At 39.1% G+C, this 144,179-nt stretch overlaps 2 protein-coding genes across 15 annotated transcripts in view; both read right to left on the reverse strand.

The window, feature by feature from the left end:
- Positions 1-36,776: 36,776 nt before the first annotated feature.
- On the reverse strand, positions 36,777-114,811 carry flncb (filamin C, gamma b (actin binding protein 280)). 11 transcript variants are annotated; one of them, XM_017494459.3, is made up of 50 exons: positions 113,819-114,809; positions 85,892-86,140; positions 79,066-79,163; positions 72,460-72,610; positions 72,244-72,362; positions 72,013-72,090; positions 71,138-71,300; positions 70,808-71,008; positions 70,209-70,331; positions 66,915-67,052; positions 66,664-66,790; positions 65,992-66,128; positions 65,632-65,825; positions 65,343-65,456; positions 64,938-65,081; positions 64,434-64,557; positions 63,305-63,465; positions 63,109-63,199; positions 62,844-63,013; positions 59,929-60,046; positions 59,544-59,806; positions 57,137-57,734; positions 56,478-56,651; positions 55,317-55,479; positions 54,934-55,094; positions 54,493-54,660; positions 52,828-52,951; positions 52,530-52,686; positions 52,313-52,429; positions 49,870-50,059; positions 49,698-49,721; positions 49,349-49,596; positions 48,571-48,663; positions 48,176-48,275; positions 47,938-48,078; positions 47,679-47,807; positions 47,318-47,491; positions 46,908-47,069; positions 46,125-46,328; positions 44,898-45,050; positions 43,631-43,753; positions 43,058-43,288; positions 42,598-42,867; positions 42,349-42,486; positions 42,017-42,132; positions 41,506-41,638; positions 41,213-41,389; positions 39,635-39,853; positions 38,405-38,611; positions 36,777-37,873 (listed from the first exon to the last, which is right to left on the reverse strand). In XM_017494459.3, exons 1-50 carry the CDS (start codon positions 114,210-114,212, stop codon positions 37,686-37,688), a joined length of 8,439 nt encoding a protein of 2,812 aa, XP_017349948.2. In that variant the 5' UTR covers positions 114,213-114,809; the 3' UTR covers positions 36,777-37,685. The 11 variants fall into 11 exon arrangements, with proteins under 11 accessions (XP_017349948.2, XP_053544188.1, XP_053544193.1 ...); XM_053688213.1 differs by having other exon boundaries at positions 70,191-70,331; XM_053688218.1 differs by lacking the exon at positions 43,058-43,288 and having other exon boundaries at positions 42,598-42,862; positions 43,626-43,753; positions 70,191-70,331; positions 113,819-114,811.
- An 8,626-nt stretch (positions 114,812-123,437) lies between these two features.
- LOC108279781 (coiled-coil domain-containing protein 136) overlaps positions 123,438-144,179 on the reverse strand; it is a 53,211-nt gene continuing 32,469 nt past the window's right edge. For 2 of the 4 annotated variants that reach the window (XM_017494254.3, XM_017494258.3), the window contains 5 exons: positions 140,635-140,752; positions 136,598-136,832; positions 136,359-136,493; positions 134,491-134,605; positions 123,438-127,592 (listed from right to left, as the gene is read on the reverse strand). In XM_017494254.3, coding sequence (XP_017349743.1) covers positions 134,501-134,605; positions 136,359-136,493; positions 136,598-136,832; positions 140,635-140,752 — 593 coding nt within the window. In that variant the 3' untranslated portion in view covers positions 123,438-127,592; positions 134,491-134,500. The remainder of the gene's footprint in view (positions 127,593-134,490; positions 134,606-136,358; positions 136,494-136,597; positions 136,833-140,634; positions 140,753-144,179) is intronic. The other 2 variants (XR_001815590.3, XM_017494257.3) reach the window with 2 other exon arrangements.

Consider the following 144,179-nt stretch of genomic DNA (forward strand, 5'->3'; position numbering starts at 1 on the left):
GTTTTGTTGTTTGTTTGTTTAAATAAAACATTGAATATCTGCGATTTCTTCCGCTTCAACCTTGAAACATGACGCACAGGGAACCATGCACACCCAATTTTTAATGATGGGTAACTTAAGTTCTAAATTCTTAATTCATGTTAATAATTAAAATGCTAATACAACATTTCTGTATGCAGATGACTTTTTAGTTAGTTAGACTACTAGTAGTTTGTAAATGTCAGACCAATTTAGGATAACATTAAGGTTAAAATGAACCCCCTAAATCTTTGGCTTATTATTTATATTTTTCAGCAACCACTATGAATTGTTCAAGTCAGCTTATAGGAAAGTAACTCCTGAAAACTGATGCGGTTTTAGTTTAGCTGGTGCAACTGGCTGGTGGTTGTATGAGCAAGGTGATTTTAATTTTTCTCCTGCTGTTCAAGGTTAAGAATCCCTGGGGTTGCCAGCGAGTCTGTAATTGCTGTTTGGCACTGGGATTAAACCCATGGGAGATTGTGATATAAGAAGCCATAACTTTGATGAAGGAAAAAACAAACAAGAGACATGGGAAAAAAATTGTGGGTGGCATGGGGATGGGGATTCAACCGTTCCCCACTGGCCTTGCTTCCAGTGAAGGATGGCAAGAAGTAGAATGCATGACCTAGCAGAGGGATTATTAACATGACATTAATAAAAATGGAACAACTTCCTGTCCTACTATCATTCAACATTAAAGGATGAGAGGAGGTGCACTATCTGTGGAGCACAACCAGCGAGGACATTCTGTACCACCATGTCAGCAGTTTTACACTTTTCTAAGTCCAGTATCAAAGAGAGGAGCACTGAGAGACATAAATAACAATAAAGGAGAACAGATAGCCAGCCAGATGGATGAGGGAGAAGAGAAAAAAACAATGTGAGAAGCTGAGAGATAAAAGAAGTGAGAAAAGAGGAAAGGTCAGAGTTGGTCTGAGACAGGGAATATGTAGAGGAAAACGTGAAGGGAGGTAGTGGGACTCTGGGGAGTATCCTTTGATCATCAATCACTCGCAGCCAATTTTCTTGCAGGTATTATGAAATCGTTTAGAGGATTGTTATTTCTGACGTTTTTATTTAAGTCGTGAAAAGAGCTTTCTGGTTTGTAATGAATATGAAACCTTCCTGTCATCATTCCTAACACATGATGTCAGGGGGTCTGATCTGCTCATGTGGTATCTGGGCTGTGACATGCAATTCAGAAGTATTTATTCCTCCACACCAGGAGCAAGACAACTTGTGACACCGTCATGAAGTTACTGGTGAAAGAAATGATGTAGTCTTGCAGGTTATATAACAGCATGAGGCTTTGAGTATTTCTCTTCCAGAAGGCCACTCAGATTCTTCCTTGGCATCTTGGTATGCTTACTGCTACTTGCTACTGGAAGGTCTTCCATCATGGTTTGTAAGTATGATCTAGAAAACAGCAACCTGATTGCTAACCTAACCTACACTGTTAGGCCTCATACTGGATTTCTACACTGTAAGGCCACTGATGTATTACTTCCTGTAATCATCCTGCAGCTCTATTCTATACTGTATATTCCATGTTATCTCTATATAATTGTAGATTCATAGTTTATATCCTAGGTTACCTTTTTATATGTGTATATTATCTGTCTAGGGGCATGGTGGCTTAGAATTTAGCAGGTTTACTTCGCACCTCCGGGGTTAGGGGTTCAATTCTCGTGGCTTGGCATTACATACGTTTTATATACATATACAGTACATATATTATATTATATATTATATGTATGTATTATCCCTGGATAATCTAGATAATGCTGTGTATATACAATGTACATATCTCTAACATATATTTATGACTAATACTTGCATATATTATATATTTTTATACCTATTAGAGTTTTTCTATTATAACATAATAGAAAAGTGTGCGGTAAGGCTCGCGGTGGTGACTTGTGTGTTTACAAACACCATCAACACGGAATGGTACAAGAACTCAGTGCTAGTTTCTAGTTACTGCTCATCTCTGGTGTAGTTTGTGACTGTTAGATGCAGAGCATTTTATTTACCATGGGAATTCACCTCTGTCCTTATAATCGGAGTACATTCCCCCCAGCGCTAACCAGTATGTATTTATTTATTTACATATTAAACCTGCACTTTGTTAATTTACACAATGCTACTATTTGCACTTCTGGTTCTAATAGCCTATCTATCTATTTGACTATTTGACATGTATCATATATTGATGGATGAGATGCCTTTGTTTTTTAGACGTTTGCCAATCAACAGAAAAAAATCCAGTTTGATGACTACTTAATAATAAGTAGCTCCTCCGTTTTTACATACAAAAAAGCCAAAAGTCCAACAGTTTCTATTGACTCATAAGACAGAGATGAATTCACAGCTCCTAGATATAACTGCTAGAAGTAACTGCCACCAGAAGCAACTACTTGTCCCATGTGTCTCAGAACTGTTCTCTGTAATGGCATGCACTTGGTGGAATGAAGACTTCATAAGAGCATCTATTAAATGGCATAAATGTAAATGCACACAGTTGGAAATAAGGCACCAATCTGCTGGTATTGTCGAACTCTACTGGTATCATGATTCCATGGTATGTTGTGGATACTAGAGATTTCAGCAGAGAAACACACTTATAGTTTGTATACGGTGAAAAGTTTGGTCAGTTTTAGATTCAGATCAACTTTTTTTTTCTGCCATCAACGTTTCATAATGCAAAAGGCCTGAGGAACACTAAGAGATGATTCAACCTGCATTACACTCATATGTTAGAGTTAGAAGTATCATTCCACTTGTATTTCTGACACCAAAACAACACTTGGGGCAGAGGCCAGATCTGTTTGAAGCTCAACTCTTATGAAGTGGGGGATCTTTGTGGCTACTACTGAGCTGATAAATGATTCATGTCTGACTGGGTCTCTCAGCAAGCCTTCATGGCTATGAGAGCAGGAAGAGTTTCAGATGATAATGAATGGATAGAACGCAGTGAATGCATGAATTTGTAAAATATAGCTAATCCTCATGAAAACGTTTCAAATGTATGTATATTGTTCATTTCATAATTGCTAAACATTAAAATTGATACTAATACTAATATACTACCGAATACTAATTCATGCATGTAGAATTCATATCAGTCCTAATCTGATGCAAATACAGAATTGATATAGAAAAGAAGTGCTGCATGAACTCCATTTAAAAATGTACATTGTGGAGGTCAGGGCATTTATTTTCTAATTATAAAGAATCATCTTCAGCAAAAAGAAACAAGGAGTTCTGCAACAGATGGTATGGCCTCCACAGAGCCTGATCTCTATATTATTAAGAGTGTGTGGGCTTTTACCTGTGGTGAGTTCTCCAAGAGACTTGGAACAACCTACCAGCTAATTTCCTTCTAAATGTGCTACAGAATTGATACAATCTTAAAGGCAAAGGGAGATTATATCAACTATGGAACTGATTTACTGTATACTGTGCTTTATACAAGAGTTTCTCAAACATTTTGTAGCAAGAAACTCCTTTAATTGTAAAATAAATGCCACAGGTGCCTACAGTACAGAATTTATTAAAAATAAATTCTATAAAAATAAAATAAATAGGTATTCAATAAAAATAACTTAAATGTGTAAATTTAAAGGATAAAAATCCCCCAAAAAAAAAAACCTCAAAGCATTGAGAATCAATTTCTGAACACTTCCAGTCTTGCACTCGAATGCCAACAAACCATTAATAAACCTGTATGTGACAAAGAGGAGGAAGGGGCTAGGTTGTAAGGACACCTGCCTGGCACTGAGTTGTCTAATCAGTGAGACAGACACACGTGCACTTTGTGTTTGAGTTCTGTTTGTGTATTTTATGTTATGTTTGAGTTTCACTTATTATTAAACATTACATTTATGTTCAGCCGGTTCCTGCCTCCTCCTTGCCAATCTTTAAAGTTTGTTACATTGGTGCCGAAACCGGGAAGGAGGAGGTATGCGCTGTCAGAGAGCCCTTGCCGCTGTGGGAGGATTGCAGCACCGAAGGAGAGTGAGGCAGTGGTGCTGGAGTGGTTGCTGGGAAGGACGGAGGAACAGTTGCCGTCTGCCAGGGGACAGAGGCCCGGCTGCTGTCCGCCTGAAAGGGTAGGAGCGGTTGCCTCCACTAGGGGACGGAGGTGTCGGGTCCTCCATCCTTTGGTGGACAGCAACCACTCTCTGGCACATCCATTCGTTCCTTTATAGCTCTCTCCCAGTGATTAGACAGCTCAGTGCCAGGCATGCATCTTCACAGCCTAGCTCCTCCCTCCTTCTCAACACACTGTAAAATCAAAATAAAATAAACAGTTAATTTTCTTTAACATGCATATGGATGTGTAAGCTATTTTGGTGGCTCATGATGGACCAATATCTTATTAACACACTATATGTTGGGTTTTTCTTTTGACTCATCACCTGTCTGTATATCTATGTAGATCCAATACATTTAAGTGTTAGTTTCCTACTTCTATTAGATCGGTCAGTTGGGTTCTTTTTTTGACAGTGATATGTTGATGCACACATATCAGGCCATGGAATTTAGCTTTATGTGAAGCAGTAATTTGCTCAGACTCAATTTTAGATGCAGATGTCATCACTGGTACTTGACATGTGTCAACAATATTAGGCATGAAACAAGGTTCAGCTACTAACAGTAACAGTTTTCAGTATGTAACACCAGAATAGAACATTACAAGAGGAAGTTCAACGTGGAAGATATACCTTATTGCTTCATGGTGTTATGCATTGTGAACTCTAGATTGCACCAAGCTAATGGAGATTAACAGGGCCCCAGATAAAACGGGGATAATTATTAATATTGGCTTTCCAGGAGTAATGAAATGTAAAAGAGTTAGCTTATTTGCGGGATAGGTAAGAGTAGTTGTTTACTAATCATTCGTCCATCCATTTTCCATACAATTTATCCTACAGAGGGTTGCAGGGGAGCCTGTCCCAGGGAACTCAGGCACAAGGCAAGGGAAACCCTGGATGTGGTGCCAGCCCATTCCAGGCCACAATCACATACCTATTCACACACTATGGACAATTTGGAAATGCCAATAAGCCTACAAAACAACTCTTTGGACTGGGGGAGGAAATCAGAGTACCCAGAGGAAATCCCCAAGTCACAGGGAGAACCTGCAAACTCCATTCACGCATGGCGATGGTGGGATTCAAACCCCCAACCCTGGAGGTGTAAGCAAACATGCTAACCACAAAGCTACCATGATTGATGAATTAACCACCAATATTAAGGCTTGTTAAATTACATTTCCTGTCATGTAACCCAGCTAGCTCACATTATCTCGTGATTCGTTCTGCTCTATTCCTTTAGAGCACATTAGATATTTTTGCGCATAGTCCTCCCAGCCCCACAGTTTACTTGTGCTTGATTAATGCTGTTCTGTGAGGTTTCAAAATATGCTGCACACTGCATGCCGATATAAGTACCTTTACTTTCCTGTCTAGGGTCAGGCCATAATGGCAAAATGGTTAAATGAAGGGGGGAAAAGGTTTTAGGGATGGGTAAGTGATATGGGAAAATACTGTTTATATTGTACTACATAGATATATGCCATAAAGTGACTGGTAAATCCAACGCTTTTATTGTGACACGCCCATCAATCAGAGGATGAATGAAGAATTTGTACTTCCCCACGTCCCTACACCACTAGTGTCCATGAGAGATTTATGGCTGATGTGAAGGGAAAGGCTAGAAAAGTCATTCAGGGACTTCAGAAAGATAGAGCTAGTAAAGCTGTAAAGAGCAGGAGAGGGAGAGATAGATAGGGTGAAATGGAGACAGATTAAAGTGAGCATGATGCTAATGGATTATAACAATTTGGAAACTGTATTAATTTATTGATGTGCAGTGTAATATTCCCTCAGTGATTCTGATTTAAGTGAGTCAGACTGGACTTGTGAATCATCAGCCAAGATCAGACAGCTGAAATGGAATACTACTGCAGCACCTGACTTCAAAAAAACAGAGAACAAAAAGAAGAAGGGAGAGAAAGAGATTGATGTGGTTGGCACATGTGGTGTTCCGTTTAGCCCGTTTCTGAACTCACAATAATCTATTCTGGCAATACGTTATATCTTGAGAAGTAGTCATACCCAAGGTTTTTAGCCCTATCAATATTTATTCGAGTATTTTCTTGCCTGCTGATAAAGACTGAAGTCGACTTTGAATTGATCATGTCTAGGCCCTACTCCCTCCGAGCTCCCTCCCTCCCTCAGTTAGAACTCTGAATTAACAGCCATATGGAACACACTAATTTCAGCTGTTTCTTTCAGTTGATATTTCCATGTTATTAGGGGGCCAAGCACGTAATTCCACTTCTTCTCCTCCTAACAGACATTAGGTTAAACAGACATGAAATTTGGAATGAATTACTATCAATAGATATTACTCCATTACACTATTTAAGCAAATGGAATGGTCCTAATTGGCTGATGTTGCAACTGCAGCACTATGTTAAACATTCTGGCCTGTATCCATTTATCCACATATTTTCCATACTGTTTATCCTACACAGGGTCATGGGGGAGCAAGAGGCCTATCCCAGGGAACTCGGGGCACAAGACGCGGGACACCCTGGACAGGGTGCCAACCCATGACAGGGCACAATCGCACACACATTCACACACTATGGACAATTTGGAATGCCAATCAGCCTGCAACTCATGTCTTTTGGCTTGGGGAGGAACAACCTGGAGGAAGCCCATGAGGCACAGGGAGAATATGCAGGCTTCATGAACAGAGGGCAGAGGTGGGATTCAAACCCCGACCTTGGAGGTCCGAGGCAAGCATGTTAGCCCCTAAGCCACTGTATCCCGTCCATCAATTTTGAGTCCCAGCAATGGAAGACTTGCATCGCTGGGATTTGATCTGCTGATGATAGGACGAGTGCTTTCCTGTTGTGTGACCTGGGAGCTTGGTTCATTTTCACAATGTTGGCATCAATTTACTCCAAGTCTAAAGCTCAATAAATATCCAAAACATGTCAAGATTTGTAATCAATATGGGTGCCACATGCCAATCAATTCTAGTGATGGCAGAGCTTTATTTATTCAAGTTGTTGTGTGGATTCAGAAGAAACTTAAAAACCATGTTCAGGGCAAGTTCCTGAGAGCATTGCGAAGGTTGGGACTTGGTCAATCAAAAAGGGATTGAGTTCAGTTCAAATAACTGTTTCTCAGGAACCCACGCTGAAATTCAGAATACTGCATCTCTGTACTAATCAGCAATACACTGGAAGGAATTTGTTTCTTCAGGACTATGGTGCAACACAATACAGTACATTAGCAACACACAACTACATAAAATACAAATACACAATAGTGTGAGACAAGTGAAAAATAAATACACAGGACACTGTATGCTAACTAGATATGACACCAGAATAGTTATGTTTAATTGTTACTTATGTTGAATTGGCCTATATTTAAACCCATCTGTTGCTGTGGCTGTTTTGTTTTTTAAAATTATTCAGCATAAAACATAGCAAAGAATCTTAAAGAAATCTATCCGTTGTTTCCTTCAAAGACATCTGTTTTGAAGGACCCTTTGAAGTAAATGCTTTTCATCACTACAGATTTAATTTATCAGTTTGCACAAGCAAATTAATTCTCTTGATTTGTAATCATAGATTTAAGCCCTTGTTTTGTTTTGCTTTTTCTTTAAATTGTCTCTTCGTTTCATAGCCAGGATTTTATAACGATGCCCTTCTCACTAGTCAGGTCACTAAAGCAAGCAGCAAAAAAAAATATTGTAATGTCCATTTTCACTATTAACAACAGTGTGTGAAAGCACTCATGGCTCAGAGCATCAGCTCTGCTTCGTCAACCATGACCTTTCTGTGATGGTGATAAACACCCTTGCATACTGCGTCAGTGCACCAGCTGGTCATCATAATGTTCTTCTCAGTATTCTCACTATACTCAAATTTGATTGGGTCATGGTACCAGCTGGTCATAGTAATGCCCTTCTCACTATTCAAAGCTCTACAGCAGGGCTCAGGAAAACGTTTTGGCTCACAGAGCCAAAGAAAACAAAGCAAGAATTCATTTTCAAGAGCAAAAGCAATATTTACATGAAAATGTGTTGTATTTTATTTTGACATAAGAAATTGTATATGATAAATCTATGGATTATTCTTTGTTTAAAGTTGTTTAAAGTAACAAATACCAATAGCTGTAGATTTTTGTGTTTAACCTAGGAAATGAAGTGTGAATAAATATATTCAAACCATCAAGTCTTTTGGTATGCATATGTTTTCCTTATTGCTTTGTAATTGTTGAAATTTTCTTTATGCACTTGCAATTGCAAGCAATAGCTGCTAACACGTGCATTTTTCACTGAAGCTAAGTATTGGCTTTTCTTCTGAAACCAGCCTTTGGTTATTTTGTTGAAAATACAGAATTAAGTTGGGGGGGGGGGGTTGTTGTTTTTTTTGCTGTTGTTCTTGTTTGTTGCGTTTTATATATATATAATGCTATGTATTTTTTGCAAAGTAGACATATTGCAAAATCTGATTTTTTCACAAATGCATATGTTTCGGTCTATAAGTGTTTTTATTTATCACTTGGTAGTTGAACACTAGCATTAATTCTCACTCTTTCCAAGATTATATGTATTGAATTGACTTTTCTTTTTATATATATATATATATATATATATATATATATATATATATTGATAGTGGAAGCATTCTCTATTGCTTATGAGGCACGTTGTCTCGCCACACCTCTAGGCATAGGGCTCATTCCACTAGGGAGGGTTGCCTCCTCAAAGGCTTTATCTAAGGGGTACCCTTACAGGATGTGTGTGCTGAGGCAGGGTGGTCTACGCTACACACACTCATTCGGTATTACAGTTTGGTCAAGGATCTTGCAGTGACTCTCAGGCTTAGACCATTTTGGACAAGTCATACACTCACTATGATGAAGTGAGAAACTTCCCACAATGTGAAGCTCACACAACGTTAAGTTCCCTTGAAAGGGAACGTCTATGTTACGCATGTAAACCTGTACCCTGAGAAGGGAACGAGACATTGTGTCGCTTTGTCATACTGGGATCTGCCTGTGTCACGATTCCCCCTTGAAGCAGCGTGCTCTAGTGCGAATGCGCGAGCACCTGCTTTTCCGTTGTTGACTGTAATGACATCTGAACACGTGTGTTTTGTTTATGTTTCTGTCATGTCTCCTCCCTGTTCTGTCATTGGCTGGGATTTCACGTGGGTCTGAATTGCTCTCAGCTGCTAGCGGTTTAGATGCTGATCATGTCCCCATATATACCGCGCGCCTCCCAGCACACAACGTGGAAGATTAATACTTTAGAGTTAGTTTAGCGCGTGTCATAGTCATAGTCATAGTCAAGAATTAGTTCGCGGTGGATTATCCGCTTCTAGTCCCTGGTCATAGTTCGTTTCTTGTTTTGTTTATCGACCCTGTTTTCCGTGACCACGACCTTGATTCCTGCCTTGCCCCGTGTATGCCTGTTTGCCAATCGCCTGACCTCTTGCATATTTATGGATTACGTTTTGGATCACGTTTAGGATTTGTCGGCCTGTCTGTCTTTCAAATAAACAACTGTTCATCCTGCACTTGCATCCGTCCTATCTCTGCTCCGTCACGATACGTGACAGTCTTTAAATTGCATCTTCGCTTCAGACAAAGAGAAACTGATGACGTGGTTTACAGTCACCGGTTTATAGTCACGTGACGAGCGAAATGGGTTGTGATCCTACATCATCCAAACAGATGGTGTGACTTGCAAAACACAGTCCAAAACGACCTGAGTTTCCAAAAACTGAGTTATGCATTCTGGTCCTGTGCAGCTCCACAGTTATGTGTCCCACTCTGTGATGAACCATATGGACCGTCAGAACGAGCAAGGCTCAGCTTCCCTCGTTCATTTGGAAAGGCTTGACTTATTGCTGGATATTGGTGCTGCAGATTGCCTTTTGATGATGTACCTTGTCTGGGGTGCTTCCTAGTTCACATTTAGTCTGAAATGAAATAATAAAGAAAACAAGATGGATACTGCTCTTAAACTTTCTAACTGCTGAAACTTTTGAGTCTGATGTTTTCTATGTGTTTGTTTGTTTGCTTGCTTGCTTGCTCTTTTTTCATTCCCTCACTCTTGCTGTTCTATGTTATGACTTGCTCCTTCCTTTGATAATGAAAACCATTATTCAGCTTACCACAGGCACCACAGTGTGATAGTATACCTGATATGTACTTTAGCAAGAATAGTGTACTTAACCACCTGCCACCCACCTAAAAACACCTGACCCACGGTCTCTAAAACACAGTGGGTGGCAGGGCCTAACAAATGTGAGTCCAGTAAGCCTTGACTGATCCTGGCCCAACACAGAAAGAACAGATATGCTATGGGGTTTTCCATCCAACTCTTATATGCACATTTTGAATATTGAGGAAGAAAAGTTGGTCTATCAATAAAAAACAGATTTGAAAATGAGTAATGGAAATAGGTTTTTCAAATAGATTGTGACATAGGGAACATAAATGATATGTTCTGATATGATATGATACATCTAAAGCTAAACATGTCCAAAGAGGACCCTCATGCGCTGTTTGAATAATGAAGAAACAAATGTTTTTCTCTATTTTCAACTATTCTCCATTTTTATGTAATTATCAGGATTTTTTTGCAAGACTGGTTCTTTTGTTAATTTTCCGATTTTTTTTTTAACTGAATGAAAATAAAGCCAGAGACATGATGTCCATGTTTAGAAAAGAGCGAAATGATAGGTGTACAAATGTTGAAAAAAGGGAAACCCAGAAAGAGCTAAACCTATCAAAAAAATGAACTAATTCTCAGTGGACATTCAACCTGATATTTTAGCTTGATGCATGTGTTAACATACAGTATATGCCTGTGCAATGTAGTAACATGTGTAGCAACATACAATGCTACCTGACTTTAGGAGGGAAAAAAACCTTTAAGGGATTCACAAATAGAAAGTGTCCCAGTACCGAGCCCAGGGGAATGCCCACGGCTTAATACAGCACTCTTCTTATATATTTGGTATCTCAGTTCTAATACGGAGTAAAAGTCTGAAAATAACCTTTTCCTTGGATGCACCAAAAAATGTAACCAAATATTTTCTGGCCACCATGAGAGCGGCAGAGACACCTCCGGCTAATTAGTACAAGGTGGAAAGGGAGGTTATAAATAACAGCAGTGTTAAATGTTACCATTTTTCTTTATATCACCAGAATCAGAATCAGTATTATTTGCAAAGTATGGCTGAACCCACAAGGAATTGACTCTGGCTTTCCAGTAGCTCTCTCAATCACACAAAACACACACACACACACACACACACACACACACACACACACACACACACACACACACACACACACAGACAGACACACAGTATTCAATAGTAGTTAAACAATATTGTAGCAGCAAGTAGATGAATAATAGTAGATAAAGAAGAAGAAGATACAAAAGAATACATACAGTAAATTATATTGCTTTTTTCATATATTATGAACATTACAGTGATATTGCATTATCTATTACTGTTTGAGTGTGATGGCCTCTGGAAAATACTCTTCTTGTGTCTGGCTCTTTTGACACTCAGATTTGTAGCACTGCTCAGAAGGGAGACATTTGAAAATAACGTGACCAGGATGTGAGGGGTCGCTGATCATTTTAGCTGCTCATTTACTGACTCGAGCAGAAAACAAGTCTTGAAGATGGGCAAGTCTGTGCCAATGACCTTTTCTGAGTTTTTCTTGCTTGGTGGCTGAACCAAACTAGACAGTGATAGAATTGCAGAGAACAGAGTCAATAACAGCTCTGTGGAACTATAATTTTTAACCGGCATAGGAAGTATATCCTCTGTTGTGCTTTTTTATGATGGAGCCTATATTAGTCTCTCAATTCAGGTCCTGGTAGATGATGGTTCCCAGAAACCTGAAGGATCCCACAGTGTTGTTGAGGATGGTGAGGAGTGTCGCATCAAGGGATTTTTCCAATTTAATTTTTCCTGATTTGAGGGTATTAAGATCCAGGTTGTTGTGACTGCACCAGAGGGTAAGTCAGTCTGCCTCCCTCCTGTATGCAGTCTCGTCATTGTCCCGGATGAGACAGATGAACATCATGTTATGTTAATGTTTTCAGCCAAAAATTTCAGCTTGAAATACCAACAATACCAGTAGCAATTGACTAATGAAAATGTTCGACACTAACATTATCAAGACCACTGCTCATCTGTATCATGAACACATCCAAATCTCTAAGAATGATGGATAAGAACATGTACATAGCATAAAATGATTATGCCAACAACTATAACAATTATCACTCTCTCTCTCTCAAACACACACACACACACACACACACACTCCTTGAGGCGACAGGGTATTATTGTACACGAGCTATATTCCCTTCTGAGCAGGAAAGATTAATTGCATAGTTAGGAGTCAGATCTGTTGAGGGGGGATAATTAACCTTTAATACATTCAAACTAAAAAAAAAAAAAAAACAGTCCAAGCATGTTTTTTTAGAAAAGTATTTAAAGACATGAGATCAAAATATATTTCCATGGATGATGAAGTAATTTGAAATATCTTTCCATGGATGATGAAGTCATTAAGTGTTGTGCAATATTTTATTTTTGGATGGTAGCAGCACAGATCTCACATCATGCTTGTCCCTGATGAAATTATCTGTAGTCTACTATGAAAGGCTCTAACAAAGCCAAAGGGAATAATTTAAACTATGGAACTGTTTACAGTAATAACAATTAATCAAACAAGTGACAGTGCTGATCGGAAATGTCTTAATACACATAAGGAACCTTCTATGATATGCTTGAGTGCAGTGACTTAAACTGTCTGTAGCTAATGCACTCCAGCAGCTTTGTAAATAGCTTAGTCTTGACCATAACACATTTCTCCATCACTGTTATACTCGTCTTATAAATGCATTTTTGTCAGGAATCGGGTGGGCGAGCATCGATGGAGCACACTCATATCATGATGAATGGAGCGATAGCTGCACTCTCTTCACCCAAACATACAGCTTATAAAACGCATCTGAACCACCATGAATTCATCAGCTGTCAAGCATTCTCATTGCTCTGCCCTTACGGTGAACCCGGAATCCTGTAAAGACTCACCACAGACACTGAGTGACAGAAGGCGAGATGCAGAAGGATGACAGTGGTGGACATACGACTGCACATTCATTTACCTAGTCAGATTTTTTTTTTTTCTTGTATTCTTATATTCCTGGTTACTTAGATTCTCTATCAATCTGACTAATCCTGTGAGGTCTAGGAATGATATACTAGAGGATAGTAAGATTGTAGAGGATTACACATGCAGACTTTAATTTCATCACTTGTCCTACTTCGTAAATATCAAAGGCACACACAGCTTTGTATAACTTTGTATATATTTGCAGGCTATTTCCACTGATTTATTTATGACCGCAGCTAAATAATGCAAAGCCCAAACCAAATCTAAGCATAAACTCAACTCAGTAAAGCTTTTCAATTTTTCCAATTAAAGTTTTCAGTCTCTTTAATGAAGTACAACACACCGCGTTTCCACAAGATTTGGGAATTTTAAAACAAAATGTGATTGAAACTATGTCTCTGTAGTTGAACTAGGTGTAATATGTAAGCGTGTTTTTTAAATCCCCCTAATCTCAGAAGAAACCTTTAAATCATGAAGCATGAGGGTTATGATATTTAAATGGATTTAGGTTGACAAATTTGGCTCGAAGAAATGTATGTAACTATGCTCGCGTAACGTTAGTGTCTCTGATCACTAGAAGTTGTAATTTAATGCAAATAATCCATATTTAAGATATATTTCCGGCGCTAAAGATGGATTACACAACAGGGTAAATGACATTGTGGGAACATTTTGCTGGAAAACAGTGACAATAACTTATGTAACAGCCGATTCCTCATCTGAGCCAGGACCCACTGCTCCTGATCCCGATCCAGTCCAGACATTACTACTTTCACACACATGTGAACACTAACACACCTTTTCTAGTTCAGTTTCAATCATTCTGTCTATTTAAACCATGCTATTAGGTATGGCAAGGTTTTGCATGCATGTTTTGTGGCAGTGCTGAGTGCTTGTGTTGTGTTTGATGCCATGGTATTTGATTTGCTTTCCATCTCTGATCTAGTTTTGCCTTTATTTATTCTCTTTGTCTGACAGATTCCACCTTCGCATGTTGTTGAGGACAATTCAGTGAAATTACTTCCATTTTAATAAACATCCACTTTTCTCTGCTTCATGACAGCATTTAGGTGGAATTCAAATGACCAGCTAATGGTTATATTTCAGATGTAGAAACTCATTTCAAAGTGGCCAGTATCAAGATGTGGAAAAAGTCAGAGCTGTTTACATACATGCAACAATATCCAGTCTGTGCCAAATGGCAATGCAAATGTAGTCTCTGATTTTCAGCCCTCTGTGGAGTTTGGATTTTCTGCTGCATTTCAGTGGTGCCATTTTCAAAGCAGTCCAATCTATTTTTCCTCAGCCAAGTACTCGCACGCTCTCTGGTTGCCTGGGCCAAACCCAACACTGATTTATCATTGACCCTGGAGGCCAAGGCTCTGGACCAAGTACAGATTTGGCTTGGAGCAGTAGCACACTCTTAATCTCTCTAATGAGGTGAAAAGGCTATGAGATTGCAGGCAGTCTGCTGCCTCCCCAGGCCAAGGAGGAGTTAACTGAAGATCTGTGGAAGATTATCACAATCAGTATCACAGGCACTGCATGGCAAACTCCACAATATCTCTTGCCTGCATTTGTAACTCTGCAAGAACTGAGTTGGTGCACATAAGCATAACCTTAAACATGTGAATGATTAAAAATATGCCAAACACTCTTTGATATAAAGGTACCAAGCTGTACTTTTCTTTGGTGCTGGTGTGGAAGCGTCAAGGGTACACTTTTTGTATTTTTAGTATGTATTGTTTAACTGGTGCATGTAGTGTACCTTTAATTAGTTTGTAGAGCAGGGATGTCCAATCTTATCCACAAAGGGCCAGTGTGGGTGCAGGTTTTCATTCCAACCAAGCAGCCGATTCCACCTGTTTAATCAGTTGATCTTGGCTTTCAATAGACTCAGGTGTGGCTTCTGCTTGGTTGGAATGAAAACCTGCACCCACACCGGCCCTTTACGGATAAGATTGGACACCTGTGTTGTAGAGTAAAGCTTTAAAAGGAATGTCAGTGGTCCTTAAGTTTCAATTATGTACCTTATTTTTAAAAGTAGAAAGTTAGAGTTTTTAGTTACTATGGCGTAAGTGATAATAGGAACTAACTCCCATGTAGGGAAACTTACTGACTTTAAAGTGCTGACGCTCTTTCCATACATGTTAAATAAATGCACAATATCAGTGAGTGTATGCTTTTCTTTGTTATATAACCAGATGTTTTTAATCTGTTTATTATTAGGCTTGGATTACATGGAGATTCTGTCATACAAGTCTCATACAAGTGTGAAAGAGCTGTTATAGGAGCGATGCCATATTTCAATGAGCCCATTAATATAAACCTAACATTTGTGATACAGTGGTAAATATTCAGAAAAATATCACTGTAAATATTCATTTGTGATGTTTCATGAATTCAGCAGTGCAGTGGTATAAATATTGTAATGAACACAACCTCAAAAAGCAATATGATTTGACAATCATTCGGGTGAGGTCGTGTATGCTGCTTAAAATTACAGCACCCCAATACAAAATGAATTTCCACAAAACCATGTATATGTGTGTGTGTGTGTGTGTGTGTGTGTGTGTGTGTGTGTGTGTGTGTGTGTGTGTGTGTACGACTGCCTCAAAGAAGTCTTAAAAGATGTTTCTTTATGCTTTCTAAACACATGGACAGTAGCAAGACAGGAGTGGAGTGTGGTTGGGTGATTCAGTGAAAGCTGAGAGAGAGAGAGAGGAACCTGCAGATGTAATGGAGCGTGATGTCGTTTCCTCCAGCACACAGATCAGCCACAGACGGACTGGACTGGCATATTAGTGCTGAAATGAGTTCCCCTCTTCATTCAAAATGGCCCAGTGTCTCAATGTCTCGATACATCAGCAAAGACCTAAACGCCTACCTCTACAGGGAATATGTAGGATAAGACATTGAAACTTGAAAGCTGTAGAGACTAAAGCGAATGTAGAGTACCCTAGCCTGATAGGAAAAAGGGCAACTTCAAGAACTAGCAATAAATGCCAGTGCAGAGAAAAACAAAGAAGAGTTAATAATGTTGTACTTAAGCACTGTGTTTGTAAAGCTACATGACATCTACATTAGTGAAAGGAAATTCTCTTATATCATGTACTCTTATATTTTGAGCTGTATTAAGACACCTTGGACACGGGGAATACTGGGTTGTGGTTTCTGTTTGTGTGTCTGTGCTATTAAATACCTATGATGAATGTATACATTTAATTACCTCTTTAAATAAGCTGATCAACTGCCATCATTTATTATAGCTGGCACATGTATTTTCTGTCTCTTGAAAAGACTAATTTTCATAGTGTGCTGTGTGTTTTGTTTTGTCTATCTGGCTCTCACCTGCACCAGTAGAAACCGTCCACGCACTGCTGTTATCAATGTGTACAATGTGTATAAATACTTCTGTTTTGAATGAATAAACCAGAAGTCTCTGTGAACATTCATATGTGTCAGTGTGTGTGTTCATTCGCACTCTCCAGGCCTGAACTCTGCGGTAAACCACACTTTCTAGCTCATAGCAGCACAGAACTAAAAGTTAATAGAAGTAATGGTAGAACAGGCTGAAAGGGCTGGCGGAGGTTTGAAAGACACAATCTGAGATTTGGAGATTCCTGAGATACATGGAAATCCAACAATTAGCATGTCATATTTTTATCTGTCTATAGTGACATTTAATGTTATTGAAAGTCAGCAGAACAAGTTAGTTCAAGTTATCACTTATTATTTTTCGCCTCTTCTGTTGAAGTTAATAAGACAGAAAATGCAGCTTGCCATGTTACACCAGAAAGCACAAAGTCCTCTGTCCTGAAAACTTTCCTACGGTGGAAAACGTCTTGCCTGCTAGAAAGTTATGACACTGGAGACTCCTTCAATAAATGTTAAATAAACATCTTACAGAAAACTTCATCATCTACATTAAATAATATGTTTTTTTTATGTCTATCCCGAATTTGATCTTTTGCCAATTCTCACCCACCAGCCAGAGTGTATGCCATCACTCCCACCTAGAAAGGATAGTCAGTTTTGCCCCCTTGGCTCCTGGCCATGGGTGACAGTGGTGTCATTGGGATTTGAACTCACAGATGAACTCTCCAGATGACTGGTGTAGACCGACTGGCCTTTTTTTATTCGTTTGTTTTAGTCCACCTCAAATACTACAAACATACAGTGAGAAAAACTTGCTATATTCCTGAAAGTCACCATTCCAATCCGCAAAATGATAGTCAGCTTAACATTTGTTTTAAATGCTGCCATGGCTACATATCTCCTGTTCACTTTTCCCGCTGTCACCAAATCTCTCAATGGGTGCCAGACTTTCAGGTCTGGAGCCAAAATCAGGAGCCACTATGCTTCATCCATCAGACTCAAAGCTCAAAGTCCAAACGCCCCCAGCTCCATGGAAGACTTCCACTTTCCCTGTGAAGCATTCAACATGAGTGCAGCAAGATCCCATCTGTTTTCTGCACCCTCTCCTTAGCAGCATGTGGTGGTGCTTTGATATCAGTCTAATTCTCTCAAAAGACTTCTCTCAAATGGTGATCTAAATGCTGTGTAATTTGGAGAGAAAAGGCAAGCTGTGTATTTTTTCCCTCTGTGTCAGGTCTCTGTTAGCAGAACAGGCTAATTACGGGCAGAAAGTGGGCTGCCAGGACCGGCTGTCTCATACTTCGACTTGTTGCTTATTTTGGCAAAGTGATGCCATCCAGATAATAGTGGCTATGTCATACACTGCAGTTTTGCAGCTGTGGCCTTTATTACCAGGACTGTCCATAAGGGGAGGAAACCACACACGTGTACATACAGCTAGACGCACATACTGTACATACCGACTGATGTGCATAGTCACACCCATAGATGAGCCTGCACACACACACACACACACACACACACACACACACACACACACACACGCATCTAGTTAAATTCACATCCGTACCTACTCACCTTCACACACAAATAGAGACACCGACTTCCCTGACACTTCAAATATTCATCAGACCGTTTTATCACTGTGACCTGTGTGTTAATTGTAAACAAACAGTACCTGCTATACCTGGCCCTCTTGCAAAGCACTGATTAATACAGCATCACACGCATACACACCTTAAATACAAGCCATTGCACATCAAATTGAATATTTCTCTTGTGCCACACAGTGACGAGCAGGTTCTGAAAATTGACAGTGTGTGACAGGAAGGAAATAAATTCAAATAGTTTCTTTTCTTGGTGATGGAGTGTAAGATCAGCTCTAACACTAAATCACCAGTGGATAAATGATGTCAAAAGAGCAAGTAAGCTAAAAGAAAAACACACACAATAATAATAATAATATTAAGTTTATTTTTATAGCGCCTTTCTACATACTCAAGGTTGCTTTACAATTAGAAAGCACAAATAACACAGCAAGAAGAAAGAAAAAAAGACTCTGTCAAGCCAATAACTCCTCGGGAGGGGTCACAGCACACCATCCGTTGTCATGGTTACAACTTTTCTACACTTCAGAAACAGTGGGATGCTGACCCGGATCAGGACACCTTGATCTGTCCTCTGCATTACAAGGCTGTGTTAAATGAACAAGCGTCTCATACACTGGGCGATGGTCCCTGCTAGCAAATTAGGCAACTCTGTAAAATGAGCCAAGCCAAAATTGATTATGCCATCAAGGGTTTAATCAACGATTTCTCGTTGAATTAAAGCATCCTAAATGGTTTATGTAATTAAGTAATTAGAGTTATGCAATTAAGCCTGGATGAGACTACCAACTAAGATAGCATTGTTCAAAAATACTCAGTGCACAAAATGAACATAGTCGAGCACTTGGGATCTCCTGTGATTAGAATCTTCACTGATTAGAGGTGTATTAAAACATTTGTGGACATGCATGGCAATATAATCATTATGGACTCAACAGCTGCAAATTCATCCAACCAGCACAGGTGACCCGGAGCAGTGAAAAAAGCAGGAAAACGCAGAAAAATATGTAAATGGTAAGTGTGGGAAGCCATGAGCACCACCAGTGCAGTTGCATCTGCTCTGTCAAAGTAACTCACTCATGAAATGCTTACAGAGGCCTTTTAACCCCACAATTATGCCACACATGAAAAGCATATGGTCTCGACTACGAACAACTGGAGCAAATCTGGGTAATTGGGTTTTTTTTTTTTTTTTTTGCATCAGCAATTAAAAAAATTCCTGTAAGGCCTGTACAATCAATTGACTTGCAGCTAATTTGGAGGACTGATTCAAATCTTAATGTGATTGACCTCAGCTTTATCATTCCTGAAGGTTTTAACTAGTGCTCCAAAAGGGGAGGCTGATCAGAAAAACGAGCTCGTCTCATTACCACTCTCATTATCATTCTGCACAATCAATGAAGCACGAAAAAGCTTGGGGAAAACTTCATGAGAATTGGAGTTCGGTCTTAGAAAATAATAGACATTTAGGGAGCAAGTCAGCAAAATGAATATGCAGAAATTCAAGATGGCATTTTAGCTAATTCCTCAACCAGATGGCATGTGAGACATTCAGGAAAATATATTGCCAAAAGTGACAATTGTTCAGCATAAGATCAGCCAAAACGCTACAATACTCACTCCCTGTGTGTGCTAGCTCTTGACATTAGATGCAGTTTAATATATTGACATTTTTTGCCTATTTCTATTACTCTGAGGCTGGAGAGGCGTTTTCAATATTTCTCAGTGATGGAATGAAGGTTTTATATGCCTAACGTGGACGATAATCGCTTTCATCAAAACTTCCCGTGTGTCTAAGAGGACGAAGACAGCATGGTCATTCTGATACTGGTGTCAGACATAAAATGTCTACAATCAAATTTGTGCTTTTCACTACAGTCACTCTAAGTCAAGTCACCAAGTTCGTAAAAAAAAAAACCAAAAAACTACCACATCTGCTAACAACACACCGTTCCAATTTTAAAATACGCCCCAGCTTCCAGGTTAATTAAAGTTATTTTCTCGTCTTCGAGGGAAAGATAAAAAGATGTCACCGCCTTCTCACGCCTGTTTGTTGCTAGGAGCAACACACCCTCCACGGAAGATACACTCATGATTTTTGCAGCTCCAGAAATAGCGCATTGTGTCTCTCCAGTGCAATCTGGAGGGCAATAGCTTTCCTTTGGAGGGCTCTATAAGTAAGAGATGGGATGAGGAACCCAGTATCAAGATGGGTCGATAATGTAATGGACGACAGTAGGAGAAGGACAGGGGAAGGTTGAGAGGGGTTGAGGGAAAGCAGGAACGGATGCGCATGACTGGAAAACCATTTCCACATGAAAAACAGCTGCTCAGAGGCCACATGATGGGTCATTAATGCACCCAATGGCATGAAACAAAGTACAACGCACCCAGAAGGTTGTTTACAAGTCAAGGAGACGGGGTGAGGCAATGCTTTCGTACTCTGCTACTCAGACATATACACAGGAAACTCCACTTTTATCAATTGTTTTATAGATATATACGGTATGTATACATTCTATACATTTGACATTGACAGCAGCTGACTTCACTTCTCCAGTAAACCCAGCAAGCCTCATACGGGCCTGGCACAATGTTGCCATGACAACCAGCCACATTTGATGATGCACATGAAGCTCAAAGCCTCATCTTCTGTTCACCGGTCAGGAAGTCAATCAGGTCAGAGAAGCGCATACACAGATGATCAACACTAAAGCTGCAAATCCAGCTACAGCTTTTCAGATTGGCTTCAGAGACAGGGTTCGAACAGGTGTATAGTAGAAGAGTGTGCATGGAGAAGGCACTTGTTCATTTACCATGGTGGGAAGCATATTCAAACGTCTTTCTAATTGAACCATTTGATTTCTAGTCATTGTTTCTACTCACCTTTGTAGCCCTTTTCCACTAGTAAGACAACAGCACTAGTAGCTCTAGGGTGGCTGTGGATCAGGTGGAAGAGCGGGTTGTCCACTAATCATAGGATTGGTGGTTCAATTCCCGGCCTACGTGACTCCACATACCGAAGTGTCCTTGGGGAAGACACTGAACCCCAAGTTGCTCCCGATTGCAAGCTAGCACCTTGCATGGCAGCTCTGCTACCATTGGTGTGTGAGTGTGTGTGAATGGGTGAATGAGACACAGTGTAAAGCTTTGGAACCATTAAGGTTAAAAAAAAAAAAAAAAAAGCACTATATAAGTGCAGACCATTCTCAATTTGCTTTGTCCACCAGAAAGAGATGCTGTTAGTTATTTTCCAGCATCAAAATGCTTCTTTTTTGGAGTAACATCTCCATAAATATCCATGCAATACTCCAAAAATCCATGCAACACCTTATTTAACAGATCCGTGACAGAACAAGAATAACAGCCATTTTAAAACCCAAAAATGTCTGGTTGAAACTTTTTTCCATCTAAATTGCTTCTCAGTTTGTTTCACAATACCTACAGTTTTTGAATTACATGACATTCGAGACCTGTGACATCAGGAACTTGGAGGTGTTGACATGTCACCATTTCAAGCAGCTAGAGATTTTTTATAACTGTCATTAAAATAAGGTGTTTGAGCAGTGGAGTGGTAATGTGTAATCTGGAGATCAGGGTTCAAATCCTGTTGGCACATTTAATGAGGAAGTGGTGGCTCAGTGGATATGGCGTTGGGCTACTCATTAGAAGGTCATGAGTTCAAACTGAAGCATTGTCAAAGTGCAATTTTTGGGTCCTTCAGTAAGATCATTAATCGCTGCTTGGTTGTATCCTGCAAATGCAACAAACTTAATTAGAACTACATTGCTGATGTTACTTCTAGGGTTAATATTATACTTCCTTTGACTAGCTACACACTCAGAACAATTAGCTACAAGCAATAAAGATCATAATCATTGTCTGTGAAATCGTTGTTTGTGTGTAGACGCAGAAGGATTTGTTTTGGATAGTAAACTATCTTCACAAAGCAGGAAGTATATTTGTAAAATCCTCCGACTGGTATAAATTTATTATCAGGGCTGAGCCCCAGCCACCTGTATTTCAAAGATATATTTTTTTTTTTTTACATGAAACGTGACCTCACACACACACAAACACACACACACACACACACACACACACACACACACACACACACACACACACACACACACACACACACACACACAGGTGAAAAGGACAGATTAAGACATGGACAGATTGAGGGTTCCATATTAGCTAGTACATGCTGGGAGCATCAGTCACTGCCCAAATAGTGCTCCATCATGCCCTACTTTTAGCTTTCCTCATACTGGGGTTGGTCTCACAAGCACCTGTTCAATATGGATATCAACTGTCCTATATACACACAGAGAGAGAGAGAGAGAGAGAGAGAGAGAGAGAGAGAGAGAGAGAGAGAGACAGAGACAGACAGACAGACAGACACACATATACACGCTCACACAAAATGTGGCTCCACAGGCGGAAATAATGTATCCACACATGATTTATATTGCATAGACATTGTTAAGGACCAGTACTCACCTGTTTAAAAAGGCAAGTGGCATGGAAACATGTATATGCTTTTTATTCAGCTCTGTAAAACGGATACTTAAACAAATTAAGAGTCAGTCTCGGTAATTAAAGGTGAAAAATACTGCCACCAACCCAGACACATAACCCAAGAGAAGAGCATCAAATCACTGTGTTCATTTATGAACATATATAATGAGCAAATTAATTTTGTTTGTGTGTGTGTGAATCAGACACAGGTGAAAAAGCAATGTGGCAAAGATACATTAGAAAAGTTTGTTTCATCGCCCCCTTCCCTTCTGTCTCATCTTCCTTCACTTGCCTCAGTCTGTCTCTAATTTATGGTAGGTGTGTGTGTGTGTGTGTGTGTGTGTGTGTGTGTGTGTGTGTGTGTGTGTGTGTGTGTGTGTGTGTGTGTGTGATGTATGAGAGGCAGCCCCATACCTAATTCTGCCATACTTGTCTTGACATTAGGGAACTGTCAGATAAAAACACTTTCAAAAAACATTCAGAGTAATGAAGCAAATGTCCATCACCCAGGTAATTATGTCCCATGCTGGTGCAGTTTCGCTGTGTCTCACATACACAATCATGTACACATCAACACACACCAACAGCATATCGGTTGGCTCCAATAAACACTGACCGATTCACACAATCATAATGAAAAATGTAATAGCTTTTTATTCCTTAGAGAAAAAAAGAAAACATTATAAAAGGATTAACCAGCCTTTCACCAACCTGTCAATCACATCAGCTTCAACAAAGCCCCTTTAATCTACAACAGTGATGTCATCAGTCCCCATGGAGAGAAAATTTCCTCAACTCTACTTTCAGGGGAAAAAACAAACGTACCAGTCAACAAGATACAAAGGTTTGTCTAAGATATGGGGCATCTTTTGCATTTAGTTACCTGGAAAAACAAATGTAGTGTATGTAATGTATATGTATGTATGTATGTATGTATACATACATATGCATATGTATGTATGTGTATATAAGTGTGTGTATATATATACCTTTTTATTTATTACCTAATGCACTCTTGAGACAAATGCACATGAGAGAAAGACATAAGTTTCTTAGAAATTGAATGAGACAGAAAAACAAATGAGTTACTATTAGGACTTAAGTTTTAGCAGTAATGAACTGGTGTTCCCTGACTTTCTGATGAAGCAAAAAAAGATGAAGTGAGTGGAAAAAAATACACTGTCCAGTGAGGGCACATAGTGGCTTAGTGGTTAGTGGCCTCACACCTCCGGGGTTGGGGGTTTGAGTCCCGCCTCTCAGAGTTTGCATGTTCTTCCCAGTGGCTTTGGGGGTTTCCTACGGGTACTCCGGTTTCCTCCCCAGTCCAAAGACATGCGCTGTAGGCTGATCGGTATTTCCAAATTGCCTGTAGTGTGAATCTGTGTGTGTGTTTGTGCCCTGCAATGGTTTGGCACCCCATCCAGCATGTCCCCTGCCTTGTGCCCTGAGTTCCCTGAGGAAGGCTCCAGGCTCCCTGCGACCGTGTGTAGGAAAAATGGTACAGAATAATCCTTAACTCTACAGTTAAGGAATGCTTAAAGTTACTGCTTTACCTCTAATTGTTACAAAGTGCTGAGATAAATGTTAAACAAACATCTCCTTACAGAAAACTCCAAGATATTTATGATTCTACATTTTTCTTTTTTAAATAACACCTTTTTTTTAATAGGTTTTGAATCACCCCCACCCCCATTGTGTAACTACATGTGCTTCATTAACTGCATTCTAAGAAAGTGTCCAGAACTGAGCATTTCTACTTTGGGGTGGGGGTGGAGTTAAATTGTGGCCCAAAAAAAAAAAAAAATGTTAAACAGAAGTTTGCCATGAAGAAACATTTCAAAAATGGTAAAATTGTAAAAAAAAAAAAATAAATAAATAAAAATAAAATAAAAATAAAAAAAAGAAAGAAAGGAAGAAAAAAAGAATGGTATATTTAAAATAACGTGATAACAGGTCTCGACACCTTTTACGTAATTGCTCCTTAATGAGCACATTTGTATCTTTTACATTATACCTTAGGGAAAATACAGTTACCCAGCCACAGTGTTTACCTTGTGCGATCCTCTGGTGTCGGAGGATTTTTTCATTCCGTGTGGAGAAATATAGCCTGTTCGTTTTTAACACAAATATACTCATGCAAGCTTTCTCTTTCTCTCTCTCTCTCTCTCTCTCTCTCTCTCTCTCTCTCTCTCTCTCTCTCTCTCTCTCTCTCTCTCTCTCTCTCTCTCTCTCTCTCTCTCTTTCGTGTGATGTGCATGAGTACACATGGTCATTTAGGTTTAGACTGAGCTCAGTGATTCAGGTGGAAATCTGCAGGTGACAAAGCAGGTCGACTCCATTTTGCTCAACTAAAATCCTACAAATGCTGCAGAGTGAGAGATAGACATACAGATAGACAGACAGAGAGAGGCAGTGAGAGAGAGAGAGACACACAGAGAGAGAGAGAGAGAGAGAGAGAGAGAGAGAGAGAGAGAGAGAGAGAGAGACAGACACAGATAGAGAGAGTGAGAGACAGAGAGAGAGAGAGAGAGAGAGAGAGACAGACACAGATAGAGAGAGAGAGTGAGAGACAGAGAGAAAGAGAGAGACAGACAGACAGAGAGAGAGAGAGCGAGAGAGAGAGAGACAGAGTTTGAGAGAGAGAGAGAGAAAGAGAGTGAGAGAGAGAGTAATGAGAGAGAAAGAGAGAGAGGGAGGCAGTGAGAGAGAGAGAGAGAGAGAGAGAGAGAGAGAGAGAGAGAGAGAAAGAGAGACAGTTTGGCTCATTATTTACTGTAAATGTTTTTGCAGTTACTGTAAAAATTTGACTGTCTGTCTGAGGGGCAAAAAAACTACAGATGCACCCTAGAGAGTACTTTCATGCACACGGTAATAGCACCTACAGCACATCACCTTAGTTTCTTGCATGTAAGATAGCCTATAGGGCAGTGCATCTCATTTTCTCCAGTGGAAGGGCACACTAGAGAACACATCACATAGTACATAGCAGCACCCTAGAGGGAATTTAATCACACATTTTCATCAAACAAGGGCAGCCATTAGAACACTTCATCACGTTTTCTCCACTGTAAGCGTGCCCTAGAGGGCATTTAATCACATTTTTCTACCAACCCGGAACCTAGTTCCAGTTTTTCCTACCATGTGCCCTGCCCCGGAAAACCGCTTCCTTAGTCTTTTCCTAAGAAAGATGATAGAAAATGAGTCATTTATGCTTAGCTGTGCCTCTGTGTTGTTGCTGTTGTTGTTGTTGTTGTTGTTGTTTTGTTTATTTTTATTTTTAACTGCCAAAAGTCAGCAAATTCTCTGTTAAATGTAAATATTCACTGCACAAAAATAAAGCAGTAGGAGACATCCTCACAGAGCTATGACCATCATGTCTGAGTGACACATGACTACATCACATGTGTGTACACATGACGTCACATCACATCGGGGGTGCAGTCATGACCTCTGACCCCATTAAATGCCCTTCACATCTACACTTGCAGGGCTTCCTCATAGTAGCTGGCAAATAGAAAAGCACAAACATTTCAAGCAAACCCCTGCTCACCGCTGTGTTGTCAGTGTATGTGTGAAAAGGGCTGTTGTATCACACTGAGCTGATAAACAGGAAGAGAAACAAGGTGAGGTGAGAGAATGAGGGGCAGAAAGAAAGTAGCTGGAATCTGACATCACTTCAGATTAAACAGGCTCTCCATTACACCAATTAGAACCAGAGAACACTAGGGGTTTTGGAGGAGCTGCTTCACTGATTAAGCCAATGAATGACTGACGAATTAAGGCAATTTACCCATCAGATGCTTCGTCTACCTAAGTCAGCGTGGTAATTAAGAGTAACTGCGTTTTCATCTGTGTGGTGACGGATATTCGTTTGAGCAAGCAGCCCCACACAACAAGCAAAGTGGCTAATTGGACAAGACGAGGACTGGCAAAGTAGATTTTAAGTGTTCTGCTGTTCCAGTCAGTGTTCACATGTCTATATGAGCTGTTCATTAGGAGGTAAAATAAGACTAAATGTATTAGAGAATTAGAAAGCTAATTATAAAGTATTAATTGTTCCCTGAAATTGGTTTGCACCCCCTCCAGGGTGTCCCCCACCTTGTGCCCCATGTTCCTTGGGATAGGCTTCAGGCTCTCCCAAGGAACCGACCCTGTGTAGGATCAGCGGTATGGAAAATGGATGGATGGATAAAAATTTGATTAATCGGTTGATCGATTAACGACCGGCGCTTAGCAGTGCCTACTCAGCGTGGCTCAATGTCCTTTTCCAGAACCTTCACACTAACTGTCCCTCAGCGGTGGAATGACCTTGCAACCTCAATCCGGACCACAGAATCTGTTACTATCTTCAAAAAACAGTCTTCCATGAACACCTAACTAACCCCTAAAACACCAACCCCACATTATCCTAAAAAAACAAACAAAAAAACCTACTCTGGATCTTTAACCTCTACTCTGCGCACTTTGCTTTCTAGAACTCAATTATAAATCTTGTATGGTTGTGCTACTTGTATTGTTCTCCACTTGATATATCGCTTTGCTTGTATTTCCTCATTTATAAGTCGCTTTGGATAAAAGTGTCTGCTAAAAGAATAAATGTAAATGTAAAAATTTGTGAAGTGGTTAGAGCTAAATTGTTGGCTGGTGTTGTAGGTTTCTACCCAATATATACTGTACATATATACTGTGTGTGTGTGTGTGTGTGTGTGTGTGTGTGTGTGTGTGTGTGTGTGTGTGTGTGTGTGTGTGTGTGTATGTGCTCTGCAAAAAAAGAAATGTCCCCTTTTCAGGAGACTGTATTTTAAAGATAATTTTGTAAAATCCAAATTAGCTTTATGGATGTTTATTGGAAAGGGTTTAAACGATGTTTTTCATGCTTGTTCAATGAACCATAAACACTTATTGCGCAGGCACCTGTGGAACAGTCCTTAAAATACGAACATTTTACAGGCGGTAGGTGATTATGGTCACAGTTACAATAACATAAGACACTAAAGAGACCTTTCTACTGACTCTGAAAAACACCAGAAGAAAGATGTCTAGGGTTTCTGCTCACCTGCATGAACATGCCATAGACCTGCTGCAGGGAGGCATGAGGACTGCAGATGTGTCCAGAGCAATAAACTGTAATGTCTGTAATGTAAGACGCCAAAGACAGTGCTACAGGGAGATATGAAGGACAGCGGATCGTTCTTGCAGTGAAAAATTACATGTAACCATGTGTCCTCCCAGACAAATGCCTTGGTGGAAGAGTGGAGTAACATCTCACAGCAAGAACTGACAAATCTGGTGCAGTCCATGAGGATGAGATGCACTGTAGTACTTAAAGCAGCTGGAGGCCACCAGATACTCACTGTTACTTAATATTGACACTCCTCCCCCCATCCCCCCGCTTTGTTCAGGGACTCGTTATTCCATTACTGTTCATCAAATGTCTGTGAAACCTGTTCAGTTTATGTCTCAGTTGTTTAATCTATTTTTGTTAATACAAGTATTGACACATGTTACGAAATTTCCTGGAAATAAAAGCAGTTGATTTTGCTATATACATGGGTTATTTTTATTGAACGGATGAAGGAGATGTTTGGATGACGTGATAAGGAGTCACACAGAGAAACAGTGAGATGGAAGTCAGCACAAACTCAGTTGTGAACCAAAATCAAACGGCAAGCCAAAAAAAAAAAAAAACTTGAAAAGCACTAGCAGTTCTGGCAGGTTCTATAACAGATGCAGAGGAAGTCATGAACAGGTGAGAAGAAGTAAGAAGAAACTGAGGGATGAGAGGGGGAGTGAAGCGATGCTTTGGATCCTGTGCTCTGTAATGGAGCCGTCCTGTGCGTCATCCCTCCTGGATTAGAATTCCGGCTCGTATAAATAGGAGCGGTATTTTTAGTCCTTTGGAGCCAGTCCTCTCCTTCCCGCTCTGCCTTTCTTGAACAGTATTAATTACCAACCATCCATTCAGACTAATAATATGCTTATTAATGCTCTAACCAGAGTGAATAGGAAGCACTGTATGTGAATCCACATCATCTTAATGACTCAGGCCATTAAAAGGATAGCAAAGGACGCAAATAATTATAGCGGCATCAACGAGGAGATTCCCAGAGGCTTTTTATTGTATTTTTTAGCAGCATGTAAAACTATTAAGCTATTTAAAAATAGCATGTTTTTAAAATAATGATCAGTTGAACAGAAAGAAAGAGAGAACATGGAAGGATATAAGAGAGAAAGAGAGAGTCAATATCAAGTCACTGTTCTCCAGATGGTCTGAGGGAAAACAAAATCTGACCATTAATCATCATTTCAACGTCATATTATCCAGAAGAGAAACCAGGAACCTTAGCCACTAAATTAAATTCTCGTAATCCCTTATTCACACTCTTACATTTCCTTTATCTCTCTATCTTTCTCTCTCACACATATAACAAACCATCAACAGTATTTGATATTAGATATCCTGATGGCAGCTCAATGTTATCACTATTAAAAATAGCTGTTTACTCAGTTATTTGTCTCTAAATTATAAGTAGAAGATGATGAAGAAAAGTGGCGACAATATGACTGAGTGACTGACTGACTGAATCTAGAAAATTCTTTCATATTGCATCTTTTGGACAAATGGAAATGGACATTTGTATAGTCCCTGCTGCCATCAAGTGGAGGAGAATTAAAACTGCACTTTTTTAAAGTCAGAGGTCACTGGAGGTCACCCCAAAGCTCCACCATACTGATATTCTCCTTAATACATTCACTTGTCTGTCTGTCTGTCTTTCTGTCTCTCTCTCTCTCTCTCTCTCTCTCTCTCTTTGATTCCATTTGCTGACTCAGAGCAAAATTGATACTTTTCGTTCATTTGCTATTGGGTTTGGTTTCACGCTGCACATCATTACAACCCAAGAAGCTGAAAAAGAAAGAAAGATTTGCCAAGTGTGTGTGTAGAAATCACAAAACTCACATGCATGAAAACGGAGTCAGCACTAAATAAATGTTTAGAGATAATTATGAAAAATAACTACTTTTAAATGTTTGTGTATCGCATCCAGTGATTATTTTCTTTTTTTGTTCATCAGCCCAAATAACTACAACACATGGCATTTCTGCAGCACTTCAGCTCTATTCTTTGGCTCAGTTTAGCAACTCACATCTACAAAAACAAAAAACAATTGCTGCCTGGAAGCAGATCGAGACCACCTCGCTCAGATGCTCTTGTTGTTTTGAGGTGCACCTGTCTAAAGAACCGTTCCAAAGAGGAAAAACATCAGATTTTCCATTCGAATGGACCAAAGACTGCACATGTGTGCCCTTTAATTGTGCCTCTTTCCTTAAAGCCAATGTGTAATGGCACAGTTATAACCCACACATATCACTTCACCTGCTCCATACTCTATAGCCAGGAGTATAGCAGCCTGGAGACCTCCAAGTGGGAGGTACTTACCTCTAAGTGAGAGGTACTCACACTGCAAGTAGGCGGGATTTCACAAATGGGCAGGATTTAGGCAAAAATCCAGAACTGATGGAAAGTATGTGGAAATTGCGCAATTGCGCCGAGGTACGCAATGATAAATGATGACAGGAAGTAGCGACACTAGTGAAAAACACAGATTTAAACATATTGTATGCATGTCCAATGCTATTCTATTTGAAGACTGACGTTAACATTATTATATAATTGGCTGATATTTGATGTTAATTAATTTTAAAATTCAACAATATCAAGATGGAAACAAACTTACGTAAAACTGCACTCAGTGAGGTGAATGTGTAACAACTTTATAACCAACAATTTTTTATTGCTCAATGGTTTTGTTTTTAGATGAACTATTCCTTCACAATAAAATCTGCCACAAAATATGTATAAGTTACTTAGAAATAAAAACAAAATTTTACATATATTTACAGTCCATAGTGATAAAAAAGTGCTATGCATTGTCTCTGTATATACAATGACATTACTCATTAGCACAGTTGGATTGCATGCATGAGAAGCTGCAGAATCCTGGGTGGAATGTTCTGGAGCTCGTCTCGTCTGCCCTTACCAGCGTAACCTGGTGGATACACAGAAAGCACATTATAAAACGGATTTTTAAAAAAAAGTCATTTAACAAATAAAATACACTTCCTTTTGTTGATTCTACATGATCTGGGAATTCAGTGTGTCGATATTTAAAATGTAAAAATTGCAAGTTTACCCGTTTAACATCGTCAAGCCGTTGTATTGCATCTGGGGGGCAGATAGCTTAGCTTACGTCACAGACGCTACAGTAACCCCAATCAAAGTGCTCTGGTGGCTATTTGGAGCTGACCCTCCCATTTGGAGCACTGGGGGGGATAGCACAACCCCATACTTTCCTGTATAATTTTGGTATTTAAATGTCCTCTTCCACAATAATCTATTAAGAAGCACGCTATAATGAATGCCCTCAGACTGTGCCAAGTGTATGTGTACTCTTAAGACGTTCGTGGATTATTCAGAAATGGTACAGACAAAATTGGGATACCAAAAGAGGAAAGAAAAACATGAAAAAGAGGAGAGAGCAAGACAGGGAAAACAGTTAGTCACCCAGTTTTTAAAAAAAATAAGGAGATTTATGTTCCCTGTTTTGTGCTATGATTCTGAGGCTAGCCCGTATGAAGCTCTTATAATTAACATCAAATAGAAATTCTATCAGTTACTCACCACAATGTTTATCCTTGGAAGTTGGAACACAATATTTCCAAAAATATGTTTTTTTCCATGCAATCAAGCAATAGTAATGGAGCGTTGATTTTCAAAAAGGACGGAAAAGCACCAAGCGACAATAAAACTAGTCCAGTGTTGTATATATTCAAGCTTTCCGAAGCCTTGCAACAGCTTTCTGTGAGGAATCGATCAAACTTTAATGCAATCATATAAATCTGCTTTAACTGTACCGAGTGAGTTTATGAGAGAAGTGTTGTAATGGTGGGGTAGTGGTAGCTCAGTGGTCAAGCCATTGGTCTACTTATCTGAAGGTAATGAGTTCAAATCCCAGCACAGCCAAGCTGCCACTTTTGGGCCCTTGAGCAAGGCCCTTAACCCTGAACTGCTCTGTTGTATAAAACAGATAAATGTAAGTTGCTCTGGATAAGGGCATTTGCCAAATGCTGTAATGATGAGTGAATCATTTGAGTTGGTTCATTTCAATAAATTAGGTAATCCTGTTGATAAAACCAGTCTGAATGATTCATTCATGAATAGAACTGATTTGATGTTCACTTTAATTCAGTTTTACAAATTAGCCAGGGGGCCCAGAAACCCTAATGACACCCCTGCCTATACCCATGTGAGGGTATAGTTCAAATCTGAATTCCACTTTGATAAGTCTGAAAGCTTACAGCTGGGCTTCTTTACCACACACAAACACAAACACAAACACACACACACACACACACACACACACACACACACACACACACACACACACACACACACACACAAACCCTAAACATAGCTGTGTGGTGTGAGGCCACCATTAGCCCACAAATCACCCCAGTGTCATACCTGATGTGGCTAAACAGAGCCAGACTAACCCACAATTGTCTGCTACTTGGGTTGCTTCCCTCGCTTATAACAGAATTTATGCCAAACTAGTAGTCCTTACTAAATAAAGTGGATATTTAAAGCTACATCACTTTTGATGATTTGTTGCCTGGCTACACAGCTGCACATACACAATAAGAAGTAATTACACATCAGTCAAAACATTACTGTGTGTACAGCACTTGCTTAATTGTTGATGCCTGCATATAGGCTTGTTTTATAGACATTTAAGCATTATAAACCCATTTGAGCCAAGGTTTTTATTACTGAATATTAGGTAGTATAAGGGGCCAAGCACAAAGTCCTTGGAAAGCTCTTGTTTTCTTAAGGATTCCTCTTCTTCTCTTCTTCTTCTTCATCTTCTTCTTCTTCTTCTTCTTTCTTCTAAAACTGATCAAACAGACATGAAATTTGGCATGAAATAGTTACTTATCATGTGCTGTTCAGGCAAGTGAGATGACATGGTAGTGCTGTAGTGGAGTGTTTTCATTTTGGCCCATTAACTAACAATTATCAAATTGAACCATTAACCCTAAAGACTTTTATCTTCTTCTTTGATCTCTGATTTATATTTAAGTCAAACATTTACATGTAACTTTTTTTTTTTATAATAATTTGCATAATACAAGAAACATATTTTAACAAACTAGTCCTAGGATTTTTTGGCATATCTTCACAAATTTGGTGTTCCACATCATTTTGCTAATCTTTATGTGTATGTCTAATGATAACTAAGTTCCTTACACAACCTGACTGCTATTAGCCAATCAGTTTTAAGGAGGCATTGTGAGCTACCCTCACAAAACCTGAACAGTACATTAATTTATGATCTCTTTAGAGTTTTCTGTAACCTGGCAACAGGAGACGAGGTGTGCTATTTGCAAAGGGTGCTTGGACCCGCTTGTCCGCATTTCATCATTTTGTATTTGGTGTTCCTTCTATCTTATTGTTAGTTGACAATTTGCTATATAGCGTAGCTTTACATCATTCACTACAGTAAAAAAAAAAAAAAAAAAAAAATACACTTGTGTACCCTCATCCTGGAAGCCTTAATTCTTGTGAGTGAATATGAACGATTAATACATTCAAAAATTGTGGACTTCAATCAATTTCCAGGTCAATGGCTGAAGGATATAGGATCAAGGAGGCTATGAGGCTTTAATTAGAGTAGTGGGAAGCCCGCTGTGATAAATCCATAGTGGGAGGTGTGTTAGAAACCATATGCCGAATGGTCTTTATTTCGGAAGACACAAAGCAAACAATCCAGAGCTGCAGGCAGAGTCGTGGTTGAAAGATGGAAGCACTGTAATAACACAGAGAGGCAGATAAACAGCAAACAAACCCAATACGAGAGTCAAACGGCAGAATCCACAAAACAGGCAAAAGGTCAGGGCACAAAGAAACAGCATCAGTAGCACGGCTTGGTATTGCAAAATAACTGTAACAATACTTTGCAGTTGGAAGTGTTTGCAGAATGGCTTATAAAGCAGAAAACCGGATGTGAAGTAGAACTCAGATGACTGCTCCCTCTGGTGGAGGAAAGAGCTGCTTGTGGGCTGAGGTGTTACACCGCCATAGTTTGTACACTAACCTGTTGCAAGGCATTGTGGGATTACAGGTGTGTTGCATATTCTATACCATGACATGATTATAATATGAGATAATTATATATATGGTGGCACTTCAGAGAGAAGTTGCTGCCTCACAGGGGGCTGCTCTAAGAGCTTGGGTTACAATCTGTGTGGAGTTTGCTCTCGGTTGTCTAGTTTCCTCCCACCGAATAAAAACATGCTGGTAGGTGTACAGGCTAAGCTAAGATGTAAATGATTGTTAGTACATGGTACACAGCAAAATCTGCAGTGTTGATTTAACACCCACAGTGTTGAATTCACACTCTACAGTGTTTTTATGAGTCCATTGGACTCATATAAACACTCTGGGTGTTAATTCAACACTAGGGATTTTACTGTGTATCCTGAGATGGACTGGTATGTGTATTGGTGTGTATTCCTGACTCACTTCCAGTGGTCAGGATAGGTTCTACATCCACCTTGAGGTTGCCTCTTTATACTATAGTAAATAGTAGGTAATTTACTATAATGACTGGTAGTAACTAGCATTCTATAATGAATAGAGTGTTTTTTTGGATATACAGCCAGATGATTTCCAGTTATGTGTATGTGTGTGTGTGTGTGTGTGTGTGTGTGTGTGTTTATTATTATGTACCATCAGTGCACCTAGCTGTTTAACCGAGCTTGTATTCTTCACACTGCATCAGTTAAACACATGCTGAATGCAGTATCACTCATTAGCATTTGTTATGCTGCGCATGCACATTGCTGCTGTTTCTACATAAACAGTGTGCGTGCTGTGTATTTGTGCAGTGTGCCATAACAGACTAGCTTCCAATGATAGAGTTATTTGTCATCGCCATCGCGCCCGCAATCTGTCCTCAGATTGTCTTGTTTCCAAACGCAGCCAATAGCATTTTCTGATAAGACAACCAGTCACCTCCATTAACCTCAAACCTTCCAGATGGAGGGCGTGAAGCTTAAAATACAGACACATCCCATGGACTAAACAGCAAACAATCCCCCATCATAGTTAAAAAAAACTTACACAGCAAGATATAACGGAGAAAATGAAGGCATTCCTTCTTTCTTTTTTTCTCCAAGGTCAGTGTCTAATTTAACATGTGCAGAATTCAGACATGCCTCAAGTGTGAGGACATTTGTATTACAGGATGTGCTTCTCAATTCTCATATCAAGTCATCTCTTAACTCGCTGTTCCTCTGGCTTTAACATGACGAGGAATGGATTTGTGACACAAATATGCAAGTTTAATTCACAAAGACGCCATACCTCCACCATTTACATCCTCATCAGAAATGACCACATTATCCATAAGGCATTCATCGTCACTTGCTCTTTTTCATTAAACCTGACAAACTATCACAGAATAAATGGATATTACCTCGTTAATATTCAAATCCCAGTGACTAGAGAATGCCATTAGGATGTTCAATAAATATTCAACAGGTTAAAAGATGGGAAGGCTATAAGATGTAAGAAACTGAACACTTGGGGTTTGTGCTGTTATAGGAAATTGATCAAAGACAGAGTGGTGTGATGTGGACAGACTTACAATTACCCCTGAAAGTGGATTATTTATTATTTATTATAATAAATAGTGGATCAGTTATTCATTATTGTTGTTGTGTAATGTTGCCTTGCATGATTGGCCAAAATACCTACAGGCTGCAGCCAATGGGAACGCTTCTCTGTCGGTGTGCGTCCTCACAGGACCGATCAGACCACCTCAGGTAAGTTAACAGAGACTTAACAGAGCTGAAAATCATAACAGAAACAGTTACTTTAACAGATGCGATAGTAGTAACTTTGATATGGATAAAGCTGTGTGAACGTACATGAAATGATCCAGGTTTAATCTAATCTGAACACCCTTATTCGTCTTACTTTATTTTCACTCATAGCTTGCTAAGTATTATAACCACAGTTATGTTAGCCTACATGTTTATTAATTCTCTCCAAGCAGAGATTCTTTTGAATGAATGGTGTTCGTTCTGTGCCACAAGTAATTCGTGAATGTTGTTCATTGACCATTCATGTGCCTGTCTTGATACTCAAGAAAGCATATTGGTTGGAGGAGACATGAAATAAGTGGAATGTTATTATATATTATAGCAGTATTTATATTTATATGTTTATATTTCAATTATATTTACAATCCATTTATCTAATGTTGTGGAACATTTGCCAAGCAAGTTTATATTATCAATTACATTATAGCAGCTATAAACAGCCTCTGTCCTGAAGACTTTCCCAGAGTTGTAAGCTATATTTACAACTTTACCTCTGAATGTTACAAAGCACTGACACTGGAAACTCCTTCCAAAAATGCTAAATAAATGTCGCCTCACAGAAAACTTCATTACATCAACCATTTTTCAATCTGTGTAATCTTGTACTGTTACAATCTGGAACTCAAATGGGGATTCATTTCAACCCCACAGTGAAACATGGGGGTGGTAGCATAATGTTGAGCATTATCTTTTGGTTGTTTCTCTGACGAATGCCCTTTATAGCCTGTCACTGACTTTTGTTGGATGGCCTCCTCTAGACAGAATAGTTATTATGCCATATTCGTTTAATGTTTTTTTTAACAAAACCCTTTGTTTAGATATGCTCTATCATTCTAGATTCAGTTCTAGATTAATAAAATATCATCCAAATCTCGCCCATTTCGGTTCCAGGTTGTAACATTACATCATGTGGAAAAATTCAAAGCGGTGAATACTTATGCACGGTACTACATAATGTAATTGTTAATAATTACATTATAGCAATTATAGCAATGCAGATCGAGTTGCATTTTGGCCTTGAGGTGATATTGGAATGAGAATTCACCCATTGACCAGCAGGGTTTTTTTTTTATTTCAAAACAAACGCTTCAAACAGTTAAAAATTGGTGCAGTGTAATAATACAAAACCAGTGCACATTTTTTGAATGGCAAAATAGCAAATAAAACTTTAATATGCCTACACAGAATCAACAAACAACAGGGTAAGTTGTTTCCCTACACATCAATTATGTCATCCATATAAAATCACTATAAAATGGCACTCTTTAATACTGCTCTGCTTAAACTTCTATGGGTTTTCAAACATTCCCATGATAAGTGGTACAAAAGTCTCTCTCGCCAGATCATGCAATGCTGTCAGTAGGCACAGCAGGAAAAATCAGGATGAGTTTAAGTCTGAGACATGCTTCTTGTCAGCCTTTCTGAACTTATGACTTGTCAGCAAGGACTAAACCCTTAACATTGGGACCTTTCGTTATTTCTCCCAAAAATAACATGAGTGTTGTCAAGGAAAGAGAGAAAGTGGACTAAATAAATAAATGTTGAAGTGGCTTCAGTCGTTTTAGAGTAGTTGATGTCTAAGCACATATATTGTTTTAAAGATCACATCAATCTATTTGGCTGTTTTGACATTCACTCACTTTTCATACATTCTCTAGCATCACAAAAAATAGAAAGTACAAAAAATACTAATAGCAAAAAAAAAGAGCCACGGAAATAACACTAGTGAATCAATGATCTTATAAAAACAGCGGGTGGATAGTATGCAAACATGGCGCATAATTGGCACAGAAACTAAGCAATACTGTGATGTGATGCCATGTCATCTTGATTGCTCGTCAAACGGTGAGATAGAAATTTGTGAAATGATTTGGCACTGTCAGCGAGCGCTGTCTTTCCTCCAGGACAGACAGCCAAGTCTCTGAGATTAGAGAGAGGGGTATGGGGTGGGTCCATATTAAGGCACTGTGACGTGAAATGGGCTACCGGGCACCATCTCATCACCCCATTTGACGATAAGGATGTAGTCTCCTTTCTCTTTGACCGTGTATGTGACATTGTACATCCTGTTGCCCATATGCTTGACATAGACCTCTTCACACGGAGTCTTTGGCCCATGTACACCCACCATCAGCATGTTTGTCCCTGCAGAATTAAATCATATATATTAATAAAATTATTTACATTTACCACCACAGTTTTTTAGCCTAGGCAGTAGGGAGGTGACGGTGAGGATATTTTCCCACGGTAAATCGGCGTGTGAAAACATCAGTAATACCGCTATCGTGCATTTCCCTCTTTTCCCCCTCACTTTGAAATCACTTATGAATGCCCATGCTGCCGTGGGCATTTTACTTTCGCTTTCAAATTAGCTGCAATTCGGGGGCAGCAATTGCTTGAATGGTGGGTTCATTATTATTCTTAATGAAAAACACAACAACAACAAAACAGTACAATGACAAACTTGCTTATATTAAATATAGAACTTTTGAAACCAAATCTTCTGCCATCGTCTTGTCAGTTACCCCATTCCTTGGGGTGTGCAAACTTTTGCACTCAACTGTAAGAGAATACTTCTGCAAAGCTATGTGAAGTGTATGCAACAATTATATAAAAATAGATTTTCACTACTGGTTTGTGTGGGCTGGGATTACAGGGGAGTGTTGTTCATCTCACCAGCTTTACTGCAGTCTACTGTGAAGGTGTTCTTCTGGCTGATGAAGGCTTTAGAGAGACCGGACCCTCGTGACACCACTTTGCTGGCATCGGATGAAAATTTGGGCAAGGAGGCAAAAGATCCGGCCATGGTGGATGACTTAGTCACTGTTTCCACTAGCACAGATGAGGTCTCATGGAGACTGTGCCCTCCAGACAGACGTGGACCTGCACACAGAGACATAGAGAGATAACTTTTTATATAACTCTGCTACTTGTAAATAATACTACATGGGACTGGACGATATGACAATATCATATAGCTACAATGATAAATTAACTCACAGTAATGCATATACGCCTGTATAAGCAAAGCTAGCCAGCTACCACACAGCACTGCACAAATGTTAGCCAGCTATTTAGCTGTCTAAGGGTTAGTTTAATAATCAGCTAGACAATCAGTGCTTGGTTTTAATTACATGGCATAGCTACATAGCTAGCTTTAAGTTTAACTAGCTACTACTGAACAGGAAATTAGCCAGGTTTACTAGCAAATTATCTGAAATTAACCTGCAGCGTAATCCAGTAGCTAATGTCAACAGCAAGCTAGCTAACCTTAGGTAAACTAGTATATTGTGTAAACCAGTATTCTGTATAAAGCTAACTATTAAGTAACACCATTAGCCAGCCTCACTACTTACATCAGGCTGTTATACTGTGTAAACCAGTTAGCCAAGGATGCTAGCAAGCCAGACACAATTTGGCTAACTATGATATAGTTAAAACCATTGCAAGGTTTACTAGCTAACCTTTGGCTAACTATTGTATTGTGTAAATCAGTGAGCCCCCACACTCACAAATGGTGGCTATCATGTTATAGATTAATTCATTGTGACAAAATTAGCTGTAAATATTATACATTTCTGATGTTGTCTACTTTCATTTTCCCTCATTTTCTGTGAAAACATTTTAAAAAGACAAATAGTAGTATTGTTTAATCATTCACAGTTCATGCTTTTTTTTTTTTTTTTTTTTTACAGAAACCACTAATTCAGCATTGTGTAACACTGCAGTGTGACTACAGTCACATAGGAAGTGACAAGACCACAAACGCCAATTCAGGGGGCATCTCTGTGTGGCACATTCTATACAGATATCTAAAAAATAAACCCTCATTTTCTTTCTTAGACTAAATATACATTAGATCAGTTTTAAAATAACTCAGTGTTGTGCATCAACACAGTGTCTCACCAGAGACTTTAGCTTTGAACGGGCTGCCGACGATATGCTGTGGTCCTCCATATTTGATGGAGATGAGGTAGCTGCCGGGGGCCATAGGTGTGTATGTGACCTTGTAACCCTCGGGACATTCTTGGCAGTCCATCTTCACCTTGGAGGGTCCATCGATAGTGACAGAGAGAGCTCCGGTTCCAGCGTTGACCGTGTTTACGATGAATTCAGAGGGCACACCTTTGAGAAACGGAAAGAGAAGTGATGAAACCTGTTCGGTACTGTACTTAACAAAAGTGGACATATTTCCCAGCATCCCACTGACCTACACCTTCTCTTTTTTATTTCACTGTACAGCAAAGCAGGTTCACATTTATAAATTGGCAATATGCCATATATTCTATAACACATTATAACCCCCAATATGAATACTATATAGAGCCTGTAGTGTAGTTCATTGCAGCATTAGCAGAGTAATTGTTACTACCCTAAATTAGATTTTTTTTTCCAAATAACAGCACATTCTGAAGTGTTTTATTCCTCTTATAAAATGATTACAATTTTTGATTTCTTGATGTTCTCCCTGTGATGCAGGGTTTCCTCCAGGTACCCCGGTTTCCTCCCCCAGTCCATAGACATGCATGGTAGGCTGATTGGCGTGTCTAAAGTGTCCGTAGTGTATGAATGGGTGTGTGAATGTGTAGGTGATTGTGCCCTGTGATGAATTTGCACCCTGTCCAGGGTGTACCCCGCCTTGTGCCCCATGCTCCCTGGGATAGGCTCCAGGTTCCCCACGTCCCTGTAGGATAAGCGGTATAGAAAATGGATGGACAGATTTCTTGATATTATGTGGTGGAACGTTTCATGGTGGAACGTCATGAAACAAGTGTGTTCATGTTACCACTTATGTTATAGCCGTTATAAACAGTCATTCGCTCACCAGCCGTGCATTTTTCACACTATTGATGTTAATAAGACAAAAAAAATGCAGCTTGCCATGTTTCAGAGAAAGTGTCCTCTGTCTTTCCTGTCCTGGAAAACCTACTGACTGTTACATAGTACTGACACTGGAGACTGACACATAGTACTGACACTTTCCATAAATGCGACATAAACACTTCCTTATAGAAAGCTTCACCAAATCAACAATTATAGATTTATCCGTTTTTTTAATCCTCCATTCAAGTGACTGTGAATTAGTGGATACTATAGAAGCCTTCATATTAGAATGAGTGCATTAGTGTTGTATAATACTGTGATTTAACTTACAACTGGAACTACTATCAGAGCTGCTGTAATAGAACATTAATCAACACCTTCAAAACTGAGAATTCAAAAGCACTGAGCTGTAAAGAAAGGGAGAAACTTTGAAACAATTTTTTAACATACGTTATTTTTTGTTACATGTTTACATCTGTGAAGCTAAACATTGAATAACTCTAGTATAAAATACACTCTGCATTTTTTATTTATTGTTTTTCTAGGGGTATGCAAACTTTTGCATTCAACTGTATTTTGACACATTGCTCCTCATACATTTGATCTAAGGCTGAATGTATGTTGCATGTGTTTTGTTTATAAGTGAGTGAGGTCACTTACCTGTGGTTCCTCCCTCCAGGCCTGGGCCACAAGCAGACACCATGCCTGGGTCTCCGACTTGACCTGGTTCTCCCACACGGATCTTAAAGGGGCTGCCAGGAATGTGGCTCCCATTGAAGCGTACATCGATGGAGTGGACACCGTTCTCACGTGGGATGAAGCGAATCGCATGCTTGTCTGCAGAGACACATAACGTATTCAATAACAGAATGCTCTCTAATACAATAAATACGATAAATAGCTATTCTAATGTGACTTGTACATGAATATGTGGTGTGTGTGTGTGTGCTCACCATTGTCTAGTTCTGTGATGTAGCACTCCTCCATTGCACCGGAGGGTGTGTGAACCTTAGCATCAATCATACCCCTTGCCCCATTCAGCTGCACTGCAAAGGAAGCTTCCTGGTTCACTTTCAGACCTGTTTCCTGTTAAGGAGACAGAAAAAATACTATTATATATGAATATATACTATATTAATATTTTATTGCTGTACTTATGAGGAACACAACCATTTTTTGTATGGGACTGATTTCCAAATCGCAGGCACACATGGGTTTGTTAGTTAGTACCACGTCTCAGTTGCAGTAAAGAGAGAGATAAAGACGGTATTTTTTATTCCTTTTAGTTGTTTCTGTTATAAGAGAACTGGATGGCACAGGTTGTCAGATACCAACCTTGAAATTAGTCTTGCCTACCATGCCTAACCCTAACTCTAACCCTCAAATAATCTCTGAGAGGTTTATTACTCTTGTGCAATTCATGAGTCTTGTGTGTGAGAGAGGGAAAGAAAAAGAGAAACACACCTGTAGGCTAGTAACAGTAAGTCTGCGGGCATCATCGGACAACGTTGCTATGGGAACGATGAATGGACTGTCTGGGATGTGCTCATCGTTGAATTTGATCGACACCTCATAGTCACCTGTCAATCATCAAAATAAAGCCTCATCAACAACCTCATTAAGACTTTGGATTATCACCAAGCTATCAATCATATCAAGACATTAATAAAACACATTTACATATGAGGATAAAAAAAAACAAGAAACATTGAGATATAAGTTATTGGGCTGCGAACACTGGCTGTGAACCTACTGTGAACCTATATACTGTATGTACCTGTTTTATTAGATCTTACCAGGCTCTTGGACCACGTAGGCCACTCCACAGGAGCCGTCCTTTCGGTCTTCAAATGAGATTTCAGCTTTACTGGGTCCCTCAACAGCGATGGACAAACCACCCGCACCCGCCTCACGCGTCCAGATGCTGAACTCCGCTACAGACACAAGCAAACGCACCCATATGAGTAATAAAAGTCTCAGTTATATGATTTCCAAACCCTGAATATTTAATACAGTCAACATGAAGGCAACTGTAGTCAGCATACCCGGAACTCCTGCTACTCCACGGTCGAGACCAGTACCACCTGCACGCACTTTATGGGCTCCTCCTTCTCCAAGTGGACCTACGGTGAACTGGAAAGGGCTGCCGGGAACATGCTGGCCACGATATTTCACATTAACTGTGTGAGGGCCCATCTCCTGGGGCACGAAGCGCACACTGTAGGTGCTGTTTTCTCCTTCGATGATCTCAGCGTCCTCTGTTTTTCCACTAGGACTCGTCACCTGAGCTGTCATCTCCTGAGTACTAGCCTCACCTGAGAAAGAGAGCGCGAAAGAAATGGAGCAAGAAGTTACAGAAGTGCAGTTGAATGGGATTTTGCAGAAAATTAAATCACTACTAAAACACAAACCTAGGGTTTGTTACAGATTATCAATTGGTTTGTAGGTAAATAAACCCAAGTTCACACTAATCTCAGCAGCTATGCACCCCACACACACACACACCCTCGGATTGGCGGGACTGGATGCCGCTGAAGGGCCCCATGAAGCCTCCGAACACATCTCTGAAGGGGTCTCCGCCAAGCTGTGTGCTCTCCTCCACATGCACTTCGCGCTTTGTTTCGCCTGCCCGCGTCTTGCTGATCTCTGTGCGCTCAGTGCGTGTATATGTGTGGCTGCTGCGTGTGAAGGTGCGCGTTAGCCTTTCTTGGGCCGACACCATCTGAAACCAGTTACCTGCAAGAGGCAGGGGTCCAGACAGAGGGAGGAAAGACAGAGCAAGAGAGAAGGTGGGAAGAAAAAGCAGTAAGACAGAGGAAATCAGGACAGCAAGAAAAAACTTGCATGCTGCATCTATTTTTGTTCATAACACAAACCTTGTGTTTGTTTTTGTTTTTAATCATACTAGCCCTCTTTAAAATAACAAGCAGGTGAAAAGGTTGGAACAAAGCGCAGGTGGTGTGACAGATGGAATAAGGTGCCGAAAGGGAAAAAAACGTCCGCCAAAGTTGTTTTTTCTCCTCCATTAAGCTCTTTACTATACCTAATTGACTCAGTTAAGCTGTAAATTCACCTCACCTGGGATTTTGAGGTTGAGGTCGCAGGTGCTGCCTACAGTAGCTATAGAGGGAGCCTGCCTTCTCCTGGTGATGCTCTCCTTCATCCTGCCCTCACCCAGCACCTTCACTGTGAACGGACTTCCTGCACAGAACACAGAAACATCACAAATAACCCCAAACGCTTCAACTTCCAGTCAGATCCCAAATGTGGAAATATTTATAAAGGGATCAAAAATCTTCAGTGCAACAATTTGCCTTATGCCTGGCTGAGTCTCAAATGCAGGACAATTTGCTAAGACCTCACAGTACAGAAAAGGTGAGCTTTTGGTTGCATTTCAATGTGGCATGACTGCAACTTAGTGATTAAAGTGAAATGCAATGCAACAGGAAATTATTCACTTCTGAAGTCAATGTTTAGTTCCTGCTGAGATCAAGCAACGTTAGAGCAATGTAGTGAAGGTTTTGCTTTTCAGTGTGGTATATTTTCTGTATGCACTGAGGCAACATGGATTGCATTCACCTCTGACAGCATATAATTCTTAGAAAGCAATCCCCTGCTGAATGGTTTGCATTAAAGATGGTAAACGGTCTGCACTTATATAGCGTTTTTCTTTAACCTTAGCGGTTCTACAAGGCGCTTTGCACTGTTTCTCATTCACCCATTCACATACACACACTCACACACCAATGGTAGCAGAGCTGCCATGAAGGCGCTAACTTGCCATCGGGAGCAACTTGGGTTCAGTGTCCAAGAACACTTCGGCATGTGGAGTCATGTGGGACGGGGATCGAACCGCCAACCCTACGATTAGTGGACAACCCGCTCTACCACCTGATCCACAGAACGATGCATTAAATGTCCTGTTTTTCTGTGTGGTGTGTTTTCTAAGTCATTAATGAAAAGCATAACTTTACTGCTTATCCTACATATGGTCATGGGGTGCCTGGAGCCTATCCCAGGGAACTCGGGGCACAAGGTGGGGGACTCACTGGACTGGGTGCCAACCCATCGCAAGGGACAAACACACACTTCGGACAATCTGAAAATGCCAATCAGCCTACAACGCATGTCTTTGGACTGGGGCAGGAAACCAGAGTACCCGGAAGAAACCCCCAAAGCATGGGGAGAACATGCAAACACAGGGTGGAGGTGGTATTCAAACCAACAATCGCGGGGGTAGGAGGCACACATGTTACCCACTAAGCCACTGTGCCAAGTATTTGAAATATAACATACTGAAATATAATAAAGTGCCACTGAAGTGAATATGTGCTATGTTCTGTACCTGGCACGTGCTGGTCCGCAAACTTGATGTTGATGATGTAGGTGCCTGGCTCCGTAGGGCAGTAGGTCACTTTGCATGTGCCATCCTCTATGTCTTCACAGTTAATATCCACTTTGCTGGGTCCTTCGATGGAAAGACCCAGACCACCATAACCTAACAGAGGATGGGGAGATATTCACAATTGTCATCATTGTTACAATTAAACAATTATGGGATTTGCTTGTATAATGTAATATGTGTGCATTAGGACTGATGAAAGTGCAGTATGATGTCCTGCAAGGTTCTGTTTAGGCCCCCTAGTGTTTAGGCCTGTTTAGGCCTCCCTTGACTATACTTACCAATTTGGCCAGGTTTAGCATGAAATGGAACTGGGAGATTGTGATAATGGTAGTTCAGTGGTTAAGATGTTGGACTACTGATTGGAAGGACATGAGTTCTTCTCAAATACATATACGTGTATAAATGAGATAAATTTACATTGCTCTGGATAAGGGCCTGGTAAATGACATAAACCTAAATGTCATGTAAATGGACGACTGTGTTGGGATAAATAGATCTTAAACGAATGTTGATAACTGTTAAATCCAAGCCTAAATTTTGATGAAGTACTGATGTTGGTCGGCTCATTGCTACTAGGGTTGCTGATTTCACCTAGAGCATGAATGAAAAAGTCAAAGCACATTAACCCAGTCTTATTCAAGCTACCCAGGCTGCCTATTAAGTTCTGCATTAACTACAAGGTCCTGCTCATGACATTTAAGCCTCTGAGTGATTTAGCTCTGGCGCATCTTGCTGATTTCCTGAAGCGTTAGAGCCCATCCTGATAACTTCACTCAGTTGAGGATGATTTTTTTTTTTTTTACAACACACTTAAGTTTCAGAGAATAATATAACCTGACTTATTCATAATTCCTGAATGTTTTATCTTCTTACTTTTTGTGATTTGTTTTCATTCTCATTAAGCTGATTACTTCCTTATTGTGCTTTAGCATTAATACTTTGTTTAACCTTTAATTCTTTATATGTACAAAGCACTTACTGATTTAATTTATGAAAAGTGCAATATACATACAAATTATTGTTCATTTCATGCAGATTGTTTATGAATAATGAATAATAATGAGATAATAATAAGAATATAAATAATGCAATTGAATTCAATTAGTTTACAAATACAGCTCAGTGTATTATGATTTGTAACTTGTCAAATGAGATATTCACTCTCACCTGCATTTCTGGTGTCCACGACGAACTCAGCCACCTCAAAGGTGTGTCCCTCCACCAGGCCTTTGCCGAACACTTTCACTTTGCTGGCGTCTCCGATCTCCGACTGCCCCACCATGATCTTGAAGGGGCTGTTAGTTACATGTTTGCCGTTCTTCTTCACACTCACCACATGCTCACCCACTTCCTTAGGAGTGAAGGAGATGCCTGAGGAGAAAACAAGAGAGAAGATGACTCCTCCACAAGCTGGTCATCAACACAGCACCAAACTTCCATAATTAATGGTGTGAAGTACAATTAAGTGTGTGTTGATACACTTTTGCAAGTTGTTTATTTTCTAACATGTCTAATCCAAAGTGGTTGATGGGCACTGTTTTCCCAAAATACATTCTTCTTTTTCTAGCTAGACAGTTCATTTACTACTGAGTTTCTTTCAGACAGATATTAACTGTCAGCCTACAAGAAAGTTGCAAACAGAGCTCAAAAAATTTCAGTGGCCCTTCGGAATAGTCTAATGTGTCAAAAACTAATTGGATTTCTTTTTTTTAATGGATTTGCATGCATATTTTGAATTATATCAATACTGTCTAAACCGTAACCCCAGAGACTGAGGTCTAAAACTCCTGTAAAGTAAAAAAACAAAAACTTTTCCCACATTAGAAAACAAGCCAAATGCTAAAAGGCACTAAAAGAGCACCATTAATTATTTTGACTCTCTCTAGGTGAGATGTGAAGTGAAGAGAGTGAGATGCCACTGATACTGGTATATTCTGCAGTTTTACTCACCAATGTGACGGTTAGGCAGTCTCTTGAGCAGACAGGGCTCCTCATTACCAGATGGAGCTCGGATGCTTGCAGTGAGAGAACTCAGGTCTGTCTCGGTTATCTTCAGGGACACGTCTGTCGCTGTGCCAACGTTCAACTGGGACGTTCTCATGGAGTCATCTCCTTCACAAGAGAAAGAGCAGGATGGATAAGGATAAGAAAATCGAGAAGTGATGGAGGGTTACATGTATAACAATATATATAAGGAATAAAACACAACAGTTGTGCTGTTATAGGAAAATAATCAACGACGGTGTGGTTTGATGTGAAGCAGAATACTGTTACCACCCCAGCATACCCCAGAGTGTTTTATTCCTCTTATATTCTACACTGACACACACACACACACACACACACACACACACACACACCTGTAATCTTGGCTGTAAAGGGGCTCCCAGGGATGTGTTTGTCATCGAATTTGACGATGATATTATAGTCTCCTGGTGCAGTGGGCAGGTAGGAGACGGTGCAGGTGCCATCTTTATTATCCTTACAGCTGATCTCTGCTTTAGACGGACCTTCCACTGCCAGAGACAATCCACCTGAAACAAAAGGGAAAAACGGCACCTTAATAATGATGCAAGAGACATTAAACAAAATTTTAAATCCAAATTAGGTAATAAAAGTTACACAAATGAGGCCATTAGGGAAGAAAAAGCACTACTTAGCAGGAAATGGAAAGCAACAGCAAGCCTTTAGAAGACTTCTGAGATAAAAAAAAAAAAAAACCTTCTCCTGCATCCTTGGTGACAATCGTGAAGCTTGCAGGTTTGTTAACCATGCCGTGACTCAGGCCAGGCCCATAAGCAGTCACATGACCACTGTTTATGGCATCGACGTAGAACTGCAGTGGACTTCCTGTCAAAGGGAGTAAACAGATCAAACATGGGGCTTCACTTCTGGTACACAGTTTTGAAAAAGTATAACAAAATTATGACAAAAACGCCTAGATTTATATTTCGATGTAGATAAAGAAGGCATTTATCACCTGGTATGTGGTTGCCATCATACTTGATGTCCATCTCATGCAGGCCTTTCTCAGTAGGGGCATATTTCACCGTCACCGTGCCATCCTTATTGTCAGTGATGTTAGGCCGTGCTGTCTTACCAGAAGGCATTCGTACCTCACCTAAAGAACACACAGTCATTCCTCTGGTGCTACATGAACTGAGGTGGTTATCATTCATCGTTTTTATACAGTTTACACAAATGTGCTCGGATCAAACCTGTGATCTCTCCTTTCTGCACTGTAAACGGGATGACCAGACTGAAAGGACGAAGCATGGGCTCCATGCCATTAATGGCTGTCACAGGTTCCTCAGTGGCCTGGAACAGAAACAAAGTCATGTAAGCACCACTGACTAGTGAGAAGTTCGTGTACAGAACCAGCTGAGAGAATCCTACTCAACAGAAACAAGCAAGCCATGCACGAAAGAAGATACAAGTCAAGAAGGTTTCAATTGAAATGCTGACTTGGGGAGTTGAACTGTAATTGAAATGTTGCAGCTGAAATGATTTTGTAGAGAAGATGGATGGAAAGGATGGCTGAGGGGTTAAAACAAGTGCATGAATGGGATGGAGATTGTATAAGGGAAGTTGTGGAGAGGGCTTAAATGTGTACCCAGTGAGGGGAGTAGCCTTGGTAAGGCGAGTAGGGCTGCTGTAACTGCACTTTATCGCACGGCTCCTCTATTATAGGAACGGTATCACACGCCTGGAGATGGAGGAAGTCACATGGTTAGTTGGCTGAAACCACACTCATGCATTTTATCCTTCACTGTTGCCAGGTAATCAACTTAATCCTAGGACACAAATAAGCTTCTGAATTTACAGTCCTGCATGATTTACATTAATGTTCTCATTGTTAGCTTTGGCAAATTTCTGTGGCATAAGAGGAATGAAACACTTTGCTGTTACAGGATAATCATCAACTTAAGATAGCAATGCGTTGATATGTTATATGTTTCCTCAGTAAATATATGTCAATTTCCAAACAGCACTTTGGTGTCAAAACCTTCATAGCATGCATTTGGAGTAAATAGTATTTATGTATGTTTAAAAAAGTGAATGTACTGTATAACAAAATATAAACCTAAATCTTCAAACAGACTGCTAATGGTTAAATATTAGGAATATTGATTAGGACCATTTCCAATACACTAGAAATCTATCACAAAGCTCCAATCTGTAAGGACCCAGTGCTAGTCCATCTTTTTCTATTCCTGACCCCAGCACATTCCATGTTGTATTCCAACTCTGCAAATAACAATCGTTGATGTCCTGGTTTCAGATCATCTGAAGCTGTAAGACAGCGAAAACTGCAGGATCTCAAGAACTAGCTGATCTACCATTTTACATTCTGACACATATTGACTCCCGATAAGGCAGAATGCGCTCACCACCACATGGAAGGGGCTGTTGGGGATGTGCTCTCCTCCAAAGCGAATAGTGATGATGTATTTCCCTGGCTCTGGAGCTGTGTAGTAGATATCGAAAGTTCCATCTGAGTTCTCGACCACATCCACATCCAGTTCAGCGCCATCGGGGGTGGACACTTTGCACGTGACTTTTCCCTTCCCAGCAGCCTTTGCATCCACAGTGATGACCGTCTCCTCGCCAATCTGAATGGTGGGTCCGAGTCCAGAGCCTGGTCAGGATTAAATTTAATAATACAATGCTGACATTATATCCAAACACTGTTGCACAGTATGGAGTCTATGGTTAAACATTTAGTATTGCACTACTCACCCAGGCCATGTCCTCCAATGGAAACTGCAAGCAAATATTACAATACACACAATTAATACACACAAGATATGTGTCGCAGTAGTATTTTAGTAATTGAATTATATTGATTGAAGTCATCGTGTAAAGTATATCATAACCAGAAGAAGCTTTTCAGATTTGATCAGATGCTTACCTGTGACCAAACACTTGCTGGCATCTCCAGTGGGCAGCGCATGGATGCGGTATGGAGAGAACGGAATCTCATCTCCACCATATTTGATGGTGATGGTGTAGCGGCCTGTCATATCCGGCACATAGGACACTGTGTATGTTCCATCTCTGTTATCCCTGATGTTTGCTTTCTTTGGCTTTCCCTCTGGATCCTATTTGAAATATACTCAGTTTAACAAGCAAGTACGTAATTTGGGACAGTCTCTGCGTGTCTCATCCACAGTTCAAACTCAAATCCAATAAAAAATGGCTCTTTCTCATAAATACATGGATCTATAGCTGATATAACAACTCCCAACTTTAAAAAAAAGCAATAAAACTTGTATAAAAATGTGTTAACTATGTTTTAGGGAGGCCAAGCTTCTTTATTAGTTCGTTATGTAATGGAAACCACATTGAATAATTAGATCAAAATCAATGGAGTGTCAGTCCACAGAGACCAGCAGAGGTAGAATATTACAAGGATTTTCCTCAATTAAAATACATATTTTCTGTGCATTTCACAGTGTTAATAAATAATTTAGCTGATACACTACAGAAAAATTACATCCTATAAACCAGAGATCTCCACAGAACAAGAAAGTTCTGTGCTGATGCAAGTGCTTTTAAGCCATGATGTTTATAAATAAATGTAAAGGCATAAAGAAATTACAGTTAAGATGTAAACAATTAGCACCGTTTCAGTCAGTAGAGAAAAAATATCCTAAAGCACGGTGTCCTTGAGCTGCTGCAAGGGAAGGTTTTTACAGAACCACACTAAATAACAATGTATTTCACATATTTTCACATAAATCACGAGAAAACACTGTAAAATGTAAAGAAAACATATATTTGGAGGACAAATGATCGGATACCACAGTGTTGTTGAATTCTCAATTCTGCTCTAATATGCTATCGTTTCTATAATAAGTAGCACTTACATGGGGGTTTGTAAACGGTTTTTAAAAAAACACACATATAATTGTTGATATGGTGAAGTTTTCTGTAAGGAGATGTTTATTTATCAAGTTTGGAATAAATCTCTGTTTTCAGCGCTTTGTAACAGTCAAGTAGATGTTGTCTGACCCAGGAAAGTCTTTACAACAGACAGCTTTGCAGTTTCTGACAAGCTGCATTGTTTTTGTCTTAATAACTTTGAGAGAGAAAAAAAGAGCGGCCAGTTGAAGGAATGATGATAGCAGGCACTATATGGTGGACATTAAATATAAAATGACGGTAAAAACGGATACAAATGATGACATCATTCATTAATAAATAAATAGATAAATAAATAAATAAACTGGGCTCCTGAGTTGCGCAACAGATCATCAGGAGACTGTGAGTTGGAATACTGATTATGCTTGCGAAGCATGAGGTACTCTTTCTCTATTGTCAATCACAGCAACACTAGACAATCGTGGGCATCTGTGAGCTCATGTATGAGGAAAAGGGCAGAACCTCAAAGTGTGTTATGATGGCATGTGATGCAGCATTAGCAGCAGTTCAAACAGTTGTGGTTGGCTGGCTTCACGTGTCATGGAGGAAGCGTGTGTTAGCCTTCCCACTACACGATCCTAGGGGTGGGAATTGGCAGGTGACCAAATTGGGCAGAAAAGAGGGGAATATCCAAACAAACAAACAGAATTGTATGTGTTGTCAAATTGATGTGGTGTAAGTAGAATAAAACAACTTTGCGACATGCTGTCGGCAGAAAATAATCACCTTTGTGGTGATAACAGTACCTCTACCTTGTGTTTTATTCCTTACTTAATTCATCCCATCAAGATTTATCAAAAGGCAGGCAAGGAGAAACCTGCACATCAGCAAATACACTCTCCCAGCACATTTGTCTATAGCGTTAATTTCTGAGCGACGTCTCCACCATTTTCCTGTTGTATATAAGACATTATGCATGTTCAAGTGATTGCGCCTAGGCCACCTCTTACTGATCAAAAGGTTAGGGGTTCAAGCCTCAATCTGCCACTGTTGTGTCCTTGAGGAAGGACCTTAACCCTACCTTCAGGAACTATGACTTCAAATATCCATCTGAATGCTTGTGTTACCTGTTTCACTGAACTCTAAACTCTATCTGTGAGTTACATTAAGAAAATTGCAGAATTAAGAGATTTGAGAGGTAAACAGACAGGAAATATAACAGATCCCAGATCTCAAATAGCACTAGATAACAGAGGACTGAGTAAACTTAGTGGCAGTATGTTCCACAAACACCTTATGGAATATGCTACACTACTCCAGAAGGCTGCTTTACACTATAAGGGGTAAAAGTATAGGGATCTAGGACACTGGGTGCAAGAGGGTATGGAGGCTCAAAAAGCAGGGAGAGGACAGGAGGGGAGGGAAGGAGGAGGGAGACATCAGACATGGTGAAGGGGATGGAAAAAGAGAGGGCCAAAAAGTGGCCTTACACAGCCTTTCTTAAGAATATAGAAGGGGATGGTGCCCTTTACAATATGGCTGTCCCACACCCTCCTTCCCCAGTCCTCCACATACACAGAGACCTCGCGCCTGCACCCGTCCGGATCCTGCAGTTGGGGTCAAAGGTCAAGATGTGGAGCAGGTGTAATGAATTCTAGTCATAGAATAAAGTGTGTACAAATCTGAAGAATAAATCATGTGACTCACCAGGATCTGGACAGTAAGGAGTCCTTCACCAGCGTCACGGGCATCAATGGTGAATTCTACTGGAAGGCTGGCAGGGACACCAGCCGCGTTAAGACCAGGACCACTGGCACGAACTTTACTGGCATCATGAGCAGGCAGGGCTTTTACCTTAAAGGGACTGGTACAAGCCAAAGAATGACAGAGCAATGGTGTTAAAGCCTTTTTAGATTCTAGTGTGAGAAAGTGTTCAAGAGGAAACTGATCGTTGGGGTAATGCCGTAATTGTAATGAGTAGCGTGTGAATATGACATGATCTTACCTGCGTGGTACTTCTTGGTCAGCATATTTGACATAAACTGTGTAAGGACCATCCTTGGAGGGGGTGTAAATCACAGTGTGAGTACCATCACCGTTATCTGTAATGCTAACTGGCTCTGTCGCGCCTACAGAGGTGAAGTATTGGAATGATTAGATCAATTAATTATATATATATATAAATATATATAACAAGTTGAGTGTAAGATAATGCTTGGAGTTGGATAATGCTTCTCCATGAAGAAGATTGCAAGCTACTCTATAATTCAAATTAAAAATATAGATTTAAGTAATAAATGCTAAATTTTAGGTTTGTGCACTTGGCTGTTCTCTTCAATTTATACCACTGATTTTTGATAGTGTTCAAATTCCAAGTCTGAACTGGTTTTGTGCTGATTTGTTGTGCTCCTTTTGTTTTTATTTGGGAGTATGATTAAGGAAATGGTACTGTTGAATAATCTTCCATAGCCACGTTTTAACATGCTATTAGAAGGCCTGATTTGGAAACGAGGAGGGAGAAGCCAGGTTGTGAGGACGCACACCTGGCACTGATTTGGCTAATCAGTGGGGGAGAGAGAGATAAAGGAGCAGCTGGAAGCAGCAGTGGGAGAGAGAGAGAGACACATGCGCGCTTTATGTTTACATTCTGTTCATTATTAAACATTATGTTTATGTTTAGCAGGTTCTCGCCTCCTCCTTGCCCGACTTTAAAGTGTGTTACACTGGTGCTGAAACCTAGGAAGGTGGAGGTACGCGATGTCGGAGAGCTCTCGCCGCTGTGGGAGGATCATGATGCTAAGGCGGAGGTGGTGCTGGAGCGTTTGCCAAGGAGGATGGAGGAGTCACTGCCATCCGCTGGGAGGTGGATAAACCGCTGTTGTCTGCCTGAAAAGGGAGAAGCGGTTGCTGTCCACCAGGGGATGGGGGACCCGCTGCCGTCCACCGGGGAAGCGGAGATGTGGCTGCCGTCTGCTTGAAAATGGGAGGAGACATAGCCACCTGTTGGGGAGGTGGAGGTGTGGCTGCTGTCCACCGGAAAAGGGGAGGAGCAACAGACCCTTGGAAGTCCGCTTGGAAGTCCAGCGCCATAGCCAGGCATCATGGGGGATCGCTTCGCAGCGGGCTGAGGACCGGATGACATTGTGTCTGGGGACTGGAGTGTTTTTTCTCTCTCTCCCCACTTTCTCTCTGGCTCTCTCTACAGCTTGCTTCTTCTCTCTCACCTCTTCCTCCTCCTCGTCTCTCCTCTTGCTTGCCAGCCAAAAGACATAGCCGAGAGGGGAGCACCGCCCTCCTGAATGGGTGGGAGGGGGTGTGCGTCTGGCGGGGGGCCTGAATCTGACAGCGGAGGAGTGTGGTGAGGAGGAGGGAGAAGCCAGGTTGCGAGGATGCATACCTGGCACTGATTTGGCTAATCAGTGAGAGTGAGAGTGTGAGAGTGAGAGAGTGTGAGTGAGAGAGAGAGAGAGAGAGAGAGAGAGAGAGAGAGAGACTCATGTGCGCTTTGTGTTACGTTTGTGTGTTTTCTGTTCTGTTTGAGTTTGGTTTATTATTCAACTTTATATGTATGTTCAGCCGGTTCTCACCTCCTTTAAAGTTTTTTTGCATTCATACTGTTATTTGCTTAAGGGAAATGTGTGTATGTGGTTTGGGTGCGGTAAGCTTTTACCAGTTGGGCTGTAGAGTAGCACCTCCAGCGGCGCCAGGCCGGCGTTACTGCAGTCCACAGTGAAGGTTTGTGGGACATGAGCTCGCACTCCATTGCCCAGGCCTGGGCCAGAACACCTCACCTTACTGGGATCCACCAGCTCTCGAACTGGAACTCTGAATGGACTGCCTGCGTGGTAGAAACATTTTACATGCTCTTGAACACAATCCTAAACACTAACTAACTCAAACATACTCTATCTTATAATAAACCTTACAAAAACAACCTCATAAAACTCTAATGCTACTATTGACTAATACTTATTTATTTCAATATCATCCGAATCTTTTTATGATCCTACTTTCATTACTTAATCTAAAAAAAATACTAGTTTAACTTCAAAAGAAAGCTTTGGGACTGATTTCTATAGCATATCCTGTTGGGAATAGCGAAATGTCCCACCTGGGATTGGAAGGCCTCCAAATGTGATGTTTACATCATACTCTCCAGGAGTGAAGGGAATGTACTCCACACTACAACTGCCATCTTTATTATCCTTACAGGACATCTTAGCCTCAGATGGGCCCTCAATGGCCAAGCCAAGCCCACCTGTACCAGCGCCCCTGGAAACATCAATAGTCATATAAGTACAGGTGCTTTCCAGGATTTCAGTAAGACCCTATTGCTTTTTTTGTCACTCTTATTTTCAGGATCCAGACTTGATAGCTGGTAGTTATTGAGTATTAATCCCTAATTTATTCATCTGGGGATTAATAAAGTATTATCTTATCTTATTATGCTTTAAGATGAGAAAACTGAATAATAAGTCCAAATAAAATATGGACCTGGTCTCCACAGTGAAGCGGTTGGATTTGTTGACTAGTCCCTCTTCTAGGCCCGGTCCATACGCCCGCACACGGCTCGGGTCACAGCCTTCTGTTACTGACACTCTGAATGGGCTCTTGGGAACCGGCACATCATCATACAACACCTCAATCAGGTGCACACCTGTATATACAGACATGCACACAAGGTCCACGATGTTATGTGCACAGTAGGTTGGTGTCTTTGTGGATTATTTCTGTCAATCAAATGGAAACTGACACCATCACTGCAGCTCTAAATGCAATATACTTTATTACCATCTCACTGTAACCATTTTCAAGAAAATATACCATGGAATGTCTTCAGGAAACTGAGCCTGGCAGTTCTTCAGATACAATCAGCTTTTTATTACTACTGATGTCCAGTCATTTTGTTTGTAAAGGACCTTGAGGTTTATGCACTTAATTAGCATTCTTGAACCAAATTTCAAGCAGTCTTCATTTAACTGTAATAATATTTTATTTTATATATATTTTATTTTATATATAATAATATATTATTTTATAATAATGTTTACTAGAATAACGCATATCATACATACAGTATAAATGTAAGACCCAACTGGTCTTCAGATTCTCCACCAGAAACCAGGCTTGGGATTAGTATCACATATCGACACTCAAAGCTCAGAAATCATTCTTGTAACAAGAATGGGAAAAGTGGGATTGGTGCACCCCTAGTATTTTGCACATCAAAATGTTGCCTTACTTTTTTGTTTGTTTGTTTTGAAATACAGTTTTTATCTTTAGGCCTGTCAAGTATGTAATTAGACCTCAAAACAAAGCTGCTTGTGAAATTAATTAGACCAGCCTAACAACTAAGGAAAGAGCTTTAAACCACAGGTTTATGCAAACCACGACAAAGCGTGTTACAGTACATTACATGTTCGACAGAAAACCTCAAGGAATATATTCGTAAAAGAGCAAAGGAGCAGTTTGTAAAATCCTGTCCCAGTTCATTACTTCCTACACCCATGACCACACTCTCATCTCTAAACATCCTCAAAGCACACCTCCTGACTAAATCAGCAACAACTGAAATTCAATTCACTAAGTTTAAATTAATATCTAAAAGTGTTCCATTGTAGGACATGACATAAAATCAGAGGTTGACCATCATACCATCTTCATAAGCAGTGTACTCCACTCTGTAGGTTCCGTCCCCTTTATCGGTGATGTACGCATCTGTGTTGGTGCCTGAAGGGTTAACAATGCAGGCTTTGACGTGGTTTCCTCCGGTCACATTGTAAGTCCGGGTGTCCACAATAAAGTGTGTATTGACTTCTCTAAGGACTCCTGTAAAGCCATGCAAACAACTTCACTCTTTAAATTATAAGCACATCACACAAACATGCACATCAGCAACTATCCATCTAGCATTTGAGAGAGCTGGACAGACTATAGGATTAAAGCACAGCTGCATCACCCTCTTTATGTAGAATCTTGGAAAATAAAATTGGACTCCACTGAAGATCACACAAGATTAAGATGCAAGTCATTTAGGGTGAATTTTTCCTTTTAACGTGGACAACCATTTCAGAAATCATTAGTTCAGGTCATTTTGAGATAAAAATGACTGCTTTGATTTTAGGTATAGGTATTTAAATGTACCCCAAGCAGGTAAATAGAGTTTGTGTGCTTACTGGTGTAAATGCAATTTATATGGATAATAATGGAAACATTATATATTTTACATGTGAATTGCTTTAAAATTGAATCAGTTGGCCTATGCTAAATAGTGTATAGATGTACAAAGTTTCCAATGGGATAAGAAGATGTACCTCTGGGTTCAACTCCTGGTCCGTAGACTTTGATCCCACTGGTGTCGATAGCAGGATCCACCTGGACACGGGCAGGAAATTTTGGCACAGCATGTCCACCATATTTAATGGTGATTGTGTACATGCCATGGAATGGGGGCACATAGGTGATGGAATATGTGCCATCACTGTTGTTCTGGATGTGCACTTGAGCCTGGGCACCCGAGTCTGAGATGATCTCAATGGTGAGATCAGCGTCCCCTGCTTTGGAACAGTCCACTGTGAAGGATGCAGCCTCATCCACTTTGCCACTCTCTAAGCCTGGCCCGCTGACTGTCACCTTGCTGGGGTCGAATACAGACTGCACCATGGCTTTGAAGGGTGACCCGGGGACGTGCTGATCAGCAAACAGGATGTTAATGGCGTATTCTCCTGGCTCAGTGGGCAAGTACGATACAGAGCAGGAGCCGTCCCCATTGTCCTGGCACTCAATCTTGGCCTCACAGGGACCCTCCACTGTCAAGCCTAGTCCACCAGTGCCGGCACCTTTGGTGTCAATGGCAAATGGAGCTGGTTTACCCACAATTCCTCCCCTCAGGCCTGGGCCATAGGCTCGCACCTTCACGTAAATTAAATAAAATTAGGGATATGTAATAACAAGATGGTAGATCTTGTCAAATGGTCAACTCGAGCAGTTGATTGAACAGATAATGTGTTCTACATGGATATGAATACAGATACAAATAGGAGGCATGCTATTTTTTTTTTTTAAGAACGCAAGTCAGAAAGGCTCATAGAGCATCCTATGTTCAGGTATAAATATGGATACAGATACAAATACTTGGAGCACAAAACAGATACAGACAGTGCCATTGTGTTACGCCCCTACTATATACAAGACTGTGGTCTACTTTGCTGTTTTCCCTAGAGGAAGTGAAAAAAATGCAAGCCTCCCAGATACACTTAATCTAACCCCTGTGGCCAAGCACACTCTGGCTCACCTCTCCCTTGACAAATAAATGACACCCCGAACATCTTCTAGTCATTTCCTCCAGCGGTTAAATAGTCTGTCATATCACATTTGATTTCCATGTCTAACTATGTGAATAGTATGAAATGGAACATGTGGCTCACAGACACTGTATGGAACATTAATTACCTCATTGGCCAGGTAATTTTATCCTCAGTTAAATTAAAGGAACAGTGAAGTCATACACAGACTCTCACTCACACACACACACACACACACACACACACACACACACACACACACACACACACGGTTAATGAAAAAGAGCAGGCAGAGGAATGTTCTAAAGGAATGCTGATGGATGTATGGCATTAATTACTAGTGATGAAGACCCTTCATTAATGCTTAATTACTGAGCCTCACAGGCTCATGGGCAGCTGAACTCAATTAGTTACATCTTACGGGATGGTCATTGCTGCCCATTCCTCATCTGTAAAAACAGAAGTGAGCAGCTTACATTCATGCAATAACATTCCTGAACGAAACAAACATGGACCGTACATAGCCAGATCTGCTATTTAAACTTAAAGAAAGATCTGCATGGAGTATGCAGGACATAATTACACTAGGCAATAAATTTGACTGCATTGGGCACTGGCTCTTGGTTGGTCAGTCAGTGTGTGCTGCAAAGTTTCAAGTCTCTGCTCACACATTCTTTCTCACAAAGAAAGGCTTGTCCAACTTCAGCCAACTTTTAATGAGTTTCAGATCTTGGACCCATGCACGAAATGCAGTCAAATGATTTGTGACTAGTTCAGAATGTAACAGCACACAATCTGATTCCCCTAAGAGTAATGGATTATTAGTAGACCACCATATAATCAAATCACCTTAGGTCATATTGAGAGACCCTAGTAAACCTGATGCAGATTGTATGTACATAGTATATAGTGCACATAGAAGAATGTATCATGCATGGATGGAAGGATGGATGGATGTATGGGTTGATGGATAGTCTGATAGATTGTATGTGAATAAAAAGATAAGTATGTGGATGGAGAGTTATATGGTATGTGAATGCATGGATGAGTGGATGGAAGGATGGATGGATGATTGGGTGGATAGATGGATGTTGGAATGTGGATCAAAAGATGTTTAGATATGTGTTGTGTAGATGGATGGATGGATGGATAGATGGATGAGTAGGTATGTTGATGGATTTATGGGCATGTGGATAGATGGATGAATGGATGGATGGATGAATGGGTATGTGGGTTGATGGATGGATGGATGGATGGATGAATGGATGGATGGATGGGTATGTAGGTTGATGGATGGATGGATGGATGAATGGGTATGTGGGTTGATGTATGGATGGATGGATGAATGGGTATGTGGGTTGATGGATGGATGGATGGATGGACGGAACTTCATCTTGATTACCACTGTTACACTTACTTTAGAGGGATCAGGAGGCATGACCCCTTCCACAGTAAAGGGGCTCCCTGGCACAGGGTTCTCATCGTAACTGATGTCCACTTTGTAGGGTCCCTCTTCTGGGGGAATGTACTGCACTGAGTGCACTTCATTGGAAGTTCCAGACTCAACCTTGCACGGGATTGGCCGTCGAGAAGGTGAGAGGATTTTCACATCCACTTTGCCCTGGCCACCGGCTCCACGTGTGTTAATGGTGAATTCCTGATCTTTTCCAACATCCACTTCTACACGACAGACACAGGAGAACCACAGGAGAGTGTCGGTAAATGATGTGTACATTTTAAAAACTAAACACATATAAAACATACATTATATGCATCAGATGGAATGTAGACTTCAGACTTACTGGTATTAAGTCCTTGGACTTTGACCTTGCTGAGGTCCAGTGGAGGAGCGACATTGATAATGAAGGGGCTTTTGGGGATGGGGTCACCTCCATGGCACACAGAAATGCTCATGTTACCCTAAAACAATGACAGGAAAAATGATTGAGTGTAAAATGTGTATCCAAGTAACAAATTTACTAGCAGGACAGTGTTGTAATACTATATTAATTCTATTTCAAAATGTTGTTATAATGGACTTGGACAGACAAAATGCTGTTTTCTAAGTGTAAATACAACTTTATGTTTTAAGTTATTTACTTGAGATATGGACATAGGTTACTGTGAAGGACATTTTACCTTACACTTTAAAATGTCCTTTAACTTTTTTACTTTACAAACGCATTTGTAAATGGAATATCAGTGGGTCAATAGTTCCCCTATGAATTACACACTGTTAAACTTCTATCAAACTGCTATTACACTCGGCAGCAAGTGAGTACCATATGTCATGGAGGGATTTAATGTGTCACGACAAATCTGCCCACATCTGACACTCAGTCATCAAGTGGTAATTAACACTTTGTCAAATCAATTACCACACAGTACATTTATAGCCATGAGACCTTGAATTCATTAGCTCACTGAAAAAAAGAGGATATGTGGGATCTGATATCCCTCTGCCAACTTCCTTTGTCCTTGTATTACTAACAGAATAATACATTTGTGCTAAGACTTCAAGGCTTTTATTGTATACATGCTTGAAAAAAAATGCTGAAATATCATAACAAATACTGACAGGACAGTATAAACATTGTATAGAACATGTAGACAGTGTATCTCCATAGCACAAATAGAGATGAGTACAAATATCATATCATTTCATTGATTCCATTTCATTCATATCCTTAAGAAAAAATAAAGTCTGAGAAATTTAGCATAATACAATTAATGTGTTTGGTTCCTTCATTATATTAAGTCACAGAATCGCTATATAGTGTGTATTTATAGACTACAGCTCCGCCTTCAACACCATAGACCCACACTGGTTGGCCTCCAAGCTCAGGGACCTAGGCCTTAATGATCCCCTCTGTGACTGTGTCCTGGACTTTCTCACTAGCAGACCACAGGTAGTGAGTGTGCGCCAGTTTACCTCCAACACCATGACCCTGAGCACCGGAGCCCCACATGGTTGTGTCCTGAGCCCCCTGCTCTACTCTCTCTACACACATGACTGCGTGTCCTCTCACAGCTCTGCCTCTATCATCAAGTGTGCTGACAACACAGTGGTTATGGGCCTCATCTCCAGCAACAACGAAGCCACCTACCTTGACAAGGTAGAGAACTCGTAGCTTGGTGCCAAGTTAACAGTCTCTCCCTGAATGCCAGTAAAACCAAGGAGTTAGTTGTGGATTTCATGAAGAGGCAGCAGAGGAACTACACCCCACTCGAGAGCAGCGGGACCCCCATGGAGAGAGTGAGCACATTCAGCTACACATCTCGGAGGACTGGACCTGGACGTATCACACTCAAGCTCAGGTGAAAAAAGCCAGACAACGCTTGTACCATCTGAGACTGCTGAGGAAATTCAGGGTCTCCCCAGAGATCCGGTAAACTTTCTATACGGGACTATAGAAGGTTTAATGACTCAGTGCATCTCAGCATGGTACGGAAACTGCTCTATCCAGGACCGCAAAGATCTGCAGAGAGTGGTGCGCTTAGCTGAGCGCATCTCCAGGTCTGCATGGCATCTACACCAGGCGATGCAGTACAAGAGCTGCTAAAATCATCAGGGACTCCACCCACCTCAGTAACTGTGTGTTCAGCCTGCTGCAATCAGGCAAGCATGTCCGTAGCCTGATGGCTAACACTGAGAGGCTCAGGAGAAGCTTCATCCGTCAGGCCATCAGACTTCTCAACACTCAGATCCCTTAGGACTCCAAAAAGACTCTCCAGTCACTTTGCACTACACTGACACTCCACACACAACGCTTGGCATCGTTACTACACGCAACATACTGCATATTTTATACATTCATTGCTTATTTTGTGAATCCATTTTTGCACATTAATTTGCATATATTCCATACATGCTAAAGAGGAGTCGGCCAGGTTTTCATTTCACTGCAAGTCATATACTGTATATAATTGTGAATGTGACAAATAAAAATCCTGAATCTTGAATCTGTAAGTAATGATATGAACAATAAAATCGATCTCATACGATCTCTCTTTCTAAATGTGATATAAATTATTTCTAGTAACTTTTATTCTCACGCTTTGCCTTTATAGTGTCAACCTCTAAATATTCAGCTTTTGATCTATCTATCTAGAGTCATATTCTGTTCATCAGTTCATCACTTATCAGATAGAATTAACATCAAATGTATATTTTAATTAATCATAGAGACAGTGTTTAAACTTTTGGGTTATTAATATATGCTGCTATAAAAATTTTATATGTCTAAATATTATGTTTACACACCATTATTTTTTTTTCAGTACTGCTGAAAGCTTGATTCTGATTATTCAGAAGGTGCTGATTATTTCTTTTTAAAACAAAAACTCTGACAAAACTTAGGCTCAAAGGTTTATATTAATGTGTTTATAATTTCTATAGTACCAATGTATAAAATGACTAATATGGCAAATGCTCTATGGACTGTTTACAGCTGTTATAACACAAGAGACAACAGCAAACCACTTGTTTTGTGGGCACTGAATGTAACTATAAACAGATATATAGTTACATGTCATTATGACATGTCCTTCTAAGAGGAATTAAGTAGTTAAGGAAGTGCTGTTATTGGAAATTAATGCCAGCTGTGCTTCATTCCTTACATGTTAACAGAGTCCAGTGTAATCTTGTTTAAGAAATATTATTTGTTAAAACTCTATCTTTTTCATAAACACAGACTATATTTGATCCTCCTCTTACCTGCTGTAGTGCAGTGTAACGGACAGTAAAGGAGTAGTCATGGTTATCGATGATCTCAAAGTCACTGACAGCCTCTACTTTAAGCGCTCCTGTAAAGTGCACCTCCGGCGTGGCCTTGCCCGCTCCTTTCGTGTAGATCGTGAAGTGTGTTGGCTTGCCCACTTCCACACCTACACCCCATTAACACAAAATGATATGAATCATATAAAACAGCACTGCCTGTTCTAACAGACTTCCTTACATACAGATGCAGAACCGTACGTACCAATCTTGCAGAGTCCTGGACCCTCTGCTCTCACTTTATTAGCATCATGAGAGGGATCTACTTTAATACGGAAGGGGCTGATGGGTATCTCCTGGAGTCGAAAGAAAAATATTGTTAGCATCATTATGAAATGTGAACAAAGTCATCATTCGCAAAAAAGAAAAAATACTAAAGATAATAAATATGCTAATCCTACCTGATCAGCAAACAGCACCATGATAGTGTATCGCCCAGGGCCTGGTGGTGTGTATTTGACAGTGAATGTGTCGTTGTCATTTTTGATAATGTCGAAATCGATGTCGGCCTCGGCAGGGCCTACCACTCCAGGAGCACACTTGATCCCAATGCTCACATCTCCTATACGATGGAAGACAAAGACAACAATTGTATACAGTTTTGGTAGAAATTGCATGCACTATGGTATCAAAAAGAATTATCAATAAAAATAACATCACTGGATAACTGTATATCAATGGCCTCAAGTGACATTCTGGGAGAAAAATAGTTATAGCATATAAAATAAAAGGTTTAAATGAGATCCAAGGCTCTAAGGTTAACATTCTGCGAGTTTGATTGGCCACAACGCAGCTGTCTCATGTTTGTGCTCTGTTGTCATCAAATGTATCCAAGCTTCTGCATTATTACACTATGACTAAAATACTGACATAAAATATTTGAAAGAGAAAATATATTTAAGTTTCTACCACTAAAATCAGTATAAAAATCTGCAAGTGAGCTGCAAAAGTACACTGTAAAACCGGATAAGTTCATTTAACTCAAAAAATTTGAGGAAACTAATTACCTCAAAATTTTAAAGTTGATAAATCAATTTCTTTAAGCCAAATACACCTAAATATAACAAAAATTTAGCTCAATTAACTCTATTTAAGTGTATTTGGCTTAAAGAAATTGATCTATCAACTTAAAAATTTGGAGGTAATTAGTTTCCTCAATTTTTTTGAGTTAAATGAACTATCTGGATTTACAGTGTATACAATGCACCTTATGTGATCTTATGCCTAGTGTTTTGCACGTGGTATGATCACGAAAATACAGTTTCTATTGTCTTAATGAGATCTAGAACCAAAAAAAACCCCCACTTTTTTTCAAAAGACAGTTTTGGATAAATTATAAAAGCTTAAAAGACCTTACACTGTCAGGTAAAAGTGCTGTAAATTTTGTTGAATGTAACTTACACTCCTCTTGTACCAAGCCCAAATTATACAGTGTTGGTATTAAACAGTAAAAATGTGCAGTTATTATGAGATTTAAAAGAAAAAAATAACACATGAGAGTAGAGACAGAAATAAGATGCACAGACTGACCTTGGCCAGCCTCACTGCAATCCACAGTGAAGTAGGTGGGTTCATTGGCTTTCAGACCACTTTTCTCCACACCCGGTCCATACACCTTCACATTCTCAGGATGGCTGCCTTCTCCGATGTTCACCTAAATTTCAAGTCGAGAAATACCAATACTGCTCTGATATTGACTGATCATTTTTTTCTCTTTAAATGTTCATTTTATTGTAGCCTGTCTGTTCAGGCCCCCTAGTGGTGTAGATGCCGGCACGTATAGTCTGACTGTTGTGTTAAAACAGCTTTCGTTTAAAGAAAATAGTGACGAAATCATCAAAATCTGCATGACAACTTTCAAAGTAATACATTGTCTATCCATGTGAAATTAGATTTTTCTTGTCGCTCTGTTGTGGAGCACTCAATAACTGACTAGACGTGTCTCCTCGGGACTTGTTTACAGCCCAACATAACATTGCCATTGAAGTACTGGATATTCTGTATATCATGTCTTACACATGAGTGAGCTCTTACCCTGAATGGACTGTTGGGTACATTGACTTCACCCCAGGTGATGATGATGGTGTGTTTGATGGGTTTTGTAGGGATGTAGATGCAAAAGAATGTGTCATCACCATTGTCTGTAATTTGGATGTCAATAGGGTAGCCTTCAGAGTCCTAGAAAAAAAGTCAGCTCAAAGTCAAATAAAAAGGCAATACGGGAAAATAAAAAAAAAGGATTTCTGGTGCCTCATTGTGTCCTCTTACAAAATGAAGGGACACATATGGAAAATGACTAATAAAATAACTTTAAGAGACTCTGAATATAATTTAAAGGGATTCTGGAGGTTCTGCACATACTTATACCGGATCTGAGCCTGAATGCTTTTGGATGTGGGTTCAGCCTGTGCAATCAAAGGAATTACTGAAGGTAGATACCTGAGCGTAGATCTTCAGCTGACCCCTGCCTGCTCCTTGAGCATCTATAGTGAAGTCTGCTGGTTTGTTTACGATGCAGCCGGTGGGCTCCAAACCAGGACCATAACATTTCACCTGCATCAAGAAGAGAAGGAAAAACCCAACAGTACTGTCATTACATATTTTCATCTATCATTATGAGACAGTATGGTTATCATTCAGTTGTGTTTTTTTTTTTTATTTTAAATATACTATTTAATTATCAGTACTCATAAATTTTTGGCACATAAAGCACAATGTGGTGATGGACCTTCTCAGGAAAAACATCATTGGCTGCAGGAAGTATGTGTGCCATGAAGGGGCTGTCCTTAATGTCCTCATCATCACAGATGACATGGACAGCATAGTCACCAGGCTCCGTGGGCCAGTATAGAACATCACAGGAGCCATCACCCTTATCATCACACTCGATCTTAGCCTGAGACGGGCCTTCAATGGAGAATCCTATACGTATACATACACACACACACCCAAATGTCATGGGAGAGAAGCTTACGTTTATGGCCTGCTTTCTGTTACACTCACACACTATAAACACTGAGTCCAAGGAACTCAGATCTCTGACTGTGTTGGAGGAATAGAGAAAACCGAAAAACATAACAAGCCTTACCCAGAGTTCCCACCTCTGTCCCTATGGCCTCCACAACAAAGTCAGCTGACTTGCCCACCATGCCTGTCTCCAGGCCTGGACCCCACGCTCTCACCTTCTGAGCTCCTGCATCCTCACTGATCAACACCTCGAATGGACTAAACACACACATACACACACACACACACACACACACACACACACACACACACACACACACACACACACACACACACACACAAGTGAGGGGGGTGTATCACAAAATCTGTTGTTCAGAAACCCCTCCAGATGATCTCTACAGTGTACTACAGTTTTCATATATCTCAATCTCTTATTTATGAAACTAATTTCCCCAGGTCTTTGTCATTAAAGGAATACTCCAGTTGGCATTTCAGCATAATCCACATCTACCATATCGCTAACAAATGTTTGATAACCCCTAACAATAATTTGGAGACATTTCCCATTAATAAGAAGAGAACAGAAAAAAACATGGATTTAAAACTCATTTATAATGGAAGTCTAAGGGGAATTGTTAGGGCAGTTATTGAACATTCATGAAAATGCATTTTGTGAAGTATTCAGTGAAAGGTATTTGCAAATTAGCATAGAGATTATAGCATGTATAGAGCTTAAGCTGAAAAATGCCAGAGTATTCCTTTAAAAATGATTATGGCTGTGTAATGTTCTCACCTGCGTGGGATGGCGTGTCCTCCCCAGGTGATGATCACAGTGTATTTTCCAGGAAAAACAGGGTAGTAGTTACACTCATATACTCCATCGCCCAAGTCACACACTTTCACAGGTTCATCTCCACCCTCTTAGCAGTAAAAACAAAGACAATTTTAATAGAATAACAGGTATATAACTTCAGGAAAACACTGATATTAGAGGTAATCTGGAACTGGATCTGGTTTTATGATGGAGCTTCAGAACTCACTTACTTGGGTTTTTGATGAGGACCCGCAGGTCTCCGCTGCCTGCCCCTCTGGTGTAAACTTTAAAATCAGCCACCTCCTTCACCCGCACACCCTTGGGCTGTAGACCACGTCCGATGGCCCGACAAGCATTCGGGTTACTCGCTGATAAGTGAGGAAAGGGGTTAGGCTTGTACGCAAAATAAGTAAACAGATGCATGTACACACACTACTGTGTGTGTACATGCCTACTGTACACACACTGACATAACACAGATCTCTTGGGATTTAGTGTTAGTACGGATGAGCATGTCGCTGCATATGAGAGTAATGTATGGGTGGTTACATGAAAAATTAATAGCTCAAGCACATAGTTTGCATGTATATGTTAAGTTTGATTATTTAGACTATTTAGACTAATTATTCAGGAATATCATACCCTCGTGCTAGTACAAAAAGTTCTAAAATACCAGAAAAACCCTTTTAGAGATGAATTACTTTAACTAAAATACAGTCAAATATGAATATAAAGTAAATGCTCATAATTTTTTACCGTTAACGTTAGCAAGTTAGCTAACATGAGCCAACAGGACTCGTTTCTGAGAAAATGTTTGTTATATACAAACTGTACAAAAGTTTTAGGCACATGCAGAGAAATGCTGTAGAGCAACGATGCCTTCAAAATAATGAAATTAAATGTTTCTACATTTAAAAAATACTGTAAAGGGCAGTAAACTGTAATGAATGAAACAAAGGCAAGGTGTGACAAAAAAAATGAAAATAGTAGTCTCTGGTACAGTTAGTGCAGTTTTATGAGGAAATTAGCTATAAGTTTTATTGAGCATGTTGCAGAACCTGGAGACTTTGACTGTCGCACTCGCTTCTTATTTTTGCAGCAAAACCCAGCAGCCTTCATTGTGTTTTTTGTCTGAAACGTGTCTCTTACGTAATACGCTGCTTTTTTAATGACATTTTTCAAACATTTTTCTGTAACATTTCATTTTGTGCTGGAAAACTAATGTTTTGGGAATCTAAAATGTTTTTGTACTGACTCGATAACGTACAAGTCATAAAATAAAAACAAAGTTTGTACTAAAAATAATAGGGTGCCTAAAACTTTTGCACAGTACTGTACTGTAGATTAATATAAACCTTCATAATCTTTACTGTTACTATTAGATTAGCTAATCCTAGCTAGCCAGGCAGGATTTCTGGGAAGATTTTTATGTCACACATACAGTATATGTTCACTCATTCAATTTCAATAACCGCTTAATCCTAATCAGGGACACGATGAATCTGGAGCGAATCCCAGTAATGTGTAATTTGCAAGGCAAATATAAAGGTCGATAATCTTTACTGTTAACATTAGCAAGCTAGCTTTTTTTCCTTCATCTTCAGTAAATGCTGAAGTGCTGAACTGCTTATCCTGAGATTTCACCCAGAATTGGCGCCAGTCTATCGCTGGAGGGTTTTGGTCGTTTTTTTTTTTAAACTCTGAGAGCTAGCCAAGTTAATATGAGCGAACCTGACAGGATTTCAAAGAAGACTTTTAAACCATAAATATCTTAATATAAATGTTAAAGTATACCAAAGATACAGTACACGTACAGTACATATGTAGTACATGTTGAGAGCTTTTTTTTTTTTATCCTGACTGGATTTCTGAAAGGATATTCAAGTTGTATATTTAAGTATTGGCTAAAGCTAGCCAAGCTAACTGGATTTCAGGAAGCCAAGGAAATGGCTTCTGAGGAGATCAATATGAGGTCTGTTTTCGTTTGTTTGTTTGTTTTAACCTGACAGGATTTCTGAGAGGATATAGAAAGTCATATGCAAGTAATCTCAGTATGCAATTCATAATCTTTATTCCTAAAGCTATCCAAGCTAATATGTGCTAACCTGACAGGATTTCAGAGAAGATATTTAGGTTAAACATATTCTTGTGAATGGTAGTTAGCAAGTTAGAGTCAACAAGTTAGAGTAAACATGAGTCAACTTTACTGCTAAATGTTAGACAAGCTAATATGAGCTAAAGTGACAGGATTTTAAAGAGGAATTTCAAGTCATGTTCATTAATATTATTAATCATCACTTCTAGCTAGCTAGATAGACAGAACAAAGCTAACTTGGCAGTATATGATAGCAATCATCTATCCCACCTATATAAAGACATTAGTCAATGGTCTACATAAAGACTCTTAATTTGGTCTATTAGAAAATTGGTCTATTTAAAAGTGACTGAATAAAAAAAATACGTGGACTTATTTTAGATCTGGGTCTTTTTTGAAGGAAATATCAGATCTCATAGGTCAATAACAGAGCTAATACACTAATTTAGCAACATCATAGAGTGGCTCCAAATGAAAGCCCTTTTCAATGAGCAACTGAAGTCATTTTGTAATTCCAGTCTCACCTAGCCAAACCAAAAATAAAGAGCTTGAAGAAAAGAAAATGTGTATGCGGCCTTATTACTATAAATCAGCTCATTTATGTTTGAATAAAGTTGAACTATCCATGTTGTGTTAGATGGTGTTAATCAGCAGACAATAAATGGATGATGCTGATTATGGAAGGCATGATGAACACAAATAATGATGATGATGATCATAATGATCGGACAGTGATTAGGATGATCATGACAACAACAACAAAGATGATGATGATGATGATTTACTAGACGTTCACTTTGACAAGAGCCCCCTGAATGCCAGATCCAAGTTTTGGCAATAAATCAATCACATGCTTAATATTTTATCACTGGTCAGGTTAAGGTTATTAGAAAATAATTCAAGAGTTCAGTAATTATTATATCATATGTTATGGTATGTTAATTTTGGAATTATTACATTAGCAAATATTAGAGTATTAAAGTATCAGATCCAGCCCAACTGCAGAGGTCGTGCAGTTGAAAATGGAGCATGTGTAAAGGTGATCGTCCAGCTTTCTTTCTGCGGGATTAAGACGGGACCAGCAGCAAATCGAGCATTTGTCTGTTTTGAATCTCTCACACAAAGTCCTGCATACATTCCAATCCCTCCCTGCTGCAAGTTGTATGTACGGTTTTGCTGTCACAGATGGCCAAGCACTGGAACATGCCAAAAAGCCAGGAGAAAGAGGGTTAGAGTGTCGAAATAGACACACCAGAGGGATTGAAAAGGAAAACAGGGACAGGGAGAGATGGACAGGGTCAGGGAGGGACAAGGAAAGACAGAAAGGGTCAGGGATGATTAGGGAGAGACAAAGAGGAATATGGGATGGAGGGAAGCGAAACGACGAAGCTTGCGCAGGCATGTGCCGCACCCTGCGGGCCGTACTGACTTGCTCGCCTGGGTTTGGGCGGCGTTGGGGGGGGCATTTTCTTGGACTTTTCAGAGGGCGGCGTGCGAATAGACTGAGGGATTATCTGAACCGGGGAGCCGGCTGGCACGCTGCTCAGAAGAGCTAGAATGACACACAGGCGAAAAAGAATACAGCAACACTTTCAGAATATGTGTGTATGTGTGTGTACCGATCCCCCGGAGCAGAGAACACACTAGAAAACCTCCGGTGATACCCAAAAACCACGTTCCAGCCTGGACACTCACACAGCATCACACAGTCAGCATACATGTTTTTCAAGAAATGAGAAAAAACATCCATCAGCCAAACTACATTATGCACTTTAGGTAATTATGCAAATAACAGCGACTGACAAGAAGGGACTTTAGTGGTCAGGGAGAAATAGCAAATTACAGAGATTAAAAGGGAAATTGTACTGGGTACTGTATGTGTCTATAAGGTCAGTGTTTACTATAAATAGCTTTTTTTTTTAATAAAACAGAAAGTTGGGGGAAGGGTGGAGTAAAAGTGATTACAGTCATTAAGTGATCAGTATTAGCTAAATCATATAGCAGGCACGTTGTGTTGTCAAGTCTTACCCTCTGAGATGTGTACGGTAAAAGGGCTTCTGGGTATTTGCTGGCCAGCGAATGTTACATAGATAACATGAGGTCCTTCCAGTACAGGGCCGTATGTGCAGCGGAAAATGCTGTCCCCTCTGTTCTCCAGTATGATCTCCACCGTGTCCCTGCGACCCTGTGAATCCACAATGATCACACCCACGTCACCTGCGCCCGCACCTGAGAAGACACACAAATTCATGTACCGCAGAGTTATGGTTATGAATGAAACTATCCTGGATTACTCTATACTTTGTTGAATGTCTTCGTTTACATGTCTACATTTACATGTCTACTCTGGACCCCGACCTGCAGTATAGATGTCGAAGTAAGTGGGCTTGTTGGCCACATTGCCCACTGGTTCCAAGCCTGGACCACGTGCCTGCACCTTGTTGGGGTCTCCCAGAGCTTTGGACACGTTCACAAGGAAGGGGCTGTTGTTAATGTCCTGCCCAGCAAACAACACCTTCACCTGGGCACAAGAGCAAGCAGACATAAAATGGCATAAAATGCCATGCTTATTTGACATTAAAATGTGTGTGGAGCTGGCATTTGATTCATCTGGGAGGACCATAAGATATGGCAAGTTAATTATCCTGAAGTAATACTAGTGAGCCAGCCAAAAAAGTCTAGGATGCCAATATTTTACTCTTCAAAAAGAGGATCTTGAAACCTTGCTGGACAATCTTAAAATACAACAACAATCCCAAGAATGGCTTATTTACTACAACTGATTCTCAGATTTTAATTTACCAGGCATAAATAGCACTACATACATTCTATTACCTTATGTAGTTAATGCCATTTGAGATTTTACATGAATCACTTATATCTAGCTCTAAAAATCAAATGACAAGAAAACATGCCTGTGGTTAAAATCTGAAAGACTAAATTATGACAGAATTGCGATATTGCCTCCCAAAGTCACCAGAAAAAGAAAGAAAAAAAAAACCTTTGGCAGACAGTCATGACATAATTGCTGGAGTTTAACTAGCCATGTGGTAGAACAGCTAGTTAAAAAAAAAAAAATGGACTCAACTCGCAACTCAGGATGATTGTGTGATGATTACATGTGATCAATCAATGGGTTGTGATCAACTATTCCCGGTCCACCCATACAGGGTCTCTGTTTGGTACACGTTGATACCAAGAAACAACAAAATATAAAACATAACGCTGGGTACCTTATGAAGACCTTCCACTTTGGGCAAATAGACTACAGAGTAGGTTCTGTTCTTGTCATTGTTGGGGATCACTCGAGCCTGGAAGAAGTACAGATGACAGTCAGAGGTGAATTTTTGTAATCCTCATGCTAGTTTTGTACATGCTATGCTAATGAGGACAATGAGGCATAAGCTAAAAGTCTTACAAATAACTGTGATTCCAAATTCTCAAAATTAAACATGATGTCTGACCTCCTCCGTGTGACCTTCAGGATCCTCGACATACACCAGCACCTCACCAAGCCCCGCCTCTACTGTCTCAACTATAAACTCAGCTGGTTTTAACACCATGTTTCCTCTGGGCTCGATGCCTGAACAGAGAGAAAGATAAAGACAATAAGACGGGTAAAAACTATATAATAAAGACAACAATGTTGGATCCCTTGATTTGGGAAAAGTGTCCTTCACCAGGGCCGTAGGCTTTGGCCCTCTTGGGGTGCAGAGTTTTGGAGCGCAGTGGAGCACCAGGCTTCAACTTGGCTTTAGGGAACTGAGACAGGTAAGTCATGACAGAGTGCTCATCCACATTCGGGTCCACAATCTCCTCAGGAGCTATAACCTGCGCAGGGCAAAGGTCAAAGTGATTAAAGATTGGTAGGGTTAACATGGAACAACATCTAGTTATATTTTTATTATGAGTAAGATCAAAAGAGCCATTTGTAGTGTTCTTCTGAAATTAAGTGATGTAAAGCAATTTCTCGGTCATTTTAACACTTAAATAAAACACATTTTAGTAGCAATTCTGTAAAGCATGATAATTAAGGGTTCAACAATGCAGCAGAAATGAAGAAACAATAGGCCTATAATGGTCATTCCTTTTTATGGACAGTAACACCGCCTAGAAAATGAGTCTTCCAAGATGTTTTCCTCTTTTCCGAATACAACCATGCCCCAAATATAGCTTAGTGTAATGATTGCATTTACATTTACATGTATTCATTTAGCAGACCATTTATCCAAAGCGACTTACAAATGAGGAAATACAAGCAAAGCGATATATCAAGTGGAGAACAATACAAGTAGTGCTACCATACAAGATTTATAATTGAGTTCTAGAAAAGGAAAGTGCACAGAGTAGAGGTGTAAGATCCAGAGTAGATTTGTTTTGTTTATATGGGGGGGGTTTTTTAGGATAATGTGGGGTTGGCATTTTAGGGGTTAGTTCGGTGTTCATGGAAGAGGTGGGTCTTTAGCTGTTTTTTGAAGATAGTGACAGATTCTGTGGTCCAGATTGAGGTTGGAAGTTCATTCCACCACTGAGAGACAGATAGTGTGAAGGTTCTGGAAAGGTGCTACTAAGCGTCGGTCGTTAACCGAACGCAGATTGCGTGAGGGAACATAAGCCTCAAGCAGAGAGTTGAGGTAGGAGGGTGCTGTTCCAGACAAGGTCTTGTACGTGAGCATCAAGGCCTGAATTTGATACAGGCGGATACAAGAAGCCAGTAGAGGGAGATGAAGAGGGGTGTGACATGGGTCCTTTTGGGCTGGTTGAAGACGAGACGTGCTGCTGCATTGGATGATGATTGCATTTCGGTGTGGCATGGCTGCAATGTATTAATGAAAGTGAAATGCAATGGAATGGGAAATTACTTTCACTTCTGATGTTCTCCATATAATTCTTTAAAAAGTAACACCTGTGGATTTTTTTTCTTTCACTGAAGAGCTCAAGTGCAGTAAGAGTGATGTAGTGAAGGTGTTGCATTTCAGTGTGGCAAATTGTCCCAATGTCACAGATGAAAAAAAAAAAAAAAAAAAAAAAAAAAGGCAATACCGTCTATGTACTGCATTTCACTTTTTCCTCGCAGCTCAATTCCCTTTCTGTCTCACAAGCATATTCAAACGCATTTTAAATTTCAACCCCTTCAAAGGGAACGCATCAGAGTTCTCACTGTGAAGAGTTGGAGCCTTCAGATAGAGTAGGACATAGTCATGATCACTTCAAAATGAAGTGCAGCCCCATGAGATTCCTGAGAAAAGAAGCACCATGTTAAAACCCACTTCAGCTGAGGTTATGGGGCATGAAGGGGCATGTACATCGATCAGAAAAGAGAGAACGAGAGAAAGAGGGAGTGAAAATGTTTATTGTGGCAACAGAAACAACAGTCTAGAATCTGGGACCTTTTTTTACAAAGAATCTTATCTTACCACTAACAGTTAACAGTAACTTTAGTGCCGCTAAAAGCACCTGAGACGTTCTTTTTTTTTAATGGAAAGAAATGAAGGAAAACTAAGCTGGACAACGTGTGGTCTGGAGAGGGTATTTTTCTATATGATGTTAAATACTAGTTCATTTACACTGCATAACTGCATTTCATATTACATGTAAAGCTCGTTGTCATTAGATCTACTTCATTTTGTACTCAAATGTAATATGGAAATGGAGTTTAGATCCTTCATCCTGCTATGTGGGTTATTGTAAAAGTATCTTGTTTATGCTATTACTCTTCTCACATGCTGTGTCAATGGCCAAACATTCTTTTACATATGATATAGTGCCATTTTATATTCATTTCCAATTGCAGTATAATTTGTTTTCTGAGTCACTGTGTCTCTTCTATCCACTCACACCTCTCTTTCACACCATGCTGTTTAAGTGGATGCTTTATTTAACCCCTGACTGAAAGGATAAGAAGCATCTGAAAATAGTGTCCCTAGGAATTTAGCACAGCTGTAGAGAGGCAGACAGCGAGAAAGAAAGATAGAGAGAGAGAGTGAGTGAGAGAGAGAGAGAGTGAGAGAAAGAGAGAGAGAGAGAGGGTGAGAGAGAGAGAGAGAACCCACAGCTGAATTAAAACTCCTATTAAAAATGTAGCAAATAGGTCATGGTTCTTCAACATTTTCTTCATTTGCCAAAACATGCTCCTTAAACACACAGCAGAATCAGATAAATTAGCATCTGGAGAATCTGAAGCCATATTCATCATGTTGCTAAAAAACATTCCCACGGCATGATGCTGATTTGAATCAAATTGGTTAAGTGATGATGAGCTGTGGCTTGTTTCTTCCAGAAGAGTTCAATCCTGGTTTAAGCACACCATAGAATCTTGCTTCTCATGGCCTGGGAGTCAACAAAGTGAACTCCCATGTGAAATTTTCTCAACACTAAAGCTTTTGATGATGGAGTTCTGTGGAGATGGCTGTGCTTCTGGCAGGTTCTCCTACCTCTACAGGACTTCTGGAGTTCTGTCAGAGGGACCATCAGGAGCTTGGTCACCTCACTGACTAAAGCTCTTCTCTCGGGCTTCAGCTCTCAGTGGTTCTTAACTTCTTCCATTTAAGAATGATGGGAGTCACTGTGTTTATCAAAGCATTTACAGCTTCCCCAGATCTGTGCCCCAACACTATCCTATTCTAGGATTCTTTCAAATGTGTAGCGTTTAGTTTACTTGAATCAAACCCTGGTGTGTTCCCCCCATCAGGTGCGGACCAAAGAACATATGAGCATGGAATTCCTGCTTGGTTCAATTGCAGTCTGAAAGCGATTGGATTCTGATTTAACATGACTGCAGGAAGAGAAACAAACATGCTGTGTATTGGGTTGCAACATTTTTTGGTAAAGCTGAGAATCAGAGCCATGAGGCACAAACTGAGACAAAGAACAGAGCTGCTGTGTATTTGGACCAACAAAGAAAAAGAGAAAACACTGGATGTGGTACACAAATATTGTAAACTAATTATTTATATAATTATCTAACCGTTTATTCAGCACCGGCTCTATTTTTTTGTGCTTGAGTGTGCACTTGGCGAAATGTTTGTTTACTGTTCTTGGGTTAGTGTTCTCTGTTGCCATATTGCTGACTAATGATTGAAAAAGTTTTGCCAAACCAAACCAAATAGCAAACAAACCAAAAGTATCAGATTCAGAGTAAACTGAGGTGTTAAAGTGCTCTTAGAAGACAATTTGAATGACTTCACGGTTTATTTTTGCATGGTAAGCTGTGGTGAGACACACTATATGGCCAAAAGTTTGTGGACACCTCACCATCACACCCATAATGTGGTCCTTCCCCAAACCATTGCCACAAACGTGGATGCGTACAATTGTATAGAATGTCTTTGCATGCGCTAGCATTACGGGTCTTATGCTCTTGTGGCTGAATGAACACAAATCCCCACAGCCATGCTCCAAAATCTAGTGCAAAGCCTTCCCAAAATAGTGGAGGTTATTATAACAGTAAAGGGGGGAATAAATCTGGCATAAGATGTTGAACATATGTGTGTGATGCTCAGGTGGCCATTTAGGCAGAAGTTTGTCATTCCAAATCATGTCCAAACAACTGAATGTACCACAGATGAACTTTAGTCAAGTTGTAGAAACATGAACAAGATGAACAAGATGCTCCTGAGCTCAGTTTCCATCATAGCATAATGTAGGTTCATTTGATATTTCAAGGATTGTTTTTATTTGCAATAAATGTACAAATGCACTGTAAACCTGCAACACTTTGATCGCAAGGAAAGAAATACTGTACAAAGTGTGTTCATGTTAGAAATTTGTGCAGCAGGAGTCCAGAATCCAACATAGCCAAACTTTGTTGCCCAAAACAAAGTAAAAAGTATAAAAGTACATACTCATATGCTGGATATGCTACTAAAATAACCCAAGCATAAATCTAATACAAATTATAGGAACGTTATGATCTGGGATATTTTATATTCCAGAAAAAGAAAAAGAAGAGATATTGGATCTTGTATATGAGATAATGTTTTATTTGTTTGTCTGAGCTATTTACCCGTTTCCCCGAATAGGTTTTTTTTTCATTGTGTGGTTACTTTATTATTGTGTTAAGAATCATTTATTTTTTATAATTTTATAATTACATTTTTATTTTCTCTATTTTCTGCCTCTGCCTCTTCCCTTATGTTGTTTACAGCTATAATAATAATAATAATAATAATAATAATAATAATAATAATAATAATAAAGAGTATTAAGCGTCAAGCTTAAGACTAAGACCCCTATTGTTTTCATTAGTTTTATTATTATCATTATTATTATTATTATTATTATTATTATTATTATTCCGCTCTTGAGTCTATGGCAGCCCATAGAACATAGAACCTCTTGTGGGAAAGATGAAATTTGGCACACAGATAGAGAACATTCTGACCTGTAAATACAGCAAATTTGGTGTCTCTAACTCAATCCCTCTAGTGCCACCAACTGTCCAAAGTTGCACTCACGTTTATATTAATAACTTTTAAACCATGAGTCCTAGAAACAAATTTTTTTTCCTGTGATTCCTTGGCTCAAGAAAATTTGATTTTCATTAAAAATTTCCTGCCATTTTGAATTTTCACAGAATTTTGATAAACCATACCATTTTCGAATGACGCTTCAACGAATTCAACAATGCGCATGCTAAAATGGATGTGAGGGTATATCTCGATAACAATTTAGCGTCTTTATACCAAGCTTATTATTTATCATATCCATCATGAATTGAGGGTGCCTGCTGAGTTTTGGAACAGTGCCACCTAATGGTCACTGGATATGAAATATCCATAAGCACATTTTTGCTTATAACTTCTGAACAGTTTGTCATGAAATCATCAAATTGGTCTCAATAGATTCACTGGGGCATACCAAGTCCAAACATATGAAAAATTCCTATGTTGGCCATTTTGGATGTCGGCCATTTTGAATGTAGTCATAAAATGCTGTATTTTATGACCAACTTGGCGTATTGTTACAAAACTCTGAATATGTCTTTGGCACAATACTCTGAAGGGACTTAAAAAGTTTCAGGACAGTGCCACCTTGTGGTCAAAATTATTCTTATATTTCTAAAAATGCTAATAGCTATTGACTCCTTTTGCCTACTGTCATGAATCTTGTTAGATTCCATGGATCATGCCGAGAACAATGATACCAATTATGTCAAGATTGAACAAACTTCCTGTCTGCCATTTTTAAATGTTTTGAAAACATACTTTTTTGAACGCCTCCTAGACCGTTTGACCGATTTGCAAGAAAATTGGTCTGCATCACCTAGAGGCACTCATGACAAAAATTACTCACAGAATTTTGATAAACCATGCTATTTTTGAATGGTGCTTCAAAGAATTTGACAAAGAATATGCAACATTTAACTTGAGGCTGTATCTCCGCAATGCTTTGAGGGATTGTGACAAAACTTGGTATGTCTCGTCACCATTAGGCCCTGAGGTTACCTTCAGTGTTTTGGTGCACTGCCCCCTACTGGTCAGGAGATAGCAAAAATGGCTTTTTTGGCACATAACTCTTGAAGGCTTTTCTGCATGATAACCATCATGCCCATAAGCTACCTGAGAAATTCCAGAACAGCCCCATATACAACACAAAAATTCTAAGCAGTAGCTATTTTTTAGTTATTTTTAAAATAGGGTTTTTTATGATTCAGAGTTTACTTTTTTTAACTCCTCATACACTGTTCATCGGATATTATTATCGTTATTATTAGTAGTAGTATTACAAACAAATAAGGTTCACGCTAATGAGGCCAGTGACTAACTAATCAAGAACTATAATTGAGAGAAGAGGAACACACAAAGCCTAATTACATGCCATGATATGCACATAATTACAGACTCTGGTGCAAACACAGCATAGTAATCCCTTCACAAAGTAAATAATGTCATCCTTATGTGTTTCTTCTCCAAACTTTATTATTTAATAGTTAATATTTATAATAGTAATATTTATTAATTAATAGTTGTGTGTTCCATCACCAGTTAGCCTGATTTCATTTCCAGGAAATGCATGACAAATCATAACAACATTTATATTAGGCTATATTTATATTTATAGAAGGAGAAACTCGATCAAATTCAGACAAACCTGAACAAGATCATACTCCACGAAATCACACACAGACTAAAAACACTATCTCTGTCTGAATGTCTGAAGTACCGTGCAGCTCACTGAGCTAACCTAACACTGCAAGTTAATGTAAAGTTGCACCTGTTTCTTTTTGCCAAGATCAAAATATTCACAGAGAGACCACATGAGTGAACATGAGATCCATTGCCTACCTGAGGGACACCAAGCCAGTCATCAGCCTGCTGCATGGCCTCCCTGGCATTCTCCACTGGCTGATTGGGGTCCCACATCTCCCAGTCAGGACACAGACCTGGTCAAGACACGAAAGACACAGAAGGACAGAGAGAGAGAGAGAGAGAGAGAGAGAGAGAGAGAGTGTTAATCACAGTAGACAGACACCATTCCTTTAAGTTCCACAACCCAGCCTCTGTCATTGCAACGATCATAACAAACAATGTAACACAGGTTTGTACGGTGAATGTGGAGCTGAATATGCTTCACTGAAAATAGACTGGCAATTTGCACTGTAATACCATTTTCTAATAGTGTAGGGGATGAATAGGCATCAATAATTCCGGCCGACATCAGACTGAAGACTAACAATCTAGGAATAGCTGAACAGTTAAAGCAGTTGAAGGGATGGTTCAAATATTTGGGGGAATAGTTAGAATAATTCATTGTCAGTGTACTAATTTCTGTTTGTCTGGGTTGCACCAAGAAAAATTAAAGCCAGTGTATTAAATAGGGCGTTTTAAGTATACTTTTAAATATACTAAAATCCATGCCCATAATGCACTTAAAGTACTTAAGTATGCTACATATTCCTAAGGATTAGCTTATTTTAAAGACACAAACTAATATTAGTATTGGTATTCATATTAGTGGCAGTAGTTGTAGCAGCAGCAGCAGCAACAGCAGCAGTAGTACTAGTAGTAATAGTAGTAGTAGTAGTGTTACTGGCAGCAGTTGTAGTAGTAGTAGCAGTAATAGCAGGACTAGTAGTGGTTTTGTAGTAGTAGTAGCAGCAGTAATAGTAGTAATAGTAGTAGTCGTAGCTGTTGTTGAAGAAGTGGCAGTAATAGGAGTAATTTTAGTGGTAATATCAGTAGTAATATTAGTATTATTAGTATTAGTAGTAATACAAGTATTAGCAGTAGTAGTAGAAGTATTAGTAATAGGCTGTTCTTATAATATGTAGAATAAGTGTATATCATTAAAAGCAACATAAAATCAACAGAAAAGACAATTCGATTATTAGTACCATAATCATTAGCCAAAATTTGGTAACTGTAACAGGACTTCTCTGTATGTTCCATGTAAACCTTAAATGCATCACCATATCCACTACATCATGCTCTTGATACAGGACCTCAAGCACTTTTCACACCTCCAATCTGTTAATGAATCCTGGCAGTCTAAAGTAACAAAATAACTTCCTTAAGCAAACGTTAGCTACTCTCCCGGGTGACGTGAATGCAGAGATGTGAGCTTATTAGACGCTGGATAACGATCTGGCAGGGTGTGGGGGGCGTTTCAATCAAACGTAACAAACGATCCTGAAACCACGAGACTCCACTGTCGCTGCCAAACACGTATATCAGAACCAGATTCAGGCTGTTTAATCCTTTGGCACAGCAAGTACCAAGATCTAAACTCACACAAGCCTGTGATTAGCTCAAATGGTCCACCTCCTGCTGCCAAAAGTGATAAAGCAAAAGCTTTTTCATCGCTGTTTAAAGGCCCAAACTGGCATTCAGACCCAAAATGGCCATGTAAGCGTCAAAGTCCCTTTTGAGAATAAATAGAGACTTGAAAAAGAAAGCAAGGTAGACTTATGCTACACATAAATACACTCTCAAGACCACTCACCCTGAAGCACTATATAATGTACACACAAACAGCAGTGTATGTTTGCAGAGAATTGTCAAAAAGCTGCACATGTTTTCACTTAATTGTGTTTGAGTTGGTGCCTCTGATACTCTCCATGTTGCTACAATATAAATTAGAAAGTCCTGATCTTACACGCACACGCACACACACACTTCCAATCACCTGTATCACCCTCACCCACACACCCCCAAAAAACTACAGCACAATCACTGGTCCTCTAATTAGACCCAGAGCAGGCTCAAAAGGCTAGTGCTAGTCAGAAATGCTAACGTCCTGGAATATTATTAGTGAGCCCTTGATGTGGACTGTATTAATATTCATGTTCATAGATCCAATTAGCACTGTGCAGTATCTACTGATAAATACACAATAGCAGGAAAGCTTATGAACATCAACTGAACTGAGATTTGTCTTTGGCCAATGAGCATGTTGCACAACAACACAATCCACTTAGCAGTGAATCACTTAGCAGCGTCAGTGAGTATATGCATATAAGTCACAATTGAATTGAACCGAATGTGTTGATTACTTTTCTATAACAGCAGCTCTGACAGTAACAGGATTATAATACAGGGTTTACATTATCATGTTATCGTTGCTGTAGTAACCAGAAATTCACCGGGACTTATTTGGCGGGCATTATAAATGATTGAAGACTGATAATAAATGGATGCCATTTTAAAAAGCATATAGCAAATTTATCATGCGTTGATATGGTGAGGTTTTCTGTATTAAGCGTTTATGGAAGGAGTCGCAAATGTCAGTGAGGTATTGCTGTTTCCTTTAAGATTTCCGCCACAGGAATGTCGGAGGACATTGTGTTTTGCAGTTTCTCTTTAACAAACTGTATTGTTGCCTTATTAACTTCAAGAACAGATATTTATAGCTGTTATAATGTAAGTGTAATGCAAAGTAACTATAAAGGGATAACAAGTGACATTATGAATTTTGTAGTGGCAACAGTAAGTCTTCCCATCGGGCTGCATGGCACTACTCATCATTGATATAATGGGTCTGCTAGCTAAAGAGTTTCAGTATGTAATGGCGTTTATAGCACTGAATCAGAGAGATTTTAATCCCTTCATCTTTTTCCGCTGACGATTTCTCTGATTTTACAGATCAAACCTTATGTTCTGGCCAGATCTTGGCTGTGACGAGTCTAAACAAAGAAAAAAATTAGACTCATGCCAGGGGTGAGTCGTAAGATGAGGAAAGCAGATGTGTGGCAGCTGTGTAGTGAGACCCAGACTGGAGTCTTGGGAAATTAATTTCCTAAATGCTACAACATGATTTTCACAAAGCTAGAACTTTGTGTGCATGTGTGTGTGTGTGTGTGTGTGTGTGTGTGTGTGTGTGTGTGTGTGTGTGTGTGTGTGTGTGTGTGTGTGTACACGGTAACACATGATCATAACTGTTAAGTAGCTACATTACAAAATCCGATACACAATCATTTGGAACAGTGTGTCTCTAACAGAGAGCATTCTAACTGGGTCAACATTTTGCACACAGGGGAATGTTTTTAAAAATTCATGAACAAATAGGACCAGTGGTCACCATTTTGACAGAGATGGATTAGACTTCTTACCATGATTATTTTCCACTATTGAACTCTTTGAAAGAATGTTATACAGCTTAAAGTAAAATGTGTATTTTTAAAATATCTATTTTAAGTAAATCATTACAATGTCCTTAATGTTAAAATGCCATTTGCATGAATGCTAGTTAACCACATTTTGAATGTTTGCTAATTCTGCACTAAAAATTCAACCCTATTCCATGCAACAAGCCACTGATAATACAGCCATTTCAACAAAGGCACCTTGTAAAAAAAAATAATAATAAATTAGAGATATGTTTTGAACACAGTTTCAAGGACTACATGGCACCTCGATCATGGAACCACATAGTTGTACACCCAGTTGGACTACAGACTGTATTCAGTGCTGTAATTAACCAAGGCTGTTTTCCCAAAGCATGATTTTCCCAGAGCTGGAATTCTGCTCGGCTGCCATTCAGAGATTGTAATCACTGTGTAAAGGCAACGTATCTGCTCTACACAGCAAAAAACATGGGCCGCTAAGCAATGGAAAAATGTAGCATAAACAAAATTTTCAAGAAAAATAAAAGATGTCTTTTATACACAAGGGCTGTTGCCAAGTGTCAAACATGGTGGGTCAAAATGGTATGATCCAAGGGTGTAGTAAGGACCCCTGAAAGAACCCCACTCAGAGCGACAGCCCTGTTATGAGCCGCCATCTTGTATGAGTCATTAGCTACAGTATGATGGAGTTTTGTGGAGCACACTGGAGCTTTCTGTTCCTGCTGGGTGAACCAATTTCCTCCATAATTAGGAAAAACCTTACAAACCTTACAAACTGCATGCCTTTTTATATCTGTTTTTGACAATTATTACACCGACTTAACACTTTCTGCATGCAGCAATTAGCCTGTTTCTGCCCAAGGGAGGAACCAAAACAGCATCGATTACACGGTTGACTTTATTTGCTACTTATACAGTAGTGTTAAATATTAATCATAATAGTTGGTTCCACATGCTAGCTTTTTTTTTAAATATCATAGGCAAGGTAACATGAGTCCTTGGCCCTGTAAACCATGTTCAGAGAAAATGCTTTCCCTAGTGTCCTATTAGAGTTATCCATGTTCTTTATGTATTTATTTAATAACCATACATATTAGTCACAGCTTCTTTTTACATTTAATCATTTAGCAGACGCTTTTATCCAAAGTGACTTACAAATGAGAAAATACAAGCATATGCACCATGAATTACTATGTCCTACACATACACATACACATCTTTTTACTCAGTGGTAGAACTGTAAAAAGATAATAGTGGGTTCAAGTGATGACAAGAACATGGTGGGTCCAAGGTCCGCAGAAATCATTTATATTAGCCAGTTAGTTATTTAGCCAGCCTATTAATTTAATAGCATAATTATTTTTAAAAAAGCACAATTAAATGTTGAAATTTACCTCAGACATTTTTAAGGCAAACATCTCCACATGAAGTAAAACTGACCTATCTACACTACATCCATGTGTACTATCATATACAATGCATTGCCATGTGTGCTGCTGGTTTAAAAACAATCTTCATATTTCTTTTATGAGCATGTATGCACTGCCCAAGGCCTGTCCTCATACTCAGTGTACACGTTCAGGTTAAACCTGTTTAATCCAATTTAAACCAACTTACAAAGTTATTAGCTTATAGATGACACCCTGTGAAATGAAGTAAAGGATTTAGTTAGGCCACGTACAGTAACATTCCCACACCTTAGTCTATAGTAATGCGAAAGTTTATTCAGCAGATTCACTTGAATCTGTGTAATGAACTGATTTGGTCTGCACACTCGCACCAAAAACACTATATATATGTATATCAGCAGAAAGGCTTTTAAAATGCTAAAATAGAAACAGGTTTATGCCATTTTGTGTTACCCAAAACCTTGTTAGTTATTTTTGAAGGTCTAATAATAAAACAAGACGTTACAAAAAAAACAAAAACAAAAAAAACAAACAAAAAAAAAACCTTACATATATATTGTCTAAACCAATACTTTACTGTTAATGCTAGAAAAGATAAATAAAAGCTAGAAACATCAATTAACAAGTTACAATAGGCTAACAATATGCTAAATCTGACCTACAAGCTTTAGCCATCTTAGTGTTTTAGATCGAATAGGCTCTTTAAATCCAGCCATAATGAACTACAATAATTTTACAATACATTTCATGAGAATTTTTTGACCACTACATCTACAGTAGCTGTGAAGCCATTTCATGTTCCTCCATCCAGCATTTAAAACTTGAGCGTCTACCAGTAGTAGTGCTCACGTCATGTTGGATTTGCAGTAATTACAACCTTTTACACACTTTAATTCTTTGTCCAAATCATAGTTACAGGTTGGGATCTTGGAAATTTCATAAAGATCTGATGTGAATGTGTGTGACATCATATTATAAACAAACAAGTCCAAAAAACATCAGCGCCTTCCAACCCCAGTTAAAGGTAGGTCTGAAGGGCAATGTCAAGATTCCATCCATCCGTCCATTTTATGTACTGCTTATCCTACATGGGGTCACGAGGGCGCCTGGAGCCTGTCCCAGGGAACTCGGGGCACAAGGAAGGGGACACCCTGGACAGGGTGCCAACCCATCGCAGGGTACAATCGCACACATGTTCACACACTACAGACAATTTGGAAGTCAGCCTGTAACGCATGTCTTTGGACTGGGGGAGGAAAACTGAGTACCCTCGAAGAATGGGGAGAACACGCAAGCTCTGTGCACACAGAGCAGACGTGTGATTCCCCAGCCCCCAACACTGGATAAGCTAGGCAAGCATGCTAAACACTAAGCCACAGTGAATCCACACCCACTCACATACCCACCCACCCAAATTTCCTTTAAATTTACTTATTTGGTTAACACTTTGAACCAAAAGGACTTACAACTGAGCAGCTAAGGGTTTGCTCAATGACCCAGCGTTGGCAGCTTGGTGGCGCTCAGATCTAAATTCATAACCTTCCAATTAGTAAAACAAAAGCCATCACTGACCAATTTTCTAGTACTGACCAAAATAATAAATAGTATAGAGATGCAGTTTTCTATCAGCAAACCAGTAAAAAGTCCATCTTGCAATTAAAGGAATTCCTACACAATGTAATGGCACTGAAGCCCAGTTTCTATGACTATATGAGACTAACAGCTAACAGCACTGATGGTCATGATATTTCATGCGAGGATGAAAAATTTTACTACTGTTATTTATCAGTAATGTTTCATTACTATTATTAAGCCATTACGGTTGGGCCTTATAGCATGTGGTCTCAACTATTTTGCATACACATAAGAAGACATAGTCACATAAGAAGTCACATAGTCTTAGTTTCACCTCCAAGAGAACAAGAGTAAATAACTATCCACTGTAAGCCATTTGTTAAGAGCAAATAAGATAATGGGGATGACAAACACCAGCCACTAATCATTTATACTGTATAGCCATTTATGCCCTTATGGTAACTACCATCATTACAACAAGACAGTCCAAATAAAGTCTTTAGTCAACACTCTACATCTGTACTCTGATCATTTCATACACACTGGCTGGAACTATGGACTCACCAGGGGCACAGTTGTCTACCAGGGCTCCCAGCGCTTTGCCATCCCTCCAGTCACGGTGGAAGTTGTTGATGGGCAGCTGGGGGACTTTGTTCTGGATCCAGCCCAGAAGGCGTTGCTTAGGAGTGAGTTTCTTGGCATCTTCATCTTCCTCATCCTCCCACATTGGCATGGAGATGGAGTAATGTAGGATGAGGGTCCATATCAGTCCTAGGATCAGCTTCAGGTTGCCATCCACTATGGCTTTACTGTCTGCACACAGAAAAGTACAGAGAATCTAGTCAGTGCAAAACAAATCATCACCTTCCCTTCTAAGCACTGATCACACATTTCATTTTGAAACTTCATACTGATCCAGAACTAATATCTTTATGGTAATTGAGCTTGTTCTCGTCAACTTTTTGTTGCCACATATTTTGTTTGGAAATACTTTTAAATGAGATAACCGTCTCGGCCCCACGTTTTAACATGTTGTACAGTGGTAGCTTCGCTGTACTAACCTTTTAAAATAATTGTACTTGTGGAACTAGTATTAAAGTGAGTAGACTCAAAAATATTTTACAGCATTACATTCAGATCTGTTCTTCCTCTACAATTTCCCCTGTGGCTGGATCCCAAAAGGCATCCTAACAGTCATGTAGTGCACTACAGTATATAGTGTGTGTTAAATAAGAGTTGTGGAAAGTATAATTTTTTTACAAAACAATAAATAAAAAATATTGCCATTATTGTTAAATAAACTTAATTTGAATGCTTGATTTTGATTGATCAGAAAGTGTTCTCACTGGATGCTAGTTTGGCTGCATGGTTTATATTAATGTGCTCTTTCTAATACGCTTTTGTTTCTATAGTAACAACCGACACATGTTGGATGCAGAACATAGACAAAATAAAAAATTATATTCAATTATGTGCTGTTGATACAGTAAAGTTTTCCTTTATATAGCATGTTTGGAAGGTATAAATCTCCAGAAACTAACTTTCTCTGTGGACATTCTACAATATTAAACATAACTAGAAATCAATTTTTAAAAAAGTATGATGTATCATTATTTAATTAATAAAAAAACATGAAGTTGCTGTGGTGTAAGAGGAATAAAACACTTCAGGATGTGTTATTATCGGAAAATAATCAATATGGTGGTAATATTAACTCCACCATAGATTAGTTTCCTAATAACATCACTCCCTGCTGTGTTTCACTCCTTACATAATAAATTCATTTATAGGTTCTGCATTTTGCTGTAGACTCACTCATAAACACAATATAATTTGATATTTTAGCTTTAATTCAATCTCACACTATCACCACAATGTATCATATCGTACTGTATGTCACATCATATTATATTAACATTTTATGCTGTCCGAAAAGCCAACAAAACAGACAAAAGCTATCATATCTAACATTAAAAAAACATTTTAGAGTTTGCCTTTTTCATCTGCATCTCTGAATGCTTAACATGAGAACACACTCCTCGTTTCTGTTGTACTGGGAGCGTCTTTGGGCTATTATAAGAATGTGGCTTTATTACACAATAGATCAAGTCCAACATGCCTCACCTGGGTGGTTCACACACACACACACACACACACACACACACACACACACACACACACACAAACAAACACTCACACCCAGAAACAGCTGAGGATTTATTCCTCTGAGGGAAGCAAATGGCTCATCAAATAATAATAATGTTCTAATGAGGTGCTTCCCTGGTGATAACTCCAGATTAGTTTTGCTATGATTGCTCACTCACCCTGTGTACAGTACCTATGAGTACGACTGCGAGTATTTGAGCCGTCTTTATACGACGCCCTACTCTGAGACATGCTTTCCACACACTTTGCCTGTCATTTTGATACATTTCACAGGTCTAAATGCTCATAACATCTGGGTCCGTCAGTCAGGAAATAGGACCGAGGGTTTATTACCGGCACATGTGTGACTATTTCCACTGCGCAATGTTCTCACCTTGCTCCTGCACTTGTCCAGAGATTGACTTCATTTGCTTACACTTTATTACTACACTTGCAGGTTATATTTGTCTCACTCTTACTGCCACAAAAATTACACTCCATGACTGTGGCCTGCCAGAGTGTCGTTCTGTCCCAAGCCACAGTCAGTGTAAAGCTCTAGACTCCGTAGAGGAATCTGAATCAAGATGGACACTACTGAGCTGAAGACTAAAGCCCAAGGGCTGATGTCATTTAACCTTGGCTCCACATAATGAGGTCACTTTAAATAAAACACACTAGTACAGAAATCTAAACCAGACGTCGCCACAGCCCCCAGTGGAGCTGACTAAACCGAACACTTCAGCACGCTCTCCAAGAGCAAATTCATCATGCTCAGATCAGATCATGTTACTGCCAAACCAAAGAAAGCATCTCCATCTCTCTCTCTCTCTCTTACCTTACTCTTCCCATTGCTCACTTTCCAGCAAAATACAACTTAGTCAATATTTCCATGAGTACATTTTTAATATATTTTCCCTAAGACAAATATATGCTCTTATAATCTTATGTCCTCAGGAAATCCCACACTATCGGAAGGCTTAATTGAAGGAAGACTCCCCCATTTTTCAACCTATTTTTATCTACTGCAACTGTACTGTGTGTATGTGCATGTTAACAGTAAAAATTTAAGTTGAGAGGCACGATTGAATGGAAGTTTAAGGGCAGCTGATGAATTCGTTTTTGTTCCTGCAAAGCACACACTTTAATTACTTACTACACACTTACTACAACACTTCGGGGCATGCTGTTATAGGAAAGTTATAGCTGTATTTTTAACCAAACACCATCAGAGATGCCATTGTAGGAAAAAAAAAAATCAACAACGTCATGGCCAGATTTGAAAATTCTAACTACTTACTTCAACTTTATCACTCTAGTTTTACAAAGTTGGTTTAAACTAATTACTGTACAAACAGCTTTAGTTCTCATGTCTGTCTCATTTCTAGACTTTAGGTTAGGACCCAGTTGTTGTAGTTTTCAGTTCGCACTTGTATAGTTTAAACCTTTATAGGTGGAATTCAACAAGTGCCCTTAGATATACAGTATATAAATATAGATTTTAAAAAACAGATTTTCCATCCTTTTATTTTCAATAGCAGGAAACATCTCAAAATTCATGTCCATGGTAATCACTGAAACATTATGGATGCGCTAGATAGAGATCATGTTGAAAAACACTGGAGTATCCCTTTAATGAAGAAGGCACATTAGAACAGCAAAAAAAAGAGGCATGTGTCTCATAAACCAGGAAGAAGACGTGATGATAAACACTGCTACACACAAAACAGACCTTGAATATAACCAAAACATGTGTGGAAACAATATTACTCTGTTTTACACACACACACACACAGACACACACACACACCCACACACACACACACACGTGCTCCCTGACAGACAGACACAAATAATCATTCCTGTTGCACAGTTCTATTATTATTACCACTCCTGTGCCTATGCAAAATAAACAGGCCTCAAAGTCCATATAAAAGCAACGGAGGATCATATTACACACACACACACACACACACACGTGTACACACACACACACACACACACACACACAAACACACACACATCCTAATCAGCATGTAGGAACAAGTCTGGTCCACTGGCTTTTAGCTGCAGAACACTTGACACCCAGTTTTATTTCTTTAGGAGTGTGATCAAGAGGGTCTTTGTTTGCGTACCCATGACTGACTGCAGGAAAATCCAGATGACAGTAAACTACATAAAGATATACTTTTCAGACAGCTGTACATCCAAACCACACTGCTATTATTTACAGACCCACCTTCCCCGACAGACTATTATGATGCCTTTCTATTTGATCTATGTGAATCATTTCTATTTGATCTATATGAATCCTATTCATTTGAATGATTCAGTTCTGGGCTCAGTTTCACAGACAAAGCAAAGATTGTTGTTTAATAGTAGGGTGAGCATCACAACAGACACTTTCTCTACCACTTAAGATAAATTTGAACTTTTTTAAATAGGCCCTGATTTGTTTGAATCACTTCGTCATTTTAATTGTTCAGTTGAATCACATTTGAATCATTTGGCCCTTGTGTGTGAATTATTCAGTTTTGATCTATTTAAATCATTCAGTGAATCATTTAATTTAAACAATTTCAATAGTTTGCCAGTATTCATTTTAATTATTCAATTATGATCCATTTCACTCCGTTCTGCTCATTTAAATAATTTAATTCTGTTGTATGTGACTCATTCGCTACTGTTTGTAAAAAAACATTTAGTTCTAATCTACAGTATTTGAGTCATTTGAGTCTATTCATCTGAATCCTTCTGCTTTTACCTATTTGACTCATTTATTTGTTTGAATCACTTAGTTCTTTATTTATTTAATCATTCACTGTTGTTTGAATCGTTCCTTTAAATTCATTTATTCTCACTGAATCATTTGTGGGGGGGTTCATAATTTGACTCAGTTCTGATCTATTTGTTTCTGTTAGAAACATTTGGGCTTTTTATCATTTGGTTCAGATTTGTTTGAGTTATTCAGTTCAAATCTCTCTGAATCATTAAATTCATTTGAATCATTCAGTTTTGATTTATTTGATTCTGTTTGCACATTTCTTTAGTTCTTTAGATTTGAGTGAATCGTGTCTTTATTCTTTTTTTTTTGAAGAACTTTTGGTTCTTCTCATAAAACGGTGATAAAATAGCTGGACTCAAACGCACTTAATGAAGGCTATTGTGAGCTATGCGTGTCCGCTGTGCACGCTGGGAACTGCAGGCAGTATTGATGCCATGTTCCTGGAATTCCACCACACTGACACATACACAACACGGCCCACTGAACACACCACTGAGAGGAGAGGGAACCACAAACAGTATTACCCTGTAGGAAATTCAAGACCACATAATGCATCTACATCTTTAAAACATCATTTATTCCTGAACAGGTTATAGTGGAAGTGTTATCTTTTGGAGAGATTTAAGGAAGGTATGTCACACTTTTAGGCTGAGTCAAACTGTCCCACATATCCATCCAACAGAGTACATTGTTCTCTCTCTCTCTCTTGCTTTCTCTCTCTCTCTCTCTCTCTCTCTCTCTCTCTCTCTCTCTCTCTCTCTCTCTCTCTCTCTCTCTCTCTCTCTCTCTCTCTCTCTCTCTCTCTCTCTCTCTCTCTCTCTCTCTCTCTCTCTCTCTCTCTCTCTCTCTCTCTCTCTCTCTCTCTCTCTCTCTCTCTCTCTCTCTCTCTCTCTCTCTGAGATACAGCCAGGCAGGTTGTATTTTAAAAGCAAGCATAAGAGCCTGTTCCTCTACTGTCTCCTTCATTGTGGATGTTTCACGTGCTAAATGACGGTCGGCTGTTGCTCGGGATAACCAGCCAAACAATGCGCTTCTTCAGGCCTGGCGGAGTCAGGACAGCCGCCATGATTCTTTTGGAGGAGGCAAAGACAAAAGCCACTGTGTTCAATAACACTTTGACTCTAGAAGCATTCAGAAATCCTCCTCCTACACACACACACACACACACACACACACACACACACACACACACACACACACACACACACATACATTTTCTCCACTGGAGAAAAGAAAAAGGAGAAAATGTGTAATGCTGGAAATTTGATGTTCTGACATTTGCATTTTGGGCTTGGTGGTCAAAAACAAAAGAAGGACAGAGATGTAAAGATGAAAAGACTGCATTGTTTTGTGTCTACTACAGACTGTTTCCAAGTTCATTTTACTCATTTATTCATCTTCGCTTTATCATATTGGATACAGAGCCTATCTCGAGAACACTGGCAGGAATACAACCTGGATAAGATGCAAGTCCATTGCAGGACACCATGCACACACATCCACACATATGGGCAATTTAACATACAGTAAAAAAAATGGAATATGTGGTCGGTCAGATTACGTATTATGTATAGTTTATATAAAACTATTTAGGTTTCCCATCAAAACGTGTTTTCATTGCTTATACTAATACTTAATTTAAATACGTTTCTAATTACTAGATTGAATTATGCCGGATGAGCGCGATCAGTTTGCAAAGTATTAACGTAAATCATTTTGTTTAACGTAAACCAGGATGTTAGCACTGACAGGAACTATAACAATAGTATTCAATTAATGCGATTAAAACCCCAGAACAAAAGCCAGTGTGTTAATGTAACTCAGTTCAGTCACATGGAGATGATGTACGCATTTGAAGTAAGTAAATTTAGCAAGCTTTTTTTTCTTCAGTGTAGCCAGTCCAGCTACTAGCATGTTTTTGTGGGGTTGGAGGAACCTGAACTAACTGTGCCTGCTATTCTGCCCATTAATTTTACTCAGACACACAACAACATCAGCATCAGTCTCATCAATGTTGTGTTCCTACCTCGTGCCCAATACTCCAGATCTGAATCCACTGCAACCCTGACTAGGATAAAGCAATTTCTGAAGATGAATTAATTAATTTATTAATTATCATCAGCATTACGACTGGTTCAACATCTCTACTACCATCACTGTCACTGTCATCACTATTACTAATACTACTATGGCAACTCTCTGCAGGCCGGCCTCCCAGCTTGCATTGCACATTTTAGTGATTTCCCTCCAGAAACACACTTGCTACAACTAATCAGCTAATTAACCACCCTTACTTAGTTGATCTGGGTGTGTTTGAGCAGGGAAAACACTAAAATACACAGGATTTTAGGGATATTCCAGGATCAGATTTGGGAACTTGTGCTACAGATTAATGAATGGACCTCTGCCCAACTATATATAGTTCTTTGTCAGGGTGTGTTCCATCACAAATAGTATGTTTACAGAGATTCCACATTAGACATTATCAATTTAGTGTGCAAGCTGTCCTGCAGTTGACTAGTCCAGGGTGGGTCACGTTTTTTTTTTTTCACCACACTTTGGTCCACGATGACCCTGACAAGGATAAAGTGGGCAATGGTGATAAATGCTTATATAATTTGTAGCTCAACTGATATTTTTGTGAATAATATTTGTAGCATTCCTGTGTAACAGCACTTACGCCTACTTACCTATTTTGTTCAGTTGCTCTCTTGGTTCCTTGGTGGACCTACAAATTGATCCTTATATAATTGTTGAATCCGCAAACAGCAAGATAATTGGATTGTTTTCATTGTCACTTGTAAGTCACGTTGGGTAAAAACATTTCCATCATCCTTGGGATAATGCCCTTTAATTTTTAGTTTTTCCAAAACAGACCATGAATAGCACTGTTCTCAATCCATTGCTGTTCACTGTGCTGAGTCACGACAGTTCTGCCCAGCACATCTCAAACCACTTCATCAACTTTCCTCATGACACCAGCGGTGGTGGGCCTCATCAGCTACAGCAGTGAGCCAGTATACAGAGAGGTGGTGGAGAGGCTTGCGGAATGGTGTAGAAACAACAATCAGTCTCTCATTGTGAGCAAAACAAAGATGATTGCTGACTTCAGAAGGACCAGCAGAGGTGACTTTGATTGCGGTCCCATCAATGTGGCAGTTTCTTGGTATGGGTACTGCAGAGAACTACTACACCAACACCAATAAAATCCCAGCACATGTCAATTTCTGCTGGATAGTAAAACAAATCTGGTGTCACCCAGAAGAGGATGGGTTCAGTTTTGAGTTTCATGGTTTCTTGTTTATGTCTTCTCTGGTGGTTTTTCCTTGTCAATGTTGCCCTTGGTTTGCACATTAGGGATCTAAAGCTACATTCAGATTTTTGTAACGCTGCTTTGTAACAAACTCTATTGTTAAGTGTTTTTTGCTTTTTTACAACAGGCTGGAGAAGACCTCTAGTCCCATTTTCACTACACTCTACAACTAGGATGCCCAAGACTAGTCCTGGTGATTTACCTCCAAGAGTGTGTAAGTCTATCCCTAATTTAACACACCTGATCGCTGCTAATCAGTGCTTTTAGGAGGAGAATGTTAGACCTATGGATGTTCTCTCCAGTGTGATAGTTCATCAAAACCAGACTTGGGCACCTACTGCTCTACAAGTAAACCAGCATGAATATAATGATCAGCTGCGTAAGTATCAGAACACAAGATCCAATGGTGCCAGTGGGGCTTCTCTCAGCCTTAGTGACTGGGAAGGTCCGTATGGCTCTAGTTATCTTAAGCAAACATGCCGGAGTGGTATTAGGTGTAACAGGAGGAAACTATATAGAACAGTGCCAGTGGGGCTCACTACAGCCGTTATCACTGGGTTACACAGCCTGTAATATTTTTGGTTGTGGTAGACATGTGTTAGCAAGGATCAAGGGCGAGTAGGGTAATCCTATGGGCACCGGAGGACGTGCGATAGGCAGTAATGCTGTAGCAGGTCAATATCTACCTGTACAATTAATATTAATACTACAGCAAACAGATGTACTAATGTCCTACAGCAGACAGATGTACATAATAGACTTCTAACATTAGTTCTGCATCCACAAAACCACCATCTTTGGTCAGGTTTGTGCAGTTTTATCAACTGGTTCATGTATTGTTAGTCTCCTCGAGTTGTTCTGCATCCTGCATCATTCTTGTGTATTGTATATTGTGTGAGTTGTCTTCTCTGTTGTTGATTCAAGTACCAAGACAACCTCCTTATACACTTGTACTTGGCAAATAAAATATTATGAAGTTGTGTAGTTTTCTTGACCTGCTTATCATTTATGGTCTGTACACTGTTCTGTTCAACAAAAATTAAGTTTCGGTCTTTTGAATAAAGACAGGCAACCTTATTCCAGGTAATTAAATAATAATTTTAAGAGACTCTGAAAATGGAAATAGCAGTAGTTCTGAGGACTAATTTGCTGTTTGCTGTGGGCAGTGGTAGCTCAGTGGTTAAGACATTTAATGATTACTGATCAGAAGATTGTAAGTTCAAATCCAAGGCACTTAAGTCTCAAATGCTCAGTTGTATAAATGAGATAAGTGTAAGTTGCTCTGGATAAGGGTGTCTGCCAAATGCCAAAAATGTAATGTTCTACTGTTAGAGGAAATCATGAGGAAGAGAAAATGCTGCTATTGAACCCACCATCCCAGATATGGGAGCATAGAAACAGTATGTGAAATTCAATAGACTCATTCCACTTACACTTTACAAACAACTGCAAGATATTGAGATCTAGCCTAGATTTTTAAAAAATCAGACAATCATTCAGTAATTCCTCACCAGTGGTACTCTTTATGTTTTATTTATAGGTTGTGCATTGTAATCTGTTTATAACTGATCAGTCAATTTTAACATAGCCAAAAACACAAACTTTGTTAACAAAAGTTTTCAGTCTTTTATCTTTTTTTGTAGGACTTTTTTCTTTTTATTTTGTGCAAGTTTCTAAAGGTACCATACAATTATTCTCATACCGTAGCCTTGAAGTGGATTTTAGATTTTAGACCTCATGTACATAGCCCTTGTATTATGCTCTATTTTGCACCATTGTCCAGGAGACACCCTATTCAATTCCAGTGTAAGCATGCTAATAAATATTACCTCGGCCCAGAGGCTTGTATATCAGATTCAAATCTAATGCAGAACATCGTATTATCAATAATATACTCCATAGGTGCCATGAAGTCTTTGCATAAAAAGCATATGAATTATGCAAAACCTCATTCAGAAGTGCAGGACTGCTTTATAGAAATACATACACACATAAACACACACACACACACACACACACACACACACACACACACACACACACGCACACACACCAAAAGGTCTTCATACCCTGGAGCTTAAAGAAATTAATTGAAGCAATGGCGCACATGATGTTCATATCAGAGGAAAGATCTGAACTCAAAATAATAAACAAGCTGACAGACATTAAGCAGGACTCACACTCACACTCACACACACAAACACAGACACACACACAAACATACACACACAAAATCCATTGAGCTAAGCTTTGCTTATTTCTTTTGGCCTTTGACTCTATCTGCTCTCAGTACTGGCTCACAGTTTAGAGATCAGATCACAAGTTCCACAAAACAACCTCTTTGATGTATCAGACACAGCTCTGGGTTTCGTCCAGTGGACCTGAACGCCCAAGCTTTGAAAAATGACCTTCAACATCATTGTTTTTGGAAAAGGAACACCTGATTTATTTAAAACACAATATTTCTGCTAGAAATGTATGGATACCTTTAAAGATCTTGAACTGGAAACTTGAAAGGGTGTAGTCTATTGAAATGGTCTTTTGGATCATTGAGCATATTTTCCTCTTACATCCAACTTTTTCTTGTTCTACTGTAACTGCTTCTTCAACTTGACCTGGGAGAGATGTGAGAGATCACATGTCCTGTCCCACAAAAATGTAGAGCCTGGGTTTTCCCCAGTGTGCTCAAATGATCCAAAAGTAATAACCTTCAGCATTTATGTCTCTGGAGTATCACGGTTTTAATCACTGTATTTATACCTCTTAGCACTTCCCAGCTAGCAAATTAGCTGAATTTAAGAATCTGTCAGGATTTCAGCATTATTTTAGGAATGTACATAAACGTTCCTACAACATACTGTAGTTTCAACTTTGTTACTTGTAGGAACATTAACACAAACTTTTCTGTAAAAGGGAATGATGTGAAGCAAATCATTAATACACTGCAGAAATGCCATCTGCAATGATTATTAAACCTAGACATATTTTTTTTACTTATTTCAAGCTTGAAATAGGCTTGTTCTATTGGCAAATTATTTTTCTAATATTAAGCATTTATTTCTAGGAAGAAGCAATATTATCTGCCAATAGATTAATAGGATGAAGCATGAAATGAAATCAAATGTATCTATTGTGCATTTTCTTCTAATTTAATACAATTTTCATTCAAAAAAATTATATTATTGAAATATTTACATGAATTACAGAGTTTCTTGGGATTTGGGAAGTCCCTTTTTGCTTTAATGACAGTGTGCACTCGAGCTGGCATGGACTCTATCAGTGTGTTGTCTGAACACGTGCTTCAATAGAAGAGATTAGACATGAGGAAACTCTGACCTTTTGTACAAAACAATTCAATATCATGTAAATCAATAACATGGTCAAGATCACACATTTGCTGATAGGGAGCTAAAAATAGAGCAGAATCTTGAATATTACATATTCAATATATATTCAATGAATATTACATATTCAAGATAGTGAACATTTCTTTGTTTTAAATATTTAAAAAATTGTAAGCCCTTCTGTTTATTTCCTAATTTAAATGGGGAAAATATCCCAGATTTTCAGTGTGGTCTCAGACCTTTGGACGACACCGTACACACTGTATATGCAGGGTTTACGATGATGCACTCATTCTAATATGTTATCATTTCTATAGTCCATCCATCCATCTTCTATACCGCTTATCCTTCTTCAGGGTCATGGGGGAACCTAGAGCCTATCCCAGGAAGTATCAGGCACAAGGCAGGATACACCCTGGACAGGGTGCCGATCCATCGCCAATCCATTCACACACCCATTCATACACTACGGACACGTTGGATATGCCAATCAGCCTTCTACGCATGTTTTTGGACTGGGGAGGAAACCGGAGTACTCAGAGGAAACCCCCGCAGCACGAGGAAAACATGCAAACTCCGCACACACAGGGCCACAGTGGGAATCAAACCCCCGACCTTGGAGGTGTGAGGCGAACGTGCTAACCACTAAGTAGTAACAACTTTATAAACAACAATATTAACAACTTTATAAACAGGGACTTGTAATTCAGGACTTTCCACATAAACGGATTTTGAAAAAGTGTGTAATTTCCTTCATTTTTAGAAGGAGTCTCCAGTGTCAGCGTTTTGAAACAGTTGTTCCTTTAAAAATGTTCCGACACTGAACAGAAAGCTTTACAGTTTCTCAGTGACATGCCAAGCAAAAACTTGTTCGTCTTATTAACTTCAAGAGAGAACTATACTAGATAAAATGAAGCGGAATAAGAGGAATAAAACACTTCAGGACATTCCGCTACTGGGAATCATCATTCGTTGGATAAGAAGGAAAAGAAACATTCTGGGAATTCTGAGAGAGTTCTGTTTTACATCAGAAGCTGGATCTCCCCCAGTGGCTATAAAGAGGAGTTGAGAGGATTCAGTGAGGTGGTGAAACTTTTTCACAGAGGGTAGAGGGCAGAGATGTACTTATAGGATTTATAGGAGAATATAGGAGAAGTTAGTTCAGAGGGAGGTGATGTGTCAGGTGTGGTCTTCTCCTAAGCTACTTTTAAAGAGGGGCCCTAATAGTTACAGCTATGGACAGAAAGAGTGGCAGGAGAAAGCACGCGGGTTGCTCGCTTATTTCATTTTCACACAATTCAATAGGAAACAAGTTTCCTGTTATGTGACTTTCTCCACAGAAACGCTTACAGGGTCACAGACAAAACATCCTGAACCCATACACACTCAAACTAATCACTAAGTCCAGGGGTGTGTGTGTGTGTGTGTGTGTGTGTGTGTGTGTGTGTGTGCGCACACATATACGTGCCTCCACCATTCCAGAGGCAAAGATCACTCTGGAAGGAAAAAGTGATTCCATGACCATATCTCTCTGTCAAAAGAGAATAAGAAAGCGAGGGGAACAAGAAAAAAGACGAGGGGGGCTGGGGGGTACGACAGCATGGCCGGCTGCCACTGAAACTCAATTTTTCCACAGGGTTTCCCAAGCACAATGGAAGTGTGTTGGGAATGAAAAACACTCACACACGTTCACACACAAAGTAACAAGAGAACCACACACTTGTTTGACTTTTAATAGACTTAACCTTATATAACAGTCCAAAGATTCAAATCCCTTCTCCCTCATATCATCCCATCGCTTCCAGGCACATGCAGTACAAAAACGTTCGGCCACCAAACAGAGAAAATACACCTGCAGAAAAAAATCTGTAGCAGTGGTTCACATAAAGAGGTACACACACGGGGGAACAAATGGACAAAAGGAGAGTTGCTTTAGCTCCAAGGGTAAAACATGAAACTAGCATGGAAGGTGTGTTTAGGTAAGTAACAAGTAAGTAAACAATCAAAAATGATAAATCACCTCTGTCTCCAGACCTGATTTGAAGAAAGTAGTGTATGACATCTGTTACAACGGATATGTCAAAAAGAATGAGAGTGGGTGTGGGTTATGGCAAAAACACTGCTGAGAGGATTGGAAAGCGGTTGGAGGAAGTTATAAAGGCAATGAAAGTTATTAAATGATGCTCAGGTCTCACAATAAGGGAGATGCAAACATTTGCTTCAACTGTTTTAATATGCACTAACTGACCATTTTATTATAATAAAGGAACATCTGAGAAACTAAATGCATAAATAAATGTCTTGAATCAAATTCCTTTCTGATTCTTATTTTGTCTTAATGGTGTGCAAACTTGCACTGAACTCTAATGTTTAACTACAGAAAAAAAAAATTAGACAGCTTTCTTAGAAAGGTTTTTTTTTTTTCAAGCTGATTTCATGAGATGTCTCAAAGCTGCTGGGAGTTTGAGGGTAAAGCAGTCTACTTTTACTCCTGTACGATTGTAGCGCCTGCCAAAAGTGACTCAAGTCCATGGACCTTGTGCAAGTCGAAGTTGTTTTGTCTCCGGGAACAGCTCTTTTAGGACAAACCCAAACAAAATTTCAGGAAGAATGTCTAACATGGATTTCCTGACGTGTTCTCGATGTGTTCGAGCACATCCAGTACATACGAATTTACCAAGCTGTACTTCATCACATGTGGGACTAGTCCTGTTTAGACAAACAAATTTCATGTGCCACCCTAAACTGGATTTAGACTGACATACACACATAAGAGATGTGTGTTTAATTAGACAACTAAGCTGCAGATATTGTCTGTGAGAGAGAGAACACCATCCTGCAGCCAGGTTTTAAAGAGAATGTGCTTTTCATTTATATATCTTCAGAAACCTCTTTATCCTGGTCAGGGTCACAGTGGATTAAGGTAGGAATACACCCTGGATGGGATGCCAGTCCATCACACAGTCACACACTCATTCACAATATACGTAGCATAGCCAATCAACCTACCGACATCTTATTGGTAAGAAGCCAGAGAACATGTGGGCATGGGAAAATGTGAAAACGCACACAGACAATAACCCAAGCTCAGGATAAAACCTAGGACCCTGAAGCTCTGAGGCTGCAACAGCTACCCACTGTAGCACCACTTTTTAACTTATGCCAAAGTTAAAAAAGGTTTTAACTTTGGCATAAAGATCTAAAGACAGAAAACTCAATTCAGGCTACATCTACATTAACCAAACGCATCTGAAAACGCATCTTTTTCTCTACGTTTTGGTATTCCGTCCACACTGAGACAGTGTTTTTTTTCCAGCGAAAACGCTCTCCAGAGTGGATGCACTTGAAAACGCTGTTTTCGCATTGTAGCGTGGACTAAGAAAGCAGAGATATTCAAAACGATGACGTGTTTTTAGTCAAAAAGATTTTGCCTGCTGGTCAGTTTGATATCTCTGTTAAAGATTAATGTCACTGTGTAAAACCTTCAGATGCACTTTTAAATAAAAGCCTCACGGAAATGACGCAAGCCAAAGCTTTTTTTACATTTTCATGTCTGCGCAGTACAGGGATGTAAGCGTTTTCAGACTTTTAAGTCTGGACGAGCAATTTTTGGAAAACGTTTGAAAATGTCAGTGTAGACAGCAAGCGTTTTTTTTAAAAAAAAAAAAAACTTTTTAAAAAATGTCGTTTTCAGATCTATCCGGTTTAATCTGGAAGTAGCCTCAGCTCCGACGTAGAAGTAATAGGCATCATCATCCGATTAACAAAGACACTACATGCTCTTTTTTCTGCTATAAGACACCAAAGTAGCATTGCTCCGGATCAGTATAGGTCAAAAGCACTTTCCACAGTGACCCTCAGTCAACCCTGCAACCCTGCGTTTCTCAAACTGTCAGACAAGGGGAAAAGAAAGTCACAGGCCTGACCTCTCACAGCGCACTTCATTTATCATTGTCCGTCTTATATAAACACTCAGAGATGTAGAGTATGATAGTCGGACATGCGCACTGACACAACCTCAACCTACACAACGCACTGGGAAAGGTGAGAAAGACCGATGTGACCTAAAGGAAACACACTCCAAATGGAAATCTTTACATGCACTCACACATGCTAAACACACACTCATTCACTCAGAGAAGTGTAGAAATGCACACACAAGCCTATATCATTCAGTGTGGCACTTGTGTCTAAACAGGTGCAGTGTGTGATGTCCTAATAAGGCTACACATAACCAGCAGTCTCTCAGTCTGCAACACATGCTCCTGTCCAACCTGTGATGACCAGAGACAAAAGAGTTAATGCACACACACACACACACACACAGAGCACTTACAGCTGACACACCCACATAACGAGGCCAAAAGGAGTGGAAAAGCAGCTGGATAAATTTCAGAAGTGTCACTTAAGTGATCAGGCACTATTAACAACCCGGAACATTCCTCAGCCTTGTAACTACATCCTTTTTCTATTAGTTTCGCTGTAGTCACTAAATAATTCATAGTTGCTAGTAAATAACTTTATAGTGGTAAGAGTCTGGGGTTAAGAAGGCAGCATGAATTAAATGCTATTATAGGGAAATAATGAATGATTAGGGGAGGCTATTTATTTTTCAGTAACAGCATATCCCCAATTGTTTTATTCCTCATAATCCCAAGCAATTTTTAATTTTAATAAAGTCATTCTTTTTATCCATTTATAGTTACATTTTAGACTTGCGGCTCAGTTCCAGTGCAACCGAACTCAGACCACCTCCTACATGTAGTCTCGGGTTCGGTACCACGGTGCACTTCCTGGTCCGGATGACAGCTTTCACATTACTAATTTTTCATGCAAACCGTGCTCTGTTTCAGACTAAACTGCCAGTGTGAAAGGCCCCTAATACTAAAGCTGCTGTTATAGAAACTTAATCAAGACATTTTGACCAATCAGAATGGAGAATTCAAAAATATGGTGGTATCACTACACGTAGTAGTGTTACTATAGTTATACTAGTTATAACTAGTCAGTCATGACAGATACATTTTATGCAGAAGTTCACAAACGCTACATATTACTGACATACACACAGGACAAGTTATTAAAAGTCCTGCACACACCAGAGAGGTTCACTTATAAAGAATGTCAATTTCAGCAATCTTCAGTTCTCCAAATGGTTCTGTATTTTTGCAGTTCATCTCAAACATCAGAAAAATAAAAACATGACCAACAGTAGCAGGTCCTGACTCAATATGGCTCTGTGGTCTGTTGAACTGCCAACAAAAAGACTTTAAACATGGTCCAATTCCAATTGGCCCAAAGTTGAACAGATCATTCAAATCCAACAGTACAACAGTGCCTACACACAGTGAACAGGAAATCTAGCACTATGCTACCATTAATGTGCTGGCCCTACTCATTTTGGTGCAATATAAAGGAGTAAAATCGGAGTGATCTGAGCAGCAGGGGTTTTTAATGCAAGGTTGGTGTGAATGCTTCCTCTCCTACAGAGATTCTGTGGCAATTAGTCTTCCTCTCAGTCAAACAGCCAGCGAAAAACCTGACTCCTAAGTAAACAGCGAACGGACACAGGGGGCCTACATTGAGAGCGAACCCACAAGCGTGGTGCTTCATGTGTCACAAAAAAGGAACCTCAGTAACCACAAAGGATACTATAGGTTGTTTTTTTTCTTTCAGCCAATTTTTTTTCGCTTCCTGATATGTTTTATTACAAAGTCTAGTCAGGGACTTGAAGTCTGTAAAGTGATCCGCTGGGCTGAGTGAACAGGAATGACGAAAAGGGAGCTGAAAAAGAATTAGCTGGAAATTTTTCAGAAGGCTTCAGGGGGTTTAGGCACTCAGGGACAGACGCTCCCTTCTTCCAGTCAGCTGCTGTCACAGCTGTTACCAGGCCTGACCAAGCAACAACTGATGGGGTCAAAATCTTACAGTCGACTACCAGTGTGCATTCGCTCCACTATAATCCCAAAATGTCTCACAGGAGGAACCTCATCAAGACCTGACACAAAGCATGCCTTGTCTCAGTCGCACATGGAAGACATTTCAGTGTTTCATATTAAAATATTTGCTACATAATTTCTATCTGTTCTACACTAATCTGACTTGTTTCTGTTGAGGATGGTTTATAGCATTTCACACGACCCGTAGAGTAAATGCACATGTGAATTCAGTTGAAGATTTTCAGGTTTTCAAGCAAAATATTTGGACTTCATGCTGATTAAACACTTCCAATTTTACTGTCTTTTGTAACCGCATCTACTTTTTTTTTTTGGCGATTTCACTTTCAAGTATATGGAACTAATAAGGACCCAGTGTTTGTGTGATCCATTCAGACTCTTAGCAGCATATAACGAAACAAAAGCTGTGCATTTGAATGGAACAAAATTATACATGGCTAATTAAACACCAGCCTTCTGGCCAAGAGAGCTAGAGTGCAAGGTTGCCAGGTCTCAGCAAAGCTACATCTTAAAAAACACACAAAAATACCTGAAACTATCCCAAACAGTTCAGAAAAAAAAAGGGAACCACATATTTTGCTTTTGCTAAGTCTTTGGATTGGACACAAGTTTACCATGGTGCAGACATTTCTGATTTGCTGTTTCAAAACTAGCATAACTGGCAATAAACCTTGACGATCCTGCTAGTGTGAGTCAGGGAACTAGCACACTGTGTCACTAGACGTTTCATGGAACTTAATGGTTTCAATTGTGGAGGCTGGAACGAGCAACAGGTGGAACCACCAGCAGCAGGAATGGGTGCTAACAAAAACTGGAAACAACTGTGGAGGCTTGAGGGGCCAGAAATTAGGTGGATATGACTGAGATCTGAAGTGTTTGCTCTATTGTGATTATCCTGGCTGCCCATTTTTATCCTCACTTAATCATTATGCAAAAAGAGACTCTTAAGCAAACTCATATGCCTTAACAAAGTGAACATGTGTTGGCTGACACGTTGACATCATGTTCATGGACTTGCTAATAAAAATAAGAGCTTACTTAAGATTGCTTGATGTAATATTCAGGCTGTAATGTTTTACTGGGTTTTCTACGGGAAAAACACCTTTAAATAAACATGATTCTTTTTTATTTGTTTTGGTTTTTTTTTACTCATAAAACCAAAGCTTAAAGATTAAAGTAGGGTGCAGTATGACTTTGAGAAGAGTATGACGTACACACACAATAGTCATTTACCATAAACACTCATGCTGTATACACACATATTGAAACAGGTATTAGAGCAGATAATGATCACACACACACACACACACACACACAGACACGTTTCGTTTAAATCACAGATGGATACAAGCCGTCATGCTGACACATTAGGGAGGATTTCTCCTCTTAAGTTCATTCCAGTAATGGACTTCAGACACTGAAAAACAATAGATATGGGTAGAAAAAGATTATGTAAATGCAGGGTGAATCAGTGTGTTTACCACATTCACCATCAGATTCAGTTACTTTCGTGAAACAGAAATATGAATGAAATACACTGAGCACTTCAGAAACACTCAAAATTGAGTATTGTAATTAGAAGATCTGTCTCTCCACAGCTGTTACACAAACACACACAAACACTTGCATACACATGGTTACACATTCTCAAAACCTGCTCTCTGGGAAATATTCTCAGACTCCTGCTTATGTCTGGGAGATGGAGGCATTCTTCTGACAACCCAGGGTCAGCCAGTCGATGACATCATCAGGCTGCTGCTGACAGGCCTCTTTGCCTGATACCGTCGATACCAGACACTACCACGGCGTCCACTTGGGCTACTGGCATTCACAGCCACACTGCAGAGGTCACATAGTCACCAGTATGACTCTCACTCTATGTATTTCCACAGCTGAACCATAGTTTAAAGTTATTTATAGCACAGTGCTATTGAATGCTCGATTCTGATTGCTCTGAGGGTGTTGATTGATTCTAATCAATTCTAATGCGTTATCGTTTCTATAGTTACAATTTACACAAGGACTGCAAGGACTTCATGGATTATCAAAATGTCCACAATGTTGATACAGTGAAATGTTCTGTGAGGAGATCTTTATTTAGCATTTGGAATGAGTCTCCAGTGCCAGGGCTTTGTAACAGTCAGAGGTAAAGCTGTAACTTCAAGTCTTGGGCTTATAAGTTATAAGTTACATAAGTGATAAGAACTAACTTGTTTCTAGTAAATTGCTGTAGTATAAGAGTAATACAACACTTTAGAATGTATTGTTATTGGAAATTAATCAAGATCAGGGTGGAAATGCCCTTTTTCTTTGCATCACATCATACCGGTATTGATTAATTCACCGTAACTACATGCCATTTCATGATTTATTCTTTACATATGTACCAGTCATAGCATTATTCTTTGATTATTACTACCATTTACTTTAAAATGCTTCTGAATATTCCACTCTGATAAGTTACCCTTCATTCTGAACAGTCATATCACATTCTTATGCATTATGGGAAATTGCATGATCACTTGCCACTTTACCACAGCATTTAAAGTCCCCTGAAGTGCCTTAAAACACTTAGCATTATTATAATTGATGTGTTGGCATAATTTCCACTGAAACAGGAAGGCAGGGTGGGACATATCGAATGGCTCCTCCCCCTTTTAAAATAGCCAGTAGCTTTTACCTTACTTCACAGCCCAAGCTAAGCCATACTTGGAAAAATCCATGGTACTTTTTATAATGTTGGAGGTGGGACACTTCAGATTCTACAGATCATTTGATTGGACAGAAAATCTGATGAGAAACTGAAGCGCCAAATGATGTCATCAAAATTGTTGATCTGTATTGGTGATAGAGAGAAACTGAATGCATATATCTTCTAAATGCGAATTGTCACTGTTTTGGAGCACACTAGCTTATAAATAATTTTAAGGCTAACATATTCATACTAAAAAATGCAAAACTTCAATTTTGATTTCATGGGGACTTTAAGAAACTAAATTTTTTTAATGACAATGGTCAGTAAAATGGTCAACTAATAACCATAACACAAAAGATACAGGAAGCGATGATTTGGGGAAGCACATCCATGTAGGTGTGCATTAAATCCACAGAGGACTATACTAGGTGTATTCTCCACTCTTCTACATGTGCTTGGCCTCTTACATCTAAATTGGCATACAAAAAGCTGATTTTCCATCTCTGTACTAAAAAAACTCAGAGCGTGTATAATTCATAATGGGAAGGCAGTCAGCTGGCATGTAAAACTTCAGAACTCAGGGCAAAAAATCAAGTTCTTGGAATTTTGATTCGCATACAGCTCCAAAATATTCAAATCTAATTTACTGACAGTTTAATCACACCATAAAAAAGACTTTATCAGAAAAAAACCCACAAAAAAGTACCTGATCATGAGCATCTGCTGTCATGAACAGTTAGAATTAACTAGGTCATGTTTATGATAAAAATGATCTGATCAAACAAGCTTCAGAATAACAATGGCCAAATATAAAGTAATATAATTATGTAATATACTAGTAGGCTAAATGCTAATGACTTAATAGAGCAAAAAGCAGAATAAGGAAACGTAATCAGTATTTGTGAAGGGAAGACGAAAAGGGAAGATTAGACAACACTTGGACAATCAGTGTGTGTGTGTGTGTGTGTGTGTGTGTGTGTGTGTGTGAGTGAGTGAGCGCTCATTCAACTCGAACATTCCATTGAACTGACTAGCTGACACATGGTAACAATTAGAGACACTATTTTATCTGAAGAGGAGAGTGAACATGCACACAGAGTGAGTGGGGGTGTATATTATATATATATACACTGGGGGTGGGAGGTAACGCTATCAGTCTGAGTGCTAGATGCTAAGCTATGTTCTTAAACTGTCTCTGAGATGTAGTCAGAGAAACGTCCAGATTAAGGCAGGCAAAGGCTTCAAAATCGCTCAGTGAAATCACTTACTTAATCAACTTCCTAATTTAACTTACTACAATGAGGTGGTCAGACATTAAGTTTTTAGTATTTTTTGTATGCCAGTTTTGCTATCATACCTTCTGATTCTTTTCTGCTAAAGAGACAGGATGCTTTCAGATTAGCCTAAAGGATTTAAATTAGCAACATGAACACTAGCATCTTTCATATCTCTCTTAACTCTAATAGCAGGTTTATTTTACACTGTTTTGTAGCTGGCTAGATAACTATTTTTCTCCAAAGGTTGTCTTAGCTGACTAGATAGTCTTTAGCAGTCCAAATGAATTAGAGCTATAGTCTGAAACTGTCATAGATTTAGCTAGCAAAATTGCATTAATAGTTTCATCAGACTATGAAAAGTAGCCTAGCTACCTTTCCTACAGATTGGCTTAAAATAACTTCAGATAATATACTGACTGAAAAAAGTGTTGTCTGCATAGTTTCCTTTGGCCATTCATATCTCACTTAATGCTAAAATCTCATAAACTGTTGAGAAAAAGATCCGATTAGCAGGTTTATTCTACACCGTTTTGTAGCTAGCTGGATAACTGTGTCTCTGTGCCTTTGAAAAAAAATATACACTGTACATAAATACATTACCATACCCAAATTTACTTTCAATTGTAATAAAAGTCTGTTCACAAGAAATAGAGCTACTGTATAAAAAGAACTAAATGTTTAGCTAACAAACTTGACAATGACAATTTAATCAGGTTATGCAAAATTGGCTAGCTTGCTACCTTTGCAACAGTGCTTTAAAATGACTTTGAATAATATCGTAGCAGGAAAAAAGTTTACGTAGTCGTTTCCTCTGTGAATTCAAATATCATTCAACTCTGAATTGAAGATCTGATTGGCATCTTTGATCTATATCATTCTGTTGAAGCTAGATTTCTAGATTGCAATTGTGCAGTTGAACAGCCAGTAAGGAGAAAAAACATTTACTATCATAAACAAATTTTGCTTTTTATTTTAATAAAAATTCAAATCGCAAGATAAATAACGTCTGCATAAAACTTCTTGGATTTAGATAGTAAACTCAGGGGCGACAATCTCATCAAGCTAAGCAAAGTAGACAATCTATTTATAAAACAAGGTGTTTTAAAATTATTTCACAGCCAAAATGGATAAAAATGTACTAGGACAGAAATAAGGAATCACTGTCATAAACATGGGGTGCCAAAACGTATTAGAACTATTAGTGGAGGTTCAGGAGCCTTAGTGTAGCTTGTAGCTTTATATTAGTTGATTTCTACACTAAAATGTATTCATTTTGAAAAGATTGTATTAAGAATAATGTACATTTCCATCAAATTATAGTGTCAGAGCTCAGCTCTGCCTGCTGTTTACATAAATCAAAGACATCGGAGCTCTGCTGTTGGGTGATACTGGCAAATTCTCTACTAAAAAATGTATATGTAATCTACACTAACACATACACATATATAGCAAGACAGAGAAAGTGAGAGAGAAAAATCCATGCCCTAGCTGAATGTTCTTATTCACTCACCAATTCTCTTTCTCCACTACTAGTCTTAATTCCAGCTGTGTGGTTCCCAAACACATCTGGATCTGATACAGTTTAAGTAGAGTAAAATCACATTGGTTTCCAGTTGACACTGTCATGCAGTGGTATCCAATGAGTCTTCATTGACCATCGTAAAATCACTCAGCACCGTTGTCAGATTTGATAATGATGATGATGATGATGATGATTATTATTATTACTATTATTATTACTATTATCAGTCCTATAAGCAGCAGTGCTTGGTTCAATGATTCAATAGCCAAACTATACTAGAAACGTTTTTTTATTATTATTATTCAAAAAAGATATCAGTAACAGATATTACTTTTCCATGTTTGGGAAATCACATTCCAAAATGTGATGATGACAGCTCATTGGTTCAACAGTTCCTGGAAATCATGACTGCTACTTAAGTAACCTTTTGGTCCTGCAATCCATTTTTCCCCTTCTCTCAGTTTTGTCCCCTAGTAGCCCCCTCTCCACCCTACTCCGTTTAGCTTGGGGTCTATTTACAGCACCTGTCAGTGGATAGAGCCCAGAGTCCAGCTGTCTCTGCATCAATCAACCACTCAGAAAAGATCTAATGCAGGACATTTAAACCAAAACCACCAGTACATCATTTGGCAAATGACAGAAATGCTCAGACTGTTTCTATTTCCACTGCTTTTTTGAAGACAGATAATGAGGATTAAAGAAGAAGAAGTCAAGCTAGTTTATTTGTTACACCAATCTAATAGCACGTTTCAATGTTTTTGGCCCACAGAACCGCATGAATTTGTCCAGGCATTTGCATGGGATGCTACGAGATAGAGACGTGATTGTTTTGGTGACTATAAGGCCTCACTGTGTATAGCTCTTTTCATCTCATCCCAAACTCAGGGCTGTTTCCAGCCAGACTTTGTAGCCATCGAAATACCTTGGCAAATTCATGTTGTTCCATAATCCAAATGAGGTGCAACCTGCTATTAGATAGGTGTACCTAATAATCTGGCAATTCAGTGTATGATAGGGTTGGGATCTTGGCACTGTGCACTGGAGCAAGGAAAGCTCGCTGTAATGCTCCTGGTATTCCATGCTGTAATCATGCTGGAAGTGTCCATCCAAGTGTTGAGAAACTGTAGACTTGAAAAGAACCTTGTGTTCAAATGTACTGCGTTACTGTGATTGGTATCAGGTTCTTAATATGTGCCCGGTAAACATTCCCCACACCATCTCATTGTCACCACCGGTCTGAGCAGGATGCTCCATAGGCTGATCCTGTTTGCACCAAATTCTGATCATTTCAACAGAATGATGCATAGGAACCTGGATTCATCCAACCAGATAACTTTTTTCAGCTTCTCAATGGTCAAATGTTGGTGCTTCTTGATCCAGTGGCAGTGCTTCCTTGGACTTCACTAACAACAAACCGTGTTTAGGTAAATTCGAGACAAAGTTTGATAAGTGTTAAAGTGTTCTAAGATAACATCCTGTCCACCAAAGTTGAGCCAAATTAGCATTTCAGCATTCTTGTTTCACACAAAGGTCCACAACATGATTTGGAAGATTTTTGTTTTCTGCATCACCCCTGAAAGTCAAAAATTTGGGAGATGACAGAACTGCTGTTCCTGCAGCCAACATACATTCATTCATTCGTCTACATCCTGCCCACAAAAGTTGAGCCAATTTTGCATTTCACCACTCTTGTTTGACACAACCCGGGTGTGAGGCTGAAATACTCTCTTGATGGGTTTGCCAGTCTCAAGGCACACCCACATTCACACATTCATTCACACATAAGGGCAGTTTAGATTAGACAATCTACCTACCAGCATGCCTATAGGAAGTGGGCGGAAACCAGAAAAACCAGAGAAATCCTACAGAGACATGGGGAAAACATGGAAAACTCACACAAACAGTAACCGGAGCTCAGGAGTGAACAGGTTTGTCAGATGGAAATATCATAACACGCTAACTCATGCTACATCTAAAGCTACTTGTTTTTCCAAGCCCATTGCTCAACTGAACACCAAAGCCATCTCTTTCCAAACACACAACAACAAAAAAAAACGTTTTGAAGCAAAATGACATCTACTGAGCAAGAAACTTTCATTTAATTTGAGTAATTAATGCTTCTTAACTCACTGGTCAATTCTCACTATATACAACAAATATAACACTATATAATTGCAGGCCATGGAAATACAGTAAGCATACATGACCCTGTGACCGTGCTGTCAATATGGGTGACGATTACAAAAATCAGGAGTGCAGTACTTCACATATACGAGAGAGTGGTGGGCTGGGTGCAAGGAGATTTTCCTGATCTTCTATCAGACCACCCCACATAGAGGGGTAGAGTGTGGTCCATGACAGATGCCCTTCTGGAAATGTCCATGTTATCAGCAGTGACAGCTGGGCTGAACTCACTGCTCTGGCGTGTGTGTCTGAGTCTGCTGACCTATTTTCTTCTCCCCACGCACTGTGGTCACTTTGAACACACATCTGCTCCAGATCAAACCATGTCCCTATGTATACTCCAGAGCTGGTCTACTTGCTCAGCCTCTATGTCTTTCATGCCGCAATGTCCTGACTTGGTCATCATCTGAATAGTATTTGATCTGGTGCCATTCTTCCAATCACCATTTTGTATCCATAACACAAACACCAGTGACTGCTGATTGGGATATTGGATGGAAGAGCTATAACTTCATTCATTCATCCATTCAGATGACTCTCAACAATAGGTGAGAAATTACCGTCTTGGCTAGAAAGAAATCAGTCTCTACTTCGTGCATGTATTTTTTTCCTTATAACAAAAATACATACATTTTTTGTTCATGGTGCTATTGTGTTTGGTTGCAAAAGATTAATAAATCACTCCAAGCCAGCTGTTAACTCCAAATAATATGATGTAAATGGCTTTTTTTAAGACAGGGAAGTTAGTGCATTTACTCGAGCCTTTCCTGATCATCACTGTAACCATCTCTGGTGCCTAGTATTCTCTTGCTAGAGATTGGGAGAAGTATGCACAACAGATACCAAAGGTGATTTATTCTCTTGGCTTTGATTCTGTCTAAAAGTTCTGCCAATTTTAAATCCCTTTCCAAAAAGCTGATTGATTACTTATTGTGCTTCCATCAAATTGTATGCAAACATTCTGTAGATGCATCATTTTTGTAATATTTCCTGTCAGATTCTACCAATGTATAGAGAGAGTTAGATGTAGAATGAGCCAAGAGGGTTCGAGTACAAGGGCCCTGATGAGACAAGGTGCCCAAAGGGAGCCTCCAGGAATGAAAACTGCCAATACATTAACCTGTCATGGGGAGCAAAATGTCTACTGGCGTCTCTTCAGGTGAATGAAAACCTCACTTCTCTCATCATTTTTCTGCTATCACCCCATGTTCCTGTCATCAGACATCCATGCCTGCTGAAAATATTCACATCCTGGCTGAGTTACATCTTATATTATGTATCCTGCTTCCTTAGAGGTATGTGCACAATTTTATAAAGTACAAATGTAGGACTAACTTGCCCTGTGTCTATTCTGATCCGCAATATATTGTGTAATACAAATAAACAGAATCATTTTAAAGCTCCAACTTTGCATTGCGTAATATCCATATATTATATGGAGCACATTTCTACAGACTTCTAAGATTCATGAAATTCACTTACACTACACTTCTGGACAGCATTAAAAAGAAAACACAATTGATTTTCCAGAATAACCCCGACTGTAACACCGTTCCGAAAATCAATTCTATTCAAATGTCATTTCCAGGCCAACAGCAGATTTCCACATAAAGTACCGCACTGAAATCCCTTTGAGCATGAATCGTGAGTTGGATTTAGAGCACACAGTCCCTCCGGCACTGGACACACTCACTTTCTGTACACTTTCTGACCAAGCACAGCTGTGTTAAATCTGTATCGCTCTGTGTGTGTGTGTGTGTGTGTGTGTGTGTGTGTGTGTGTGTGTGTGTGTGTGTCAAGTAAACGTGCATCTGCACAACAATCCACTATATAATGTGTCAGTCATGCACAAGAGTAAACTGTTGTTCATGTTGCCTAGTGTTGTTTGTCTTATGAATCAGAACTAACAAAACACACAGATTTCTCTGTGATGATGCCATCGATGTATAACGGCTGCAACACTGTTAATGTGATGTATCCCATCTATTTCACTCACCAGTATTATAAATATGTAAACACTAAATGTGTCAGAAGCAATTCATTATTACATGATAAATGTGCAAATTAAATGTTCACTAAGATGTTTAATATAACTTATTGCATGATATATATGAGTGGAGATCCAAAAAATCTGGCAACAATCAAATGCTGTTGAAAAAAACTAAAACACGTAATATGCATTGGAACAATGTTGATTAAATATATCTAAAAGTATACATCAACTATTCTGCGACATGTTAAAAACACCCTTTGACGAACCCTTGATGCGACATGGTTAATCTTTGTAAGATGCAACTGTTCTGATTCGTCAAAACTCACAAAGTCACATCTGCAGCATCTGGATTCAGTGGGATGCTAATACCACATTCACCACATGTGATTTGTTAAAAGTCCATTTGCATGCTGCAACCTTCTTAAAAGCCATAATAATGGGATAACAATAATATATATATATATATATATATATATATATATATATATATATATATATAGATAGATAGATAGATAGATAGATATATAACACAGCAGTGAAGAGGCAATGATTCAGTTTCATCACAACAGACAGTTTTACACATCTGCTTATAGACATGCCTGTTAAATAAATGATGCTTCTCCTGGTTACAGCAGTGATTAGCATTATGATTCACATTACTGAGTCGACTCTTTTAAAATACCAGTTTAAATGAGTCAAACTGTATGAATGCTATGTTGGATTTGTTTGAATCACTACCCAAGGATATTGTGGAGCTACGATTTATTTTTATTTTTTTTTACAAAAAGCAATATAAACCAGCACAGAAATTCTAATGGTTTCCACTACAAATGCCATTACAAACCATCCATCACAACCATTACCATTACTGGTCCTTAATGGTATCCACTATACATAATATGCCACCAATAGAAGGCAACAAATAACCAGTAGAGACCCACAGGGACCATTACAGTTTCCATTAAAAACCAATACAACTCCAGTATAACCATCAAAACCATTACAAATTCTTTGAGGGTTTCTATTGTGGGGGGGGTTCCAGCAGGAAACGAATCAATGTATAATTCATAGTAGTTTTATAACTGAAAATGTGAACAATATCATCGCACTGTGTTTGATATTTCAGCTGTCCAGCATGACATATTTCAATATGAATCGATTCGCCAAACGACTCGCTCAAAAGAGTTGCGCGACAGAAACCGATTCGCGAATCACTCGCGACTACACTATAGCTACTTGCTGAAGTTACACACCGTATCCAACCCAGTCCACGGCTTACCTATAGACACCAGCTTGATGTGCTCCCTTTCCAGGAACTCCAGCGCGACGGACACGTTCTCCAGCTTCATCTGTCTGAAGTTGGGCCTGGCGTGGTACTTCCTGTACATCTTCTTCTGGCTCAGCACCTCTAGGAGCCCGATGAGCTTGAGGCCATCGCTCAGGTCTTTCTGCAGGTCCACGATCTTCTTGTTCACGCATTTCAGATGCTCGTTGCACCATCTGGTGAACGTGTTCTGCTGGATCTTCTTCCACGGCGCGTCCTCGGCCAGGTCCTTCTCGGTGGCGGGCATCTCCTCCTCTCCGCCTCCGTCCTCGCCGTCCTGGTAGTAATACTGCGGCGGCTGCTGAAACTGCTGCTGCTGCTGCTCGTAGTACGCGTTGCTGCTCATCATGATTTTTCCCCCTGGTTTTTATAGTGCAGGCAGTCCGTACGGCTGGGGCGCGCGCGCGCGCCTGTGTGTGCGTGTGTGTGTGTGCGAGTGTGTGTGCGTGTAAGTGTGCGTGTAAGTGTGTGCAATTTCACCGCAGGCGGAGAGAGAGAGCGGGGCAGTGCCAGGCAGTGCCCAAAAAAAAAAAACTTTATAAGTCGCTGAGAAAAAGTTGTAAGCGATGGAGGGAAAGACAGGAAGACGGGTATGGAGCTCGTGAGTTCTTGCTTTCGTCCTGCGCAGAAAGTTGATTCACAATATGTTGTCCTTCTTTAAACTACTTTAAGCAACTGTAGCAAAAATCCTATCATGTCCCAAATGTCCACGCGAAAAGAGAGGGGGGTAAAAGTGCTGAATAGAAAACGAGGAACGGGATCAGACGTGCGCGCGCGGCGACGTGGAGACGCACAAATGGCCCGGATCCGCGCGGGTGGTTAAATAAAGCGAGGGCCGAAGAGGTGCTTGTTTAAAAAAAAAAAAAAAAAAAAAAAAAAAAACACGCGAGAGCACGGAGCTCGCGTCACTCGGCAGGACTTCTCGGTATGCCCCTGTCATCGTGACCATATAGAACCGGTGGGATGGAGGTAGGGGGGTCTCTCAAATCTGAATACGCACGTGGTGTCTGATTGGCCCACGCGCACCGCGGGGGATGATGATTGGCCGAAGCCGCCTCGAGAGCCGCTGATGTTGGGACAGTTCATATTTTTAGGCGCCCTAAAATTGGGCTCAGGGGAGGCTGGAGTTTCTCTTGTTGTAAACCCAGTATGCACTGCACTCACTCCCTCTTAAACAATCGAGGCCAGGAAAAGCAAATGACGGCACAATCTTGTAGAACAAGGTGGTCTGATTTAATAACAGCCTGAATGAGAGCATATTAAAGAAAGTGAGCATGACATAGACCGAAGTTAAATTGAGAACTAGGGGCAGGGGGTGGCAACAATGTGGAAACACTGGGCTACCATTCTTTTTTATTTATTTATTATATTACTTTCAACCCTGACATCATTGCAAATAGATTTTGAGATCTGTTTCTGTCCTTAGAGCTTGATTTAATTAATGGCAATTGAGCAGCTAGAGCTTATATTCAAATTAATTTCTTCGTTTGTCAGTTTTGATATGAAAATATCTTCCTATTCTTTTCTGGCACAGATACTTGGTACAGAAAGGCCTTTCATCTAATAGAATGAACACACTTTCATTAAAGCAAAGACGGGTTTATACTGCGCCATTTCAACACTCAATTATTAAGTCACACTGTATGGACAGACTGCGATTAGACAAAGTTAGATTACACGATTAACGATCCTCTTACGATAGACCTGCGATTAAAGAAAATTCGTACATTCGGCTTACGTCAGCAATCAGCGAGATCCAGGCTCGTGCAGAAAATGGGCTTGGATAAAGAGAACATGCTTCAAAATGAGTTTTTTTGGTAATAAAGATAGTTTTCCTGTCTATTAGTTTCGTATAGGTTTCACCATCACCACTACCAAATTTGTAGCTGTTCCATGGGTTTTGTCTAATCCTTTGCCATCCTCCAATTCGTGGCTGTTAAACGAGACGCCGTCGTAACATCGCTCACAGTCCAAGAGTTCAATAAAAAAGACACCGCCAGAACTTTGTCGTCGGCCATCTTTGGTCACAATGACAGTAAGTCAGTCGCCTGTCAGCTCGTCGTATTTGTGTGCGCTCTAAGACCGCGAATCTCAACTCACAAGCAAAAGATTGTTTAATGATGTACGATTTTTGTCTTCAACAGTGAAATGGTAATGTTAAACCCTGCTTTAAAAATGTTACAAATTTCAAATGAAATAATTTCTCTATAAAGTAGTGTGAATCTGTGTTACATCAACATCATTATTACTATTATGCCATGCTATGATTAACATTTCTATCAAATTATAGTACCAGAGCTCATCTCTCCCACCCTCCAGTTACATCGCTGGACATAAGATTTGTTTATTAATAGTGTGGGCCCATTTGATAAACCTATTCTAGACCATGAGATCTCATCTTTGTGAGGCCTATCCATTTCAGACTTGTATTTGTATGTCAGTCAATTCTGTTATTTAGCTTATGATCTATATATATTGTATTTATGCAATGTAGTAAGACCCGATTTTCCAAACAGCAGTGCATGCCATGTACAGTATCTCACAATTCTTTTTTTCAGATCCTCAGAGAGTTCTTTGCCATGAGGTGCCATGTTGAACTCCCAGTGACCAGTATGAGGGAGTGTGAGAGCGATTACTCCAAATTTAACACACCTGCTCCCCATTCACACCTGAGACCTTGTAACACTAACAAGTCACATGACACCGGGGAGGGAAAATGGCTAATTAGGCCCAATTTGGAAATTTTCAAGGGGTGTACTCACTTTTGTTGCCAGCGGTTTATACATTAATGGCTGTGTGTTAAGTTATTTTGAGGGAACATCAAATTTACAGTGTTACACAAGCTGTACACTCACTACTTTACATTGTAGCAAAGTGTCATTTCTTCAGTGTTGTCACATGAAAAGATATAATCAAATATTTACAAAAATGTGAGGGGTGTACTCACTTTTGTGAGATACTGTATTTGAAGTATACTGTGACTCTGGAAGTGAATTTGTGTGATGTGATCAAATGATAAGGATGTCTAATAAAAGCTGCTGAGATGCACAGCTTTCATAGATATCTTGGTCTGGTAAATGGTCTGCACTTATATAGCAGTTCTATCAAACACTGTTCTCCTTCACCCATTCACACACCAATGGTAGCAGAGATGCCATGCAAGGCCCTAGCTTGCCATCGGGAGCAACTTGGGGTTCAGTGTCTTGCCCAACTACACTTCGGCATGTGGAGTCATGTGAACCAGGAATCGAATCCTCAACCCTACGATTAGTAGACAAGCCGCTCTAACACCTGAGCCACAGCCACCCTTGTGACTATGATATCTTGTGACTTTTGATATCAAATATAGCTTTATAACCATAGGGGTAAAAATATTATGAGATCTACTGGATGTAGAAGATATGTACTAACTAACTTCATCTTATACCACAGACTTCCTGATTCAGATTGGTCAGAAGGTTGTAATTATTATTGCAACAAGTGGTCAAAAATGGGAACAACAGGAGGCACAAACAGAGGCCCATTGGGGCAGGAATCACTTTTTTAAATGAGTGGAAGACAGAACAGTTGATGTTACTTCTTCTATGTTCTTCTGTGTGTCATGCACAATGTGGCGATGGCGACAGGAACCGGCTTTTAAACCAGATTACATCATTTTGTTCTCTTGTTGAAAATTGGTGCACATTGTCAACTCCCAACTTCCTGTCTACTTGACTACATTTTGTTTGAGGCTATGGTGTTATTAATGTCATCCGCCCCATCAAAATCTATGATCCCAAGCCACTCCTGAAGAAGATTTTTACAGTATTAGCATGTTTGGAAGGAGTCTCCAGTGTCAGAGCTGAAACTTTGTTTTTTCAATACTGTATGGGGAAGTCTTCAGGACAAACCATTTGTTTCTATTTGGAACCCTATCTGAAAGAAAAAACAAGTTTTGGGGGTCTACATTGAACTTCTAAGAATTTCCCCAGTGGCACCAAGCAAAGACACTGAAAGGATTTATATTTAGCCTGTTTTTCTAAGAATATGAATGCTTTGCGAGATAAAACCATAAAGACTTGTGCATATTTATGTCAGTTTTCAGTCCAAAATCAACTCAGATTCTGAGAGAAAGGTTTCCTGAGGGGATTTTTCAATAGCTATGGATTCCTAGGATCTTAAAAGGAACTCACAAAAAAACAAAAATTCTCTAATGGGGTTCTACATAAAACCTTTAAGGATTCCCCCAGAGAGGCAAACCAAAGAACTGTTTAGGGGCACTGAATATTTTGTTTTTAGTAAAAAGATGGCTTCAGATTGTTATAATATATTTTAACTGCATAATGAAGACAAGACTACCTTAATACCAACCCTCAGAAATCTGTTTGTATGTTTTTTACATCCAGATCACATACAACCCTGTATAAAGCACTGGAACCTACATTCCAGGTCCTTTAACTTTGTTTAAAGTCTGTGCTTTGGAAAATGGGACAGAAATGTGGGATTCCAATTCAGACCTGCGACCGTGGTGGTCGGCAATGACTAAACATTAGACAGGTGAGGCTCAGAGTTACTAGAAGAAAGGAACCTCTCCAGTCTCAACTCACCACGCACACACAAACACACACTAAGTTATGAGTGGTGAAGAAGAAGTGAATTGTCTCCACTCAGTGACATACACAGTCTAAATATAACCCTGAGGCACTCCCAAGTATATTGTAAGATGAAGTCATCCTTCTGACTTATTATCTCGGTATGTTAATGGAGTCTCTCTATCCGAGGTCTGGGAGTAAATCCTCAGCGATGAGGAAAATCAAATGATATCACCAGACCAGGTCATTGAGAGTACAGAGTGATGGTGGTAATAAAAATGGAGCAAAAATAGGAAAGATGAGTCAAAGTTAGAACATTCTCAAAAGCCTTACTGGTCAATACTGATGTTTTGCCTCAGATCTTTCCCAGTTTTCTGCCCTGAGGGTCCATACTGTAAGGGTGAGTCATATCTGTCATGATATTAGATGGTAGGGCTAACATCTAATATACTATTAATAGTTTCAGAATGACTATTAGTGTTGAGCAATGCAAGGTCTCAGTAATAGCATAATAAGAATGATGTGGTGCAGACTATTACAAATACTCACAAATACGCAGACAGGCAGCTGTATTCGTGATTTCTAACTTTTTTGTTTTTGGTGTTTCAAGTCTGTAATGGTCTTCTGGATTCATGCCGTGTTTCATCCAAATACCAAACATGGTAAACAGGAATGTTTAGCACTTTCATTCAAACAAAAACAACAACAAAACATTAAACGTATGGTTCATTGTGTCATTTTATGTCATTTGTACTTTGATTGATTGGACAATGTGTGCTCAGTCTAGCTACTTATTTTCTCCTCCAAAGGCATTTTGAAAAAAAAATGAAAGAAAAGGATGATAGAGTAAATAATCCATCTTATCCACGTTCATTACACCTACGACTGTGTTTCACATGCACCTTCTCAATCACTGATGATGTGTCAGTGAAGCAGGTTAAAAATATCAGCCCAAATGGAGATCAATTCTAGGGGGCTTTTCACTTAGAATGTACAGTAATCACTTGAAACAATTGTCACTGCATGAATCTGACAATGATATGATGTGGATGGCAAAAATAAAACCTTATATTGATGGCTTTTTATTGGCAGAAGCCGTGCTAGCTCATTCATTCCAGCCACCACTTCTAGTAACAGATCAGGTCCAGTTGACCTAGTGTGACTTTCTCATGCTGTTCTCCTAAAAAAAAATTAATGAAATATAAAAGTTGTTAATATATTTAGGGGGCCAAGCACCAAAGGTGCGCAGGTACCCTATTGTTATTCAACCTATTATTCTTATTATTATTATTCTGCATCTTCTTCTTCTATTTCTGGCTAAAGTGTCTAAGGCAGCCCATAGAACCATCTGGTAAAAAGTTGTGAAACTTGGCACACTGATTGGAGAGGGTCTAGGGAACATTACTGCCAATGCTCTAGCGCCACCATCCGATGAAATTTGGGCAAAATTAGGAAGTATTGTATGGTCATAACTTTTGAACCATGTGTCTATTATGTGTATAAATTTCTGCCTATTAATTTTTCCACCAACTTGGTGGAAATTCATAATGGGCCAACGAATCTGACAGTGAAGCTCCCAAACAGGAAGTCAGGCTGTATCTCAGCAATGACTTTGCACACTGACACAAAACCTGGTAGGCAGCTTCAGGACCATGACCTGAGGCTATGCAACAAATCTCATGACAGCACAACCTACTGGTCAAAAGTTATAATAACATGCTAAAAATGTTTACATCTAGCTACCCCTTTTGCTACTCCTCCATAATTTGTCCAAACTTCAACAAATTTGGCTCACATCATCCTGAGACCTGTTTGAACAAAGCTTGTCAAAGGAATATTGATATGCAAAACTGTTCTTCTGTAATGTGCTGACGTATTCAAAAAAAAAAAAAAAAAGGATGTGAGGGTGTATCTCAACAATGCATCAACTCATCATCATGAAATGTGATCAGTCTCTTCAGGAAGATGCCCTAAATGTACTCAAGATGTTTCCTGACTACGCCACCTTGTGGTCAAAAACTGTAACAATTAAAAAAATTATTATATCATATCTTATATCATTTGAAGAATTTGTGCTAAATTAGTTATTTTGTGAATTTGTGCTAAATTATATTTCTGATATAATTCCCTGGAGTATGCTCGTGTGAACTCTAACCAACATCTGAAATTCAAGGGCCAAACAATATGTCAAAAATGCTCTCATCTAACTCCCATTTTTGTTCCTCCAAATTTTCTCCAATCTCCACCAAATTTGACTCATGACATCTTGAAACCTCTCTAAACAAAATGATCAAAGGAACTCTGATATTCAAAACCATTCTCCCATAACGGACTGGCAAATGTGTGAAACTACAAATGATTCTTGAATCCCTTTGTTTATGGTTATGGCTCTGCTTGCAGCTTTGATTTTCCTTGATTTTTGCTAGTGAACGGAGGATGCTTATGGTACAGGTCAAATTATATTTCTTTATTAACCCCTAAAAATCTCAGTTGCTATTCATCTTAAAGCACATTATTATCAGGACTCAGTATGAGATGAGGATGCAAGGAGGAATATCATTACCCAGGTAAAAAAATGACAAAAAAAAAAACAGTCCTCGTATAAAACCCTTCTTTTCCATCCCATTTGGACTAATGTTATGTAATACCATTTTCAACATACTGAGATTCAATCCAAGATCTACATAGATAAATCAGAATTTTTTATCAAACCAATAAAGTTGGATGTTGCCCAATTGGATCAACTGTTTCCAATCAAAATACCATTTAAAATCATATTAAATTACCATAAACTATCTACAACTATGGAGAAAGTGTTACATCCTAGCAAGGTATTTTGTTTCCAGACCAGTGGGACTGAAGAAATTATGAGCTACAATCTGATAACACTAGAAACCTCAAGGCTGACCAAAAAAAATACACCATGTTAGTGCTACAGTATGTCACATGTGCCAGCCCAGATGGATAATATACAGGTAATTCGCATACAAAAGAAGACTACCCAGATAAACTACTTTATTTCTTTCAAATCATTTACAAAATGTACAGATAGATTACCAAAATACATAATGTTTTTTTTTTTTTTATCATTTCTTACACAAATAGACACTGTACAATACAGTTTAATGAAGCTGGGTAACACAGAGACAGTCAACAGCATCATACATATACATACATTCCAAAACATCATTAACTTTCAAATTCCAATCATTTACTGATTGAAATAATTGACATATTTGTCCTACTGAACCAGACCCATTTAAGACCAAACTTTTATTTACACATTACAAAATGGAAGAAAGTATATTTCAATGTATTGGAAGATAATGGACCTACAATAGAAAGAAAACTGATATACATAAGCATCCATGAGCTCATATCATCTATGACCAGTGTGTAGAAACCAAAAGTAAGAAAATAGTTGAGGTGTTCTTTCACATTGGTATTAATAAAAACTATATTGATGTAACTCAACTGAGTCAAATTTTTCTGCAGATTATTTCTTTTACATTTAACGCATCATTACAGCTCAAGCTGTAAAGAAAGTTTAAAAATATAAAGCCTTCTTTTACAATCCCCTAAATTATAAGTATTAACCAGGTATGTGTGTAGTTAAAAACTCTAAAGTACTAGGTAGTTATTCTGGTGAAAGTACTTTGTTGGTAAGCTGGTAAACATAGTCAATGTTATAGATTTAACAAGCTAATGTTTCTGAATGTTGATTGATCTAAAGCAAATACCAGTATATACTGTATAACATTTTTTTTTTTAAAGTGAGCAGCTATGTTGATACAATGTCACATGCTGAACTAAGGGTTGAGGAGGCCTTCCTGACTTTCTGGTTCTGGACGGGGGTTTCTTTGGTTTTTCCAAGTTACGAGATTTATTCGAATACAGCATCAATTATATATATATATATATATATATATATATATATATATATATATATATATATATATATATATATATATATATATGAATAAATAAATAAATAAATACCCAGTGCTTTTGAAATTGTACCACACACATACCTAGTTAATATCTAGAACTTAAGGGACTGCATATAAAAAGAAAGAAAGAAAGAAAGAAAGAAAGACATTATTACCAATAAATTTAGAGATACACATAGAAAACATTTGACAATACAGAACAGAACAGAATAGAGAATAAAGTGATTATACCTTATTAACAAAACAAATTAGTCATAAAGGTCATTGTCATCATTGCAACATTTTCAGAAAATGCAAATAGTCTCATGCTCTGCTTGACGTTTTTATCAGGGGAAGCGCAAGCGCATCCACAGTGCTGACACATTCAGTTTTACAGGAACTACAAGCGCCCACTTCAGACTCTCATCTGTGTTCTTTTTATTACAAAAAAAAATTATACAGAATCCCAAATATCGATGCTTTAGATTTGAAAGCTTCCAGTTCACAGTATATCAAACCAAAGCTGCATACCTATTGATATTGTTTATACTGTAATACGGTACAAATGAACACATTTTTGATAGAAAAGAAGTGTTTACTGTGTAGCATGCATTATAAAGTCAGACTATTAGCAGATCAGGACACATTCAGCTGCACTAGAGTCGAGGTCTAAAGACAGGATCCTGGAAGACAGCACTGTATAACAACCTAGGCACACTGTAGATAAGCCATGTACAGGAGAAACACACATGAATTTCATCTCATGAATTCTCTAACAATGTTTCTACATTACGAAAGAGGCACAGGATTTCATGTGCATTCATTTTCTTCAGCTACATAATGGAATTGTGGGCATTTTGTTTGTAATTGGAAGAGGATAGCTTGTTGGTCAGTTAAGTAAGGGCAATTTGTTCTGTGTGAAAGGGTTTAGTGATGAATTACTTGAAGTAAATGTATTCAATTAAACAAGACATTAAGTTACTTTTACCACCATGAAGTTGATTATATTCTGTTTATGGAGTGTTTCATTTCTCTTATACCTCAACAATTTAACAACACTGAATTTAAAAAAAAAAAAAAAACAGTTTATAGTTATATTTAATCAAGTTAGCTCCTGTTATGACTTATGTTATAGCTTATGTTTATCACTTGTGTTTAATCTGTTGTCACTTATGTTTAATCTGTATCCTGTGCTAATATGTTTCTGTAAAGCTGCTTTGAGACAATGTCCGTTGTTAAAAGCGCTATACAAATAAAATTGAATAGCAGCTATAAACAACCATTCCCTTTTTTTCTCCCTGTTGAAGTTAATCAGCTTCTCATGTTACAAAGAAACAACACCATCTATGAACACTTAAAGCTACAGCTTTACCACTGACACTAGAGACTCCTTCCATACTTTAAATACTAAACATATCCTTACAGAAAACCTGGTAACATTTTTTTTAATTGGGTCATGTGGAGCGTCCGCCATACAGTAACATGTCTACGTTTTCAGACCAAGCATTAATGGTTTTATTTACAGCCAGCACTACTGTCAGAGCTGCTGTTGTCTGTGACCAATCAGAATTGAGCTGCATACAGCTGCATCAAAGACATTATAACACTGGTAGCACTAGGCATATACAGATAATCCATTATATACTATATTGTGATATGAAGCACTCTCAATATGTTATCGCACTTTAAAATACAGTCACTTTGTTCTATTGAGCACAAGGTTGCTTAGATAAATACTTTGTGCTTTTAAAATAAAACTACCTGGCCAGAGTTTCCAAAAAAGTATCACAAAGTAAAAATCGTTTTTAAATGGAAGCTAGAGATAGTGTACAATGTGATGCTCGCTCTACCATTTAATGATGACGTTCATGATGCAATGCTTTTGGGAAACTCAGCCATGTTTATTAACCCTGTACTGTTGGGTGTGGGGGGGATCATTCAAGATTTCACTGAGTAGTTATGCATTCAGCTTTCAAAAAGTTTTCCACTTCTCTTTAAAAGGGGAAATCTCAGTTGTAGGAACCAACATAGGACCTTTATAGTATTTTAACATTTGCTTGATGCTTTTAAATGCAAAATCACTCACAATTGAGAATTTGAGGGTTAAGGGCATTGCTCAAGGACCCAACATTGGATGCTTGGTGGAACCAGGGATTTGAACTCAAAACCTTCTAATTAATTGCCTAACTGCCACAAAGCCCCAACTGCCACTTTTTTTTTAATCAGACTATGCAAGGGGTAATAAGCTAATCAGTTTTACAACAAACAAAGATGATTATTCTCAAGTATAATTCATTGAGAACAGTTTTTGGACAAAATACATTTTTGCACAGAAATTGCATCATTGTACCTTCACTCTTAGAAATTCTTGGAGCTCTTAGTTCTTTGGCCTGTCCTTCTTGGGGAACCCTTAAAGGGGAAACTATGAAGGGTTTTACTTGTACTCAGACCCTCTATAAAGAACAAAAAGTCTTAACCATCCAAAGAACTCTAGAGGAATCGTTTTCGAAGCTGCATACTTTAGATAAAGCTACTGTATTCATGCTACACATCTATTGTCCATGCAAATATTTCTTACAAATTGAATGACATTTTTATATTTTGGCTCTGACCTTTGGCTCTGAATGGGTGAATTGTAAAGGTGTCTATATGGATTTCATACATTGTCTCCCATTTCACAGGAACAAAAGTAATGGACAAATTAGAGTTGCAGTAAATCTGGGGATTATCCTAGGAACACTGGGAAACACCATGAATGGGACACCATTACATCACACACACAACTCATTCACACCTAGGGGCATTTTAGAGTAGCCATTCAATCTGTTGGCATGTTTTGGGAGGTCCACAGGTAAACCATATGAACAAGATGAACAGGCAGAATGAAGATACGTTGTCTAGTCTCCAATATATGAAATGCGTGATAAATTGGAGTCAGCAAGAACATTCGATTCTGTGGCCTGGAAAAAGGTCAAACAAGTAAAGTTCACTTAATGGCAATTTTTCTTTAATAAGATTAGATTAGATTAGATTCATCTTTATCATCATTAAGCAGAAGTACAAAGCCAGTTAGCATCAAACCAGAAGTGCAAATAATCAGGCAAAATAATGTTGCCAAACAGTTGATTGTGAGACACCCAAATTGTGTCCATGTCTACGTAGAATCTTTAAAGGTTCTAGATTTAACCTTTGTATATAAGATAGGCATGGTGGTACAGTGGATAGCATTGCTGCTCTAACAGCTCCAGGGTCCCCTAAATTCTGTTCAGTACAGAATTTACCATAGGTTGCTGTCTGTATGGAATTTTGTATTTTCTCCCTGTGCCTGTCTGGGTTTCCTCCGGGTTCGCTGGTTTTGTCCCACCTTCCAAAAAACATGCCAGTAGGTAGACTGGCGCTGCCAAGTTCCTACTAGGTATGAATGAGTGTGTGTATGGTGTATGGGAATTCAGGGTGTATTCCCCCCTCATGCCCAGTATTCCCAGGTTGGCTCTAGATCCACTGTGACCTTGACCAGGATGAAGCAGCAACAGAAGACGAATGAATCAATGAATTATTATTATTATAACAGTATAATTCACTGAGCAGAGTCAGTAGGGGTTAACATATTTCTGAAGAGAAATTGCATCATTTATTTATCTTCCCCCTTAGAAAAAAATGTTCCATCTAACAAACTCTTGAGGAACCTTTTTGAGGCTGCATATTTGAGGAAACGCTACTGAATTTGTGCTACACATCTCTTTATGGTGGTCTTTACTGCATCTGTGAAATACTGCTACCAAGTAGCTGATTGCGAGACACCTAATATTGTGTTCATGTCTCTAATTCATTTATTCTGCAGGTTTACCTTACAAGTACTGACATTTCTTTGGTTCTCATGTTGGTAGATGACAGACTCCAGATATATAAAATATCATCTCTAGAGCCAATTCTAGACCGTTCATTCGCTCCTTTGGGCAGGAACGAATGATGCAATGGCATGAGTACCCAATTGAGCAAACACTTATGGTCCCCTGAAATATTTAAATATCTGGACTATTTTGTTTTTCTTTTTAAATTCACATAAGTGGCATACAGAGCCTAAACAATTATGCCTAACTAATTTTGAGCCGCACTGTATTAGTTGCTTGAGAGGAATATTTGCTCTGAAATATGATTCTCTGAAAGGTCAACAATATCACTCAATAAATGTTCTTACTGTATATTCACTACATTTCAGATTTTTACAAAAATAACTCTTTTATATTAGTTAGTATTGTTTCAACTCATTACATCAAGTCACATTGACAACACACACACACACACACTCTCTCTCTCTCTCTCTCTCTCTCTCTCTATATATATATATATATATATATATATATATATATATATATATATATATGTTACACACAAAAATATCTATCCAACTTCAAATGGTTATGACCATCATTGTTAGAATTTATACAGCAGCTATCATATACTGTCAGTGTGATAATGGTATAGTGTTTTAAGATTATGAATATCAGTTTATCATAATCACAGTCTCATGTCTTGCTATTTAATTATTTTGCCTCCGTAATGAATATCCTTTTGAGCTGTTACGGAAATGAAAAATACTTCAAAACTTACAAACTGTGTGATCCGACAGTTATAGAACATTTACATTTAACACTGGTGCTGGTTAAATTGTCTAATGCATGCTTTAGAACAGATACTTGCTCCTGTGTTATAACTAACTAAACACAAAATAGCACTGAAAAAAAATCTAGGCAATATTTGAAAGGTGATATATACGACTGGAAGAATTTGAGTATCACATATCACATGCTGTCACAGCACATCTTAAAAGCAGGGTGTCTAAAGCCAGAGACTGTGTCTGAAATGAGAGTGACGAGAGGAGTGTGTTTGAAGGTGAACGCTCACACATCCGGAAGCAAGAAACAAAAGCAGCACACGTGAATGTGATGTAGTCTGTTTCAGCAGAAGCATGATTATGGCAGTTTGTGTGTGTGTGTGTGTGTGTGTGTGATTGTGGTGCGGGTGTGTGTGTGTGTGTGTGTGTGTGTGTGCTTCCATGAATGTGTAACACAGAGAGGGTAAGCAGGTAAGTGGATATGAGACATTGACCTGATCGAGGTCACTTCCTGTTTATACTCAAGCAAATGCTCGGGTCAAACTGGGTACGAGCAAAATGGCTGCTGCTGCCACGGCAACCAGCATAACGAGGTTCCAGTCTCCCTCTCGCTCCTAGGATCAACAAGAAGAAGAGTTTAATTCAGAGGTGTAATGTCATAAAAACAGTCAGCTAATTGGTGGTTAAAGGTGTGGCTCTGATAGTTTTTTAAAAGCAGACCAGATTTTATTTATGTTAACATCACTCAAATCATTTATAAGCACTTCAGAAGTCAGCAGGATGACACATCTGCTAGAGAAAGAAAGGGCTCTCAGCGCGTCTTCGGATGGTCAGTGGTCCTAGCTTTCAATTCAATTTTATTTGTATGGCACGTTTTACAAGGACATTGTCTCAAATCAGTATTATAGAAATATATAAACACAGGATACAGATTTTAAGTGTGTGAATTGAACGAGCCGGTGGAGAGAGTGGCGAGGAAAAACTCCCTAAACCTCCCTTTCTAAATGGGATGTACCTAAGGTTTTCTTTTTCAGAAAGGGAAACCTTCTGTCATAAGGTTCTACATACAGTGCCCTCCAGTAATACTGGCATCCTTGGTAAATATGAGCAAAATATGACCTTTTGATCTTTTGTTTAAAACAATTACAAGAATACTCTGCTCTCATGGATATCAAACAATTGCAAACACAACACAGGTCTATCAAATATCAAAGGTTTATCTTTGTTAAATATAGGTGTGCAACAATTATTGGCACCCCTATGAATTCACATAAGAAAAATATATTAAGTATATTCCCATTGCTATTTTAAAAAAATTTAGTACACCTGAGTGACTAGGAACAGGAAATTGTTCAACCATGACTTCCTGTTACACAGAGGTGTAAATATGAGGTAACGCATAGGCTGACTTCCTTTAGTCATTCATAACAATGGGTAAGGCCAAAGAATACAGCTGTGATGTGCGGCAAAAGGTTGTTGAGCTTCACAAAATGGGAAGTGGCTATAAGAAAATAGCACAAGCATTGAAAATGCCCATTTCCACCATCAGGGCAATAATTAAGAAGTTCCAGTCAACTGGAAATGTTATGAATAAACCTGGAATTGGACGTGTGTCTATATTGTCTCAACGCACTGTGAAGAGGATTGCTTGAGCGACCAAAAAATCTCCAAGGATCACAGCTGGAGAATTGCAGAAGTTATTTGTGTCTTGGGGTCAGAAAGTCTCCAAAACTACAATCTGAAGTCACCTACATCATCACAAGTTGTTTGGAAGGGCTTGAAGAAAAAAGCCTCTACTCTCATCCAAAAACAAACTCGAGCGTCTTCAGTGTGCCGACACTACTGGAACTTCAAATGGGATCGGGTTCGATGGTCAGATGAAACCAAAATAGAGCTTTTTGGTAATAAACACCAGAGGTGGTTTTGGTGTACACAGAGAGGTAGCGATATGGAAAAGAACCTCATGCCCACGGTTAAATATGGTGGTGGATCTTTAATGTTTTGCAGCAGTTTTTCTGCCAGAGGACCTGGACATTTTGTTAGGATACATGGCATCATGGACTCTATCAAATATCACCAGATATTAAATGAAAGCCTGACTGACTCTGCCAGAAAGCTTAAAATGGGCCGTGGTTGGATCTTCCAGCAGGACAATGATCCAAAACATACATCAAAATCAACACAAAAATGGTTTACTGACCACAAAATCAAGGTCCTGCCATGGCCATCCCAGTCCCCTGACTTGAAACCCATAGAAAACCTGTGGGGTGAACTGAAGAGGAGAGTCCACCAGCATGGACCTCAAAATGTGAAGGGTCTGGAGAGATTCTGTATGGAGGAACAATCTCAGATCTCTTGCCATGTACTCTCCAACCTCATCAGGCATTATAGGAGAAGACTCAGAGCTGTTATCTTAGGCAAAGAGACGTACCACAAAGTATTGACTAAAAGGGTGCCAGTAATTGTTCCACACCTATATTTAACAAAGATAATTTTTTAATAAACCTGTCTTTTGTTTACAATTGTTTCATATTCATGAGAGCAAAGTATTTCTAGGTGAGAGGGATATTTTACTCTCCCTCCCCCGTCAATCTAAAGGGTTGTCCTGTTTATCCCTCTTGGGGAAGCCTTAAAATGTTTGTGTAATGTTCTACAATAGATATGTTTCCTTTGGAGTTCTACAACCATTAACCATCCAAAGAACCCACTATTCTAATTTAAGTGAATTGATCTATTTTAGCCCTGATTTTAACTCTGTTGTTTCTCTTTAGTGTTTGAAATGACCAGTGTTCAACTGTGTAGTGTGAGAACATGTATGAGACATAGTAGGAACAGAGACGAGCAACATGGTGAAGGCCAATCCGTGTACTGTGTGGAACCACTATATAGACAATAGGCTGACAGCGCTCTGGTAAATGTATAACTGCTTTTTAGATATTGCATACATGGATCTCCAATCTCTCCTCCACATTAAAAAAAATCTATTTTTACTTATGTGGGTGGTGCAACAGGTAGTGCTGCTGCCTCACAGCTCCAGGGTGAGCTCCTGAGCTCAGGTTATTGTTTGTATGGGCTGTCTGCATCGATTTCCTCAAGGTTTCCTGGATTCCTCCAACTTCACAAAAATGCAGGTAGGTGGATTAGCTATGATAAATTGCCCCTGGGTGTGAATGTGTGTGTGCATGGTGATCTGTGATGGATTGGTGTCCCATCCAGGGTGTATTCCAACCTCACAGCCAGTGTTATTGGAATAGGCTTTACCCTGACCAGGATAACGCTGTCACTATAGATGAATAAATGAACAAAAACAACTACAGGAAATGACTCCATTTTGGCCACGCGATAAAGACTGGAAGATCACATCCTGTTTGACTGGGATCTTCTAGAGTGTTCTTGATTAGCATGAGGACCATTTGTGGTAAAAATTGGACACAATTTGTGTCCATGAGATATTTAAGCTTGTGGCCTAGAAATATTAACTCCTGACCTCATTATATTCATTTGAGGCCACATTTTATTAAAAAAAAAAAAAAACTAAACAAAACAAAAAAAGAACCTCAGAACCTCTGTCATATTAAGCAGTTACATTTACATTCACATTGAGGTTCAGCATTTCAAACTGAAGAAGGGACACTCTTTTTGAAATAAAAGACAGCATCTGTTGATTCAGCAAACACTCTTCACAATGTGTGGACTCAACGAGCTAAATATATTCTTCCCTGTGTGACCTGCAGAGATGTAGACAGCTGAGAGCAGTGACCTAGTAATGACTGTAAACAAACAGTGTTTTTCTTTCACTCTGTGTGTCCCTCCTGCCCTCCGTGATGTTTAGTAATGCTCAGCAATGTCGTAATAAGAGTTGTGTCACGTTATTGACAATACTGCTGATCTCTACAGGTCTCGGGGTAAACATGGCACACACACTATTAATTCTCCTCTTACTGAGTGTGGCAGCTGCATTGTATGAACACTATACCTCTAATAAATTCAGAAATCTCCATTCCTGACTGTTTTAGACAGAGTTTAAGCTATACCACATTTATCATGATCAGAGTTCAACACTGGTTCAATCTCAGGGCACTGCGTGAAAAGTTTCCACAGGGGTTTATATATTCAGTCCAGGTTTTAGCCGCAGTATGTAGTCAGAATGGCCAGAGGCAAGACACTTCTGTCTGCTGTGATTTTATCACATGCAACACCAAAGCGAACTCAATGGGGGATCAAAAGGAAAAGCAGCAGGAAGATTTCCACGCTGAGTAAGTGGATCAGTTCCACAGTGCTAAAACATAAACAAAAGTCATTCAAATGCTGATAGCTAAAAATTCTTTAAGGTTTGATATTTTTCCAATCAGATATAGAAATCTTTTAATGTTTTTTTTTTCCAAATCGGATTTAACTCCGCTTGTGGCTACATATTATCAAAACCTAAAATCTTCAAAGGGTTCATTTTGAGGGTGAAGGCCTTTTATTTAGTACACTAAGGCCACAATTTTTTTGTTCCTGGTGAACGAAGCCACCACTGTAAAATGGGATGGGGCTAGAAAGCATTATCAAGAGGTCTAAGTATAAACAGATTCCATCCATCCATTTTCTGTACTGCTTATCCTATTCAGGGTCGCGGGAAGCCTGGAGCCTATCCCAGGCGACTAAGGCAAGGGACACCAGGGTGCCATCCATTGCAGGGCACAATCACATAAACATTCATACACTACAGACCATTTGGAAATGAGAATCAGCCTTCAACGCATGTCTTTGGACTGGGGGAGGAAACCTGAGTGTCCGGAGGAGAACTCCGAAGCCTGAGGAGAACATGCAACCTCCGCACACACTGGGCGGCGGCGATAATCGAACCTCAACCCTAGAGGTATGAGGCAAACATGCTAACCACTAAGCCACCATGCCCCCTGAATAGAGAGATTGTTTTTCAGAAATAGCTCCTGTGGTGCAAGAGAAACATAAAAGGTTGAGTTTGAATATTGACAATGCCACAGCATACTCTCCTTACTGTTGATCAAAGTGACACTAGCCAATTCTGGGCATCTGTGAGCTCATGTATGTAGAAGAAGGCAGATAGCACTTTACACTGAGTGTGTTATGCTGCCCTGTGATGCAGCAAGAGCAGCAGTTACAGTTGGTTGGCTTCAGATGACATGGAAACGCTAACAAGCTTGATAGAAGAAAGTTGGCTGGTGGGTGGGAATTGACAGGTGATCAAATTGGAAAGAAAAGTTCCTGTAGAAATCTAGAACCAATAACCAACTAAATTTCTGTCTACTCAATGCTAAGACCTAAAGTCCTCTAAAGTTACATTTTTTGTCTTCAAAGTTTGCAAAATGTCTTAAATAAAAGTTTTGCCATTTAATTAACACACTAAGGCCACAATTTTTGAGCTCATGGGAGGTAACCTGATAAAGGCAATTATAAAATGGGATGGGACTAGAATGAATTATTAAGAGTTCTATATATAGAAGTTCAGACAATTTTCACAGATAATTTTTCTTTCAGAAAAAAAAAAGTTCCTGTAGAAATCAACAACCATTAACCATCCATCAAACACTCAAGAAACCCTTAAGAAGTATAGGATATAGTATTATGCTCTTAGGGGGGAAAAAGCTCCTCAGGCCCTCAACAGTTCTAGTCATCTCAAATGGTGCTTCTTGAAACCTTCTCATAAAGAGAAACTCTGTTGTAGACTTTCACACAGATCCTTTGAAGGTTTCCCAAAAGAATAAACCAAAGATCATAGTTTTATGCTGTCGATTTTTATATTAATTGTTTATTAGTATATGAGCTTCTATTTGCAAGCATGAGGCACATTTATTAGCCACAACTGAGTTCTTTATTCCATTATGTTATGAATCCAGTCTGTTTAATTATTATTGAGAGAAGTAACCTACTGATGTGTCTAAGAAATGGGCCACAACGTTTCACTTGAAGTCAGGTAAATAGCATTTTGGCCTTGCATCTATACTAAACACCTCTTAGTCTCTGACTCAGCAAGGTTTATGTGGTGGATTCTAACAGTAAATTACAAAAAAAAAAAAGGAGTCCGTGTTTAATACAGCACATCTGTGATACAGTCATGTGAGAAAAAAATAAGTACACCCCATGGAAATTATTGGCTTTTTTGACATATTTGGACAAGCATACTAGCATTGTTCAAGTATATCAACTTTATTAATAGGCACTGTTTCAAAGAGGATGAAATGTTTGCTTATCCAAATATGTCAAAAAAAAGCCAACAGTTTCCATGGTGTGTACCTATTTTATCACATGACTGTACATGTGTGTCGGCCTGGGAAAACCCTTCACATGGTCTAATTCTGACAGAAATGTTTATATAGTTCGGAAAACTCCACACTTTTCTATGTGCACTGAAACCTGTTGCTCTTTTGCATGAAGTATGAAGTCCAGGCATTCTAAAGTCACTGAAAAAGGAATAAAATTACATTTAAATATTTCATTCTGTGGCGCAGGAGCATTGCTGACATTGCAACAGTTGGTATATGATTACAAACTGAATTGATTAGAATTTTGTCCTCATAGAGTACTGTGCAAAAACCACATGCTGAGAAACGCTGTAAAGCAAAGATGCCTTCAAATAATAATAAAATTAAACATTTCTACATTTAAAAAATATTATAAAGCACAGTAAACAGTAATAAACGTAATAAAAACAGTAATAAAAACAATGTCAATATTTGGTGTGACAACAGAGGTTTGTTTGTTTTTTTAATCGGTAATCTCAATTACAGTATTTGTTTTGTCTGGAAAATGGACTGTTATGTAATATATTGCTTTCTTAACTGACATACAAATATTTTTTTCTGAAACTCTGTAATTTAATTTGTTGTTGCAAAAGTAAGGTTGGGAAATCTAACATGTTTAGTACTGACTCAAAAATGCAGAAGCCATAAAATAAACATCTATAAAAAAAATTTGTGTTAAAGAAAATATGATGCTGAAGACTTTTGCACAGTACTGTATCTATACAACAAACTGATCAAATCATGGCATTCAATGTGTGAGGAAATCATACTTAGCAATCAAAGTTTTGCATTTTTGTACCAGTATGTTTATTAAACTGGCTTCTTCCCCAACATGAGGATTGAAGAAAGAAGCCAAAGCAAGATTAAAAGGTACATAAACCATTCCCCTGTCTTTTCTGGTGAAATGGCTTCTTAAATATGAGGTGTCAAAATATGTTATAAAACAATTTCAGTCAATTCTTTTAGTCATTTTTTAAAAATGTTTTGATAAACTGAGTGCCAGAATGCAGGCACAGCAACATCTGATGGGTTTTCCCAGACTGCTACATACTGTACACTCAGAATGGTTGTGAAACAATGTGCACATCGAACAAAAATTCAACAACAGAGTGCAGCGTTCAACATTTAAGCTGCAATCATTCCGATCATCCATTATTATCTAAACATCTCTCATTTCTTCAGTTTGTGTGTCCAGAAGTCAAATTGAGATGATCATAGAGAAAGAAAAGGCAAAGTGCCATACCTTTCCCTCTTTAGGACAAGAGCTCCGTCCAGCAGCACCATATCAGCGCCATTATTACAACCATTCCTATGAAGGGTATGGAGAGAACAGGGGACTCAGATGGAGGACAGGAGTTCTGAGAGGGGAAAACACAAAAGATCGAAGGGACAGATGAGGGGAGGAAGAGGGGATGGAGGAGGTGGTGAGAGGGAGAAAAAAATGAGGTGAGAGACGGCATGCATGATATAAAACATAAAAAAAAATCCATCGTGAACAGGAGGGTTTACAACACATACAAAATGTGTATATATAAAATGTGTCCATGGACAGAGAATGAGGAGGAGATGGATTAAACCAGATAGATAGATAGATAGATAGATAGATGGATAGATAGATAGATAGATAGATAGATAGATAGATAGATAGATAGACAGACAGACAGAGAGATAGACACACAGAGACAGACAAACAGACAGATAGATAGACAGACAGACAGAGAGATAGACACAGAAATAGACAGGCAGGCAGACAGACAGATAGAGGGATACACAGACAGACAGATAGAGAGATAGACACACATAGATAGATAGATAGATAGATAGATAGATAGATAGATAGTTAGATAGATAGATAGATAGATAGATAGATAGATAGATAGATAGATAGATAGATAGGTAAGATTATAAGAAAACATTAAATTAGTTCAGAATTTGATATAGTGCAGCATGTGTGGTGATTGCAGGGTGTATGGTCACACATTGGTTAGAAAGCAACAAAAGGAAGCGATGGCAGACCACATGAAAGGGAGAACAGAAAAAAACACTGCTATTAGAACATGCCAATGATGGTTAAATTACAAGACGAAGACCTCACACTCATCCCATCAATTATCTAGGGTCAAAAGCCATTTAAAGATCTTTGTCCACACTGTATAATTAGTACATGCTAGCAGAGGAACCCTGAGAGCATCACAGTGTAAGCAGGCTAAAAATGATAACACAAGCACCATGGGCGGTGAGTGAGTGATGTGAGACAAAATACTCAAACTGGACGGACAAAATATCTTTCACGGGATTAAATACAGAATTTGAAAATCAGTAATCTGGAATCTGATCCGATTTAAAGAATCTGGGTGCCCATTATTTTAGTGCACATTGGTACACAAGCATTAGTATTGCTCAGGAAAGCTAGTTGTCAGAATTGTTTTAAGTTTGTAATAAGAGTTAAGATGAGCTACAATAAATTTGATATAATAAATTTGAGCTATCAGTTTATTCGACTATTAGACCACACACATTGGGACAAATTGATACAGAAGAAAAAAGAAGAAAGCCCTGGGCTTCCGCTTGTACATTTGAGTGCAAATGTTAGTACACCCTAAAGACAAAAAGCAAAGGACAAAGAAATCATGTTTCACAGTCAAATAGGGTATGTTAAGATTTTAATAGTGAAACTCGTGACTAAATGCAGGATTAAAAAGGAAAATTAAATTAGTGACTAGATTAAGACACAAGCATTAGTATTTGATTTATGGCTTTGTAAGTATTTATTGAGGACATCATTATACTGTTATAACACACACAAGTGGACAAGTTGTGACAGAAAACATAAAGCCCATGACCAATGTGTGTGAAAAGGTGACCAGCTGATCAAGCTGAGACACACACGTTTGACCAATGATGACGTGATCTGAACAACATGGACATTGGGAGACAGAGTCTTCACTGATGACTGTAATCGCAAGCATTGAATATTGCACTGCAGAGTGTTTCATTATTCAGCAGTATAAATTGAAAATTTTATCCTAAGCAAGCAAAACTTAAGATCAGTAAATTAACTACATCTAAACTAGGGTGTGAATCACCATTCACCAGGTTTCAAACACTTACCTGGGCCTTCCTTCCTGCCAGCCTATCAAGCTCCGCCCTACAGCGCTGTAGCTCCAACTCCAGCTCAGCCCTTTCCTTCTGACTGCTCTCGTAAAGTCCTTGCAGCTCGAGAAGTTCTCCTTTTAACCCCTCACACTTAGAAAGACAGTGGGTGGGTGTTAAACATTCAGAGTACTTTCAAGAAGCCAAAGGGGGTGCAAACTTTTGCACTCAGTAGTATTTTGGTGGATGTATCATACCTCTCTCTGGACCTTGCATGCTCTCTCCTCAGCCTGTTTTAGCTGGTCTTGTAGAGTGATCACCTCAGAAAGCTCCTCAATCCTCTTCTCAGGATTCACAGCTTTGTTCTCGCTCGAGTTCTTCTGGAGACACGAGTTCACCTGATGAGTCATCTGTTCCGTCTGTAATATGCTCATGTAGACTTCGGCCTTCGCTGCCTGCTCCTCGTCCACTTTCTGACCGTCCTGCTCTTCTCTAAGAGCAGAGAAAAAGAGGCCGTGGAGCAGCTGTGCTAGACACTTACAGAGTGTGGTAAGTAGTGATGCTTAATACATCAAAGCTTAGTTTTTATAACCAACACACAACTCCATCCTACACAGGGTCAAGGGGGAGCCTGGAGCCTGGAGCCTATCCCAGGGAACTCGGGGCATGAGCTGGGGGACGCCCAGGATGGTGTGTCAACCCATCACAGGGCACAATCTCAAACACATTTGCACAATTTGGAAATGCTAATCATCCTACAACGCATGTCTTTGGACTGGGGGAGGAAAGCGACGTGCCCAAAGGAAGCCCTCAAGACACAGCGAGAACATGCCATCTCCACACACAGAGGGTGGAGGTGGGATTTAAACCCCAAACCCCAGGGGTGCGAGGCAAATGTGCTAACTAAACCACCATGCCCCGTCCCTAACGCACAACTCAATTCAAGTGTTTTTAGCTTCCTAGTGAAGATGGACAACCTGAAGAAAAGTAAGACAAACTTCAAAATTATGATCTGTGTGTGTGTGTGTGTGTGTATGTGTGTGTGTGTGTAGACGGAGATGTTAGAAGGAGCAATAGATCCTATCCTGCACATCAAAATTACATCCTACAACATGTTATTTTCATGCTGTTTAATTAAAAATTAACAAACTGTATCAATGTTCATATGTCATATTAGGGAAATTAAAAAAAAAAAGAAGAAGAAGAAAGAAAGAAAGAAAGAAAGAAAGAAAGAAAGAAAGAAAGAAGGATCAAATCCCTAGAATCTACTAGGCCTGAACACTTTTTCACAGCATTCAGAGCAGCTGGGTGGCCCATCCTGGGTAGGGATAATAATAAAATGGTTATTCAGTCACATGACCTAAGCCTCAAAGCCAACATCCTAAACATTCCTGAACTCCTGCACTCTGAATAGTGTTACTGCTGAACCAGAGCAATAAATCAGCCATTCTCAGGAATATTTCTGCAACAGATCTCACAAAGGCATGGGCTTCAACCAGGGGTGGAAAGTATAGCACTACATCTACTCTGATTACAATCCATAAGTACATGGTTCACTGTAATAGTACTTTTTGAGTATAATAAAGTGTTATTTGTCTTTTCACTTTTACTTGAGTTTAAAAAAAGAATATTCAACTTTGTTACATTTATTTTTTTTATCACTGCCTATTTAAAAAACTAATAACACAAATTTGAGACCCAGTCAAAATAAATCTGACGTTTCCTACCAAAAGTTTACACTTCATGCACCAAATGCTCAGTCAGCGGCAATGTCTGAGACAGTGGAGGCAGCTTAATTTCTCAGGTATCTTTAGTTTTAAATGCTTCAAAGGTAAACAATGACAAATAATGATCTTCAAATTAAAAGCTGTGGAGATATCAGCATTTCACAGTTCAACATGCAGAAACATGTACAGGTAAGCCATTAGCTAGCTGAGTGAGCTCGACTAGCTTGAGTTTTACAGTACGAAACTCATTTACATTATGTCTATTTAATGTGTAATATTAAACAGAAGAAAAGTAAAGTGCTTCTACAACCTATATGTAATGGTCTGGATAATGTGCAAGGGGCATCTTTGCTAGATAGCTAACTATGTAGCTAAAAACATGTATTAATTAACATGAGCTAGCTAACAAACAGAAATACAATAGTATTTGGCTAGTTATCTGGCCAGCTAGCATTACTTTTCTTAAATAGTCGAGACGATGTTCAATTCAGCATAGAATAGCATAGCTTACTTGGATAGTTAACATAATAACAGAATAGAAAATGTAGAATAAAATAGTTTAGGTTTAGTTGTGTCAGTTGTAGATGTGTAAAATGTAATTGGTAAATGGTAAATTGTGCACTTATATAGCGCTTTTATCCAAAGCGCTTTACACTGGTTCTCATTCACCCATTCACACAGACACTCACACACCAATGGTAGCAGAGCTGCCATGCAAGGCGTTAACTTGCCATCGGGAGCAACTTGGAGTTCAGTGTCTTGCCCAAGGACACTTCGGCATGTGGAGTCATGTGAGCCAGGAATCGAACCGCCAACCCTACGATTAGTGGACAACCTGCTCTACCACCTGATCTACAGCCGCAATTGGTGAAGTAATTACATAAGTAGTTTTTAACCAGATGACTTTTACTTACTTTACTTCTACTTGATCACTAATTTAACATTTAACCAACAGAAGTATTATTACAGTAGCAGTACTTTTACTCAAGCCAGTCTTTTGCACTCTTTCCATTACTGGCTACAACTGAGTAGATCCAACAAATATCATTGTTATAGAGCACTGAAACTCCCAAAGCCAATAAATGTGTGTTTTTGGTTAGTTTGAAAGAGATAAATACTTACAAATACTTGAACAACATGGGAACTATAGGACTGAGGAAAATTCTGAGGAAAATGTCATGGAAATTTTCTTTTTCAAAGATGTTTTTTTTTCAGTGAAGAAAAAGAAACAATCATTTGAGAGTGATTATAGACAGTTCCTAAATTCTCACATTTCTCCATATGTATTACATCTAGGATGAGGGATGCTGTACAGCATTATATGTCTTCGTGGTAAGTGCTTTGACAGAACTGCATGAAGGAATTTGACTCCTTGTTGTCCCACACAGTGTGTTTGATTACAACTTCTTTCTTTTTGTTTTGGTTTTGTAACATGAGGCATTTCTGAGTGAAACCAACACAAGTATTAGCAAACATCTCTTTGCACACATAGAGATATGGAAAGGGGAGCATAGTGTATCTTTAAGACCTATTTATTTTGTCATCCTGCTCCATCCTGCATCCATACATATGTATAACTGAAAGAATTAAGTCATAATAATAAATATCCATAATCTTCATTGTTAAAGGTAGCCTGCTAGTTTACATAAACTAAACTGACAGGAATTTTGATAAGATTTTTAATTATTTAAAAAAAAATAAAAAATAAATAAAAAAAAGACTGCTAATGAGGATAAGTAGTAACATGCGCTAACTGTACAGGTTATTTTTATGAAAACCATTTTGAGTTCAGTTATAAAACAAAGAAGAGGTGTGTCTGAGTTTATATAAGACACATGCATCTGTAAATAATATATGCCCATCTGTCCCAATTAAAGACAAATCTATTTGTACTATTTGATGAATTACCACCAGTCTATCATCAGCAGACAAACCATACCCAGTAAAACAGCTAAAATGTTCCTCCTCAGTGTTCACTGGGGGATGAAAGGGAAGGTGAAATCCATCCATCCATCCATTTTCTGTACTTCTTATCCTAGGGTCATGGGGAGCCTGGAACCTATCCCAGATGACCCAGGGTACGAGGCAGAGGACACCGTGAACAGGATGCCAACCCATCACAGGGCACAATCACACACACACTCACACACCCATTCACACACTATGGACAATTTGGAGAAGCCAATCAGCCTACAGTTCATATTTTTGGACTGGGGTAGGAAACGGGAGTACCCAGGGAAATCCCCCAAAGCGGGGTGAACATGCAAACTCCATGCACACAGGGGAGCGGTGGAAATCAAACCCCCAACTCGGGAGGGGTGGAAATCAAACCCCAAACCAAATGTGCTCACCGTTAAGCCAGGGAGGCGAAATATGACAATATTATCACTGGTAAATGTAATATAACATAATAATTTCCTCCCCACATGCATACATAGCATTTAGAGGACAAAGTCATGAAATAACACAATTAAGAAAAGACCAGGTTGACTTCAGGTTGGCTTTAATTGTTTCTTGGTCGACTGATCTCTGTGGCTGTTTGATTGACAGGCATCGTGGCCACTCACCTGGCTCTCTGCTGTTCCAGCAGCTGCAGTTTCTCAGCAAGGTGCTGGTTGTCGTTTCTCAAAGTCTGACACTCATCCATCAAGGAGAGACATTTATCCTTCAGCTGACCAACCTCTCCTGTCCAATCACAAATCAGGGACAGAATAAATGCTTTCAGTAAACTCTGAAAGGGATGAAAACAGAGTTGTAAATAATTTACATTATTATAGATGAATTGATAGTGAAAGACAAGTGAAATGTTTGTAACTAAAAGAAAAATGAATAAAAAAAATGATTTACAAAGGATCCTGAAAAGTGTATACCGTACACCGCAGAACAGTATATTCCAGTGTAGTGTAGTATTGTACAGTGCAGTGCAGTATAGTATAGTATTCTAGAAATTATAGTAGTATTGTATAGTACAGTATAATATGACAGGATGGTATGATGTAATGTGTATATTGTATTGTATGACAGGATGAATCCTTAAAATATGGTATAGTGTGGTACAATAAAATATAGTATAAAATATCATAGTATAGCACAGAATAGTATTGTATAGTAAAGAGTAGTATGATTGGATGCTATGGATCCTTTCTATAGGGTATAGGGTATATACTATATAGTAGGCCTGTAGAATAGCATAGTAAAGTATAACTATGTATTGTGTTTGTGTAGTGTAGTAGAGTATAGTATAAAATAGTATGACAGGCTGGTATAGATTCTAATAATATATAGTGTGAAACAATAGTGTGATAGAATACAGTACAGATTATTTAGTATAGAATAGCATAGAATACTATAGCATTGTCTAGTATAGTATAGCATAGCTTAGCTTAGCTTATCATAGTATGGAAAAGTATAGTATGGATTGGTGTAGTATGGTGTAGTTTACCATAGAATATCATACCTTATTATAGTATAGTATATTGCTCCTTATCACTATTATCAAATACAAATTGAAGGAATCTCTAGGAGGAACAATGCTCCAGTACAATTCCATGCCAAGCTGTTCTGGTGGCTTGTGGTGGTTCAGCACCCTACTAACACAATTTATGTTGGCTTTATATATAATGTGTCTCCCATCTGTATGAGTGCAAACATCCTTAATTAAAAGACTAACACAGAACAGCAGCTTGTTGTTGTTGCTTGGCAAACCAGCTAGTTCTTGTTTACATATCCGCCACAATGCCGCACCAGCACTTCCTCCTCCATCAAATCTAGTAGGGACAGTTTTTGTCCATCTTTATTTGCTGCCAGTATGATGCGTGTGTTATGCTTGAGTGTGGTCCAAAGAGCATCAGAAGGTCATGCAGAAAACCAGAGATTAGCTCAACCATTTTATCATGCTCTTTCCCCATCTGAGCCAAGATCAGATAAGAATGAATGATTTAGGTCATGTGACCACTGCAGTAATGTTTAATTCAGTATGCTCCTCCAGGCTGTGTGCAGAACTGAAAGGCATGCTGTTTACAGTTTCCAGCTTAATAGATGAGCTGAAGCCACTAAGCAGGCTGAGGGAAAGCAGAGGGCATCAACATTTCTGCAAACTCTGAAAGTAACGCTTCACCAGAGGTCCTCTCTCATTACGACATTAAAACATTCCATATGTGTTTCAGAGTTTGCACTAGCATTATAAACATCGGCCAAATAGTATACAAATGTACTGCAGGTCTACGGAAATGCTTGCTGTTTAAAGCGTCTTAACAAAAAAGGCTATTGTCAGGAAAAGCAGGTGATCTAATATATTTTCCATCAATGAACTAGTTTGTATGACATTAAAAGAGCACTAAGGAGGCATAAAATAGCTTTTTCCTTCCACATAATAATGCAGTCAGTGTGTTGCTTTATACACATTTGTAGCATTTCTGTCAATTTGGCAAAAGCCAGATTTAAACAGAGTTTTCAACAGAAAGATTATGAGAATGGTGTCGTGACAAACCTTCTGTAAACCATATGTAATCTGCTGCATCGTTACTGGTATAAAGAGTGTAAACACACTAACACACAGGCCAGCTGAGAGAGACAAGTGGAAAAAGGGATTCTAGAGAAACAGTAGATGTGAGACCAACTCTCCCTCACAGAACAGTAATATTCCAAATGAAAGAGCAATACTTAATTATCATTATGGACAGACTGTGTTACTATAAATCCTTTCTCTTTATCTCATAAGTAATTAGATTATTTTGAATGAACAGTACATTCTTAGAGTTTTGAGACATTTCTTTGTATTATGGATTTTGTTTAGATTATACACTCACCGTCCAATCAGCCAATCATGTGGTAGCAGCACAATGTATAAAATCATGCAGATACAGGTCAAGAGCTTCAGTTAATGTTCACATCAAACTATCTAGAATAGATTTTTTATTTTTTTTTAAAGATCTCTGTGACTTTAACCGTGTGGTGGTTGGTGTCAGATGGGGTGGCTTGAGTATTTCAGAAACTGCTGATCTCCTGGGATTTTCACACACTCTAGAGTTTACACAGAAAGGTGCGAAAAACATTGAGTGAGCAACAGTTCTGTGGGTGGAAACGCCTTGTTGATAAGAGAGGTCAGAGGAAAATGGCCAGATTTGTTTGAGCTGCCAGGAAGTTTGTCATAACTCATATAAGCGCTCTTTACAATCGTGGTGAGCAGAAAAGCATCTCAAAACACACAACATATCAAACCTTGAGGTGGATGATCTACATCAGCAGAAGACCACATCAGGTTCCCCTCCTGTCAGCCAAGAACAAAAATCTGAGGCTATCATGGGCACAGACTCACCCAAACTGTTGAAGACAGCTGAAGACTAGAAAAGTTTTGTTTTGTTTTTTTTTTTTATCTTAAACTGTCCAGTTTGGGTTATTTATTTACTGAAGGTCTTGACCTGTATCTGCAGGATTTTATACATTGCACTGCTGCCACATGATTGGCTGATAGTATAATTGCATGAATGTGCAGGTGTACAGGTGTTCCTAGTACACTCTGTTTTCATTCAACTCCATCCCACGGACATGTAACTGTCCAAGCAGTCATTATGTCCACAAAAAATTCTGAATCTTAACTTTAAATATGAACTCTCCTCTTACTTTTGTATCTCTCAGACTCTGTTCCTTCCTCCTTATCTATCTCACTATACAGTAATTTGAGTTTAATAATGATTTATAAGCTCATGGTAGACAGTCTAGAGCAATTATTTCTACAACAGAGAGTTTGACTCCAAATTACAGCCTTTCTAATGAAATGATGAATGAAATGATGATGATGTGAGATGCAATATTAAAATAAAGAGATTTCTCATCAGTTAGGTCAAGAATAAAACTATATATGAGATAAAATATATCAGTGATAAATAATACAAGATGTACAGTATAGGCTTGTAGTAATGCTTTGCTTGTATTTCCTCATTTGTAAGTAGCTTTGGATAAAAGTGTCTGCTAAATGAATAAATGTAAATAAAAACGGAAGGGTTTTTTGATGAGACGCACTTCAGACTGTTTTTTTGTTTGTTTGTTTGTTTGTATTTTAATCTTTTTAATGTTTTATATATATATAAAGGTTTGTACCTGACCAGGCTTT

This window comes from Ictalurus punctatus, chromosome 19 (assembly GCF_001660625.3).
Source record: "Ictalurus punctatus breed USDA103 chromosome 19, Coco_2.0, whole genome shotgun sequence".
Taxonomy (NCBI): Eukaryota; Metazoa; Chordata; class Actinopteri; order Siluriformes; family Ictaluridae; genus Ictalurus; species Ictalurus punctatus.

Excerpts from the sequence above, each read along its gene's own strand:
- flncb (XM_053688213.1), bottom strand. The coding sequence starts at position 114,212 with ATGATGAGCAGCAACGCGTACTACGAGCAGCAGCAGCAGCAGTTTCAG. Across the intron at positions 42,133-42,348 it reads CTACGTGGTCCAAGAGCCTG|GTGACTATGAGGTGTCGATC; the intron begins GTAAGATCTAAT and ends GATGATTGACAG. Across the intron at positions 41,639-42,016 it reads TTACTGTTACTAGCCTACAG|GAAACAGGTCTGAAAGTGAA; the intron begins GTGTGTTTCTCT and ends TCTCCTTAACAG.